Source organism: Mastigoproctus giganteus, chromosome 14, assembly GCF_048544385.1.
Source record: "Mastigoproctus giganteus isolate SK-2022 chromosome 14, ASM4854438v1, whole genome shotgun sequence".
In the NCBI taxonomy this organism is placed as follows: domain Eukaryota; kingdom Metazoa; phylum Arthropoda; class Arachnida; order Uropygi; family Thelyphonidae; genus Mastigoproctus; species Mastigoproctus giganteus.
This window is the reverse complement of record NC_143588.1, coordinates 107,250,079-107,394,257: the sequence shown is the minus strand read 5'-3', so window position 1 is coordinate 107,394,257 and position 144,179 is coordinate 107,250,079. Positions and strand designations below refer to the sequence as shown.

At 39.0% G+C, this 144,179-nt stretch overlaps 1 protein-coding gene across 6 annotated transcripts; it reads left to right on the top strand.

The window, feature by feature from the left end:
- Positions 1 to 27,993: 27,993 nt before the first annotated feature.
- Positions 27,994 to 140,512, top strand: LOC150075507 (uncharacterized). 6 transcript variants are annotated; one of them, XM_090389027.1, is made up of 4 exons: positions 27,994 to 33,746; positions 135,720 to 136,151; positions 136,276 to 136,388; positions 137,013 to 137,122. In XM_090389027.1, the coding sequence occupies exons 1-3, from the start codon at positions 28,277 to 28,279 to the stop codon at positions 136,362 to 136,364; spliced, it is 5,991 nt and encodes a 1,996-aa protein (XP_090245153.1). In that variant the 5' UTR covers positions 27,994 to 28,276; the 3' UTR covers positions 136,365 to 136,388; positions 137,013 to 137,122. The 6 variants fall into 6 exon arrangements, with proteins under 6 accessions (XP_090245153.1, XP_090245154.1, XP_090245151.1 ...); XM_090389028.1 differs by lacking the exon at positions 137,013 to 137,122 and adding an exon at positions 136,848 to 136,945; XM_090389025.1 differs by having other exon boundaries at positions 135,720 to 136,388; positions 137,013 to 140,512.
- The last annotated feature ends 3,667 nt before the right edge of the window (positions 140,513 to 144,179 follow it).

Sequence of the window (144,179 nt, the reverse complement as noted above, 5' to 3'; positions counted from 1 at the left end):
CTTGTTGCTCGACAACGATCCTCCAATTTCGCACTTGTTGTGAACACATTTCTGACGAAACGTTACATTTTACACATCAACCATGCACCTTCCTCTTACCCCAAAAACCTCACTCAAAGATTTAAGTACGTTGAGGACATAAAGAAAACTGCAACAGCCGGACTGGAGCTCATCTCTTTGGACGCTTTCGAGAACCTTTTAGAATGGTGTAATAAGCGCATTCATTCAGGTGGTGATTACTTTAAATAAAAATAAAACTATGCTTTTGATCTCCTTTACTTTGTGTTCTTTTTGTTGCCACAACTCGTATACACCAATTAAATGTAGACAGAATAAAACGGATTGTACACGCTGCATTCTGACAGAGGTATATGGGAAATTTTTCAAAAGTAGGAGTTAGTATGGGAGTTATGACATCATCTGTTGCAGCCATTCTGCCTACTACGCGTTACAACCTTGCGGATTTGTTAACGGGTTCCGCCCAGCGGATCCACAGCTGTACACCGTTGTCATTAACAACTTCCTGGTCTTTGTTGTTCCATCCTAGTTTAATATTCTCCTACCTACCTATTGTCTGTCACCAAACTAACATTGATATATTTGTTTTGGTCTTCACTACAAACACAAATCACAAGCATTAATGGTGCATACTCCTACCTGCACCATCATATTTTTATAAGTGGGCGAAACGTTTAATGGAGAGAGAGAACAAATGATCCATATACTATTCAGAATGTTGAGTTCACTTTTGCAACACCGATTCGAAGTCTGCTTTAGGAACCTTCTTGACAATATTCATAAATGCAACATTAAGCTCAATATTTGGCCCAAACTACCATCCTCAGAAACAATATTTGATCTCCAGAAGATCGCATCTAACATTGTTGTGTTAGAGAATTCAAAAATCTACAGATCTCCTTAAACACTTCTTAACCCTGGGGATTAAAGATTTTCGGAGGGGCGTGAAAGTAAGTCAAAGGTCTAAATTTTGTATCCAAATATGGCTTCCAACTTCCTCTTGGTGAAAGAGGAGACCAAACTGATCATAAGTTACCTGGATCTTTATCCGCTGTAGTGATCCAGAAAACTTTTGATCCAAACACAGCTCAAGCCCTCCTGGATGTAAGAGAAAACAATAACAAGATTGATTACACCGGATCCTATACGGTTTCTATATTTCATAATTTTGTATAAATTTAATTGAAACGAAAACGGAGATAAAAAGTAAAAAATAAATAATAAAAGTACAAAATCATCAAAAGTAAAAAACAAAGGCGCATGGCAAGGTCAGGGGAACCAACCGATTCGTTCCATTGACCCTCTCCAAACTGGGATAAATTTCCAGTTCTCTTACATATAACTCGATTAAGATAATATGCGATTTCTTATTGCTAAATTAGTTATATCCTAAGATATTCCTTGAGCTGCACGATGCATAGGTAAACTGTGTTTCTGAAGATATTAACGCCCTCAAAACCCCTTAATTTGGTACCATTATGTTTATTACCGAATTGGAAATATGTACATAATGGGGCCAAAATTTTCGTGCTATTTTCTTTCAACTTCTTCATTGATAGCTGCCCTCGTGGGTAGTAGTTGGTAGGACCGCCATCCTCCCCACACCAGGTGAACAAAACCTCAGTTCGAGTCAAGTCGATGACAGAGGAATTTTTATTGGCCCTTTTGGGGATTTTTCATGTCTCTTAAAAGGTCAGATAATGCTATTTTTATACGAAAGTTCATGTGGCCGAATAAGAACATTAAGATAAATTAAACATCTAATATTGTTGTTGTTGGGTTTGAGGAGCCTTCAACGAATAAGGTCATATTGCTCCGTGTATATTGTCTGTAAATTGTGTTCTGAGGTAGATTTCCCGTTTACTGGATGAAAAATTCAAGTTTTTTTGTCCAGGAAGAAAAAAAAACCATGCTGCTACGCCTGAGACCGACTAACTCGGTCACTTTGTGAAAAAGGCCCATAAAAATTCCTCCTGTCATCAAGAGTGCTCGAACTCAGGTCTTTTCCACCCAGTGTGGGGAGGACCTTGCTAACCACAAGAGCAACATCTAATGAATATTTTTATAGAACCATTGTAAATATTTGATACAAAGAAAGATTGGGAAACAGAAAAGACCAGTTTATAGCGCCTATGTATATCTTATAAAAATCAAATTCTGAATATCTCACATGATTACGCATATGGTTTTCTTTAGATTTCATTAATCAAAATTTTCATTAATTAATCAAAATTTTTCATTAATCATTTCTTGGAATAGAATGGGACGAGAGGAAGAAAATCTACGATGGTGCGACACTCAACCACAAAAAGAGAAAGTCATAAAAATATGGAAAACTAAAATGCTCTTATTTTTTCTGATAACAACTGGGTGACCAGAGTTTTTAATCTGAGAACCGGAAAGGTGGAACTATACGAATCATTCTGGAATGTTACACCAATTGGCGCCAACTGTGATACAAAGAATGAAGTCAGCATCCGAATGACGCGATTTGTTGACTGTGCTATTTCTAAGGAAATCCGGATTTCTCTTTCAAATGCAAATGTGTATGGGTGGAAACAGTGATATTGAAGAAATAAAAATGCAATCGAGTGCAATTTTTGAAATTTAAATCGAACACTTCGTAATCAATGTTTGGAATAACCACAAAAATCGAAATTAGAAGATTAAAAAAAATTAAATAAATAAAACTGTCATATTGGGGCTACTCGAGCATTACCTCACCAACCGTGGTGTATTAACCACACTGGGAAAAAAATATGAACCTTTATTCAATATTGAATCGGGCTGCCTTTGGATTCTATAAGATGTCTAAATGGGTTTGGGTTCAATTGTAACCATTCTTCCAGCAAAATATCGCGCAGCTGAGACAAGGTTGAAGGAAGAGGACTTCGTTGCCGAATAGTTCTCTCCAGCTTATTCCACACATCCTGAATAGGACTGAGATCAGGTTAATATAAGGCTCAGGAAAAATGGTGGAAATTCGTGTCGTGTTCTCCGAATCATTCTTGCACAAATCTGGCACGATGCACTGTTGCATTGTCATCCATAAAGTGGCCCTCGCCTTCAGGATAAAAGTGTAACATTGCAGAGTGCAGCCGACATGATACAAAATCCAGGCACTCCCTGGATGACATTTGACCGTCCACTGGTATCAATGGGTCCAGTTTGTGCCAACAAAACATTTCTCCTGCCATGATACCACCTCCAGATGTTTGGGTTGTCATAAGGCAAGCAGGGTCCATCGATTCGTGAGGTTCTCACTACACTCTCTGCCTACCCCGAGAGCAAAACAAAGTGTAACGTGATTCTTCTGACCCCATGATTTTTTTTTTCCATTGTTAAACTGTCCAATCACAATGTTCTCGGCACCAATGCAAGCAGATTTTTTTGTTTGTCTCTGAAACACATGGCTTTCGAATAGGCAGGTGACGGCTAGTACCCTATTTCTTCAAATCCCTGCTCATGATACGGATTGAAATAGGGCAATTCTAGGGTTGGTTGAATTCAGATATCATTTTCTGCACACTGGATGCCCTGTATTTCCGTACAGTCCTCCTTAGAGTACGATGGCTTCGCTCTTGAAATGTTGTTTTTCTGCCACGCCTTTGAGATGTTGAAGTACCGCTTGCTTCCCAGTAATTTAAAGCTTTGAGATGTTCAACAACCGCTGGTTTTCCAGTCATTGAAAACCTTTGAGATGGGTGCTTTACAGAAACCAGTTGTCCTTAGTTTCTTGAATCGTGTGATTCCTGCTAAACGTGCACCCAATAGGACTTCTTTCAAAGTCTGATAAATCACACGTTTCCCCATTCTTGGCTCCAGATTACAGCAGTATATATATATACTGCCCTACCATTAATATCCGGACACCTGCCTTTAGACAAAAAAAGAGCTTTTATTGTGTCATTTAATATTTTGTGCTGAAACGTTTTGCTTTTATGACTGCCTTCAATCTTCATGGCATATTCTTCACCAGCTTTTTATAAATGTCAGGTGATATGTTCCTCCACTCGGCCTTTAACGTAGCCACCAGTTCGGACTTGTTCTTTGGGCGATCTCGATGTGCACATACCCAATGATCTAATACATCCCAAAGATGCTCGATAGGGTTCAGATCAGCACTCTGGGCTGGCCAATACAACTTTTACACACACCCATGTCCTCAAACCACTCTGTTGCGACCTGAGTAGTATGGCATGGTGCGTTGTCTTGCTGATACCGGTATGGGTATTCCCCGAAGTATTGCCATAATGTTGGAAGTACATAATTGTCCAGGTTGTCGGGGTATTGCACAGAATTCATGGATTTGTCGATAACGACTAATGGGGCCCAAGCCAAACCATGAAAGGAGCCCCATACCATAACACTGCCTCCACCAAACTCCATTGTTGGGAGGATACAATCAGGAAGGAACTGTTCCTCTGGCATTCGCCACACCTAGGAACGACCATCAGAGTAGAGTGAGAATCTCGACTCTTCTGTCCATAGGACTGTTTTCCTACAGTCCAGGATTCGCGCTCCTTACGCCATGCTAATCGGTGTCTAGCATTTGTTGCGGTGATCAATTCTATTGAACTGTTGAGATTATATTGTTGAACGTGTCATCTTGCATGCCCACTTTTGCAGTTGTTTGTTCGAAGCCCAGTGTGCTTATTTATAGCAGGTTCTGTGACATGTTGCATCCATAGGACCTGTTTCCCCATCCATGGTAGGGCATTGAAGTATATATACAGCGCAATATGGCCTAACATGCTGACGCGCCTAAACCCTAAACAACAATAACAACTTGCAAGTAACTCCTAGATTTTTGTTTCCTAAGTTCAAAACCTCTCATTTAGATGCCCTATGATTCAGTTGCCAATTTACAGACCGTTCGCTTCAATGTTCCAGTTCCTAATCAACAAGGCATTTAGTCACACTATCATTTTATAAAGAAATTTTAATATCCAAAAACAAATTAAAGGTCCGTTTAAAAATAAATAAAAATAATAAACAACCATATTTGGGCACACATTATTTCAACTCCGATATCATCCATTTGATATCATAAATAACTATTTAACAATTATTAATAATAATTAAACAATTGCTCAACCGAATCATAGAAATGTTTATTCCTTGGAGTACAAAAGGTTGCAATTTTCATAAGTAAATTCACTCCTCATGGGTATACAATCTGATGGAATAGGCTTTAATAACTATTTCGTTATTCGTTATATTCCTGAAACAAAAGTGGGATTTTTCATCCCGGAAAACAGTACAAAACGACCACAAACTACGCGCCATATTCAGATGACACAATAACGGACGCCTAGTTGCCTTAGCTGTCTCAGTGTGGGTTGTTTGAGGCCTCAGTTATCTCACCCAGCACAGCTCAACCCTATCCACGCATCTCCAGAATGTACTGACCATCTTTGCAATCCAAACCAGTTTGAACAATCCTCATGGAACAGGGATAAAGAGTATTTTAGGTTTCCTCTTCTTTAGGATATTACTTCCGGCGGGAAAAGGGATTTAGTTTCAGAAAGACAACAATATGGAATTCTTATTTAAGAGTAGTACTTTGTACTTGCCTTTTCATTTAAAAAAAAAAATTACACTCACTGGCAGTTGTTCATAGTTGTAGTTGGGTTTTAGGAGCATCAGCGACTAAGGCCACATTGCTCCGTGTATCCTATCTGTAAATTGCGTGTTCTGATGTCGATTTTCTGTTTTCTGGAAGAAAAACCCGAGTTTCCGGGAGGAAAACCATGCTGCCCTCGCCTGAGACAGAATAACTCAGCCACATTGTGAAAATGGCCCATAAAAATTCCTCACGTCATCGATGAGACACGAACTCAAGTCTTTTCCACCCGGTGCGGTGGAAGACGGCGATTTTCCCAACTGTGCTACCCACGAAGGCATGGAGCTATGAATCCATACTGTGCGGATTCATGTATGGGGATGTTCCGTTGGTATGGACTAGGTGTCGATTCATCTGAGGTCGTATTACGTCAGATGAATATATTTCTATCGTATCGGACCAAATTCACCCTACAATCATGCTTACCGGGATAGATTCTTTCAAAACGACAATGCAACCATCCATCAAAAATTGTTATCTGAATGATTCCAGGAATATTCCCAAAATTTCCAACCTTTGCAGCCCAATTCTCCAGATATAAATCCAACTGAGAATGTCTGGGATATGTTGGGAAGGCAATTCGGTTTCATAGTTTCTACCGGTCAAATGTGGAGCTGGACTCTCTCAGACGTCTAGTGGGCCCTCGTGGGTAGTTCAGTTGGTAGAATCGTCGTCCTCCCCACAACGAGTGAAACTGACCTGAGTTCGAGTCCCGTCCATGACTGGAGGAATTTTTATGGGCCTTTTTCATAATGTAGATGAGTTAATCGGTCTCAGGCGAGGACAGCATGGTTTTTTCTCCCGAAACTCAATATACACGGAATAATATGGTCTTAGTCGTTGATGCTCCAAAAACCCTACAACAACAACGTCTAGTGGAATCTATGCCAAAACGCGTATATAAATCGGGTGAAAAGGTAGCCCAAATAGAAACTGAATAAAAGTTTCCAATATTTTGGCCAGTGACAGTATAAAAGAACTTGAAGAGGGAAAGATTACAGCTATTTAACAACATAGCCATTTAAATATTTTATCTTTAAGAATATCTTGAAAAATTATTGAGGATTTCTCTAACAACAGAAATGGTTAAGTCTAATGACCATTCCCTCAGGCTTTCGTTTCGACTCCCACTGAATCACGCTTTGCCATTACATTTGCATCTTTGTAATTGTTATAATTGAAATGACGCCAAAAGAGCCAAACCTTGAAAATCTTTTATGGAATTTAATGTGGACAAAGAAAAGATGACAGCTTTCTGATGGTAAAATCACCTGTTTTTAGTTTACACTCTAATAGTTGTGTGGTTGACCTTTTCTCTTATTATTCTATCTCCATCTTCTCGGAACAGTGAACTGTGTTATTGGTCTAGGGAACCGTCAATGTAGAACTTCACAATGCGTGGTACTTTTTCTGATAAGTTGGCAACACTGTCCATTCACCTTCCGATAAGTGGAACGAGATGATAATTGGCGTGTAGTAAAAGGACCAGAACGAAGAACATGAGAATTTTTTGCATAAAGACAGTCGGGTATTTATAAATAACAAAGTAGGACTAATAGCCAATTGTTTTAAATTCACAGTCGCGTGCTTATGTATTTAATCTATCCTATCAACTTTGATAACAAAATTCGGGCCGGATTTTAAAAAATGGCCCAGAAAAGACTTTTCGGTAGTTGTCAACTGTTTATAAGATAAAAACAATTATTAAGAAAAAAACAAAATTTTTGGGCATGCCAATTATCCCGATATGCAAATTTCGACTATAAAATAAAAGAATATTAAACAAAATAGTATACTTATAAATACAAGATAAAATAAATTTAAATAATAATTAAAAAAACAAACCCATTTTTTGGCATTCCAATTATCCCGAAATAGTTCAAATTTCAACTATAAAATTAATCAAAAATAGAATAATAAGGTAAATAACAAAATAGTAAACTTATGTGAATACAAGATAAAATAAATTTAAATAATATTTTTAAAAAACACATTTTTTTGGCATGCCAATTATCCTGAAATAGTGCAAATTTCAACTATGCAATAAAAGAAAAACAAAAATACAGCATAAATAACAAAACAGTAAACTTATGTAAATACAAGATAAAATAAATTTAAATAATAATTTTAAAAAATATATATTTTTTTTTTAATAATGCAAATTTCAACTATAAAAAATAACTAAACAAAAATATAGGATAAATAACAAAATAGTAAACTTAGGTAAATACAGGATAAAATATATTTAAGTAATAATTAAAAAATACATTATCTAGCATGCTAATTATGCTGAAATACTGCAAATTTCAACTATAAAATAAATGCAAATTAAACAAAAATACAGCATAAATAACAAAATAGTAAACTTATGAAAATACAAGTTAAAATAAATATAAATAATAACATATTCTTGCCAATTATCCGAAATGCAAATTTCAACTATAAAATAAGGGAACATTAAACAAAAATACAGCGTAAAAAACAAATTAGTAAACTTATCAATACAAGATAAAATAAATTTAAATAATAATTAAGAACCAAACATTTTTTGGCATGCCAATTATCCTGAAATACTGCAAATTTAAACTATATAAAAAAAGAAAATTAAACAAAAATACAGCATAAATAAGAAAATTGTAAATTTACGTAAATACAAAATAAAATAAATTTATATAATAATTAAAATATATATTTTTTTTCAGTTTTTCAATTATCCATAAATAGTGCAAATTTCAACTATAAAATAAATGAGAATTAAACAAAATACAGTACAATGTAAATAACAAATTAGTAAACTTAGATAAATACAGGATAAAATATATTTAAATAATAATTTAAAAAACACATATTCTCTAGCATGCTAATTATTCTGATATAGTACAAATTTCAACTATAAAATAAATGAAAATTAAACAAAACCACAGCATAAATAACAAAATAGTAAACGTACGAAAATATAAGTTAAAATAAATTTAAAAAACTAAGAAAAACAAATATTTTGACATGTCAATTATCCGAAATGCAAATTTTAACTTTAAAATAAGCAAAAATACAGTGTATTTTTGCTTATTTTATAGGATAATTAAACAAAAATACAGTGTCAATAACAAAATAGTAAACTTATCAATACAAGATAAAATAAATTTAATAATAAATTTATTAAAAAAAAAATTTTTTTGGCATGCCAATTATCCTGAAATAGTGCAAACTTCAACTATAAAATGAAAATTTAAAAAAATAGAGGGTAAATAACAAAACAGTAAATTTATCAATAAAAGATAAAATAAATTTAAATAATAATTTTAAAAATATATATATATATTTTTTGGTTTGTCATTATCCCTAAACAGTGCAAATTTCAACTATAAAATAAAAGAGAATTAAACAAAAATACAGTGTAAATAACAAATTAGTAAACTTAGGTAAATACAGGATAAAATATATTTAAACAATAATTAAAAAAACACATATTCTCTAGCATGCTAATTAACCTGATATAGTACAAATTTCAACTATAAAATAAGAGAACATTAAACAAAAATACATCGTAAAAAACAAAATAGTAAACTTATCAATACAAGAAAAAAAAAATTAAATAATAATTAAGAACCAAATATTTTTTGACATGCCAATTATCCTGAAATATTGCAAATTTAAACTATGTAAAAAAAAAAGAAAATTTAACAAAAATACAGCATAAATAAGAAAATTGTAAACTTACGTAAATACTAAATAAAATAAATTTAAATAATAATTTAAAAATTTTTTTTTTCAGTTTTCCAATTATCCCTAAATAGTGCAAATTTCAACTATAAAATAAAAGAGATTTAAACAAAATACAGTGTAAATAACAAATTAGTAAACTTAGGTAAATACAGGATAAAATATATTTAAATAATAATTAAAAAAACACATATTCTCTAGCATCCTAATTATTCTGATATAGTACAAATTTCAACTATAAAATAAATGAAAATTAAACAAAAACACAGCATAAATAACAAAATAGTAAACTTACGAAAATAAATTTAAATAACTAAGAAAAACATATTTTGACATGCCAATTATCCCGAAATAGTGCAAATTTTAACTATAAAATAAAAGAATATTAAACAAACACAGCGTAAATAAACAAATAGTAAACTTACGTAAATACAATACAAGTTCACGTAAATATAATATAAGCATGTAAAAATGCAGCGTAAATAATAAAACAGTAAACTTACGTAAATCCAAGCTCCTGCATTTTTAAATTTATAATTAAAAGAAGTTCCTAAAATATATATGGACAGAAAATCAAATTTTCATATCATTTTAGTCTTGTCGCCATTAATCACCAATATATCCTATTCGTCTGCCTTACGTTGGAAAGTCAAAATAATCTAATAAATGCAACAACATTTTTAGCCCCCTGGTGTAATTTTAAATAAAATCAGCCGAGCAAAAGACGAATGAGTAAAATAAATAAATAAATATTTATATAGCTATGTGAAAGGTAAACGATACTCGTTTACTTGTCAACAGCAAAGAGATCAGCTGTGAATAAGGATCAAATGCTGCTATCGATATCAGCAGCATGGTTAGGATGATTAATTTATTTTAATACATTTTGATTGTTAGCAAATCTTGAACAGAATAAAAGGTAACAAGTCCGATATACTCCCCTTTAAGCGGTTAAGTCTCTGAGTTGACGTGGCCCTTCTTTTATCTGTTTCCAGATCTGCTGCGTGTCACATTAAATCCCTGCGCTTGAGTTTTAATGTGACATTAAAACTGAGGTACAGAAACTCAGTATTGTTAATCCGTTTGAAAGAGAATGATGGAATCTCCATATCATGACTTCCTGTTTGTGTACAAAAGAAAACGTGAACAAACATACAATGTTTCCCCCACAAAACCCGAAACAGCAATGAGTGACGTCACTGATCTCGGTCCGTTCTACGTTCCCATGGTCTGTGAAGGAGTCGGTCCGATGTGCGATTCTACGTTACATTCCTAAGCATCCACTGGGCAGCTGAGTGACCGGCGACAAAGAACAGTGGTTCTATTGTTCGCATCGTACCTGCGCCAGAGGAAGGAGACTATTAAGTGGAGCGTGACTACCAACAGTGACAACCTGACCTATCGTTTAGCCCTGGATAGGACTGCTCAGTAAACTGTCTCGAGAAACTGTCTTGGTCCTACTTCCTGTCTAAAAATAGATCGCACGTGGTGGAGTCAACGGTCGGCGCAGAATCGAAAGGGTGACGTGAAAAAATTTGGACTATTTTGGAAGTAGGCTGTTAAATTATGGCTGGGATTCTTCCCATTGTCTCACCGAAGCCAGCAGCTCCAGTTAAGATGTTTTATGACGTCTCCAACCTTCGCTGATCTCTCGTAAATCTCAGTTAACGAGACAGTCATGTAGAACAAAACAGTAGTCCAACCAGACAGTGATAAAAATGAAAAAAAAAAAAAAAAAAAAACTCAGTATCTTCCTGGTAAAAATAAAAGATGCGTTAAATTTTTCTGGTGTGTGCGTGTTAATCCCAAAGTAACTAAGACTATGAACCCCCAGTATATTGTGTCTGTAACTTGCGTGCATTGTACCTCCACGGGTATATTGTGTCTATAAATTGCATGTACCTTCCAGTTAGTACAGTGGAAGTAATCCACTGTGCCACCCGCGAGGGCGTTAAATTTCTATTGGAATTTTCTCCAATAAGAACTGATTTTGAGCCTTAATAATGAAATTAATTACTCTCCAATGATCCTTACTACAACATTCATTTTCAACTTATTTTACTTTATTTTCAACATTTATTTTACGTTCAATCTTCATCAATTGCTTCGTTAAGCCTTTCTATAAAATTTTTCTATCTCTCATATATTTTCCTTTTCTTTTTTCACTCTTTAATAACTGAAATACTAATCTAAAGTGGTCTTGCAATAATTACAAACGTATTTTTCATGCTAAAAGATGCAACCAAACACTAAATGGTAGCACGGTTGGAAAAGAACTGACTTCGAATCCTGTCAATGACGCGAGAAATTTTATGGGCCTTTTTCAAAATGTGGCTGAGTTAGTCGGTCTCAGGAGAGAGTAACATGGATTTCACTCCCGGAAACTAGATCGTCCTTGTAGTTGTAGTAGGGGTTTCAGGAGCATCAGTGATCTGCGGTGTGTTCTATGGTAGATTTTTCTGTTTGTTGGACGAAAAACCCGAGTTTCCGGGAGAAAAAGACCATGCTACCCTCCTGAGACCTAATAAGCCGTGTTGTGCAAAAAAGCCAATAATTCCTCAAGTCACGACGACCATTCTACCAACTGTGTTACTCAAGAGGGCCCGGAAACTCGGGTTTTTTATCCAGCAAACAGCAAATCGACCACAGAACACACCGAATTTACAGGCATCTTATATATGGTGCAAGTTGCTGATGCTCCTAACACCAAAAAAAACATTCACCATATTAACCATTCATCCCTCCAACCAGCACCAGAAAACAAACATAATATCTATTGATTCAGTTATGATAGACAATATACGAAAAGCCTATGTGATATTTATGAAAATAAATAAATAATACTTGATAGATTTCATTAGAAAATCCGATATTAATGAAATTTGGAACATTTCAATAAACCTTTATAAAAGACTGAAATATAAAATTTCATGAAAATCCGTCTACTGGAAGTGTACTTGATACATGAGGACGGACATACGGTTAGACATTGTGGAGACAATAGTCACATTATGCATACGAGGAGTAGCAATAAAGTTCCAGTAGGATTGGTGAAATAAAAAGTACACAAATTGAAGGAGCTCAAAAATAGTTTTATTTTTGTTCAAATTACTCACCAGCTGATTGAATACACTTCTTACACCATTCTAAAAAGTTTCTGAAAAAGTGTCAGTGAAGGTATCCAAAAAGATGACGTGCAATCTAAAATTTTCTGTATGCCATATCAAATCACAAAAAAAGAGTTCATAACAAGTGCAGAATGGGCAGGATTATTGTCGTACAACAAGAACCAGCTGCCTTTCTCTCGAAATTGTGGGCCCACCCAGGAAATGCGCTTCAATAGTCTTTAAAGCACCTAGCATCATTGACTCTCTCCACTTCAGATACAACTTCCTTGTTAATCACACCCTGTTCATCGAAAAACATGATCAGCATCATCTTGATCCTGGACTTCTGTAAAAGAACATATTTGGTCCTTGGTAATGATTTTGAATTCCAACAATACAGTCGAGGAAATTAGGATTATCTAGACAAGTCTAGATGAAGTCTTCGCAAGATGACACTCTTCGTTGCTTCTGCTCATCCCTGAGGCTCTGTGGCACAAATTTCCATGCAGAATTTGAGGAATCATCTCCTTATTCATATCTGTTGGAGGAAGTTTGAACTACAACATACCACTTCAGTTGATTTTCAAACTCATCGAATATGACAACAACAGCACCAGTCGAGGAACTTTATTGCCACTCCTCTTATATTGTAACTCACTTAAAAATGAAAAAGTTGGATGAAAATCCATCTAACTACAGCTGCGTTCCTCTAAGTGTACGACAAGCGAAAGAATGGACAGAAAAGTCCGCATTGCTAAAAAAACTCGTCTGAGGAAGAAAGATTTTATAAAATATGAACTGTAGATACAGAATTTCCACTTGAATTCTGCAATATTGGAATGCCTCTAAACATTAACTAAAAAGCGTGGATAAACAAGAAAAGGGAACCAGCACGATTACTCCGGAATTTGTACTCCATCGATTTCCAAAGTACGCTACGTCGACTTGCTAAAGTGGCCATTCTCGTCACCATGGTAACGACCCCAGCCATGGATGGCTACTTGCTACGGAAGGAATGCGAAACACATAAAACTATCTGAAATGCGATTGACAAGAGTTCGCCGTGAAAACTTCGCCAGCAGCGAGCCGATAGTGCCGACCCCCCATTGTACCACCGCCTCCGCAAGTAGCGGCAGTGAGAAGAGTGATTGCCAGAGGGCATTGCTGAATCTGTTGGCCATCACAGTTGACTGATCCAAGGAATACTTGTAGTTTATGAATGTGGTTGATCGAGCTACACTCACGAACAGGACAGTCTGGAATTGAAAAGCAAAATGACCGGAGATCAAAAATAGTCTGAAAGAGTCACTGGATAGAAAAGGTAAAAGATCTGCAAGGAGAAATAGGGCATTTAAATTAGAACAAAATGTACATAATATACAAAAGTTTCAGTACCCGTTCAATTTTCTTGAATCTAGATTTACTGTGAATCCATTACCCAAAAAAAAAAAAAATGTTAATATCATTAACATTCCTTTGAAGACACTTACAGTGATCGATGTATAGAACACGAGGGGTGTCAATAAGTATTTACCCTCACCTAGAAATATTTAAATTAGGGATTTGAAACTTGGCTGACAGTTTCATCCTACTCTATGTACCTACCTTTTAAGGAGCTACATATTGTAACCATCTGTAGATTAATCTCTTTCAGGCCTCTTGAATAGAACTCCTGTATTTGAGGAGAAAGCCAAGAATTTATTAATTACCTCGTCATCAGTCTGAAATTTTTGGGAAGAGGAAGAAGTCTGTAGGTAAGAGGTTGAGAGAATAAACGGATTTTCAAAGCACGTGATTGCAAAGTCCACTGTGAGAGCAGCCTGGTGAGCAGAAGCATTGTCGGCTAGGTCAACTGTGGGTTACTTCCGGCGTCTCTTCAACTTGATAGCCTCTCTTAGGAGGTTTCTGTAGCATTGCCCAGCTCTTTCTGTATTCATGACTCTAGATCAGTAAGTGATGGATCTAGAAAAACAAATAAATATACATTTTTTAAAGAGATTTAATAGTATATACACACAATATCAAGGTGAGAGTAAATACTTATTGATCGCCCCTCCTGGTACTATAAAGATTTAGGTCGTCTGTAAGAATAAGGAGTATGAATGCTGTTTAGAGGTGCTCCTCTGCCGATCAAACAATCAGATGATACAAGGTGCGGCTAAAATCAAACGAGAATCGTTGCTTACTCACACCTTAGATGATGGAACTAGGAGTCAGCCACGTGTGTAAGATGATGGAACCAGGCGCCAGCCGTGTACGAATGGCATAAACAATGCAGAATGGAACTGGACGATGTCCAGTTCCATTCTGCATTCTGAATGGTTGGACATGAGAAAGGCGTGCACGCGAATGGTTTGCAGTGAGAGAGTTTTTAAGTTAAAACAAGATTACAACATTGGAACACTCAACTGAAGACATACTACTCGTGTATATGGTCTGTAAATTGATGTGTTCTGAAGTCGAGTCTCTGTCTCTTGAACGAAAAATTCGAGGTTCTCGTTTCAGGAACAAAACCGTGCTACCTTGCCTGAGACCGACTAACTCGGCCAGGTTGAAAAAGGCCCATAAAAATTCCTGCCGTTATCGACTTTACTCGAACTCTGGTGTTTTCCATCCGGTGTGAGGAGGACGACGATCCTACCAACTGTGCTACCCACGAGGGCAATAGTTTTTTTTGTGTGCATAGAAATGTCCTTTTTTTGTGCATAGAAATAAAATAAGTATATTTAAGAAAAAGAAGATACAGTTCCCTCCTTAAATAATCTGTTAATTAAATGTAATGATTTGATAGGACTATAAAAGAATTCTTCCACGCGCCATTGGAATTCCATCAGAAGGACAACCGGTTATGATGTTAACTACCAGCTAATACCAGAAGACATTATCAGGTGGTTTTAGAACACAATCTCTTCAAATTTAACTTTTATCCCACCAGGAAGCTTACATTAGCCCTAATTAAAATAAATAAAAAAATAAAGTGGAAAATTAAACTAGAGAAGGGAGAGAAGATGATTAGGAAGTGGTCCGTTTAAAATGCATCATAATGAATGTGAGGGAAAATAAGAAAGTGTTTTTTGTTTGTTTTGTAATTTAGACATTTCTAGTAAGACCGGGACTCATTACTACCAGACTAGTAGACCGTGGAGTTTCATCTTGTTATCGCAGTGAAGGCTTAACCGGCGTAGTAGTCCGTGAACTGGGGTTTCTTGTCGGGACCATTAAACAGCTCAGCAGCTGACGAACCAAAAAGCTCAAGGACATGACAAAAGATGAAAGGCAAAGCACTCTTAAACCAAAAGAAGTATTAACCAATCATTAATTTGGGAATATTCTGATTAAACTGAAATCACATTAAGATACAATATCACAACAAATCTAAAATATCATCTGTAAATTGGGTGTGTTCTAAGGTCGATTTTCTTTTTGCTGGATGAAAAACCCACGTTTCCGGGAGGAAAAACCATGCTGCTCTTGCCTGAAATTGTGCCACACGTTGCGAAAAATTCCTCACATCATCAACGTGACTAACTCCAACTCAAGTCTTTTCCCCTCGGTGTGGGGAGGACGGCGATCCTACCATCTGTGCTACCCAAGAGGGCGCCACTGTGTTCAAAAACATGAATTATCAGGTTACCAATTTATGACTAGTCTTTATTAGAAATGGTATTGTTAGAATTATCCTATTGTTAATATTAGAAAAGTTTCCTTCAAGCAACCTTGGCTCCAGAGGAAAGTTTTACCAGCTAAAGGAAGCAGACAAGAAACTGGTAAATTGCCTCTACTTTTCTAACGTCACTGTCTAAGGACAAAAAACAAATAGAATAATAATAATAAACCAGAAACAGTGATTGTTTGTTGTTAGTCAACTTGGTTCTGCAGTTTCGACATTACTGTAAAGTTGCAAAGTCTTTAAACCGCTGGTATGAAATCAACCAAAGTGAAATTTTGACTGGTCTTCTAGGGACTTTTTACTACTGCGGTCTCAATACTTTACACTGTGGCCGAGTTAGTCAGTCTCAGGCGAGAGGACCATGGTTTTTTCTCACGGAAAGTCGGGTTTTTCGTCCAACAAATAGAAAATCGACCACAGAACACGCGCAATTGCAGACAATATACACGGAGCAACATGGCCTTAGTCGCCGATGCTCCTAAAAACCCAACAACAACAATATTTACAGCTGACAGCGTATGACACAGTAGTGCTATCCAACGAGGTGCCCACAGATTGGAAATCAGCTCTTCTGAGAATGTTCTGGAACGCATCTTCTCTAAGCCCTTTCAACACTTCGGTCGTTTTTTTCCTGGATGTCTTCAATGGACTGAAAATGGGTTCCCTTATGTGCACTTTTCAGTTTAGGGAACAGAAAAAAGGCAGAAGGGACTAAGTCTGGCAAGTAGGGTGCATGTTCACATACAGGGATTTGTGTTTTGGCCAGAAACTGGAGAACAGAGAACAAATTTTCAATTAAAATTTGTTTATCTGTTTCCTTTTCCATATTGATCTCTAATGCAACCATTTTAATGCATACACGACAATCAATTCTAATCCATGTCCTTAGCCAGTCTACATTTTCATTACTCTTCATGGATACCGGAAGGCCTGGTCGTGTATCATCTTCAACGTTCTTTCTTCCTTCTAAAATCTTTTATCCCGTTCAGGCATGCGAGCTCTTGACAGAGCATCTCCCTCATAAACTTGATGTACCAACTCGTAACTTTCATCTGGTAATAAATTTTCTCTAGTGTTGTAAAAAAATTGAGGTTGGTTCGTTATTCGATTCTTTTGTCGGCCATTTTCCCGGCAAACTGCAAAAACACAAGGTAATGAAAACCTGTTTCACTGAAAAGCCAACGAGCATGTTGGAACGTGACTTGGAAAACAACTAGGGAAAGGCTCAAGGTCAACTACTGCACCTTCGTTTGGCAAGTGGCGCCTAGTGTGTAGTGGCTGCTTGAGAAGTCTCGTTATTCAATAGCTACATCCTTGTATTATGTCTTCAAAGCATGTTCGGTGGTCCATTTGATTTTTACTGGACGAAAAACCATGCTACCTTCGCCTGAGACTGACTAACCCAACCACGCTATGAAAAGGCACATAAAATTTCCTTGTGTTATGCATGCTATTCGAATTGTGCAGAGCCAGGACAGCTCATGAGGGGGTTTTGTCAATGATGTACAGAAACTTTACTAGCAGGGATAAGGAGGTGATTATTCCTTTGTTGAAGACCATGGTTAGGTCCCATTTTGAGTATTGTATACAGGTCTGGAGGTCCCACTTTGGTAGGGATATAGATCTGCTGGAATGGGTGCAGAGAAGGGCAACCAGACTGGTGAAGGGAATAAAATGGTATTCTTACCAAGAAAGGCTTCAGTTCTGTAAATTGCAGCGTCTGGAGACTAGGCACCTGCGAGCAGATCTGATTGAGGTGTTTAAGCCCTTGAATGGATTGAGTAAGCTAAATGTTGATGGCATTCTTCCTTTTGCTGTGACTACATGAACATGAGGGATCATAAATTGAAGTTGAGGAAGGATGGTTACAGGACAGACGTGCGTAAGTTTGCCTTCGGCCAGTGGGCGGTTGATTGTTGAAACAGGCTTCCATCTGTTGTGGAAGTGGATCGGTTGAATAAATTCAAGGGAGAACTTGAGAATCACACGCGAGAATCGAATCCAGGCCTCTTGAAACTAGTGACAAGTGGCGAAACCATTATTCCGTCAAGGAGGGCCGGTCACTGTGGGCCGATAATCTTCTATGAACCGTTATGAAATCTAAAAAACCTCATTTTGTTTAGAATTCATAAAGATTGTATACAATGGTAAAGAACAGTGTCTGAAGACTGAACCATAACTCGGTTTCTATATGACTTGGAAGATTCATTAGCTATCAATTCCTTCGTCTTCCTGATTGGTGGAAAACTTTGAAATCCATTCCAGCACTAACCGAACGATGTCATACCTTTCCATTTCTCTGACTAATAGGCCAGAGGATAATCGGCAATAATAATAGCAATAGAAAATAATTGGCATTAACAGACAATAATTTTGGTACGGAACCAAGTGCTAAAAGTGAATGACCTCAGGATCTGAGGCAACCAGGTGACGCATTATTATTGGTTTAAACTCCCAGCTGTAAAACACCAACGATAGATCTTTAGTGTTGATGGTAAGCCCTGTACTATAATTACAGCAGGCTAAGAATATTTTGTTTTTTCTTTCACTTGTCTTCTGAAGTTTTGGGTAAGAACTACTTTCAAGCCATCCTCTTCCTAGTTCGAAACTATTTTCCCCTAAAGAACTACCCTGACAAACTATTAGTTAACATCCACGGGATGTCCCCAACTGCTACCAGGAATACGTCTATTTGTGGGTATACGCAGAAACTTAAACGAAATTATATATTTTCAAAAACTGGCCAACCCAGTCAGCCATTTCCTTTCAATCTACTTCCCCTCATTTATGTTTCGCTAGAGTAGGATGTTGCCATCTCAACCAATCACCGCAGGCCATACAAAAATGTCGTCTCGCTCGGTGGCCAAGCGAGGTTTTGCAGACAGAGATGCCCTCCCCCTCCCCCTCACCCTACAAAGACAAGCGGTAATAATGAAAGTTTGACATCACGCTTTGAATGATATGATTTTCCACGCCAAGTAGTTTTTGAAAGCGTGAGCACTGGAAAATTTCGGGGGCACGCTTTGGAGGTCAGGGACGTGAGGGAATTTGCTTCCTGTGTTATTATAGTTGTAGCTATTAACTGCGAATATGCGGATGTCACTCAATAAAATGGCTTCCACATGTTTTCCCTTTTTATATCTTTAACACCTATGTTCTGGTTAGGCTTAACCAATGTATCCAACAGGTGGCGTATTGTTATTCGCTTTAGCAGTCCACTTTTATTGTTCTCCTAATAACCTCCAGTCTATATATAAACTTGACCATTATTCCTTCTCTCATACGTTAAGCACACTACCGATTCTATTGTGTACCTCTCCACATTGTCCAGCCAGGGCACGTTCTCCATAATTTCAGGCACGGTTAAACGAACTGACCAAAGATCGCGTCTGATAGAACACGCTGTTTGGCGTCCGGAAATTGAACGCACACAAAACTCGAAGCTATAAAGATAATACTGGTGTGTGGCAGTAAGGTACCCCCGTATCTGGGGTCACTAGGTTAGTAGGTGAGTGCATTAATGTCCTCTCCCCCCTTTACTCCTATAGTTTTTATTCTGTACCATACAACCTTTCATTGCCTCGCTAGTTTTAGGTAGAGGAAAGGCGTGGTAGTCCAATTCTATCACACAGATTATTCAAAATACAGAGTAGACCTCCATCCGGCTCACTTTATGAGAAAAACCCAGTTTCGTACCAGTTACTGGACGATAAATTGCTTTCAGTTTAGTCTCCATGCTCGTATAGGGTCTTTTGATTTACTAAATTTCTTTAACTCAAGATTTGCAATTCCCATTTGAAAACTTTAATCAAGTAAAATTGTCTGCTGAGTTCAAAAGGGCGCTACCAACTAGCAATGGAGTAATGTCCATACTCCAAGAAATCAACTTTATCATAGCCTAGGAAACCCAATCAAAGTACTTTGAAACGAGTCCACAATCTGTATTCACTGAACTTTGTGATCAAACCCTGTTAATCTTCCTTTATTAAAATCTACACTGCCATTTTAATTGTAATGCCCATCACGTACACAAACAGTTATTCGGGAGTAAAAGTACCCGAAATGGTTAGTTCTACAAGACTTCGATCAAGAATTCTTGAAGTAAATGAACTGTATCCTGTCTTTCCACCCCTCCTCCCCCTCCAAAAGTTGCCGCTGGTGGGTTGTTAAAAAGAAGGCGGAAGCTGAGAAACTTGCAAACAGTTTTAAGTGTCTTATTTTGTCTCTCTCAAGAGTTATTTTCTTTTCTTTTCCACTGAGAAATTGCTAACGAATATTTTTCTTCTTTTTGTAATGTCGGATTTGTTCTCTTCCTAGGTCCTCACCTTACAGGCACAACCACACATCCTGGAACTAATTCCAAAATGTCATTCACCCATTTACACTACCTAACCGACCAGAGAGAGAGAGAGAGAGAGAGATAGTCTCTCTTCCTAAAGGAGTTATGTGTGGCTCTTCAAGTTACCCTATCTGGGTCGTCTTTTATAATAAGAAGAAAGGGACGGATGAATGCTAGCTTCCCCCCCCTCAAGCTTATTATAATTAAAAATTTGAACCAGATAGTCATTTATAAATGAAGACAGGAAGGATTAAAATGTATGTGTTGAAAATTGGTCAAAAGCAACACTCTATTGTTTCTTAAAAGATGGTATCGATAGTGTGGTGTACAATTAACTGGAAATGTCTCTTCTAGGTGAACCGTATCCTTCAACAAATACAACACTGCATGAGTTGTCATCTTATACAAGGGATGGAAGTTTTCGAATCTTATCTGACCTTCATCTGCAGTTCAAACTTCCGGAATGGATACTCGCTCTAAAAATATATCTTTTGTTAAATCTTGTTTCATACTCAGAAAACCCGAGAAGATTAAAAAAAAAAAAACCAAACAACAATGTGTGGTAAGTGTCATTGACTTGAACTGGTCACGTGACCGGTGTCATGAACAGGCAGCGTAAAGAACTATTAATTGGGAAACATTAAGAACAATACAACATTTGCCAAAGTAATTACTTCCCTAGTAGCTTTTAGGACTTTAAAATTCAAAATAACAAATTGAGACTGGTTATGTTTCCCTTAATTGCTGTTACGCACAGATTTGACTCCAGTGTCCTTTGGTGTCCTTCTTTTGCAGAAAGACAAAGCAACCTTAGCACACTATGCAATAAACAGGATATAATGTAGTTCCTCTGTGACTGGTGTCAAAATACAGACCCTGCACAAAAAAAAACTGGTTCAGGCTCATTTCCGATTTTTGAATGAATCCTAATTTCAATCTTTAATTTGAAGCCTGTATTTCCAGAAAGAATTAAAAGACATTGATAAAACTTCAAAGTTAAACGGGACAAACAGCAGGAGATTTGTAACACAACGAGTTCCACTGCGACCAAAGTATTAGCACAAAGGTTACAGCTGGATCATTAGAATTTGTAAGAAGAGAGCTCAGTATTTGGAGATGGCTAATGAAGGGGAATGTGACAACAATTTTCTTCCCTATTCTCATTTCCGCTGAGGAACAATGATCAATTTATAAAGAACACATTCATTAAAAGGAGGTACGATAGAAGAAATTATAGTACTTTTGAAATTTTTTATAATTGGACTGTAATTATTAATTAATATAGTGTATTTCCGGGGAAAAATTAAGGCATAATTGGCTTGTTGTTTACAACTGGTTCTTAACTCCTAGGCGGATCCCAAAACAGTTTTAAAGCCTAAAAATATCTTTATATATGTTTTAATGATTAAATTAAAAGTTAAAATGTCTAATATACTATATTTAATGACACGCATACGTAAGTAACTAACACTATTACTTTTTATCAGATTAGTGAATCACAAATATGAACTTGTACAACTCTAAGAAGCTGTTAAGTTATACATACATTTTTGGACAGTATATTGCACAGTCTTGTGCAAATCAATGTGAACAAAAGGGGAAATTTGGTATATTTTGTCTTTTATCAACTTGTTAAAAGCTATTTATATCTGTATTTTCGTTTATTTCTCAAAGAACAAATGAATGATTTATGCAGAGTTGTGCTTTTAAATAGAAATCCTGAGAAGTGTTTTAGCTTTTAGTGTTCATAGATCTTCCCTTGCAGAATTGGGCACACTCGTGGGTTGCAAAGTTGGGAGGATCGCCGTCCTCCCCCACGGGATGGAAAAGACCTGTCGTTCGAGTCCTGTCGATGAAGTGAGGAATTTTCATGGACCTTTTTCAGAACATGGCCGAGTTAGTCGGTCTCAGGCGAGGGTAGCGTAGTTTTTCCTCAAGGAAACTCGGGTTTTTCGTCCAGCAAACAGGCGATCACAAAACACAAGCAATTTACAGGCAATATACAGAGAGTAATATTTCAAATTATAATCATATCATTCCATTATTTCAATTATAGTACATACTAGGGGGCTTCGTCTACTGCTCGCTGCACTCGCTTCTTTCGATAAAACAAAATAAATTACAGAATTTTTCGACACTGTATGTGTCTCTTCCTCAGCTATCAATACATAAATACGTTATATATGGAAATCAAGAATGGTACCGCGTGGTCATGCTCGATAAACAAAGCGCGTGCACGAGGTTTATCTGGCATGACCACGCTAAAACAGAAGCTTGTTTTACCACAGTAAAAGTTTCTGTTACGTATTACAACGTAACCCGCATCCCTTTTCTCCCATTGGCTCAACTGTATAGAAAGATATTCAAATGAATCTTAACTTTACTAACATATTTCTTTTCAGTCTTTAAGACATTATACTATATATAAAAAGTTCATAATACCTCATTCACCAGTTCGTAAACAAGTGATATTAAGAGTATTAGTATTAGCCAGATAGTGAAAGGAAGCCACAAGATTTTGTTGCAATGGCCAAAAAGTAAAAAAAAAAAGTTGATAAGAAAATAGGAATTACGCTCTTTCCTCTTCACGTAGATAATTATCCAGTTGACCTTCGGATTTCTTCAAACTGTGAGTCAACTACCTGCTGAGGCAACTTGTTCCAGTAATCAACGACTGACTAAAAGAAAACTTTCTGCAATCTAGTCTAAACTTCTTCCCCTCTAATTTGAATTTGGGATCCCCAGTCCTGGAATTCTTTATAACAGTATCTTAATTCATTTTACTAACTCTTCTCTGACCCTTATAAACCTCAATTAAGTCCTCTCTGAGGTGCCTGGCTCTGTTGCCAAGCTGTGTGGGAGTGGCCCACATAATCGAAGTCGTTCCCCGTACGTTGACCGTTTGCCGATCTCACCATACCTGTTGCCCGTCCCTTTCAAGAAGCTCAATACCTTTTTCAGATGAGGTCTCCATACTTGGAGACATTTCCAAATGCGGTCTTACAATTTCCTTATACAGCGGGATTATGACCTTCCTATCAACAGAACACCAGTGGGCTTTCTTGGCAGCCTGTCTACACTGCTTAGAAAACTTAATATCTGCCAGTGTTGTAACCCTTGCTCTACTATTTTTAAGTCAACCTCATCAAGTGTATAATTTATTTTTTGGGGGACGTGGTTGGACCCCACTTCTGACGCTAGTTAACATCAGAAGTTGTTCATTCGATTACGGAAAATAATTAGATTATGACAAATCATTCCATTATTTTCATTATACTTGTTGGGTTTTAGGCACATCAGGGCCTTAGACCATATTGTTCTACATATAACATGTCTGTAAATTGCGCGTGTTTTGTGTTCGATTTGCTTGTTTGCTGGACGAAAAACTCAATTTTCCGGGAGAATAAAACCATGCTACCCTCTCCTGATAGCTACTAACTCAGCAACGTTGTGAAAAAGGACCCATAAAAATTTCTCGCATCATAAACGGGAATTTAACTCAGAAATTTTCCACCCGGTATGAGGGAGGATGGGTTACATCAACTGTACTATCTGCGAGGGCTTCGATTAAACCCATATCATTGGATTTCGGAAGCTTCGAGATCCTTATCTTCAATCATTAAAATAAATTCTCAGTGTACTGAGTAAACTATTGTAATTAAAACAATAGTATGTTTTTTTTTGCTGGCTCCCGGGTTCGGACGGCCTGGGAGTGGGACTGCTAGCACCCACTGGTATTGCACTACCTCCGGAGGGTGCGGGATATGTGTTAAAGTGCACAGACAGACGACAGTAGACCTGGGCCCGGCTCCTCATGTCTAAGGACAGACACTAGGCAACAGCTGCCCAGGTGTTAGCTGCTCCCTGGTGTCGAAGTGGCCTGACACTAACAACACAACACACACAAACACCTTTTCAGGCCCGTTTCGTAGAGATTCTATGTCATCACAGGTGAACAAGGTGGAGATGGGCTCGTGCCTAGGAGCAACCCTATTAAGTCCATCACTACGAAGAACAAAAAGGACAACTGAGCCACCAAGCATAGAAAAAGGAGACTAAGAAGATTGGAGAGGAGTTCTCTTTTCTGATGAAAGCCATTTTGAGTTTCAGGGAACGAGACTTGCACATTTAAGGAGATGAGATGGAGAAAGTGTATCTGCTAAACACTACTAAAACTATTTTGGGGTTCTTTTTTCGCGTCGAGGTACTGGATCCCTTGTACCTATAGATGGGATAATGAGTAGTGACAACAAAAGCATTGCCAGTATTGAATAAGCTAGATGCAAGGAATGCCATTTTTCAGAAGGACCTTGCTAATTCACCCAAAAAAAGAATTTTTTGAGGAAACAATATAGGGCATATAATGGTCTATAAACTCCCTTGACCTCCATCCCAGGACAGGCTCAAAACGAACTAAAGAGATGATTTGCTCTGTGATAAAGATGGATATAATGATCAAAGGAAATCACATTAAATATTATTTGTTTGCTTTTGTAATTGAATTATGGAATAAATGGATGTTTTTGAAAAATACCTCTCTGTTCACATTAATTTGTACAAGACTATATATAACGCTGTCCGCGTAATTATCTATCGTAGTTGCAGGAGGTATAATTAAAGGCATCGCTCGTATTTGCGCTTCAATGCTTCCATAATAATTTTAAGTGTGTTAGGAGATAAGCAGGTAGATATGACAAAGGTGTCAGACATTCACTGGGGCTAAACTAAGTGAGAAATGGCTCAGTAATCGCTAAATAATTTTAAAAAGTGAATTTATACATTTTAAAGTATGCAAAAGGTCTAAAATTAAGTAAATTAATTAATTGATTTACAGACGTGCATTTTTTTAATTAAAATTCACATCAAAAGTGAAATTATTTGTGGTCAACAACGCATATTTTTCGTTTATTCAAAGAACAAAATCAAAATCACGAAAATGTCACTTACAATAATGGAAGCGAATAGAGCGATTGTCCTGACACCTGGATGTCGTGCTGGATTTTCGAAAATATTTTTAAATTATAAAATAAAATAAATAACTGACTATTTATTTTACAGAAACTATGGCAGCGAATAGATCGATTGTGCTGACACCACGATGTGGTGTTAGATTTTAGAAATTAATTTAAAAAATAGAATAAAATAAATAATTTGTTAGTTATTTTTACAGAAACAATGGCAGCAAATACAGCGATTGTCCTGACACCTCGCTTTAGATTTTAGAAAATATTTTAAAAAATAAAATAAAATAACTAACTAATTATAAGGTTGTTTTCCCTTAAGATTATTACTAAATATACCACATGAAATTAATAATATGGTGTATTAAGCTATTTGCCTAAACTACTGTACATTAAGGTAATTCAGGTATCTTACCGATACTTACCAGTCTGATGATGGGCTCGGTAAGATACCTGAAACGTTACCTTAATGTATAGTAGTTTAGGCGAATAGCTTAATAAACTATATTATTAATTTCACGTGGTACAAGAGTGGTATTATATTTAGTAATAATCTTAAGTGGTTACAGTTATTTTTACAGAAACAATGGCGTCGAATAGAGCGACTGTACTGACACCACAATGTCGTGTTAGATTTTAGAAAATATTTTAAAAAAATAAAATAAAATAAATAACTAATTACAGAGTTGTTTTCCATTAAGATTATTACTAAATATAGCACTCTTATACCACGTGAAATTAATAATATACTTTATTAAGCTATTCGCTTAAACTACTATAGGTAACATTTCCGGTACCTTACCGATACTTAACAGTCTGATGATGGGTTCGGTAAGATACCTGAAACGTTACCTTAATGTATAGTAGTTTAGGCGAATATCTTAATAAACTATATTATTAATTTCACGTGGTACAAGAGTGTTATTACATTTAGTAATAATCTTAACTAATTATAGTTATTTTTACAGAAACAATGGCGTCGAATAGAGCGACTGTACTGACACCACAATGTCGTGTTAGATTTTAGAAAATATTTTAAAAAATAAAATAAAATAAATAACTAATTACAGGGTTGTTTTCCATTAAGATTATTAATAAATATAGCACTCTTAAACCACGTGAAATTAGGTAACATTTCAGGTACCTTACCGATACTTAACAGTCTGATGATGGGTTCGGTAAGATACCTGAAACGTTAAGTTAATGTATAGTAGTTTAGGCGAAGAGCTTAATAAACTATATTAATTTCACGTGGTATAAGAGTGGTATTACATTTAGTAATAATCTTAACTGATTATAGTTATTTTTACAGAAACAATGGCATCGAATACAGCGATTGTCCTGACACCTAGTTTTAGATTTTAGAAAATATAAAAAAAAATAATAATAAATAAATAGATAATTACATGGTTGTTTTCCATTAAGATTATTACTAAATATAGCACTCTTATACCACGTGAAATTAATAATATAGTTTATTAAGCTATTCGCTTAAACTACTATAGATTGGGGTAACGTTTCAGGTACCTTACCGATACTTAACAGTCTGATGATGGGTTCGGTAAGATACCTGAAACTACTACACACGTTACCTTAGTGTGTAGTAGTTTAGGCGAATAGCTTAATAAACTATATTATTAATTTCACGTGGTACAAGAGTGGTATTACGTTTAGTAATAATCTTAAGTGGTTACAATTATTTTTAAAGAAAACGGCGTCGAATACAGCGATTGTCCTGACACCACAAAATCGTGTTAGGTTTTTATAAAATATTTTAAAAAATAACTGATCTTAGTGGCTTCAACGTTTATAAAGGGGACACTTACACGTATATAAAAAATAATAGAAGGAAACACATCCGTGTAAATAATTACCAGACTTCATTTTTTCTATTCTTGATAAATTAGATTTTAAAGAGAACGTTAGTGGACTAAAATAAACAATTTTGTTTTTTGTTGTAGTTCCAGATAAACCACTTCCCCATTCATTAGCAACTTTGCGTGCCAATTAAACGTGGGCCAAACAAAAAAATAAATAAATAAAAGCAAAGCGATGAAACCTGTTGATGCAGGAAACTAAGCGTTCAGTCCAGCCAGCAAACGCGCACTTTATTGGACATACCCATGTACAGGTGCTATCAGGGCAAACACAGAAGATAAAGGCAGCCGATAACAAATACCGTCGATGTTGTCGGGAACAGGCACATCCCCGAGTGAGGTGAGACAGGTGACGTCACACAAACGTCACCCGAAGATGTGTCTTGTTCTCCTAAACCTGTAGTAGTTGTAAAGTTAAACGCAGTTAGCCATGTTTTGTGTTTGTGCTTGGGGGGTGGTGCACGGTTGACGGTGATTGTAGTAATGATCTTTGACCTCTCGTCCTTTCGGAAGGTGCAACAATAGTCACGCGGGGGAGGATTGCATCGAAGATAACTGGAGAAGGTGTAGTTTATATAAAAAGTTTTTGCAACCAGTTGGAGAAGCTGTCCAGTGAGTTCTTTGACACAGTTGGCCCATTTTTCATCTTCTGCTTTTGACGTGAGTGGGTTTTTGATTTGCAGAACATCCCTTTGTTCTGGCCACCAAATAACAAATTAAGGGTCCTTTATTGAGCGAGGAGGATGTTAAAGTGTCCATAATGTGCCTGATGCTCACAGAAAGAGGCCTTCTGACGGGTCACTGAGATGGGCCCTCGATCGGCCCTAGTAAAAGCCGAACTTGCCGTCTCCTACCTGCGTTACGGTGAGAAAGCAAAGCATTAGCGTTCCGAAACTGGTTTTCAACGTGCCTATTGTCCCGTAAAGAGATGGTGGTCGCTGATTGGTAGGAGCGAATGGAGGGTGAAACGCGCGCGGAAGGGAAGCCGGGAAGTCCGGTGCAAGGTATTATTTTGGTGGCAGTGACACTACTGGCCACCCTTTACCTAGTCGTGAACGCCGTGAGAAGACGGACTTACAAACGTCTGCTGCCGATCACAACAACTGGCGCCGCTGGTGGAGACTCAAAGCACGTCATGGGCGACATGGCCGATGTCGTACAACCTCAGGTGTCCACGCAAGAGGACCTGCTCTTTAATTGGGATTCTGTGAACAACGACGAATACGGAGACGAGACGTTCGTGCACACCGCTGTCGAAGTGCAACCTAAACGCAACGACGGATTGAGTGAAGAAGACAGACAGTTGATTTTGCTGTACGTGCATAACAATAGGCCGGATTTGTTGACGCAGACTACTACGGAGCTCGGCGAATGTGGAAGCGGTCGTAGTTTTTTGGAAACGATAGTCGAAGAAAGTTCGGATGACCTGCGTAGTCCGAGCGAAGCAGGGGATGTCTCGTGGGGGTGGAGATCGTGGGAAGACGACGAAGAGGATGACCGAGACGATGAAGAGAGCGAGTCCGAGGATGATCGCGTCACTGTAGTGGAAGTTAAGGCCCCCCCTCGACGAAAGCGAATGGTGACGGCCAGCGGCGACCTAGAACTCAATGGTTACCTCGATTGTTCGGCAGATGGTAGCAGATGGCAGCAGCTGCCTGTCGCAGATGTGCACTGTGGATTTCCGGTGGTATTGGACGACTTCCGGTTGGTAGAGAATGGAGTTGACGCCAGACATCCGATTCGTGCTCCCTCTGCCGGTGACGCCGCCGCAACGTGCCAGCCACAGGTAAGTCCCACGTTTTCTTACTGCGCACAAAAAGGGCGCGCGCCGGAGGCAGACCTGTTTGCGGAGAAAAGCGTGTGGAACCACATCTCCCATCTGCGTCCCTCTTCTCCTCCTTTGTACGACAACCACCTACACCAGGGAGAAGCCGATAAGGCGGAAGAAGAGGTCGATCGAAGGACAGTGCCTTTACTGGCAATCGGAGATCGTGACCCACGCCTCAGTGCTACGGAGGCCAACGAACCAGATAGAGGAGTCGACGCAGAATTTCCTGCACAAGGTGACCCTGAACGGGACGAGTTGGTAGATGAGTTCAACATCAACCCACTGACAGAAGATGCTACAAACGCGTATTCAGTGGAAAAGGCAATCAATGGAGGGGAAATGGTTGCAGAAGTTGAATCAGATGAATACGAAGTTGGGGAAACAGAGTTTGACACCCAAAAAGCTGATGGAGGAAAAAGAGGATTGTCGAATTCTGATTACATGAATGGAGATCAAAATCATATGCTCGCAGCGACCTCTATTTTCACTGAACACGACAAGGATGGCATACTTAAGGAGGAATCTATCTTCGAATCATGGTTGCCACAGACGGCATTGCTACCATGGCAACGAACAAGTTGTGAGAAGGACGAGGAAAATACTGCAAATAACATTCCATCCTTGGAGAATGGTAATTCGCTTTCCAGTAATCTTCAAGACACAAACAGAATTAAGGAGAGCACGTTTTATGGCAGCGTACCGACGATTGGGGAAACAAATAAACAAAAATTGCTTTCAATGCTCCAAGGGAGTAATGGATTTAATCTCGAGGAAGATACCGGCGAAATGTCAGAGGTTACCCCTTTGAGAAGGAATCGAGTAATCGACTGGGGAAATTGTGAAGAAATTGAAGAATCCGAGAGATGCGTAACCGACAAGGGTGACCTGTTGACCTATCTTAGAGCTGAGATGCCCACAAAAGTTGGAAGCTACGAAGATAATGAGTGGATTATCACTGGTAAGCAGGCAGATGATTCCGGGTATATCGAAGACTTTTGTAGTGCAGAAGACAACCGGAAGACCAGTTACGAAGAGTTATCTGGTGAATACATCGACCAAGCTGCACGACTGCAAAAGTTGCTGGATCGCTGTTGCGCAAGAAGGACAAAGATTTTGAGTGAAATAACAGAGGCGTGTCGCCTCGATGACCAAGAGGAGGAACAAAAAGACCACATGGGCAATTCGGACAAAAAAACATCTCCCAAAGAGCAATCCTCCACGAAAGTGATTGATGAGTTCTATCCAACGACCTCAGTGACACTTTACGATACGGACACGGAAGAAGAACAAACAACAGCAGACATCTGTGACCATCGGGTCAAAGACCATAACGATAGGAAATCGGCAGAGCATAACTTGTTAGCAGTTAATAGCCACGAGGAACTAGATGGGACACACCTTGGAGAGGACTCATTACATCCCACCTGGTTGTTTAAGCAGAAGACAACGTGTGAAGTGCTGCCATCTCGCGTTACATTGGGAAACTACCAGGTGTCCGTTGACACCGATGTAACCGTATCTCTCGAGGGTTCTCATGTAACGCTAGACCTATTGACCCCTGGAATGTCAGATAATGTACAGGAGAAGGCAGAGTGTAATGAATGCCACTCAGAAAGAGTTTTAACCTTGGAAGGCAACAAAGGAGCGTGTGTAGTCCCTCAGGAGCAGCTGTGTGAGTGCAGCGGGCCGAAGTTTTTAGAAGCGATCGTAAGTTCCCGCACAGAACGCCAACTGTTTATCGGCCGCAGTAAAGAAGTCGTGGATGAGTCCGAAGCGATCTCATCATTGCACGATGTTTTATCACCTCTGGACAATTTCCCTTATCTTAGGGGGATGTCGTCCCAGTTCCTGAACGCTGAGAGTCGACTGGGGGGTTCATCGCCAGACCTTTCACTTACCGACTGCCCTGCAGAGTCATCTGGTCCTGACAGGTCGGAGTTCAACGGCGACGTAATACAGACACCCCAAGGAGACGGGTTACTGGCGAGACGCCCACATTCCAAGAGCACGCCGGATTTGCGGAAACTACTGGGAGCGGAGTGTCAGTCGTCCGCGTCTGCTCCGTTATCGATAGTGCTCAGTAAAAGTGTGAGTCAGAGGATTCAGGAGTATTTAGTGAACAGCGCCAAGCCGTCCTCGCGAAGGGAGCTTCCGCCCTACGAACGTAGTCGACACTACCAACGGATGTGTGCCAGCAGCGAAAGTGTCGCCGAGAGAGCCGCCAAGTTCGAAGCTCGTTACGGACGTGACAAGGTAGGAGCAGCGACGCGTCAGGGCTCGCCGGCAATAACTACCTCCCCCACTACACGGGAAGTTCAGTCATTTAGTTTGCAGAAAAACGGCTACATGCGTTCTTCCCCGTGTTTACTCGTCAGTCCTTCTTCGCAAGCCAGTTCCGGCGAGTGGGCTTCGGCGAGGAACATGCAGGACCACGAAGTGGCGAATTCGCACTTTGATCGACGGCGTGTCGTACCAAACCTGTCGAAGCCTCCTTTCCTGAAACCCACAGCAACTGTCAGGCCAACGACAGACGTCAACCGAACGATGAGAATGCAGAATGTCGAAAGTGAAAAGCATCCCTCAGTTGACGACGAAAGTCCCAAAGAGGTCGAGACCTGGTTTCTTACCTCCACCAAGCCCGACAGCATTCCGTCATTAGCAGATAATCGTGGTAAACTCCTTCCTACCTACCTCGCTTCAGCTGACATGTCTGCACCCATTTCACCTTTGACCTGCTACAATTCGAGGACAAAACCTGTTTCGCAAGAACTTGCCGAACGCATCAGTGGATTCCAGAAAGCAGCCGGAAAACCACCTCTACCACCCCAGACGGGTGCCCCATCAGGGATTCGAAACCGAATCGCCAACGCTCGAAAAGAATTCTTCGAACGCTTGGGGAAACAAGAAAGCGTACAGAAGCAGCGGAAGGATGGCGGGAAGGACAGATTTGAACAGTTCCAGCGGACAGCGCGAGAAGAGAGGGTTCGACTTGCCGCTAGCACCCCCGACATAGCGGCGCTGGAAGCAGTAGTGCGCAGCAGCATTCGCACCACTGACATCGATCGCGCTTCCGATCGATCGGCGCGTGAACCTCAACAGCCCCGCCATTGCAGTCCTTACGGGCGCAGTACGGGGGACGTCGCCTGGGTGTCGTGTACTCAACAACTGCATCACGAGCGAGTGGAGAAGGAGAGAGACGTCTGGTGGCGAAGTAAAAGTCACGGTTACCTGGAAACCGACATCGACACCCTCATCAGTCGTGAGGTGTACGACACTGACGGGGACGCCACCGATACTGGTCATCCGGCGTCCGCACGCACACGCAGTATGCTGATGCTAGGCGGCGAAGTCTCACAATCCGCCATTGAAGACAACTCGCGAGCCCGCAGTATGGATTACCTGCTGGACGAAGAAAACCGTCTGTCGGTCCTTCCACCTGAGAACCAGCTGGGGGAAGGACGGGTCAAGTCCGAACACGAACTGAGGATAGAAAGGTCGCTTCAGAATCTAACGCTGCCCGACTGGTACAAGAGGTCCGAGTGGAGCCGCCGACCCAAGGAGGGATTCATCTTGAGGCGGGGATCGGAGGGAGAAAGCGGCAGAAGGAAGTGGCAGTCGTGCACTTCAAGAACGCCTTCGGCATCTAGCCTAACAAGCAGCTCCTACTCGGGTCGCAATGTCGTCATTCCTAAACGAGTCTCCGCTTCTGACTGGCGGTACACCAACTCTCTACGATCGTCCCGTGAAAGTCTGCCTCCTGCTAGTCCCGCATCACTTTCTCCTAGAGATTGTTCTCAATTCCAGTACGGACTTGGATCGCTATCTCGCTGGAGTAGCAGTCGTTTGTCTACTAACAGCGCCCCTGTTTTCGCCTGGTCTGTTTATCGTTCGTTCCGCCAGCCTTACTTGGGATGGAGAGCTGCCGCCGCTGCAGCTTCCGCCCAGACCCCCAGCAGCGGATCTCGTTCTCCTACAATGTCACCAGCAGCTTCTACACCTCTTTACGGAAGTCGACCAGTATCTCCGAGACGGACAACATTCAGCCCGGCTACCCTGCGTCCGGAGCATCCGGAACCTTCCGACAGTCGTGTTTCTCCACTGGCTATGTATTCCAGTAATGCGGATGGCGCGTTCTTCGAAAACGCCACAGAAATTGCAGTCCCCCAGTTGTACTGTTACGACAACCGATACAAGAACGAGCCGATGAGGTCCCATTCCGATTCCAGTCACGATGCCGCAAAATACAGCTCCAGAAATTACAGCCTACCCCAACGATCGGGTTTTCGACGCGATAGGTATTCGTTTCTTCAGAGTCTGTACAATAGCGAATCGGACATCTTCACCAGGGATAGCGGGTCGGATGAGCATTACGACAAATCACCCTGCCGTGCACCTCGTGTGTGGATAGAATCGTCTTTTGTGGGATCGAAACGATTCGATGAACATTCAACGTCTAAGAACCCCTCTTCGACCACTTCTTCTTCTTCTTCGGCCGTGGCCGAAAAGTCCCATCCCAATGGATCCATGCATCGGCAGACGACAACAACATCAACGGCTACTTCTTCTGCAGCTTCGTGTGCGTCTCAGCGAGCAGTGGGTGAGTACGCTATTAGAGACTTTCGTAGATACGGAATCACAATCTAGGACTGGACATTGATCTCCACTAGGGGGAGTTACCATCTGTTTTATATTGTATCACATACATCGTGTGTTCAGTGCTGTGTATTTTCTAAATAAGGGAAGGTATGAATGGAACAAAAAAATCGACAATGGATGATAACAAATATATCCCCCTCCCTCCTGCCCCTTATAGAAATACTTTTCTATATCTCAATGGTCTATGAACCAATGAAGAGGCGAGTCCCTCTTGTTCTTAAGAATAACAGGGAGCTCTTTGCTTATCTTTATTATTTAAGAGATGAAGAATTAATCTCTTATCCAGTTGATCAGTCACATTTATTCAGTGAAATATGATTGATCTTAGAAGATTGCAGACCATAAGACCAAACCCAAGTGTCATTGTAACCTAGAAGTCTGTGTCATCCAATAGAATATCCATCTATACGTACAGTACTTACCTTTTTTTTTTTTCTATTCATACCTTACCTGAAAAACGAACAAAACTTCTTCCAACATTCCCTTTTCAAGTGGTCTTGTGATAACAAGACAGTATCGCCAACAGAGGGCGTTACATAGGGAACAAAATGACGTCATCACCAGGCGTTTAAAATACCTGTTGTATATAAATATATATTTTCGTTTTTTCTTTAATGTTCCTTTAAAATATTAAGGGTTCCCCCGAGCTACGCACTGAATTTTAAATGTTATATTGTCCCCTATATGATTGTTAATGCAACTTCTATTTATGTGCCTTGTGTATTAAGAAAGTTTAAACTTATATATGTCGTACAAGGAAGTTCTTGGAAAACTATTTACAATAGTTTTAATCCATTTTACCAATCTCGTTAATACAGGTGATCATTAATTCGTGTTACCATGTTTAAAATCTGTTTAATCTCAGTGGGTAGTAAAATGAGTTCTGTAAGTTAGCTTTGTTACCCAAGCAGTACCCGCTAGCAGTTTTTCATTTCAAATATTTCATGTTATTATTATCAATCCACCCACCCATCCCCCAAAATCGTACTTCTGTTACTCTGTACCCTTGTATATATGTATGCACACATAAAGTACAGTTATTTATGACATTTTCGCTCGGGTGGAAGCAGAAACACCAATAGTACGAAAATGATTCTTTTTGGGGACAAGACTCCAAACCCGAAATTTTCAGAACGTTTGAGATGAAGCTTCTATCTTTCCATTTTAAATCTATTTTAACTAGTGCACATTTGTACGTAATTTTTGTTGCACATGCTCACTAAGGTGTTTATTTTTTTTTTGCACCAATATCTATTTGTCATATCACTCTAAATGGTTTTCTGAATGTAAGTGATTTATATTCAGAAATGTTTCATATTGGTGTGTTGTTTAAACTGTTATCCTAAGGATTTTTCGATAGGAAGCTTTTTAGAGGGGAATTAATAATACAATACAGAAAGGATATGTGTTGAAAGATATCAGGATTAACCTGACCCTTTCAAACAAGCTATTATTGGGTGCCTTGATATTCTCTCTCTCTCTCTCTCTCTCTCTCGCTTGCTCTTATCTCTGTAATAAGTCAACAGAAATTGTTGATATTTCTGGAGCTTTTACACTAAACTCTTTTGAAATATTGTACATGACTTATATCGCTTTTAAGAATCAAATACTTACATATCTGCTAATTAGGACCTTTTAAACCAGGCGATTAGTCTTGAAAATAGTGTAACTAAGAAAATTAAACAAGAAAAATCCTGTTCTATTTCAAAAATATTTCCATAAAGATTGACGAATTTGGTCAAGCCATTAGGGACGAGGTTCCATGACCAAGAACTTTTGGATAAGGGACTTTTACTAGAAATATAGTGACAAAAAACTTTTCGAGATTCGGTAGAAATAGCAGTGTTTAATTAATAGTAATTATTAATATCACAACTTCTATTCGCGACAACTTATTTATTCATATCATATTCCTTCAAAGCTTAACTGATGAAAAGGTGGTGATACTGCAGTAGTAATAATATCCAAGAAGTAATCAGAGAAACTATTCTTGTTTGCAGGTAGGACTGTCTGAGCACAATATTTAGTAAAGTAGTTTCCCCCTTTCTTCTTCTTTTTTTAAATATATGATTGAGGATGACCAATCCGGGAACATTTCACAAATTAACTAGCCGAAAAAAATCGATTAAAATTGGAATGTTATATTCCTTAAATTCTTGGCCTCGTTCTTTTCATCAAAGACCCTACCTCATCTATTCTTGTTTGCAGGTAGGAATGTCTGAGCACAATATTTAGTAAAGTAGTTTCCCCCTTTCTTCTTCTTTTTTTAAATATATGATTGAGGATGACCAATCCGGGAACATTTCACAAATTAACTAGCTGAAAAAAATCGAACGATTAATGGAATGTTATATTCCTTAAATTCTAGGCCTCGTTCTTTTCATCAAAGACCCTACCTCATTTACTCTATAACCCATATGTGGTGCTCAATAATTTTATAAATATCGTATAATTATTATACCTTGGTTTCCTGTTTTGTTTTAGTCTTTAATTAAATTTTTTTTATTTTTTTCGGAATTCTTTAGATTTTAATTTTATTTTTGGAAGGATTATTTTAATATGTTCACTGCCAAATTCCATTTCATAATTAAACCGTTCAAAAAATAATTAATTCATAATTATTTCGCTATTATTGTACAAGTATAATAAATAAATAAATAAATATATAATATTCTTAAAAGCTTTTTTTCCCTCATGAGTGGCGCTGGTATCGTTTCCATGACAATCGTTTCTACAAGGAAGTGAAGTGTGAACTTAAGTTCGTATTTAATTGATTTTTCAATAATATTCACAGATTTACGTCTTTCATTATATTTTAAAATTCATTTTAAATACTATTTAAGATGTCGTTTAAATGATATTCTCAATATACTACATAATTTATTTTTTTCATGTATATTTTTAAAAAAATATACAAATCGTGTAAAGTATTTACGAAAATATGAATTATGAACATTGCAGTGATGCTTGTTGGGGATATTCGAGTTATATTGTATGTGGATATGATGAATATACGTTTGGTTTTGTATGGAAAGTTAAAACGAAAAAAAAAAAGAAAGAAAAAAAGATGGAACGTGAAATGATGCATGTTGTTTTTCCATTGAAAGTACCTGATTTGCTGTTGTATCTATTTTGTTAAATAAAGCTTCATTCACAATTATGTTGTGCACGATTGTAGTGTTTTATTTCTGATGTAGCAATCAGATTACATAAACCCTGTAGAAGTAGTCCTCTATATAATTTTTTCACACTTTCATAATTTCCTTTATTTCCACACTTGCATCGTTCTTGTAGCAAAAGCATTTTATCACTACAGTAGCACTTTTTACACGTCATCAAATGCAAAAGTAGTTTTGTACATTTATTTTCTGGTTTCATTATATTTTTATGTCCTTATGATGATGCTTCGCAATATTTAAATAAATTTTTTTAATATGCTTGTATTGATAAAGCATATTAATAATAAGTAGTATGCATATTAATAATGATTAGTTTGCATATTAATAATAACTATACGTTTTATTTGTTATAGCTTAGATTTTTTACACTGTTTTGCACTGCCTTTTTTGCTTTTTTTCCCTCTCTTTTCTTTGCTTTCTCCTCCCTCCCTCCCTCTCCTTAGATTCGTTCCACTTTCTTTGCAACTCAAAAAAAGAAGAATGAAATAAAGTATTTGATAAAAGTTTTTAAATATTTAAAATTAAATCATTAATAATTTCTAAAATTAAGCATATTTCTTTATACTGTATTTTGTGCAAAGGCGATAATAATAATAATAATAATAATAATAATAATAATTAAAATAAACGCCAAGTGCGATATTTAAAATACATATTTTTATCAAATTATTTCCCTTGTAACGGTTGATAGAGCTGCTCATTTTAAGCAATAGCAAGCCTCCAACATCTGCAGCTTCACAAGAAGCCCAGATAGCAAGATGTAGTAATCAAACTGCCAATTTTGCAAATATTTATAATATATTATATTACTATAGCTGTTATCTGGTAACCAAGAATACTTTTTCTTATTGGCTTGGTGCTATTATACTGATATCCTTAATTAAGAACATAAAAAAGTACAACGCATGTCTAAATAAAATGAACATCCTTAATAATACTAAACGATGATGTTCATTTTATTTTGCCTAGTACAGTACTTTGCAATGATATTAGTGAAGAAACTGCTACGGGAAGGTATTTAATAGTTTATGATTTAAGTTGATGGCAGGGGCAAAGCAAGCGTTCACGGAGTCTATATTTCTGAACCACTTCCCTTATATTCCAGTCGAAATTTCATGCCAAGTCGTTTCAAGCCCTAAAACATTTGCGTTCGGGGGTAGCCACTCCTCCTCATGGCTATGTTCTTAATTTACATTAACTTAATACAGATTTCATCATATTAATCTTTCAATTACAAGTTGGTGTGGGACTGTCCGGAGAATGAATTTTCACTTGAACTAGAATAACCAGATTAGAAATATTCCACACTTTTTTTTTTTCTAATTAAATCAATCCCCCACGCATTTTTATACCAATGCAATCCATTGGTCTATAACGATCTGCACTTTGTACTTCGGGGTTTTATGACCCTTGATCATTCAAGTTAACTCAGCAGTCCAGGTTCCAATGTTCATTTTAAATTTGGAACTTGGAATGAACCGAGTTTGAAGATTATCCAATACCTTCCTGTCAGTCACTTTCAACACAACCATGCCATTCAAATGAATGCCAAAATATCCGTTAACTGGTCAGACTGATCACAATATTATCTTTTTTTTTTTCTTTCTAAACATATAGACATATTGCATGTGTTTATCAAATGAAAATAGTATTCGTAACATTTGTGCTTTAATGAAAATTCAGTGGGAAACCAGCATGTATCTAATTTGGCAAATATGATCTATGAAATTATTTAAATTCATAAAATCGAACGTGTATTCCGACAACTCCAAGGGAAGATAAAGATTCCATCAGGCCAGGATGTAGTAATCACAGCATGATCACATTTCACACGTACTGAAAAGTATTTCGAAAATTCTTGAGGTCCCAAGTGTCAAATTCGATTTTTGGATCCCTTTAGTTGAATTTTATCGGTTCCATACAAGAATGTCAGGGGCGTTCGTAGGCTCCCTATAATCTTTCTCTGAATTATCCCTTGTAAATTCTAGAACGAACATAAATCTTCTCCATTTGTGTACCTATTCTTATATCTAGATTATATACAACTTCCGTTTATATACTGTTGTATTTCCGGGACGAATATTTCTTATGATGAACTGTATTACATTTCTTTTTATATCCTTGACTTTTTTCAGAATGCGTAAAAGAATCTTGAACTAGGCCCTTGTAGAGATGTGACATTCTTTCTCTTGAGTTACACTCGTGTAAAGCTAATAATCGGCTGAATGCATTCCCCCCCCCCCCAAAAAAAAAGCAACAACAAACCCTCAGTAGTCAATTCTACAAAAAGCAGTCTTTTGTTGAAAGATATTGTCACTATTGTTCCCATTGATGGAATTTGTTGCTTATATAAGGAAAGTGTCTATCAGCAAATGGTTGAAAAATTCAATTTTCGCCAAAAAGACCAATTTCTAACCGAACTATGCGGTGGAGTTAAAGAATCTAGGGTTTGGTAGTCGTTTACCTATACAAAGGCCATTTCTTTCCGCAAAAAATCAAAATATTTGATTGGAGTGGTGCTGCCAACGCCAAACCTGGACTGCCGAACAGAGGAAAAAGATCATGTGGTGTAACGAATCTCAATGTATACCTTACTGCATCAATGGGGGGCTGAAAGTAAGGTGTGAACCTCAACAAGCCATGCATCCATACTGTCTCGTGTCCACCACTCAAGTGGCTAGATGGGGTATTATGTTATGGGGCATGTTCTGTTAGTACGACTGTGACTATTCATATCGTTAGGTCGTGTTACCTCCGATTAATATCCTTTGTCTGCATCGGCCATCCTGCAATGCTTCATTTATTTCTGGGATTGCGGTGGATTCTTTCAAGGTGACAACGCAACTGTCCACCGTAAAAAAAAAAAAATTGTAACTGGATGGTTTGAGAAACATTCTTAACATTTCCAACATGACCGCCTAATCCTCTGAATTCGAATCCAATTAAGAATGTGTGGAATATGTTGGAAACGGCAGTTTGTCTTCTGAGCTCTCTACCAACCACAATAGAGCAGCTGACAAATATCCTGATGAAAGAGTCGTCAAATCTGAAGGTAGATTCCCTCGGATACTGGAACCCAAGTCATTACGCGTACGGGCTTAAATTTGGCTAAAAGGTAGCACTAGTAGATATTAAATAAAAATTTCTAATGTTTTGGCTAGTGATTCTAGAAAGTGGTACAAAAAATAATAAATAAATAAAGGATCCTTTTACCAGAAAAAAAGCCTTGGTGTATAGTCTAGTTGGTAAGATCACCGTCCTCCCCACACCGGGTGGAAAATATCTGAGTTCGAGACCCATCGATGAAGTGGGGAATTTTTATGTGCCTTTTTCACAAAGTGGCTGAGTTAGTCAGTCTCAAGTTACGGGTAGCATGGTTTTTCTCCTAGAAACTCAGGGTTTTTCTCGTCCAGCAAACAGAAAATCGACCACAGAACACGCGTAATTCACAGACAGCATACACGGAGCAATATGGCCTTAGTCGCTGATGCTCCTAAAACCCTACTACTACTAAACAGATAAATGCGACCGGAACTTGTTTGGTGCTGCTCCCATTGGTGATGAATTTTTCAAGTAGTTTGTTCGGGTGGCGTATTTCTATCAACAAAATTCCGGTTAATAATAATCCTTCCTCATAATAATAATCCTTCCTCTTAACCTTTCTCTTTCCTATAATAGAATTCAGCAACAAAAAATAATTGGAGTGCAAAACATCCGACTGAGCCCAAGGACGCTAGCCGGCGCTTATCTCAAACATGACAGCTGCAACGCTGTCTATTTTTAGCCACTGGTCCTTTCAGCGGATTTAAGCCATAAGCCTTAAGAATCAGCATAAACTAATAGGTGTCGCGTGTGTGTACGTGTATAATCTATGTAATAATACTCCACAATTTATACCTTACGGAAATTACTAACTAAAAACAGGAAATGGTAGGTGCCATTTCAGGGACATTGCAATGTCGAAGTAGAGACATTGCGGATGTAAAATCTAATACTTCTACGACTCTAATTGACTTTTTCTTTGAAAAGTAGTGAACGATTTCGAGTACTTCCAGCCAGTAGGGGATAAACGAGTGTAAATATAACCTGAAACACCCAAATTTCTATTTAATATCATTGACCTTGGATTGTATTTTGGAGTTTGCAATTTTACTGAAAAACTGATCTCTCGATGAGATTTTTAAACCAGAAAATAAAATAAACACAACCAATATATAAGTCATAAACTAATAGACATAAGTCATTCAGGAATTGAGTTCAGGTAAGTTCAAAATAATTTTAAACGGCTTTTTTTGGATTCATATCAATGGTCCATTGTTTTACTTTGACAAAGACAAGAAGGGATTTCTTGTCTTGCCCTCATGGGTCGGGTGGAAGGAATTTTTATGGGCTTTTTAACAACGTGGCTGAGTTGGTCGGTCTCAGGCGAGGGTAGTTTTTGTCCAGCAAACAGAAAATCGATCACAGAACACACGCAATTTACAGACAGTATATACAGAGCAACATGGCCTTAGTTGCTGATGCTCCTAAAACCCTAGACAACAACAACAACTACTACTACGTCCATCGCTAAACATTTTTAACAATAAATATGAATCTTACATACATTACATGCATGACTGATGCAAAAGAAAATCATTTAGCATTCCCTCAAGAATTTTGGTGAAGATTCCATCAGTGAACCAGCACAATGAACGAACCAGAGGTATTCGATCGACATTTCGATAATCAATTCTCCGTTCCCCACCTTTTTGTTGTTTTCTATCAATCATGTTTATCAAGAATTTAGACAGGCTTATCTGAAACCCGATTAACCATTTCTTAAAAGAAGTCAATAGTTTTCAGCATTTTTTTTTTTTTTAATATTTCTTTAAGTGTTTAAACCAGACATGTAGCGGGATTTACAACCTTCTGCAGAGGATAATACATTACCTTATAAAAAGTAATGGGCCACCCCTCTAATTGAAGGAAAGTGGAAATAGTGGAAAAGTGGAGTGAATTGAAGAAAATTCCAGGCACGTTCAAAATCCTAGACAAAAGAAGGGTTAAACGGATTCCTTCCTAGTAAGGATTTTGGGCCTACTGGTGACACCATCCTGATAATCTACGCTCATTAGGCAAAAAAACTATAAACCTTTATTTAATACATGCTAGGGCCAGTTTTGGCCGATTTATAGTCTGTATATGTCGTGGCATGGATTCGACTAGGCGTCGCTGGGAGTTTAGCTCGAGCTCCAGATTTTAACATTCCTCCATCAGGATATTTATCGGCTTTTATGTTTATATTTAGTGTGGCCGGTAGAACTGCGAAAGTTTAAATGATCTTTCTAACATATCACAGATATTATCAATTGGATTCAGATCTGAAGAATTAGGAGGCCAAGGCAGGAAAACCTTGTAGACGACAACGCAATTATCCGGTGGATAATTGCGTTGTCTTCTTCAAAAAAATCCATTGCAACCCGGATAAAAATGAAGTAATGCAGGGTGAAGTTGGTCCGATACGACAAAAGGATATTAATCGAAGGTAACACGACCTTCTAACGGTAGAGGGGATCCAGTCCTTACCAAGAGAACCTATCCTGTTCCATGATACCCACTCAAGTCACTTGAGAGGTGGACACGAGAGTCTGGATGCATTGCTTCCAGACTCTCGTGTTAGGAGCATCAGCGAATTAGAGAATATTGCTCGGTGTTTATTGTCTGTAAATTGTATGTTTTCTGAGGTCGATTTTCTGTTTGCTGGACGGAAAACCCAAGTTTGAGGGATAAAAACCGTGCTATCTCGCTTGAGACGGACTAACTCAGTCACACAGTGAAAAAGGCCCTGTGTGGTACTACACTTAGGGTGGTAGAAAATGAAAAATACCTGGGAGTAACTGTACAGTCAGTTATACTGTAATCACGATGGGGACTATTTTCAACATTTTATTGCCTTCGTGGATAGCGCAGTTAGTAAAATCACCGTCCTCCCCACAGTGGGTGGAAAAGACCCGAGTTCGATTCCCATCGATGACGTGAGGAATTTTTATGGGCCTTTTTCGCAACTTGGCTAAGTTAGTCGATCTCAGGCGATGATAGCATGGTTTTTTTCTCCCGGAAACTCTGGTTTTCCGTCCAGGAAAAAGAAAATCGACCACAGAACACATGCAATTTACAGACAGTATACACGGAGCAATATGGCCTTAGTCGCTGATGCTCATAAAACTCTACAACAACAACATCTTATTACAAAATAACTAACGTCAGAAAATAAAGGTTATTTGTAAATTTCCTAAAGCTAGGTACTCTCTTTTAGTCGAAGTTATTCTCATTTCCATGGGTTCTCATTTAAAATGATCACTGTAGTTGAACAAAGTAATCTGAAAGGTTGGTTTGCTTCTTTCTGGCTCTTCAAGATATCCTTGATCATATACAAACTAGTGAGATCAACTCTAGAAAAAAATCAAGCACTATGTTTGGACCATGCTGAGACCAACTAACTCAATCATGTTGTTAAAAGAGCCCATAAAAATTCTACTGGTCATTAACGGGATTCGAATCCTGGCATTTTTCAAGCGGTATGGGAAGAACGGCGATTATATCCACGGTTTACCCTCAAGGGCAATGGTCTGTTCTTCCTTATAGGTGAAACATGAACCACAAATATAAAATCTCAACGAATAGTAACCATCCAGTTCTTTGAAATTAGAATATCCTCTTTTGTAGTTATTATTATTATTAAAAATTTCAGAAGATACCAAATTTTTTGCTGATGTAGAAAAAGTCTGCTTCCTGGTACTATTTGGCCTTGCTAATCTCCTCAAGAGAGAATTAATAAGACTGCTGACTTGCAGCACTCCATTCTGCCTTCCCTCCCAGGGGCAACAGTAGCAGTTAATATATCAAAATGTTACCTAATTAATTAAATTTTAGTTCCGTAAACAACCAATCGAAAACAAGCGCCAGGGGGCGTTTGCATTCGTAAGCACGCTCGTCTGAAAGAAAAATAATACGATGAACATCCAAATAAATGACAGAACCAAGCGATAAGTAGCACGAACGCGGTATCACGTGCTCTCGTGACAACTACAGTTTTCACCAGAGGCTGTTTCCACATAATAAAATGCCTTCTCTCCAGCAAATATTTCAGCCCCTGACATTTTTATATCCATAGCGCCCGCCCACTGAATCCGACCCTGTTTATATTTTGTTATGTGATTAAATATTAATTATATTAAATATTAACAGTTTATTTAACATTAATAATTCAACACGTTGCATGCAAAAGTTGTTTTTAGTTAATTAAATATTTATTGGATTGAGAATTATTTCGCAAACAATTCTAAATGTATAATTTAATTAATGTACATTATGAGAGTTTTGGAAAGAACCAGTGAATTTGTAGTAAACTCAATGACCAAAAAATTAGAAACCTTTATTATATATATATATATAGTGGACCACCTTTTTTCTTTTAGAGTTGCATTTTCCTTTAGTTTTTCACTGATTGAAGATGGAAAACGAAAGCAACTTTTCAAATTGTTGGTTTTGACACACCAGTGATTTCCTGTTTTCTCAATTGTGGCCCCTGGACGTGCCCCAATAATACCTTTTTGAAAATCGAAAAGATCACCTGTTACACCCACGAGCGAATCGACTAAGAAGTCCCCGAAAACTTAAATCGCAAAAGGTTTCGATTGTTTTTAAAATCCTCCCCAACTTTAAACAGTTCTTCTTCTTATTCGCGGTACACGAAGATTTCCACAAGGTGTTTTGATGACCTTGTAAATACTGCACAGTGTTTTATTGTCTGTAGGAACAAAGGTGTACAAAATAATGTAAGAACTCCAGTAATCAGGGAAGAAATCTTCTACTTTTCACATTAATTTTTAATTAATGATCGGACCGAAACCGGTAGATGCCATGCTTCTGTAATTACTATAGTTTCAGGTCCTGATGGTATTTCTCCGTTTGTTCTAAAAACTTGTTCTCCTTTTCTGTGTCGTCTTTTTTCACTTTCTAATTCCAAATGTGTTTTTCCTTCTGCTTGGAAATTTGCTTGTATCCAGCCAGTTCCTAAAAAGGATGACAAATCCCTCCCTTCCAATTATCGTCCCATTGCAATTGCTACTGCTCTTTAAATTAATGGGGAAATCAATTAACAGCCAACTCCTCAACTATCAAGAAATTTTCCATCTGATCAATAATCGCCAGTATGGATTCCGGCAATGTTGATCCACAGGTGATATTCTGGCTTATGTTACCCATTTATGGACAAATTCAACGGAAAAGTTTGGTGAAACTCAAGCAGCTGCTCTTGACATTTCAACGGGTGGTTGGCATACAGGTCTTCTAAATAAGGTTCCATCTTACGGTTTGTCAACTGTTTTTTTTTTTTGTAATTGGGCATCCATTTTTCTCTCTGACTGCTCAATGCGGGTGATGGTAGATGGCTTTGTCTTCTAACTTCTCCACTAATGTTGGTGTTACCCAAGATTCAATTCTTTTTCCTACTCTTTTCCTCTTGTATATTAATGACCTCCTTGAATTGACCGGAAATCCTATCCATAGGTTTGCTGATGATAGCACATTGCATTCCACCTTCCAGTCTGAGAAACCTTGCCCTGCACAAACAGCTTCAACTTCTCGAATATCCACTACCAATTCCTTAAATACTGATATCCAAGTAATTCTCCAGGGGGGAATTACTTGGATATCAGAATGGAATCTAGAAGCCTCTCTAAGTCTTCTAGATTCCATTCAAAAGAGGGCCGTTGGATTAATTAATAACTCATCTCTAACTGAGTCTCTTCACTCTCTGTCTCATACACGTTCTGTTTCTGCTGCATGACTTTTCTATAGATACTTCCATGGGCACTGCTCTTCTGAATTGATTTCTGTAATTCCCGTTTTAACCGTTGTTTTCTGCAGGCAGAAACAAATTTTGAGACAGCATACTGTTCCTCGTGAGTCACGTCTATTGTCGCATAGGTGAAACTGAATAGGCATAAACTTGACAGACCGCCAAGGTCACACCGTGCCCACGAGCAACTGCGCAGTTGTTATGTGATGCAGCTGGTTTGGTCTTAAAATCCGCAGCTCAGCTGGAAATAGCAAGCAGTACGGTTGTTCATAGAAATTTATGATCACTCTTTATTGGACAGCCTTCAAAGTAAACTACTAAATGCCATTTCGCACCTCTCATATTGTGGACTTAAACGTCACAACTGAGTTGTCCAGCCGTTATGCCATCAGGTTTACCTACCAACCCACCGATGAAATAGCCCTGAAATGGCCTGTAGTGTGGTATCCACTGAGAATGAAACAGAACTTATCTCCATTGGGGAAGTTAAATGTTTCATCTGCACACCTATGGAGAATATTACATGAATAAATTGTATTCATTTCACAATATGAACGTACAAGAATTGTTTCCACAAGACATGAAAAAGACAAAAACGTTTGTCATTGATTCATCCAATCCAGCAGCCGTTCCAGTGGTTGCACATTACTCGCTTCAAACCAGTTTACCACATATTGTTCTTAATGGCATGGGCCATTGTCCTACTGAAGAAATGGTCTCATCGTGAAATTCCATCACTGCAAGAAAGGTAATATTGTCTACAATACCACGGTAGGGCAACCTATTCGTTGTACCATCCACAAAAATCAGTGGTATCCAAATATCCATTGGCATTTGAATTAGTTGAGCTTTTCTCCGTCTGAAACTGAACAAGATGTATAATATAGGAATAAATTTATACTCGTGCTGCTATAACGCCTTAAATATCATTAGCACAGTGCATCGAATCCCATCAATTACGTGAGGAACTTTTGTGGTCTTTTTTCACTCCTGAGTTAGTCGATCTCAGGCTTAGACAGCAGGAATCCCCCTCCGGAAACTCGAGTTTTTCATCCAGAAAAACAGGTAAATCGACCACAGATCATATGCAATTTGCAGATATATTACACAAGGGCAGATGGGTTAGTTCTCAGATCCTAATATGACACTTCATATCATTAAAATAGTCGATAATTTGCAGCATACAATGTTATTATCCTAAGGCGCCCCAATAATTTTGGTAACACAGCACATATTCCATTCTCATTCTCTCTCTCTCTCTCTCTCTCTCTCTCTCTCTCTCTCTCTCTCTCTCTCTCTCTCTTCTTGTGATCATCACATGAGTAGATGAGCGAACACGCTAAAAAAGTGAATTAACCAACATTCTCCCAATACCGACTTCTTAGAGAATTTCATGGCTAAGCCAGAGATGGGAATAACTTCATTCCCATCCGGTCCTTTGGGTTATGTTGGTGTCATTAAATATCCTTTAGTGTTCCATTTAGTACTGGCAACCTTCCAAGCAGAATGATCATCGAGTACAAATTTTCTGGGACACGCACGACGTTACATCAAAGCCAATACCACTGCCGATTCCATTATCTTAATGCTCAAGATGTACTGGAATCTTTTGAGCCAACTTCATATTCACTTACAAGAGATTTTAACTTTTAACTCTAAGCGTCTATCATTCTCTTTGTCGAAGGTGGTCACAAAATGTTGAGTCTCGTTTCTGTTGTATTTCTGGAAAATGGGATAAATCATTTTTATTTGGCTGTTTATTTTTAGAAGTACATTTGTGTTTTGAAAGCGGGTCGGTCTCTTATCTGGCAGTTCCATTTCATGTTCATTGATAAACTCCACGATATTTCTCCCTCTATATGCACTTATACGATTAATTTACTTCATTTATCTTTCTTCTTGTCGTGCCTGATATTTTCCTCCCCTCCATTCTTCTTTCTTTACATCCAGATAAATAGTTATTATCACTTCATTATCACTAACCCAAAAACTCAGCTTCCAATGATAATTAAAGCAACCAGATGAACAGAACCCTCGTCAGCTGGCTGTAATTAGGAACAAATCTCCAAATTCCTTTCCGCTGAAATGCTTCATAAAATTTATCTTGTTAACACTTCATCGGGTAAAATAATGTGGTAGAAGTCTGTTGTATTTGAAAAGTTTTTTCCCCTTAAACCTCAAAAAGGAGAAGAGGAATTGAGAGAGAGAGAGAGAGAGAGAGAGAGAGAGAGAGAGAGAGAGAGAGAGAGAGAGAGGTTGCATGTTTATCCTCATGAAAACTCAGGTTATTCATCCCGAAAGCACACACCACAGCTTCTATGCTGGCTGACGTAACTTCTATGTCTACTTAAACAACCGATGGGCAGAGCTAGACCTCCCCATCACATGTAGTCGCAAAGATTCGTGGGATTGGGCCTCATATTTCAAAGATTAACCAAAATCTATTCCTCTAGTCGAAAAACCACATAAAAATTACCTAATATACACTGTGCTACCACTTCATTAGGTACACATACCTAGTAGCGTGTTCAGCCTCCTTTAGCCTTCAAAACAGCCTGAATTCGTCTAGGCATGGATTGAACAAGATGCTGAAAACGTTGTGCAAGAATGGAGTACCATACAGACATGAGTGTGTTACGCTGTTCCTTGGGATTCGACGAAGGTGTAGGCCCGCAGCGAACAGCCCTTTTCAGCTCATCCCAAAGGTGTTCAATAGGATTGAGATCCGTGGACTGAGCGGGCCACTGCAGCAAAGAAAAGTCATTGTCATGTTCCTGGAACCATTCCATAGTAATTCGAGCTTTGTACACCGGCGCTTTATCCTGGTGGAAGTAACCATCTGACTGAGGATAAACTGTCAACAGAAACGGATGCACTTGATCAGCAACGATCTTTAGGCACGATGTGGTGTTCAGACGTGAATCTATGGGTATCAATGGACCCAACGTGTGGCAAGAAAACACCATAACACTTGCCCCCACCACCTTGCACAGTAGTCGTCAGACATGACGGGTTCATGGATTCATGTTGTTTTCGCCAAATTCTGAGCCTTCCAGCAACATGATACACCAGGAACTTCGACTCGTCAGACCAAGCAGCTGTTTTCCAATCCTCGACAGTCCAGTGCTGGTGTTGCTGTGCCCACAGGAGGCGAGCTCTCTTGTTCTTCATTGATAACAAAGGTAAGAGATGTGGCCATCGGCTGTTGTAGCCCATTCGCGACAAAGTGCGACTATTGATCCGTTGCAATATTTTGTTCTGCGCACCAAGGTTGTATTCTGACGTGATGTGCGACATTGTGGCCCGTTTGTTTGCTTGCACAATTCTAACCATCCTCCTCTGACCTCTCTCATCAACAAGCGATTTTCTACCACAGAAGTACCGTTGAGAGGATGTTTTCTGTTCGTTGCACCATTCTCGATACACCCTTGAAACTGTGGTGCGTGAAAAGTTCAGGAGAACTGCCGTTTCACAGATTCTTTGTTCAGCACGTCATGCACCTACTACCATGCCACGTTCGAAGTCCGTTAGATCACTTCTATTCTCCATTCTTGCTACGGTTTGTACTCTTAACTGATACTAAAAAGGTTGTTCTTCTGCATCTATATCCACAACTATGGTCATGTAACTTGCAACGTTGTGGGACAAACCTGCTGTGTGGACAGCAGGGGTGTATCTAATAAAGTGGCAGCACAGTGTAGAAGTGTGACATTACTGCAGGAAACCCGAAAATATGAGAAAAATGGTTTGTGGGAGGGGCAGGTAAGGCACACAAACATGCTCATTATGCATTCCAACATGTAGCGTACACACACAAAAAAAGTAAATATTTATCATTCTTCTTTTTGTGTCCATTAAAGAACTGATATAGTTTTTTCAATAATTAGAAAAAATTAAAGTAATTAAGTAATGAAATTTCAGAAACATCTGCAAATAATGACGTCACACTAATAATGAACACTGACATAGAATGAAGAGGAATTGCAGGTAGTTTTTCAATATTAAATAAATATCAGAATTAATTAAGGAGTAAATCTTTTGAAAATTATTAAACTATTGTGGCAGAAAGGATAGAAGGATAAACTAAGCACAATTCACACGTGGATTAATATAATTCTTTCATGACATCACCAGCTGCATCCCCCCTTTTTAAATGAAAAGCGCTGTTCTTTACATGAACGGTAACTAGGCAACCATTGTCATATCAACGAAGCGAATTAAGGGACTTAAATATTAAAAATACATGGCAGACGACGTGTGGTTGCTAAGGAAGAAATTGCTTTTCCTGACTAAGCTTGTTCACTGACGTTTGGAATGCAACAGGCAGACGACAAAGTTCGCCAATCAACAAATGCTACCACAACGCCATCTGATATGCAAATGATGGCTGTCACTTCAAACAAATTCGACTATTATTGGTAACCTTTAACTAGGCCTTTATTCCTGGTGCCTTTGCGAATTATTAGTTTGACCTTCACCGAGATATTTCTGGCGTCTCGTCAGTAAATTTTGAAATGTTAAAGTGACAACTGCGTTCCTGTTGAAATAATGGCGATGGAAAACTAAAGTCAGCCATTTGCATCAAACCACAACAACAACAATAATTTTCTTTTGAGGTGGATTTTAATTTTCGGAAACAGAAAAAAGTTGCAAGGCGCCAGATCTGGTGAATAAGGAGGATGCTCCAATGTTGTGATCTTGTTTTTCGTTAAAACTCTCTCACTGAGACATATGAATAACACCGTCCATTGTCATGATGCAAAAAACCATTTGTCCGGCCATAAATTGGGGCGTGTCTTTCGAATGTTTTTACGAAATGTCCCTAAAATCTCAATGTAGGTGTTTGATTAACAGTCTGAATTGGTGGGCCAAATTCAAATTCATTCACCACGACAATCAAAGAAAACGATAGGTATGGACTTGATCTTCAATCGAGACATTCTTGCTTTCTTTTTACGGGGAGAAGAGAGAGTTTCCAATTGCATGCTTTGACGCTTGGTTTGTGGATCATACCGAAAGACCCAGGATTCATCTCCTGTTATCACTGAATTCAAAAAATCGGGAGTTTGATGAATTTTTTTCAAGTGATCCTTCCGGTACCTCCGGCAATCTTGTGGCTCTGAAGCAAGCACCTCACCGCACCTCTGTAAATCCAGACTTGAATTTCATTCCAAAATATTTCAGATCTTACTTAGTTTGAAGTAAGGCGTCCTCCCACTATGGATAGATAAAGGCCTTGGTTCGAATCTCGCCACTGAAGCCAGAAATTTTTGTGGTTTCTTTCGCAACATGGCTGAGTTAGTCGGCTCGTCCAGCAATCAGGTCAGCTGTGTGTTAAACGTCAAGGCAACCAAGGCTGAGGCGTTGGTAGAAATATATTAAAAATTCCTGGCGCCAATGGCGAGATTCAAACTGAAGCCTTTTTCACAGGTGTGGAAGGATGCTGATTATATTCACTGTGCAACCCGCGAAGACTCGACAAACTGGAAAGTGACTGAAGAATTCACGTAGGCGCATAACACTAACACCTCATAGCCTTAGTTGCTTTGATGTTGACACATACCTACTCGTCTGCGCGTGTAGCACAGTGGTATCGTCACCGTCCTCCCCACACCGGGTGGAAAAGGCCCGGGTTCGAATCCCGTCGATGACGCGAGAAACTTTAATGGGCTTTTTTCACTCCGTGGCTGAGTTAGTCGGTCTCAGGGGCGCAGATAGCAAGGTTTTTCGCCCAGCAAACAGACAAATCGACCATACAACACACGCAATTAACAGACATAAGACACAGCACGGCAGATGAATTTAATTATTCGGGTGACCTAAATATAATAGTTTTGACACATACCTACCCGCTATCATAGCTGTGAGGAGAATGAGTTTGTTTGTAGGATTCCCTTGAGGATAAATAACCACTGCAAATGCTTGAATAGAATGTTAAGAGAAAATAAACCACAGTGGTGGGGGGGGGGTTTACCTATATGGGGCATGAGCCATTTACTTGAGGGACTGCCACTAAAACTACTAAAAAGATTAATGTAGAATCTTTGCATGCACATACTTTATTTGTCATGAGGAAAACATTGAGCTGAGTTTTAGAATGAGTCAAGGGAACCAAGGCCATGAGGTATATCCGTATCTTGTACCTGTAAGTTATTATATGGTCGGTTTGTTTGTCCTGAGATATGAAAAACGCGAGTTTCTCCCTAAGGGAAAAAAGTGCAAAATACCCACAAAGATTCTTCCCATCTCGATGGGAAGAATCTTTGTGGGTATTTTGCAATAATGAAGCTTTGTGGAAGAATCTTAATAGGCATTTTGAGGAGAAGGGGAGGGGGAAGTTCCCTTCTCCTGAAAACTATATTTGTAAAAAGTCCAAATCCTTTTGAAACAACATAGTCTGGTTATGGTAATTAACCACCCATCCAACCTTCAAATCATCAGAAAATTTTCACGGTTTCTGCTCTCTTATCGGTGTCATTAGGGAAGATTATAATCAAGATATTGACCGCTGTGGCACACTCCTTCCTCCTGGATAGGCTATCCACCAATGAAGGATAGACTGCAACTGGCACAGTCCTCCATTCTTTGGCAGAACTATAACCGGTTGAGCTGCCAATGTGGGACATGTTGATTTGTCTTCATCCGACTTCCGTTTCACCACACAGGTGTTCCATAGCGTTCAAATCGGACTCTGTGCAGGCTGTCCCAACTTTCGCACATTCACTTCCATGAACCACAAACGGCATCGGTGGTATGGCAGTACCTTGTTGAAACAAATATGGGTCTGTACCAATCGCCGGTCCACGATTTCCACTGCTGGTGGACCAATTGCAGTGGAAATCGTGGACCATTCATTAGTCTTGCTGTGTCTGACGTAACAATCGTTACACCATGCAGGACGAGACTAATGATTGCAGTTAAGTGATATCTGTTTTAAGTCATGTAGCTCTTCCATGAAAACCGAGACTGTGGAACTACTAATAGTATGTTCGTACAACCCTCAACCCTTGTTGATGCCTGAAACTCCAGGGTGATGTTTTGTAGGGATGTCTGACGAGATTGTCGTCTGTAAATGGTGGTAACCACACCTTTCCATTTCATGATCAGGATACCAACTAGGCAGATCCTGGGAAATGCATACTCAGTGATCCAGTTATAGTCAAATGTTCAGTTCTTGAATTAAATGGACCCTTTGCAGTTAGCATGGATGATTGAAGAGACTCGCATAAAGATTATTGCACTTGTATTCAACCTGCCAGAGTTAGTCGGTCTCAAGCGAGGATAGCATGGTTTTTCATTCCGGAAACTCGGGTTTTTCGTCCCGCAAACAGAAAATCGTACCTCAAAAACCTACGCAATTTACAGACAACATACATGGAGCAATATGGCCTTAGTCTGTTATGTTTGTAAAACCCTACAACAACAACAACAACAACATTCTTATTGAAGAGACTCCTAAAAGCTTATTTTCTCGGATTTGGAGAAACCAGTTCGGATGGAACTAATGTTGCTAGAACAACATGTACATATATTTCATGTTTTTATTTTTGTTTACATACTTTTGTTTCTTTGTTTACATACTTTCAATTTTATTTTAATTGGACGACTTATCTAACTTCATTGCAAGAGGATTTACTTTAACCAGCCAAAGTTTCTCTATCATTTGAATTAATGATGATTTTAGTGTTTGATATACTGATGATTGAAATCTTGATTACGTCCATCACTCAGCTGAACCACCTTCTATTAATAGATTTTTTTTGTTCAAAAATGAAATAAGAAAAAACAAGTTCAGTGCATAAATATTCGATGCTTCCCAACTAATTTACTTCTAAAGGGTGAGTACATAAATTACTTTGGAGCGAGTGCTGAACCCTACCCCCACAGTCCCCTGGGAACAGACAGTACTTTGTCCACCGCATGACCTGTGACACTGTGAGCCTCTGCCATCGGGGGATTATCAGCGATGGTTGACGAAACTAAATTATAGAACGCTCATCAAACCTCATGCGATTGCTGGTATGGAACAATGATGGGAGGGGCTTCGAAAATTCCCTGATATTTCTCCTGGGGCATTCAGTTTGTTCAAACCCAAGGAGAGCAAAGTCCAAATGAAAGAAGCTGTTAGAGTCATTTGCATTTATTGAAGAGCAGCTGGAAACAATTCAATGAACTAAATTTAAATTTTATCCAGAAATATTAAGAAATTCCAGCTATGCGTTCTGAATTGTTCATCTATCATTCCATTGAGACTACAGGTTTTTTTTTCTTTTTTCCCCATAGCCATCCCCTCCTACATCATCTCTGAGAGTTTATTTATACGCAAAACTGCAGAACAGTAAGATCCTTTAGGTCCAGGGTCACATGATCCGGTCGATAGCTGAGGGATTCCCTACAGTACAAGCAGAACGAATTCATCCTCGGTTGCTTGGGGATATTTTTCTCTCTTTCGCTCTATCTAAGCAAGAGTACAGACGCTTTGAAATCAGTAATAAATTATTAATATATAGAAATGATGCTGAAAACAGTGATGGACTCATTGCATCTACTATTTCTGGTATTAGTCACTATTGCTGACGAATTGGGGTTTTTCTAGGAATGTATTAAATCATTTTCCAAGTATTGCACCGACAAAAAAGGGCAATATTTCATTTTGTTCGTGGCGTTTGTAGATAAACGAGAAAGTATAACAGGAAGTGACGTCACTGTGGACAAAAAAGAGCCAGGAGGTGGCCCAGTGGAAAGGATTATGTTCAGCCACCACCGACCGCGATATTTACAACCTTCGTGGAAAATATGATGACACTGGCCAAGTGCCATCTTTCGCCCTTTCTTATCTTTATTGTTTTTAAAACTAGGGCTGCAGAACTGGTGCAGTGAGGCTTTGTTGGAAGGAGAGCTGCTCATGCGCGGGAAATATCAGCGAAATCATGTAGCCGAAGTCTGCGTGTACCAGAAACTTTACAAGATTGGAGAGGGATATTTGCAAATCGAGTAAAATCCATTGCAACTTTAAAATAATACACTATAGGAAAAAAATTCTGTTTTCTGCCTGAAATGATGAAAATATGTCAGTCTACTATCGTAGGCCATATTCTATTAATATAAACAAAATGTCCTCGACCACCATCACACCCATTGCATTGCAAAATTTTACTGATGCAACATTAAAATGTCCTAGTCATGCAATTTAAGGGGCTGTTTACTATGCGCGAATATTTAATCAGCCTCGGAGGATGGCTTTTTAAGTAGGACTAGCCTATTATATTTCTAGGGTTCTTAGAAACTAATAATGACGTTGATGACTGCCTGTCACCACCAATGCCATGACAAAAATAATGAGTAAATTGACAAATGCATTAATATAACACTGCTATAAATGTAAATAATATAACTACATGAACAAACTCTCTTATGAAAATGAAATATTGCAGGCAGGACCGGTGCTAGGTGACTGAGACCTTGCTTCTGCCCTAATGATAGTCCTGACTGCAAGTAACGTGGTACTACATTTCCAAAAACATTATTGTACTACAGTTACCTGCAATGAAGGCTCTCTTTATTTATGCACTATTTATTTATTGCACTATTTATTTATTCAGGAAAAGGAAAAGTTAATTTCTAAGGGCTCAGTGCGGTGAATAAGGGAGATGTGACAGAAGCTCGGCATCTATAGCAGTGATCACTGCATGAAGAGACCACGTCCAACGGAAGTGGTCTCTCCATGCAGTGGAAAGTTCGGTCACACCAGAATATGGCCGTCCTACCAAGACATTCGTTACTATACGCTTCATTCATCTCTTTAACTGTTTCCAATGCATTTAACCCCGTCTGACACAATAACGAATCACATATCGTTGTTCAATCTGTTTGTCCGACATGATACTTGCTTCAAAACGATCGTCAGTGACACGTGGCTAAAAAAAAACTCTTCACGCAACACTAGCTCGACAAGTACTGACATGCGAACACAGAGTCTGCCCAGTAGCGATCAGGGAGGGCACCTCTAGCGGCAGTTATGGAAAGTTCGCGCAGCAAACTTTCCATAAAATCTTGCACCAGTTCGCGAATTAAATGATCACCCATCGTATATGGCTGGATCATACAATTATATCCTGGAGTCCCTCTTTCTTTTCTTATAACTATTTAAGAAACATTTCGATGAACCCCCACCCTTCTGTGGTCTGGGTTCGGTTGCAATGCATTCAGCGCATCCCTCTTGTGCACTCAGTGACAGTCAGAGGAATTTTTTCTGCGTGGGAAGCTTAGTTTTAAGATTGGATTTTCAATTCCAAAGGAGAATTAAAGTAATCTTGACAACCTGTTCTCCCCAGATGGTGAGAACAATAGATGTACAATTATGACATGCACTCCTAGACATGTATTCCTATCTTTTGATATCACAGTGTATTTAGAAAGAGTGGATCACCAGAAAAAGATTCCAAGACTTGCGAAATTACCGACAGTAGTTACATTTCCACTCCATTTTGTACAATGTTATTGCCAGCAACCAAAATTCTTTTCCATTACAGCAACATGCGCAGTAAGACTATTGACGTGACTGTTGTACCAACTGTTCTGTTGACTCAGAGCACCATAAACACTTTTTGTTATCTATTTTCCTACCTCTTTTACTACCTCTTCAGAAGATACAGGAAAGTGTATCGAGTATTATATATTTACGTTTATATTCCCCAAAGTTTCAGAATTCCTAGATGCTACTTTGTTCCCATGGATACGTGTCTGGAACAAAGTGTTTGGCTGCGTTCTTTTCTCTTGAGTTAAGTGGAAAAGTGTTTACGAAAAAAGCACCGTCTTTCATAAGTGATAGAAGCATTTCAGCAAAAGAAAAGAATAGCAGGAACTTGGAGAAACCAGAACGATAATAATGGCTCGTCCCCTTAGGGAACAACTACACCGACTTCCATACAATGACAATAACAATTTCGTTAACAGTCGAACATGATGATTGTTGTAAACAGGTGTGGGTGGCACGAAGAAATTCTTCTTCGTCTCCAAAAGAAAGCATTTAAACTTCTCAAGGAAAACATGGCTTTTTTTCCTCGGTTCAGTGGCTGGTGTGATTATCGACTTCCATATTTAAGACAGTATAATAACGTACAAAGTGTCCTTATGTTTTCTTTCTTTCTTTTACACGCATTCGTTTATTCTCACTAACTGCAAGAGGACATAAGTACCAATACGCTGTTAATCCTTTGCGTCATTGAAGGAAACAAACTTCTGTAGTATTGAACATACAGTCAGTAGTTCAAATGGATATTGGGTTGTCCAGAATAATTTAACAGCAAATTTCCTTACATTCGCATAATCTGTGAAATAAGTTGACTGTTGGTCAATAGTCTAACATGCTACTATCGTTTAGAAGGAAGTAAAAAATCTACCCTTTTCCCAACTCTGTTTCCTTTTGTAAATCTTTTCCAATTTCTGCTTTTGTTTCCTCTTTCCAGTTAGAAATACGTATTTCTTCCTCCCCAGTCGTCTTTGCCCATACACAAAACCATCCCACATACCCCCAGAAACAATGGACTTTCCATTGACATATTTACGACATTAGCTGCAGGTGTCCACTGCTTGACAAGAGCTAACAGTCCACGGTGAACGTGCGTACGATTCTGATGGAGTCTCATTAGGTGCAATGTTGTACACGCCACATCGTATATTAATATGAGTAGGGTTGAATTACACACACGATGGACCACAGCATAGAGCTTCACTGATTTTACCAGCCACAATATTTTATAAGCACTTGTTTCTAAAAAACCAAGCTACAACTGGGAATTTCTTGTACAGTATACTTTCTCACCAATCTAGGGCCGGGTGTGGAAAAACACATTCGTCTGCTAAATCGATTGTGTCTGTAAAACTATCTCGAAAATTAACCGGGTGAACAAAACTGTATCCTTTCCCCCCTCATTTTCAATCCAATTCTTGTTTCCACAGAAATGTTCATCAACGTCAAATCCTCCCCTTCCACGTTCCCATACTGCTCCACGACTCTTCATACACTGTATGTATCCACAAACGTTCTAATTGGCTATTTATAATCATTCCTCCACCACAGAATATCGATCTTGTGAGTGGTCTAAATGAACGAGTCCTCTATCTAATAAAATACAATTTCCTCCTCATTTCCGACCGAGATGGAGGGGACCATTGATGTGCGCGCACAACATACTAAGTCGTCCTGGGAGAGGGAAGTTAATCACTGATGTAACACTTGAAATATGGATTCGACCTCTGCTGAAGGCATGCAGGGGGCACATGATAATCAGATAGCCTCGAGAGGTGTTTTAATTAGCCACAGAAGATGAAAGTAATTAGTTACGCATGCATAAGTAGCGTACTTTAAGCTAGTTTCGTCCTCCTAATTTTTTTCCTCTTCATTCTGTTTTGCTAATGAACTCTTTCATTGGTATTGTTCTGTTTCTTACCTAAGTTGTACCATTCATATTGCGAGAAGCACCAAAAGCGAAAAATATATATACAGTATATTAAAATAAATAAATAACTTGTTTTTAATTAGCAATACCATTTCGGCATGTACAAATAAATTATTATTTTATTTTTTTTTTTTTAATAGGCATTTGCTTCCCTCGTTTGATTATAATTAAATTACATTTTAGAATTCATTTATTTATTTAAATTCATTTATTTGCCCCAACGGTAACTAGTTAACGACGCCAAAATCGAGAAAAGTCATTTTTAAAAATGTTCACTGTATTTGGCACAATGCCAACTTTCTTCTGTTCCACGAATTCAAGTCAAATTCAATACTATTTTGTGATTTGAATGCGCATAAAAGTGACTTTATAAGAGAAAAAGAGATGTATCAGACATTTAAGAAACTCATGCCTTGCAAATGCAGATGGCGCTCGTGTAGTGAGGCGAGAAGTGTGCAAAACTTGCCCTTCTATCTCTTTTCATTTTTTTAAATTGATCCATCGTTTTTAAATCAATTTAAAATTAAATTAACTCGTATTAGCTTTAAATTAATTAATAAAATCATATTTAATTTAAGATCAAGACGCCAGTCAATTTTAAAACAAATTTTGATAATTAATAAAAAATTATATTGATTAATATATTATTTATCGTTCTCTATTAAAATAAATAAATTTACTTGCTCACTTGTGGATTATGAGAGATCTAATCACTCAGATTTGGACATAAAACAACCAATTGAAGCTCAGCTCACACCTAAAGAAAGTCAACCAGATTTAAATCTCTAACGCGCCATGTTATCAACTATTTGCTTCAACAGTTTAGAAAGATTCAGTTTATCGTTTCTTTATTTACATTTTACAGAATATACGAGACATTTATTAGTTCCAGCGAAGTGTGGACATATTTTACCTATCCGTCTATAAATTAACTTTTATTTACACAGATATTATCTACAGCTCCTACCAAAACATTTAAGAAAATCATGAATGAGGTCAAAGGCGTCCAGACAGGACAAGACACTTGAGAGTCGATTTTTCCCTCCCCACTCTACACCTACCGTAATGGATTCGACTGGATGGGAGAGGTTCAGTTACTTGTACGTTCTTTTAAGTGATTCCTCCACTACAAATTCCTCAGGGGGGAAGAGCAGCCGAGTGGGAGACTGTTAGTAATGTAAGCCACTGTTCTCTGCTCCATGACTCACAATGGAACATCTTCGTAATAGATGTCCGAGAAGGCGAAAGAGACATTAAGAGGTAATTGTCTATTGGAGAAAGAGAATAAGGGGCACAGAGATAAAAGAGGGAGATAAACATCGATCTACACTACCTGCCGAATTTATAGTGTCACCGTGTATTTAATGATGATAAAAAAGCAAAAGTCAGAAGGGAGAAAAAAAGAAAAAACTGTTCCAAAGAGACCAGGGCATTGATTTTTCACTTTCTGCCATTTAAGTGGCACTGTGGCTTTATAGTATTTCAGTGTTCACCTATTTGGGAGTACTTCTAATGGTTTTTCTAGCAGGAAAGGAATTTGGAAGGGAGTTGGAATATCGACTACTCTATTTATATTTTGTAGGGATGAAAAATCCAACTCTCCCACCTCAAATCAGCCAAGTATAGTCCCTATTAAGAAGCTTTTAAGAATTCCTCCAATGGGGATAGTTTCAGTGGGAACTGAACTTGGATCTCTCTTGTAGGCAGAAGGAATTTGTTTTGGACTTCTCTTGTAGGTAGAAGGAATTTGTTTTGTAGAGACGGGATATACTTAAATAAAGGTGGTGCAAAAGTTTTTGCCAGTATTATTGAGAATACCTTAAAGGTTCAGGGAAACTGCTAGTTAGGGGGGGGGGGGGGATTTGGGTAATACTGACACGCGCTTATCTGATAATATTGGTCAAAGTAACTCTTGCACATACCTTAAGAGTTCTTATCTGTTACCCCCAACTGGACGTATTATCTAGATGTTCTGGGGGCAGAAACATTTCAAGTTGTTGTTATTTGGTTTTAGGAGCATTAGCAACTAAGGCCATATTGCTCCGCGGAATATGCGGTGGTCATTCCCTGACCTTTCCGCAACCTCCGTATTTGGTACATTCAAGTGAGCGGGTACCTAATGCCAGGGGAGCGAGCCTAAAAAACTTCAAGGGTTGTGTTAGGGTTCTTAAATATACAAGAACAGTAAGTCTTAATTGTTTATATAGTAATGTTAGAAGTGTCGTCAATAAAATGAGCGAATTCGAACTGCTGGTTAAAACAAGTAACGCGGACATAATAGGGCTTACAGAGACGTGGTGCCACCCGGAAATTGGGAATGATGAGTTTCAGTGCTTGTATAATGTATTTAGAAAGGATAGGGTAGATAGAAGGGGTGGTGGGGTAATGCTTCTTATCAGATTGTTTGTTTGTTTGTTTGTTATTTGGTTTTTAGGAGCATTAGCAACTAAGGCCATATTGCTCCGGGATATGCGGTGGTCATTCCCTGACCTTTCCGCATCCTCCGTATTTGGTGCTGACGGGCTCGAACCCCAGTCTAATCAAGAAGCGTGTGCTACGCACTGCTGCTCCTTCCCACCTGACTACGGAGGCGCCCTTCTTATCAGAAGCAGCCCTGAGTGCGACGATAGCTTTCCCGGATTCAGACGTTACACACGCTAGTATGGTGTGTATGGTGTGAGATAGTTGGAAACAAAGGTATAATGCGAGTAGGAGTAATCTACAGACCAGGTGATTGTGAAGATTATGACGAAGACCTCTACATGCAAATTTGCCTCTAATTGATTGGAGAAAATGGGAAGGAAACTCGACATGGGGAACAAAATTTTTAAATCAACCAGATGACTGTTATTTGTATCAACATGTCAGGGAAAGTACTAGAGAAAAGAATATCCTAGACCTCATCATCACACATGAATCAGATGACATAACAGGGCTGACAGTAGAGGAACCAGTAGCAGGAAGTGATCACGGAGTTCTATGGTGGATGATGACGAGAGAGGTAGCAGAAGTAAAAGGCAAAGGAATGGGTTTTAATTTCAGAAAAGGAAATTACGATGCCTTAAGGTACTACATGGCCTCTATTAACTGGGTAGACATCGCGCAGAGAATGAATACATTTGAACTGTGGTATGCTATTAAAACATTAATCACAGACGCCTTGAATGCGTATTTACTATTAAAAAATACTCCACGAAGAGGGTTCCAAGTTAGTGAAGTTGCCACATTACTTGAGCAGAAAAAGGTGGCATGGAAAGGTTAAATAAAATAAATTTTCTGTTTATACTCCGGGACGACCAAACGGTCAGAAGAGTTTACAAGATACACCGTATACAAAAAACATCACCGTATTCAGCAGTGACGGGCTTGAACCCCGGTCACTCAAGGCACGTAGACTTATGCACACACGCGCCTGACCACTAGGCTACGGCGGCCTTCAACAGAGCAATAAAAAGTACTGAAGCCTATAACAGCTACAAGACGATGTGTAATAGAGCCACAGAACAGGTTCGACAGGCAAAGGCAGTTTATGAGAAATCACTAGCAAAGAGGGGGGATAAGGAATTCTTCACATATATAAATGCCAAGAAGAGCAGGACAAACCAGATCGGACCTTTAAGTAAGGGAAAGGGGATAGTATTAAATACACCAGCTGCCGTTGCAGATGAACTCAGTTATTTTGCATCGATATTTACAAATGAAAAAGATTTTGTGGCAATGGGAAATTGTGGGAGCGAAGTTGAAAAATATATAATTAATGATATTGAAATTTCGCAAGATTATTTAATGAAAAACTTTAGAGACTACAGGCCAGTAAGGCTCCTGGAGTTGATGGAATATACCCTATAATCTTAAGGAGGCGGCAAGCGAGTGCATTGAACCATTGAGGCTAATTATGCGAGCATCACTAGACTCTGGGGAGATTCCCTTGGATTGGAAAATTGCAAATGTATCTTACATACATAAGGGTGGCTCTAAGAGTGAAGTGGGAAATTATCAACCTGTCAGTCTGACTTCAGTGGTAGGGAAAATCATGGAGGCAATGATCAGGGGTGGAATTCAGGATCATTTGGATCGAATTGAAATTCTCAAGGATACTCAGCATGGTTTTGTAAAGGGAAAATCATGTTTATCAAATCTGGTTCGCTATTTCGATAGGGTCACGCACGAGCTGGATTTAGGGAATAATTTGGACATTATTTATTTAGATTTCAGCAAAGCTTTTGACTCAGTCCGACATGAGCGGTTGCTTTATAAGCTGGAACAGGTTGGAATCACTGGGAAAATCCTTAGATGGATAGCAGGATGGCTTCAGGGCAGGAGGCAGAGGGTTGTGATAAATAGCTGTTCCTCAGATTGGGTTGATGTAAGAAGTTGGGTTCCCCAACGATCAGTATTAGGACCACTGTTATTTTTTTTAATTTTCATAAACGACATCGATGAAGGGATAGAGGGTGTGATGTCTAAATTTGCAGATGATATTAAAATTGGTAGAGTAGTTAATGATCACTGTCAAGCTGAGCTTCTTCAGAGAGACTTAGATAGACTTCAGGAATGGTCAGAAAAATGGCAGCTATGCTTTAATCCAACAAAGTATAAGGTATTACACCTGGGAAACAGTAATACCAAAATAACTTATTCATTTAGTGGAGTTCAACTAAACCCAGTACTGGAGGAAAGGGACTTGGGTGTTACGATACGGTCAGACATGAAATTCTCTGAGCATTATAAACAGGTTGCAAGGAAGGCCCATGGTGTCCTATCGATGATCTATCGAACTTTTGCAAGTAGAGGTAGGGACGTGATAATTCCATTATATAAGGCTTTTGTTAGACCACACTTGGAATACTGTGTTCAAGTATAGAGACCGCACCTAAAGAAAGACATCGAACTTCTTGAAAGGGTGCAAAGACGGGTAACTCGCCTGGTGAAATCGGCAAAAGGGAGTCCTTATGAAGAAAGACTTCGAATATGTGGGTTGCGGAGTTTGGAAACTAGACACCTTAGAGGAGATTTGATTGAGGTGTTTAAGGCTCTGAGAGGCATCAGTAAAATGAATGAGGACGAAATTTTCAAGATTATAAATGATGCTAGAACTAGGGGACATAATTTCAAATTAGTATTAGTAATGGCCGAATGGTGCAAGAAAGCCTATGGCTTATTCTGCACTAGCCAAAAAAAAAAAAAAAATAATAATAAATAAATAAAATAAAATAAAATATCCGAACAAAACAATGAAAAAACAAAAAAAAATAAAATAAATAAAATAAATAATAATAATTAATAAAAAAAAAAAGAAATTAAACCTATCATCCCACGCGGCTCCCCTACCCGAAGGCACCATCCAGATGACCCTTGAATTTCCCCAAACCGTCGGCCTCTACCACCCATGAAGGCAACTTATTCCAGTAATTTATAACTGGCTAGCTAAAATAAAACTTCCTGCAGTCCAACTAAACATTTCCCATCCGTAACTTGAATTTATGTCCCCTAGTTCTAGCATCATTTACAATCTTGAAAATTTCATCCTCATTCATTTAACTGATGCCTCTCAGAGCCTTAAACACCTCAATCAAATCTCCTCTAAGGTGTCTAGTTTCCAAACTCTGCAACCCACATATTCGAAGTCTTTCTTCATAAGGACGCCCTTTTGCCGATCTCACCAGGCGAGTTACCCTTCTTTGCACCCTTTCAAGAAGCTCGATGTCTTCCTTTAGGTGCGGTCTCCATACTTGAACACGGTATTTAAAGTGTGGTCTAACATATGCCTTATACAATGGGATTATCACGTCCCTATCTCTACTTGCAGCTACCATGGGCCTTCCTTTATTTTAGCTACCATGGGCCTTCCTTGCAACCTGTTTACAATACTCAGAGAATTTCATGTCTGACCGTATCGTAACATCCAAGTCCATTTCCTCCAGTACTGGGTTTAGTTGAACTCCACCAAGTGAATAAGTGATTTTGGGATTACTGTTTCCCAGGTGTAATAACTTACACTTTGTTGGATTAAAGCATAGCTGCCATTTTTCTGTCCATTCCTGAAGTCTATCGAGGTCTCTCTGAAGAAGCTCAGCTTGACAGTGATCATTAACTACTCTACCAATTTTAACATCATCTGCAAATTTAGACATCACGCCCTCTATCCCTTCATCGGTGTCGTTTATGAAAATTAAAAAAATAAATGTGGTCCTAATACTGATCCGTGGGGAACTCCACTTCTTACATCAACCCAATCTGAGGAACAGCCATTTATCACAACCCTCTGCCTCCTGCCCTGAAGCCATCCTGCTATCCATCTAAGGATTTTCCCAGTGATTCCAACCTGTTCCAGCTTATAAAGCAACCGCTCATGTGGGACTGAGTCAAAAGCTTTGCTGAAATCTAAATAAATAATATCGAAATTATTCCCTAAATCCAGCTCGTGAGTGACCCTTTCGACAAAGCGAACCAGATTTGTTAAACATGATTTTCCCTTTACAAAACCATGCTGAGTATCCGTGAGAATTTCAGTTCGATCCAAATGATCCTGAATTCCACCCTTGATCATTGCCTCCATGATTTTCCCTACTACTGAAGTCAGACTGACAGGTCGATAATTTCCAACTTCACTTTTAGAGCCACCCTTATGTATGGGAGATACATTTGCACTTTTCCAATCCAAGGGAATCTCCCCAGAGTCTAGTGATGCTCGCATAATTAGCCTCAATGGTTCAATGCACTCGCTTGCCGCCTCCCTTAAGATTATTGGATATATTCCATCAACTCCAGGAGCCTTACTGGTCTGTAGGCTCGAAAGTTTTTTCATTAAATAATCTTGCAAAATTTCAATATTATTAATTACATATTTTTTAACTTCGCTCCCACAATTTCCCATTGCCACAAAAGGTGTTTCATTTGTAAATATCGATGCATAATAACTGTTGAGTTCATCTGCAACGGCAGCTGGTGTATTTAATACTATCTTTCCCTTACGTAAAGGTCCGATCTGGTTTGTTCTGCTCGTCTTGGCATTTATATATGTGAAGAATTCCTTATCCCCCCTCTTTGCTCTGTTTGCTAGTGATTTCTCATAAACTGCCTTTGCCTGTTGAACCTTTTCTGTGGCTCTATTACAGATCATCTTGTAGTTGTAGTAGGCTTCAGTACTTTTTATTGCTCTGTAACCTTTCCATGCCACCTTTTTCTGCTCAAGTAATGTGGCAACTTCACTATTCATCCAACTTGGAAACCTCCTCGTGGAGTATTTTTTTAATGGTAAATACGCATTCAAGGCGTCTGTGATTAATGTTTTAATAGCATACCACAGTTCAAATGTATTCATTCTCTGCGCGATATCTACCCAGTTAATAGAGGCCATGTAGTACCTTAAGGCATCGTAATTTCCTTTTCTGAAATTAAAACCCATTCCTTTGCCTTTTACTTCTGCTACCTCTCTCGTCATCATCCACCATAGAACTCCGTGATCACTTCCTGCTACTGGTTCCTCTACTGTCAGCCCTGTTATGTCATCTGATTCATGGGTGATGATGAGGTCTAGGATATTCTTTTCTCTAGTACTTTCCCTGACATGTTGATACAAATAACAGTCATCTAGTTGATTTAAAAATTTTGTTCCCCATGTCGAGTTTCCTTCCCATTTACTCCAATCAATTAGAGGCAAATCCAATCTAAACATTTCCCCCCAAATTACGAGGGGAAATGTTTAGATTGGACTGCAGGAAGTTTTATTTTAGCCAGCGAGTTATAAATTACTGGAATAAGTTGCCTTCATGGGTGGTAGCGGCTGACAGTTTGGGGAAATTCAAAGGTTATCTGGATAGTACCTCCGGGTCAGGGAAGCGCATAGGATGATAGTTTTAATTTCCTTTTCTTTTTTTAATTATTATTATTATTTTATTTTTTTATCATTGTTTTATTCGTTTTTTTTTTTTTTTGGCTGGTGCAGCATAAGCCATAGGCTTTTTTGCACCATGCGGCCATTACTAATACTAATACTAATACTCTGTAAACAAATGTTAAATGACTTTTCAAATGAATTTTTCCTTTAGATTTATTTTTGCTAAGGGTGATTTTTTTTTAATGTAATATAAGGGACGGGGGTCAGTTCAAAGTCACGTAAGGTGAATCCTTTACATTTACAAGATTTTTCTACTTTATTACGTTACTTGAGGGAATTTAAAAATAGGCAAAGAGTTAAGTTACCGAAAATAATAACTTCTAACTTAACTGCTAACTCTGTAACTCGCTCTCGTGTCTGGTTAAAACTCAATACATTATATAGGTATCTTCCTTACTTTGACAAAAAAAAAAAAAAAAGTATTAAAAATTACTAAAGATATATTTTTATAATTTATTCTTTAAACCCACTTTGAATTCACACAGAAATAAAAAGTAATACAAAAAGTAATGCAAGTATAAATAAAACCCATATCCAAGATCTCCACTATAGAGTGATGGTACTCCAAAGCCCTATAAGTATCTAAACCTTAGTTTATTCACAATGGATGAGCTGATATCCTCATTCCATGCTGTCCAGCGCTGAAATATTTCACTGGACAGTACCAGAGACTTCGAAAAAGGTTCTTTGAAGGATAACTTAAAAAAAAAAAAACCTTCAATTTTACCTATTCCTTCCCTTCAATAGTTTAAATAGTTCTTCCTTGAATTTATTTAAGCTATCAACTTGGAAAATGGAAGTTCGTTCCAGCAATCAACCACCTGCTGACTAAAGGCAAACTTCAACACATCTATTCAGCAATCATCCTTCCTCAATTTGAATTTGTGCCCTCTCATGTGTGTTCTGAGCAAGAGGAAGAATCCCATCAGCATTGAGCTTGATCAATTCTCTCAAAGCCTTATACACCTCAGTCAGATCGCCTCGCAGGTTCCTAATCTCCAGTCTCTGAAATTTGCAGTACTCAAGCCTTTCTTGGCAAGAGTAACCCTTTGTTCCCCTCACCAATCTCAGTGCCTTTCTCTGTACTCCTTCCAGCAGCTCTTCACCCTTCCTAAAATGAGGCCTCCAGACTTGTATGTAGTACTCAAGATGTGGCCTGACCATTGCCTTATGCAATGGGATAATCACCTACTTATTCCTGCTAGCAAAATTCCTGTATATCGTTGACAAAACCTCATGAGCTGTCCTGGCAGCCTGCCAGTATTGCTCACTGTTTGGATGTTTATAAATATCTGTGTGGATATTTATTAATGAGAGGCACAGAGGTATGCTGCTCCAAGACAGAGACATAGGCAGATTAGCTGAAAGGTGACAAATAAGGATTAACATTAATAACTGAAGGATACTGCATGTGGGCAGCAGTAACCCCAGCATGATATATCAATTGGGTGGTACCATACTCATGGTGGTGGAGAACGAAAGAGACCTAAGGGTAAATTTTACAGTCCCACATGAAGTTCTTTAGACATTACAGACGGGCTGCTGGGATAGCTCATGGAGTTTTGCCAATGACATAAAGGAATTTTGCCAGCAGGGAAGGAGGTGATTATCCCTGCTAGGAAAACGACGTTGTACAAGGCAATGGTTACGCCACATCTTGAGTACTGCATGCAGGTCTGGAGGCCTCATTTCGGATGGATGTGGATCGTGGAATGGGTGCAGAGAAGGCAACAAGTTTAGTCAGGGGCAAGATTAGTCAGGTTTAAGGCTGACAACCATACTCTTTCTTGGACGACACATATAAGGGATAATATAAATTCAAATTGGAAAAGGATGGTTGTAGGATAAATATGCGCAAATTTTCTTTCGGCCAGAGAGTAATTTTTGGAATAATCTTCCATCAGTTCTTGCAGGGTTTTGGGCGAATCAGCAAATTAGGCCATATTGCTCAGTTTATAATATGTCTGTAAATTGCATGTGTGTTCTGTGGCGATTTCCTGTTTGCTGGACGAAAAAACCGAGTTTCAGGGAGGTTAAAACCATATTACTTTCACCTGAGACCGAATAATTCAGCCCGTTGAGAAAAAGTCCCATAAAAATCCCTCACGTCATTGACGGGATTCGAACTCAGGTCTTTTTCACCGAGTGTAAGGAGAATGGCGATTACACCAACTGTGCCACCCACGAAGGTCCATCTGGTGTGGAAATGAATAGTTTAAATCAATTTAAAGAAAGGCTATTTGAAAACTTATTAGAAGATATTTGGCCACTACTAATATTGTTTTGGTATCAGAAACTGTATTGTCAATCTTTCTCTGTTGCCCTTGTGAGTAGCACAGTTGGAAAAATCGCTGTCCTCCCCACACCGAGTGGAAAAGACCTGAGTTCCAGTTTTTTCGATGACGTGAGGAATTTTTATGGGACTTTTTCAAATGTAGCTGAGTTAGTCAGTGTCAGGCGAGAGTAGTATGGCTTTTTTCCCCGGAAACTTTTGTCCAGCAAACAGAAAATCGACCTCAAAACACACAATATACACGGAGCAATATGGCCTTAGTCTCCCATGTTACTAAAATTCTACAACAAATTTCTCTGTTCAAAAGTTTAAAAAAAAAAAAAGAATTTTTTAAAGAATGAAATAATCATAAAAATAATTTATAAAACGTTAATAACTTTATTAATAAGATGAAATTATACACATAATCGTAAAGGAAAAAAAATTCCATTTGTGCCCAACTTCTATTTATGTAAGCGAAAAGAACACACCCAGTAAAAATAGTTACGCCTTTCATCTCATTGAGGGAAAGGAAGGGGACCTTCAAAATAAAGAGGGCGTTGCAAGGTCGTATTATCGAAGTTGTACCGTAATAGGGGAAAAGCAATTATTCTATCAACTGTTCACCCAGTGTTCGTCAAGGTAGTGCAACACCCAACAGATGAGAAACCACAAGCAGGCTTAGTATAAGCTGCTGAAAGAGGCACCTATAAATAGCGACTCCCTTTACACTGGACGAACAAGTAGGATTGTGGTAATCCACCCCTCTTACCACATATGGCATGTTTTGTTTTTAATGGAAGGCAGTGGGTACTGGAATTTATTGATTACACACCCTGCGGAAGCCCCCTCGTGGATACACAGTAGAATCGCTGTCCTTCACACACCAGGTGGAAAAGCTCTGAAGTCGAGTCCTGTCGGTGACGGGAGGAATTTTCATGGGCATTTCACGACGTGACTGAGTTAGTCGGTCTCAGGCGAGGATTGAATTGTTTTAAACTCGAATTTTTCATCCAGCAAACAGAAAATTGCCGATGCTCCTAAAACCCTACAACAACCACCTTGAAGAATTGGGAAATTCGCATTTTTGTACTCCCTTAATTAAAATTAGTTTATCCATATTTTTATGCATTTCTTACAAAATCATTTCTTTTTGATGTTTTATGAAACTGTGCTTTAATCTATACTGAGTGCGCAGAAACCATGGGATACCTACCTACACTGGCGTGCAAAACTTAAGGACCAACACTATTTCTAAAGGTTACAACCACAAAATCTTTACTTAAGGTACTCTTTACTGATGAGAGTAGATTCAGTCTCAGCAGCGATTCTGCACATCAGCTAAGCTGGCGAGAGGTTGGCACACGGTATCACGCCGCAAACATCACTAAAAGGGATCGATATGGCAGTCGAGGTGTTTTCGTCTGGGGAGGCGTTATCTTGGATGGACGTACACAACTCCAGATACTGGAAGGAGGTACTGTAACTAGTGCACGCTACTGTACTGAAGTAATCCTTCCCCATGTGCGTCTGTTCCGAGGTGCCATTGGCCCCGAGTTCGTGTTTATGGAGGATAAGCCGCCGACCCACCAGGGCAATCGGACTCTGGTGGGTCGACGTCTCCCGTAACGTACTGCGGCTAATGATCGCCTGGTCTTGGTGGACGCGTTTCTGGCACCTCCCTCGTTGAAGACAGCGGTGATTTGTGCCACTGTCATCCAGTTGGCTGAAACAATGCGAGACAGACGGCCACGTTCATCCACCACCTTTCTCCGCCCATAGCGCTGTCCACCATGAGATGTTATTCCGGAAATGGCGTATTCTCGATACTGTCGAACGGGAATAGTGCAATTTCTGTACCACCTCCGCGATAGAGGTACCCCTGCGTCGGGCACCCACTATCATCCCTCTTTCAGGTTCAATCCCGACGTTTATCCATACTGACATTGAATTACCGTCTACGTGAATGCAGTGTACTTATATACTTCCCAAAAGGTGGGTTCGTCCACTAGAGAGAGGGGTGACAGCGTCGCGTTGCCCAGAAACCCCATGAATTCTGTATTTTCAGTGTATATCTGAAGATTCCAGTAATACTGGCACCACTGTCTGACAAGACATTCAAATTAAAAATTCTTATTCTTCTTCAAAAGGTCCTATAAATTTAAAATCGATTACGGTTGTACTTAATTGCAACCGATCTGCTGACAGGTCATAAATGCTTGTCACTTCCGGCAAAAGCAAAATGAATTTGGTCATTTAACTTTAAATGGGTCATCGCTATACGGAAACAACAGCCATTTTTATTTTCTTTAGGCTTCAGGGTGAACTTAAACTTCGTGTAATTTTAAGCTCTGGTTAATTCGATTTTTTTGTGTTTTTTATTTTATTTATTTATTTTACTCGATGCTGCACAGAAAGTTAAAAATTGTTATCCATACGCACCAGCTAGTACCATGTGTTGTAAACAGTTCACAATGGGCCTCAGTTTCCCTCAAGTTTTAAATAACTCTTGGGGGAGATGAGGGGTGCTAAAAACGCAGTCTAAAATTGGCACTTGAGATGTAAGAAGTCTTTTTCAAAAAGGGCAACCTATCAAATGAGATAAAAGAGACGAAAGATGAAGTCTAACATTCGCGGGGGTGGGGGGGGTGTTCGTTGAGTGGAACTGAAAGAAGAGATGCCTGTAGAGGCTCTAAAAGAGATTCTAAGAGAAATCCCTAAACAAATTTTCTAAGAGTGTTGGGCGTTACAACCGCCATTGCCAAGTGGTCAAACCCAAAGATACAATAGTATTCCCTCTTGAGTTGACCGTGGTTCAAGCCTGCATAATTGCTAAATATGATGAAGTTCTTGTATTCTCTCTATCTCGTGCTCCCCAAATATAAACAGAAAGCTTATTTATTTTTTTCTAATCAATTTAATTTAATTATTAAAACATACTAAGAAATGGGGCGTGCTTCAACGCAGGTTAAACGCAGTTATTGAGTACCTTCATTTAAAAGGAATATTGTTGAAAGAAATTCAAGAAGATATGCAGTAAACATTAAAAACTATTTACTGGGGTCACCCAGAATGTTAATTCAACTACCCATGAGAGTATTGGGTCTGTAAATTGCATGTGTTCTCTGCTCGATTTGTCTGCTTTGCTGGACGAAAAGCTCGTTTCTGGAGAAAAAACCTTGCTATCTACGCGTGAAACCGACTAACTCAGCCAGGAGTGAAAAAAGCCCATAAGAGTTCCTCGCGTCATCGACGGGATTCGAACCCTGGCATTTTCCACCCGGTGTGGGGAGGATGGTGACAATACCACTGTGCTACCAGCTCTGCAGCAAACATTAAGGGAATATTGTCTTTCATACGCCACAATCGAAAAATGGCTTGCAGAATTTAAGAGTGGACGAGATGGTATTGAAGATACACTCCGCAATGGGAGGCCCCTTATCATGTTGACACCTGAAAATGTGGATGCCATTCATGACCTAATCATGCAAGACCGCAGAATAATACTGAAGCACATTGAGACAACATTCAACATCTTCCATGATCGAGATCATATTGTGGTGAATGTTTCAGGAATGAGGAAGGTTTCTCGAGTGATCGTTAAAGCACTGAATGCAGATAAGATTGTTCATAATTTTGAAGCTAACGAAGCTTATTTTTGGGGACTGTATGTCACTATGGACAAAACATGGGTGTACGACTTTCGACCCTGAAACAAAAGAACAATCGAAACATTGAAAATAGTCCATCGGACTATTTTCAATGTTTCAATTGTTTCAATTTTCAATCGGATTGTAGAAATAGAAAATAGTCCATCGGACTATTTTCTATTTCTACAATCTCAAAAAGAACTTGAAAGGACAGAAATTCAACAATGACAATGCTGTGATGGGCAGTCAATAACTGGTCTGAGTCAGTAACATACCGTGAAATATGGCTCTGACGTGTAAAGTCCCGGATAATCACTTGGTTCATTCTTCCTCAACGCTGGCCCTGATCATTTCAAAGATAGCATTCAAAATGGAAGAGCAGAAACGTCTAGAAATAAATATTTTCTCTTGTTACTGTTTCTCTCTTCTGGGCGGTTACTTCATTATGACCGTGATAATTAACCAAAAATTCAAGTGATTTCTTTCCTACACCGCCATCGTTTACGTGCAAGGGAAGCTCAGAAGGCACCCTTCAAGTCTACTTATTTCATGCTAAAAATGCTACGCCCTTTTGCCACACCCTTATCTGAATGAACTGTTGTGAATTTTTCATGAATGGAGTTATAAAATCTCAAGAAGTTTCTAATAATCAGTTAGGAAAACACTCTCAAGGAAGAAGCAACTTACATCGAAAAAAAAAAATATATGAAGAAGAAGAATTAAAAAAAAGATGAATGCAGTAACTATCATACTGTGGTGTATCACAACACTGGACTGTACCCATCATATGCGTTCACCATCTTGGCAAATATCCAGTCTTGGCTATTATCAGTCTCCCCCATCTTTCCAATGTACACCTTAACACCTGCTACCAATACCAGCGTTGCGCGTTTCGGGTTACCACTCTGCCACCCTACACCTTACTCGAGAGTTTCATAACATGCTCTGCTGAACCGATACACACAACGAAATGTGGCACAGGCGACACCAGACAAAGGGACGGATCCACTGAGGTGAAAGGTTTGCTTTATCTAACTCACTCGGGTTAATATCCTAATGCACACGAAAAAAAGAAAGTGGAAAAAAAAAGAAATTGAAATGCGGTTGCGATAACCGAGGTCGAGCTTACTAAAGCTGCGCCAAGCACACCGCTGTAGGGAAGGAAATAAAAGGAAACCATACATAATGTTTTATATCTCTTCTGACCCCCCCCCCTTCTTTATTTTTTTCTTTTTATAGGCCGTAGGCAGTTGCTGAAACCATGGAAGCCTAACACGTAGTACTAGAAGTGAGATAATGCTGTTATTGGCTGCTGATAAGAAAATTTTGTTATATAGACCGAGTCGAAAATGGTCTGAAAAATGAATAGAATGAAAGTTTTAAATTATTAGTATACATTAATTATCAATTAATATATATATATATATATTTATTACCACATTTCGTTGTGTGTGTGTATATATATATATATATATTAATTATCAATTAATATAGATTAAGGAATAATATATTAGATTAATAAACAAGCAGCTAATTAAAATATTATTATCACTTTACCTTCAACTTTCATTTTCAAAAGCTCAGGAATTTGCAACTTTCAATATTTTGTTTTGTAATGGAAATGAACAGACGATTTACTGCATACACAGCGACACCTTTCGTCAGTTTTTACAAAGAATGATAAATCAGGTTATTATGAATTAACAAAATTATCGTTATTGGTTAAAAATTATCGAAATCGTGTATTATATATTAATTATTACAAAAATTGGTTATTATGTATTAATTATTATAAAAATCGGTTATTGTTTGCCAGCTATTTGAAATATTGTTACCGCTTTGCTTTACTTTATTTGCTGCATGCACAGCGACACCTTTCGTCATTTTTTTACAAAGAATGTACAAAAAAAATTATCGTTATCGGTTAAAAAGTAAAGAAATCGGGTATTATATATTAATTATTATAAAAATTGGTTATTATGTATTAATTATTATAAAAATTGGTTACTGAGTACCAGCTAAATGAAATATTATTACCCCTTTACTTTATTTACTGCATGCACAGCGGCACCTTACCAAAGGATGATAGATCAGGTTATTATGCACTTTTTATTTATTAAGCCAACCTATGGCAACCCCGCCGTCATTTACAGATAATTTAGCAGTACTTTAATAAGCTCCATCCTGTTTGCCCAATAACAGGGAGGGAAAGAGTGCCACGGCCAAAACATATAGAAATGAAAAACTGAAAATAATCAAATTATACAAAAATATCAGACAGAGTCCAAACACCGGTTTCAATCAGCTCATCTCAAAGAGCTACATCTGTTCAGATTTTATCGGTACCAGGAACTCCGCTTAGGAAAGCCAGCAGCACAAGGAGGTGCCGAGAACAGAACTGCCAGCACAAGGAGTTGGAGTTGCAGTGGATATCGCAAAACGCTGGAACTACAGTAGATAAGGAAAAACACCATAAGGAGCTGTGTCTGAACAGCACAAAGAGATGCTGTGGCAATTTCTTCCAGTGTTGACAGCATCATGAACTGCCAAAGAATGACCAGTGTAGGCAGAAAACATTGATGATATGAAAGTGGAATTTGAAGTGGAAGTGGACACTCACCCAAATTCAGGAACAGAATACCACATCCTTATCCACCTCCACTAAACTGAATTCTTTGTTCCGTAGCACAGCACAATACTTTCATTTGAGGAATATTAGCTGTATAACCTGGCTGAGCATCAATACTGCACATCCCTCCATACTTCCTTTGCAGCTGAATCAAGTCTATCCAACATCCTCCATTTCATAGGAATCTATCTACCGCAGTAATATATTCCACCATGAGGAATCACCAATTTTCCTGATAAGTAGACTTACTCCTGCTAGAAGAGATAAGGATTTGCTATATAGAATCCACTATCAGAGCACGTGAATCCACATCATAGATTCTAGCGCATGAACTCATACCTCCGCCAAAGCATGGCCATTCAAAACGATTGCTCAGAATTCTAGCTAATCCATCACTACACTAAAGTGCGTTACCAATCGAAAGCTTTCGGATGCAGAGTTTCTTTCACCTAACAAATATAGCAGTTGCAAAGTCCTGGAAAGCCAATAAGTTCTCCTGTTTACCAAGTTTCCATAAGATTGAGATTACTCATCCGAGATATCAATTCAACTCTTAGATCGCTATACTTAGATCGCAACACTATCCTCACAGTTGTACGTAATATGTTCTCATGATTCCCTTTTACCACAATGGCAACTAGATCTTTCAGTGATTCCTAAATCGTGCAAATTTGCATTAATCGAACCATGACTAGTCAATAAGAACATAACTTGTAAGTTTGGTGCAAACCATTGAAACTTCACTAAATAAAATTAATCTCAATAATTAGAAATGTGAAAATTATGAAGAAAACTCTATTAAATAAATAAATAAAATTTTAACAGCTAGCCAAGTTAAGTACTAAAATCATTAGTTCAATAACAAACGAAATTCACATAATATTACACTTTTTTTCTTTTACTTTTTACTTTTTCTTTCACAAGCTAAAAAACCCCTAGACAACAAAAATATCATTCAACCAAAAGCAGATGACTTCCATCATCTGTCACATAACTGTCAAATACAAAGGGCGTAAAAGAGCCGAATGTTTGCTGTCGTTAATACAATATGTCAAATCACCTGTCCGATTGAGATTTCCTGTAACATTAAATTAAGTCATCGACTGGGAGGAGGAAATGTCAGCAGTGGGTGGATGGGTAGTCTAGGCTACTAGTCAAGTCGCGTTGGACCCGCTAAACAGATGAACTTTCTCTGACAAGCAATCTCAAAGGACGTGCGCGCAGCTTTCCAAACGTCAGATTCCAGTTCAATGGTGCTGATAGAAATATGTCATCACCAAGGATTGGCACATCAATTATCCTGGGAATATGCACACAGCCAATGCAATTGAACAAATTAAGCACTTTTGTTTCTTGTAGCTGCCTACACACTAGTTTTTCAGGTTAATATCAAAGTAAGGTATTGATTGTGAGATGTAGTCTCGTAATCAATAATACGTGCTTATCGTGGGTAGAGAAAGACGGAAGAAAACATATGTAGTGTGCAAACAAGCTCAATTCTAATTGAACAATTCCCATTGGCAATTTGGACATTAAACAAGCAGAGTTGAGGATTTGTTAGAATTTCTAAAACTAGCTATAGAAACTGTTCAAATGTCACCGCAGGCTTTGGGAGAGAAACCTCCATTACATAAGAGAGTATTTAAATGACTTGAAGAGACCGTTGATGGCTGAGTGGTCAGAATGTGTCTTGTAGTCTACTTTTCTGTAAATTTAGGTGAAATTTAGGTGAAAAAAGATTTCCTACACAAAGACACGTTGAAATCAATGCAATTATAATTAATGGAACATGTCTTTGTGTAGGAAATCCTTTTTCACTCCCGGATATCAATCAATGAACCGCTGTTTATTAATTTATAGTCAGGGGTGGAATTTGTAAATATAAGTGGAGGTCTGCGTTCTGTACCCTCGTGGGTAGAATAGTTGGTAGGATCGCCATTCTCCCACACCCGGTGGAAAAGACCTGAGTTCGAATCCCGTCGATGATGGGAGGGATTTTTATGGGTCTTTTTTACAACGTGGCTGAGAAAATCGGTCTCAGGCGAGGGTAGCATGTTTTTTTCTCCCAGAAACCTGGTTTTTCGTCCAGCAAACAGAAAATCGACCTCAGAACCACACAATTTTTACAGACATATGGAGCAATATGGCCAAGTTGCTGATGCTCCTAAAACCTTACCACAACAGTAACTCTTCTGCTAGTGATCCTGGACTGTATCAAAGCATTATAACCTTAATGAAAACTTAATTTTATGGAGAGAACACAGAGATAAACGCCAAAAGGATTCCCTGTATAGATGAAAAATTAAACGAATATCTAAATTAATAATGAACTCCTTCTCCTAAAACTGATTTTGATTTTATAATTCCCAAACACGTGTAAAGACAGTTAACCACTAAAAATAATTTCGTTCGCGTGTAGGACAGATCCCGTTGACAGGCAAGTTAATCCGAGTCGTGGAAGTAAACTGGTGTGTTTAAAAAATTCATGTACCTTTATCGATCAGTTCAAACACCTTTAACAGTTTTTACAGCTGGGCACTTGAAAGTCCATAGTAGTTCGTTCACAAGCGTCGTGACTTGAGTGCCGTGTGGAAATTTAATCCTGAAAGAGCAAGCAAAAGAAACATGCTACGGACGTGGACAAACTGGTTTCTTTAATACTTCAAGTGGTTCGGGTTTTTTCAGTCAATGATGTAATGCGCCACTATAGTTGGTGATGATATGGCGTGAATCTTAAATGTAGCTGTAATTTTATTTCTTTCTATACTGGCATAAACAAGACCATGGTTTTTTTGTTACGATTTTCGTATTGGTATTTATATGCACAGGATGCATAAAATTTGTTTCAGGAGAAAAGATACTTGCGTGTAATTAAGGTGCAGGGTTGTTGTTGTTGTAGGGTTTTAGGAGCATCAGTGACTAAGGCCATATTGCTCCGTGTATGTTTGTAAACTGCGTGTGTGCTGAGATCGATTTTCTGTTTACTGGATGAAAAACCAAACTTTCCGGAAAAAAACCATGCTACTCTCGCCTAAAACCGAATAACTCAGCCACGTTATGAAAAAGGCCCATAAAAATTCCTCACGTCATCAACGGGACTCGAACTCAGGTCTTTTCAACGCGGTAGGAGAAGATGGCCATCCTACTAACTGTGCTACCCACGAGAACAAAGTACAGGGTGTTTATAAATTATTCACCTGATTATGAAGCTCGATTAAAATATTATTTCAATTATTATTGTAGTAAATGTCTTAGAATGGTTTACTGCAGTTATCAAAGTAACTCAATGAGTTTTTCCTCAGGTGGTCGGCAGTCTTGATCCCAGCAAGCATTGCGACAGTAGAGCAACAAATCTTCAGCGACTGTAAAGAGACGTTTTCAATGAGAATTCCAGAAAGTTCCACCTACGGAACAATTAATGAGGCAACGTTTGAAAGAGTTTCAAGAAACTGGCGATGTGTTTCACCAGAAAGGAGCAGATAGAGTGTATCTGCAGATATAGTTTAGGAAATTCAGGAAGTGTTTACCCGAAGTCCTACAAAAGCCATCCACCGGCCAATCCTGTAGCTGCAAATACCGCGAGCAACATTGCATAGGGTGGTTCGAAAGAGATTGAAATTTTTTTTGCTTACAAAGTGCAATCGTCCAAGAAAACCCTCAAATCGCCTCAAGATAACTACAACGAGAGGAATTCTCTGGTCACATTTGCAAGTGTATAGACGAAGATGAGCACTTTCTGGAAAAGTTAAGAGACACAAATATCGCATATGGAAATCTGAAAATCCCCACTCAGTTCGATGAACATGACCGTGATATTCCAAAGGTAAACGTATGGTACGCACTGTCCTTCAGTCAGGTAACTTCCTAAAAAGCGCTTTAACTTCCGTTATTGTGCTTTCTGGTCCTCTTTCTAAAGAGCACTACTAGCAGGACTCCTTTTTGGTGGCTATTTTCCATGTTTTTTCAATATTTTGGTAAGTTTTGTTAGAAAACGTTGAGTTTTCATAGTTTTTCGTTTTTATGAAACAGTAGTTTATATGTATACAGGGTGATTATTAAATTCGTGGAATGGCAGCGCCACCGTACAACCACTGAACTTTCGGTAAAGTTCCAGTAGGTAATGGGAGAGTGTATGTCCATGAATACGCTGACGCAGTTGCAAGTTATGATATGTCGGGGTAGTTGCAAAGTTACCTTAAGTTATATACTGTAAGTGAACCGTTTTGCGAGCTGCATAAAAAAGACTGAGCAATGGTTTGTTATACGTTATTGAGTTATGTGGTATGGGTGATACACAAATTGTGGGAGACAAGTGGTTGAAAATCGCAATTTTCAAATGACACGGGTTCAAACCATAATGACCACACTCAAAGACTTGTCAAGAAATGGTTTCTGAGAGTGCTTCGACGAGCGGGTTCATTGACAGCGAACGTATACACTTCGAAGGACGTTATTTTAAATAGGAGAGAGAGAGAGAGCAATGGCAGACCTCAGCTATAAAATTAAGGTAGCTTCATTACGCGAATTAATCTTCATATTATTTGAATTATTCATTCGATTATGGAAAAATCATTCGAATTGATTCATTCGATTATTTAATTATTATTATTATTATTATTATTATTAGCTATATGGTTCAAGGAAGCCTGAGGCTTTTGCTGCACCAGCCAAAAAAAAAAAAAAAAAAAAAAATCCTGAGTTACCCAGAGAGAGAGAAGTAGAAGGGAATCATCAAGAAAGAGAAGAATGATAATATCCAGCTCAGGACTCTGTGTGTGCCAAGCCCATACTCACCAGATGTGAGCCCCTGGGGTTAAATTCGATTATATCACATGATCATTTCATTCAATTATAATTAATCCTATGGTTCATTAGATTATGGAAGAATCATTCGAATGGTTACTTCCATTATGGAAAAATCATTTGAATAGGTCATTCGATTATGGATTTCATTCGAATGATTCATTCCATTACGGAAATCATGGAATGAATCTATTATGGAATTCATTCGATTATGACGAACCATTCGATTATTAAATTATTATTATTATTATTATTATTATTAGCTATATGGTGCAAGAAAGCCTGAGGGTTTTGCTGCACCAGCCAAAAAAAAAAAAAATTCTGAGTTACCCAGAGAGAGAGAGAGAGAGAGAGAGAGAGAGAAGTAAAAGGAAATCACCAAGAAAGAGAAGAGTGATGATATTCAGCTCAGGACCCTGTGTGTACCAGGATGTGAGCCCCCTGGGGTTAAATTCCATTATATCACATGATCATTTCATTCGATTATGGAAAAATCATTCTAATGGTTACTTCGATTATACTTATATTATTCTAATAATATAAGTTATTAATTATTAGAATTTTGTGACAAATGAAGACATAATCACTGTCTGTAATGATTAAGCTATGAGTTTAAATCTTGTACTGTTAAAGCAGCTTACTATTATGCAGTAATTACAAAACATCGCTGCTTGGTCAAATAAACTCTGAAAAGGCAAAAGAGAAAGTAATTGCATAACCTGACTACGATGTAACAGAAATCATTATGCTCTCGCAATTACAAACAAGCTACGCATGCTCACATTTGTCCTATATATGTTAAACCAGAACAGCTGGTGTGTCGAGAGTAGTTCTTTCAGTTTATGAGACAGTCTAATGAGCTTATTAGTGATAAGGAAGTCCATGTAGTTTTGTGATCGATGGTGTAATTTCTCAGTTACCATTGACTTCTAGAAAAGGTATTCAAGGACTTCAATGAAGTTTTGACAGAAAGCATGTTCATAGGTAGAGAATGTGTTTTCGTACTTTAAGAATGAATATTTATTGCGTCATACACCAGCAAGAGTTGCGCCTAAACACCTCAAGGACATTCTAAGATTTGCAAGATTGTTCAAAAACAAAATACTGTTTCGCCAAGCTGCTATTTTATTCGCGATATACAATGACGTAAAAACGGGAAGTTGATCCTAACCAAATAATTGGGACTCCGGAAATACTAATTGAAAAGTAAAAGCAAAGTTAACGTACTTTTCTAAGTAATTTTCAAGAGTCAAAGAAGGAGAAATTTATGCGGAGGGATGTCTGTGTGGTGACACATGTTACGGACGGCCATCAATAAACAGGATGAATGAAAATGGCAAAAGAGTTTGAGAGTCTTCAACATAAGGGTTTCACTATTCATTTAGGAGAAAATCGGAATCATTTGGAAGCTACCAGTTCATTTTATCGATGATTCGAACATGATCACGCTGCCATATCTGTTTGAGAATCATGAACTAAAAGCCTAGTCCGTCCTCGTGGGTTGCACAGTTGGTATAATCACCATTCTCCCCTACACCTGGTGGTAAAGACCTGAATTCGAATTCCGTCGATGACGTGAGGAACTTTTATGGTTTTTTTTTTTTTTTTTTTCCGCTCGGTGTGAGAATGACGATGATCTTCCCACTGTTGAAAGGCCAAATATTCCTGAAACAGCCGTCTGGGTGGTGGTGGTGGTGGTAGGGTTAGGTACCGAATGATATAACAACTGGCACCCCAGTTGTGAAGAGATCCACCACTTTATATTACATGGTGAACTTCATATTTCATTACTGTATCGAAACCCTTAAGCTTTTTTTTACGCTCTGAACCACCTTCAACTCCTTTCCTTCCTAGTTGTAAGTTACTCCTGGGTAGTTTCTGTACCAGTACCTTACATTTAGTGGTGTTAGGCATTAGTTTCGATTTGTAAGATCATATTTGTGACTAGTACAAATCATTCAGTTGTTTATACAATATTCGACTCTGGTTTACTCATTAATCGACAATTCATGAATCTTCCAAACTTGAAATCATCGGTCGTTTGCCCTGGACTACTTCGTCGATGTCATTAAGAAAGATTAGAAACAAGGAATCGATCCCCGAGGCACTTCACTTACTGTTTCAATCCACTGTGAAGAATGTCCGTTTCTGACTGTCTGTCTTCTGTCGTTCATTCAGCCCGTGATCTACCAAAGGACCTTCACTGCAATCTCTTGCCTAACCAATCTGGTTAGGCAAGAGAACCTCTTGACAAACCCACGATCGTATCTCTAGGATTTCATTCCTGTCGAAGTGGTCTTGCATCTTAAATTTGCATTCAAGAAAATTTACTACTTGAGAATTTTAAAATGGCATCTACGCAATAAACTAGTCATCGTACTTATGATTGTTCAAATAAGATAAACAAAAAAAATTAGATGAATATAAAATGAATCATATTGTAAAACACTCTTTACAATATGATCTTTATAAAAGCACAGTTTAAATTAACTCATATCGTGTATCTTCAAAATATTGGTACAGCTGAACCCTTAATCATTTATTCCTATAATCATCCTACAAGCCAAATAAATAAATAAAAACACTAAAAAAAACTTTAAAAGCTCAACGGAATCTACCAAAATGGCCTCTGTCGAACATGACTGCTGAAAGTTCAGTGACTTCTGGAATTAAACCCGAAAATGAGGGTGAAAGAACCGTCTAATATGACAAACTAAACTGTTTTTGCCTTTAGGTCTTATCCTAGACTTAACATTCCGTGAATCTAGTTTGGGTAGGAGGACTTGCCGAATTATAGATCGTAAATTATACTTTGAACACTTGACTTACCTTCTCTACCTATAATCATCTACAAACAAGCATCATTTTTTAAACAAGAAGTGCGCGTGTTATTTATCCATTTATATCGAATTTACCCTTTCATTTTACAACGTTTTATTTTTGATAGAAGGCTAGTGATGTTTCTTGATATAAGTTTGCTAAGTTCGAAAAACGTGACAAGAAAATTATACAATGTGATTCAAGCCAACTTGAATTTTGATCATATTCCACACAATTCTATTAAAGTGTCGATCTTTACATTATTTTAAAATAAAATTTTAAGATTAATTAATCCTTTAAAAGCACTTCTGTTATATTTTGTTCAATTAGTGTATATAACTCGCAGTAAATGTACACTGCTCGACAAAATTAACAGTCATTAATAAAATATTCATGTTTTTCATGAATATTTTATTGTGAATACTGTCTTCGGCGACACTGTTCACAATAAAATAGGAGTCCTGTTTTAGCCTACAGATTCTAGACGTTATTTCATCTGGTGACAACGAGGAATACGGTACCATTCCTCTAACATCAGAGAAGAGGACACCTATGGAGGCGGTATTCTAGTGTGAGATGGAATAGTGATCAATGGCGCACCACTCTTCGTGTTTTTGATAGGGGCACCGTAACTGCCCAGAAGTACCGAGAACAGATCCTCCAACCCTTTGTGCGACTTTTTAGGGGTGCGGTTGCCCCAGATTTTCTTTTCATGTACGACAACGCCGCCGCACATAGAGCTCAAATGGTTGAGGAATATCTTGAAACTGAAGATATCCAACGACTGCCATGACCAGCACGATTGCCAAACTTAAATGTGATCTAAGATGTATGAGACGCCCTTGGGAGCCACATTGCACGCCGACAGCCAACTCCTTGGTCACTTGGTGAGCTAAGGTCTACGCTGGTGAAAGAATGGGACCATATTTTTGAGCATCTTGTATTGACTTCTGTAATATAGCCTTTTTTTGGTAATTCTTATATACAACCCCTGTAAATGTCTCTTATTAGTGTTCGACATTTTTCGCTGCCTCCTCAGTTCATTGTTATTCTATAGTACACCACCATACCAAATTTTGTCCTGCTTCATCGCAAGCTGCATGAGTTACACTACGTTTTCTACGTGTTCTGTTAATTTTGTCGAGCAGTATAGGTACACCAGTTTAATGAACGCAATAGTGTTTTTTTTTTTTTTTTTCAGCAAAAGCGGCAACAAAATTTTGATAAATTTCGCCTGTTAGAACTGATTAAAGAAAAATGGCGTGATAAAACTGTAGAAGCTGATATCCATCCACACGGTAACACGTGCCTGATACACAGGTTTCGTCACTAAGCAATAAGGATTATTAGTAGCATCTGCCAAGTATACATAAGCGTATCTGCTTACACAGTCATTGCGCTTAAATTTTTTTCTTCTAAGAACAGAATTTTGTCAATCAAGTCTAGGTTAATCACCTACTCCTTTTGTTTTTCAAAAAAATGTAAGTCCTCTACTTTACATTGTACAACTGTTGCATATGCAAATTAAACACACTGTATTCCCAACCGAAAACTAACTTTCAAAACCTCTTTTTTTTTGTATTTAAGTCACAGAAAGGCTTTCGTTCAGTAAGCCTACTCAGTATACGTCACTGGTGATATTGGATAGAAGGGGCTGGAAAGAGAACTTAGCTGGTGTAATCGATAGGTGTGCTTTAAGCCATGAGATTGTGTCGCAGAGCAAATACTGAGCCCGAAATGTAATCAAAGGGCACTGGAACTAGTACGATATGTCAACACGATTAGAGTGCACGTGGTAGCAGAAAAACGTAAGTAAATAGCGATATCAAAGCAACTTCAGCTCGAGCAGGAGATGGAATGAAAAGTTTATATTGCGTCTTATAGATGAATTGGCTCTAAACACAGCCTTTTTTGTTTTGTTTTTCAAGATTGTTCGATGCAGTACTAATTTAATGATAGTTACTGGTTAAAAGGGACCTAAGACAATTACCATACCCTTTGTATTTCATTTAAAATCGCTCACTAATGAATCCTTAACTATTCTTCCGTAGAAACGCAATGAAAATAAAAAGAAGCGATTACAGCAGCTTAATCTCCCAAACGTACCTTGGCTATCCTCACAAAAATACCCAAATGATGATGAATGACGTTTCCCTTTCTGAACCATTTCACCCTCCCTGGTGGAACATGACATAATCACTAAACCCCACATCGCGCTGATCTGTGATGCTGATGGCGTCAGCTACTAACAGCTTTGTTCCACTTCACTAACGAATTGGAACATTTAACGGCAGCTAACATTGCATATACCTAAGTGAAACAGCTTGTTACGGTTTCGAATAAGCTGGCCGACGTTATTAGACCACTAGGTACTGCTAGCTAGCCCTCCCTGCATGCAAATCGATACTTGTACGACCTTTTCCCGGGAGTGAAAAGAATAACAAAACTTGGCGCGTTCCTGCACTAAGATAACATGTCAACATTCCCTTGCAAAAGGACCATTTTTCACAGAACGAAATGATTAAAAGAGATACATGATCGCCGTGTTGGCAGAGCTCTGATGTTGCAGGAAGTAATGACGGTTTGGAACACCATTTAAACGATTCGCAGTAGAATGTGATTGTTTATAGCTTCCTGAAACACAGTCTAAAAATTGCGTAACAAAACTGTAAGTTTTACTTCATGAAGTATTTTAATAATAGAGTAAAAACACTTCACATGAATTAAAATATTTCCTACGATTTAGTTTAATTTTCATATAAAAATACCTTAATTAAATAATTCCCATAAGTTATATTAATGTTCATATAAATTACCTTAATTTTTACTTGAATTGATTTATAATAATTCAGTAATTATTCTAAATTAATAGGAAATAAAGGAATAATTATTTTAAATTTTTGTACGAATTATTTTTAATTTCATATGAAATTATAATTTATTTCAGATATTTTATATATGCATTTGTCTCTCGAAGAAAAAAAGAGGGGGCAGCACCCATCTTGATTGGGTCATGCGTGTTTGTGTACAGTACTATTCGTTTGGCACACTACCAACTTTGAAGACGTTTTTAATTTTAATTTTCATATAAATTCCTTAATTTTTACATGAATTAATTTATAATAATCCAATTATTATTTTAAATTAATAGGAAATAAACGAATTAGTTTTAATTTTCATACGAATTATATTTCAATTTTCATACGAATTATATTTCAATTTTTATATATGATAATTTATTTCAGATATTATTTTATATATGTATTTGTCTTTCGAAGAAAAAAAAAACAGGGGGCAGCACCTATCTTTATTCGGGCATGCGTGTTTGTATACAGTACTATTTGTTTGGCACATTGCCAACTTTGAAGAAAGCATTTCTACAGTTTGTAACGTGCTTAAAAATTGAAGATATGCTCTAAATTACAGGATTTTGTTTTAATTATTTCGGCTTTATTAAACTAAAGATTGTGAACATCCCTTGCGAAACAAAATAAAAAGAAAACTTAGAAAAAATGTTTCTGTTTAGTATATTATTAGTTTCACATATAATGATTTCATTTATAAGCCAGTTCATGTCAAAGTTCTTAAACTTTCAGATTAAGGAAATGATATTTTTAAAATGCAGCTCGTTTTTATTCTTCTAGAAAAAGAATTGTAATAATTTAGGGAGGAAGGAATTTTATCTTCATTTGTTTCGCTTTCTAGCACACTTTATGTTGAATTACATCTCCTACTCCTTCTCCTACCCAATCATAAGCGATTGTTTTTATCGAGGCATTCAAATCCTAGCTTTCCTCTACAGTAAAGGAAAACCTTCAAAGAGCAAGAGATGTTCTTTGGCCATCTGCCAAATAACATCGGAGTTAGGCCATCTTGTGAGAGAAGGATGGAATCGATTCTGTCACTTCCGATCCCTGTTTTGTCCACCGCAACCAAGAAATCGAGCATACTGGCACGCTCAAAGACTTCCTATCTTTTCAACGTTCACCTGTCACACGCAGAAAGGAGAAAATTAAGGAGAGACTATTTTTTAAAGCCTCTTGAAATTGTTTTCAACAACAACTAAGAAGTATTCTGTAGCAAAATACAGTATAACGCGATTATTTTTACCATCCAGGAAGGGAGATGAAAGAGAAATTAGATTCGTGTGGTGATACATTTTTTAAATTTTTTGATCACAGTTTACTCTTAGGCTATACATTTTTCTGAATTACTTTGTAGATGTTGGTATTTTTGGTATTTTCTTATGCTATATTGATCCCTACCACAGAATCGATGCTCTACCATAGAATCTTCTATAAGCAATTAGACAATCACTTCAGATGAGTCCTCGTGGGTAGCACATACGTTAGAATCGCCGTCCTTCCCACACCTGGTGGAAAAGACCTGAGTTCCAGACCCGTCGGCAACGGGAGGAATTTTTATGGGCCTTTTTCACGACGTGGCCGAGTTAATCGGTTTCAGGCGAGGGTGGCATGGTCTTTTCCTCGTGTAAATTCTGGTTTTTCATCCAGCAAACAGAAAATCGACCACAGAAAACACGCAATTTACAGACAATATACACGGAGCAATATGGCCTTGGTCGCTGATGCTCCTAAAACCCTAATACAACAATTTCAGATGAGTCGTTTTAAACTCGGGTGACTCAGCATAAGAGTGTCTGTATTTATATTTAGGTCATGGAGCTTCTTTATTTTAAGTTTCATTTCAGCTCTTACAGTATATTTTGTGCAGTTCACGTTTTATTAAAAAAACTGAGGCTAGATTAATAAGGACCGGCAGAGTGTCTCATACTACCCTTTCCCCAAAATGTGCTTATGGTGCGATAGTTGCATCACTGATTACAGCGGTAGTCAAAGGAAACATTTTTATCCTCAGCGTATAAATAGCTTTTTTTTTAATTAAAAAAATACTCTAATTTTTGATATATCGAATAAATTCATTTTGATCATTCACTTCCAGTCTGAATAATTAACTATCTGTTGCTATTTCGAATAGTGGATGCTTCCCTTTCTAGCTAACATCTCTGGAAGCAAATATAGCATCACTAATGACCACACCTGATAGATACCTCGAAATTTATCTGCCCATTAATAACTCATTAGTAGGGACGTCTAGAAGATGAGGGGGTATAGAAGAGGACAATGGGTAAAGGATCCTAGCGTGTAATTAACAAGTTTATTATTGGAGTAATGAGCAGAAAGAGAATCGGAGGACATGGAACCCAGACATCAAAAGATGGTTATGCTTCAGAGTATACTGTTCGTGTCGTGTAAAATGAAATTAAGGCCCCAATTTGAAAGGAAAAATAAATAAATAAACAAAACATCTCTAATTTTTCTATTCATAAACATATAAGCAAAGAGAGATTTCTGTTGATTATTCCACTTAGATCGGTTGGTCAATAAGACATGATGCTCCCCGCCTCCCACAGGGAATATATCGACATCACTGACTCAGGTAATTTTACTCCCGCGTCCCATCTTTTAATGTGGAAAGGGAAAGTTATAAAAGTGTGATGGCTTTGTCGGAAATAGCGTGATGGACGCCCGAACAGACACGACTGCTGGATATCATGATGAACATCCATTAATATGGAATTGGGCTATTGGTGGTAGTGTCAGGATGGCCAGGTGGGGTAGCGAACGCAGGCACGTGCTTTTGTAGGAAACTGTGCACACACCTAATGGCTTCACAGGGGAAGTGGGTTGAATGAATAGTGGCCGACTGCTGACTCAGCTCCATCACGATAAAACAGGGTGGTTAGTAGAATAGCGTGACAAGGTAAACACAGGTTACCTATAGTTACGACTCCTAGAGGGGGAAGACTGGATGACGAGCTGAGTATAGGACAGGAAAGGGTACGGAAGAGTACATCTAATCTTGGCCAAGTTAATTATTCCTTTCATAAAATCCAGCTATTCATCGTCTAAGAACTCTTTCGAATGTTAATTCTTTCAGATGATCGTAATGAATGGCAAAGTTTTCTATTCTGGTTTTCTATTAATAATGCAATACAATAATTGTATTGCATTATTAATTTTATTATTAAGTATTAATTGTATTATTATAAATTACTGGATAAAGTAATTAGAGCAGCCAGGCAACCTATCTGTGTTTAGGCCTCTTCATGTTTCTGTTTATATTAAATTTTGGTCTTGATTGCGTGATAATTCCTTCTTCCCTTAAGACATTGTATTAATATTATGTTGCGCTTTAGAAGGGATAATGGTATTACATTTTCAACTCACAGAGCATCAACAAGGCCTTCATTTCCGTTAGGCCCTGCGCCTAGGGCCTACGAAGTTTACAGGGCTTCACAAAAAACAGGGATCAAAAAATAATATATTTCAAAGAGCATTGTACTATTTTATTCCAACAATAATAAATATATATATAAATAATAAATAACAAAGATAAATTCTTTCTTATTTGAAGATAAAATAAAGGGTCAAATCTCAAATCTACGTTGGTTTAATTAAGTTTATTTCCGATTTGCAAATACGAGTATGTACAATAATGGAGTCAAACGTTTCGTGGTATTTTCTTAACACTTCTTCAGTGACAGCTGTCTTTGCAATATCACTTTCACAAAACCACAAAGGCACTGAAAAAAAATTCCTCACGTCATCGTGAGGAATTTTTTGGTTTCTTCTATAACCTGCACCCCCAGAGGTCTGAAGATGAGACCCCTCGTGGTAGCACAGTTGGTAGGATCGCGGTCCCCGTCACACCGAGTGGAAAAGACCTTAGTTTGATTCCTGTCAATGATGGGAGGAATTTTTATGGGCCTTTTTCATAACGTAGCTAAGTTAGTCGGTCTCAGGCAAAGGTAGCATGGTTTTTACGTCAAGAAAACAGACCTCAGATCACACCAATTTACAGACAATAATACACGAAGCAATATGGCCTAAGTCGCTGATGCTCCAAACCCTACTACTACTACTACAACAACAGCCTGAAGACCGGATTCAACAGAACCTTTAAACGTAGCCAAATGTATTAAGTGTAACTTGATAAATTTCTTATAGGAACATTCCGTTATGAGTCACAAAATTAAAGAAAAGGTATAAGTTTAGTTATGGGATGAAGAAAGTTCCAGGGCCGGCTCAAATCGGTCGACTAGATAAGGACACATCAAGGCATAAAACAAACATAAAAGATAGGAGAAATAAAAAACAAAAAACATTAGATATATTAGTATTAGTAAGTTAGTTTTAACGATCAAATTACAAAATTCAAAGAAATACTTTCATCTTTTGAGTAAATTAAAATTCTTTAGAGTTTGTCTGTCTGTCCATCCATTTGTCACGCTTATTATCTTACGAACGATACTACAGAAAACTGCATTTTTGAAGTGGGCATTAAACACAAATGTTTTCCCGAAAATAATAATCTAGTTTTGACTGCAGTTAGGTGATGTGAGAGCAATGCTTTGAATGGAATGCCGTTTGGTGATGAGTCAGCTGACTTCGTACACTCTGCTTCCAATTTAAGCAAGTATTCATGCATTCGCTCTGTAAAAGAATCTTCTTCTTCTTCTTTTTTTCATTTTTTGTTTTCAACTTAACAATTTTCCTCTTTTTTTCTAACCTCCGGCTGCATAACTTACACCATTTCGCTATTGCAAAATTGCTTCCAGTTCATTGTCACCCGTGTATTTCTTAAATCTAATACTGCTACTTACTGTAGATGCTGTGACAGCAGCCCTGACATGCTATTAGTCTCGTCCCCACCAACTTTCCCCTTGTCTTTTAAAAGGCTGAGTTATTTTGGAGTACAATCAGGCTATATCTTCCTGCACAAGAAACTAAAGTGGTCACCAGTCCTTTATCACAAAGCTTTCCGTTTTTATCAAGAGCGTTTTTAATGTTTCTAAAATGGTTGAAGACGGGGTCGTTAACATTCTTAAAAAAACTTCTGTAGTGTATACATATATTCCCTCAACCTCCCCCTCCCCCGTTTTTCTTACGTGTGGTAGAGGAAACCATTATATCTTCTACAGACCACTTCGTAAACAGCAAGAAAAGAATCTTGCAGCCCTCTGGAGAGCAAAACAAGACTGACTGGCTTTTATTATCGACACCTCTCAGTGTGTCCTGAGATGCATATCCCCCATTGCCCTCTAGGAGTCTGTAGTTTGGTGTTCTGAATCTGGTTTTCGACTCACAAAGTTTTTTTTAGTATCGAAGGCTAAACTGGACACTCGTAATATTCTTTACAATCTTAAAAATCATCCTTTATTCCATCGTTAACTGGACTCGCTGGGAATTAATCATATTCAAGGCCAACATCGTCACTACCCTGAGGAAATTACTGACATCAAGAATAGACAAACCAAACATTTCGGGAAACAGTCAATACGGTAACTCTCCAAGATCCATAACCCACTTTTCAGCAAACATATCAGCTAGTACATTTTATTCTCATGTTATTACTTGTTTTTATCTACCCCATTAGCATACACTCAGTGATCACTGAATTATGACCACCTACCTAATGCAGTGTTGGGCCACCGTTCGCCCGGATGACAGCCGCTATTCGGCTAACCATTGACTCCAGTAGATGTCTGAAGACACCCGTAGGGATCTGCAGCCATGCTGCCTGGAAAACTTTTCACAATGTCGGAATAGATGACAGCTGCATGTCCATGCGCCTCACTTCCCGTTTCAAAACAAACCACAGGTGTTCAATTAAATTGAGGCCAGGCGAATTTGGAGGCCAATCAAGATGGATGATGACCTGGAACCAGTCGTACACAGTGTGGGTCGGATGACACGGCGCATTATCATCTTGGAAGATCCTATTTCTGTCCTGGAAAAAGTGCAACATGGCAAGGTACACTGGTCTCCTAACAGCTACCGGTAGATCTCACCAGTTTTTTTTTTTTTTTTTTTTTTTTGGCTGGTACCCAGGTGTGAGCAACCTGGGTACGGGATTGCTGGCATCTACCGGTATGGCACACCCACTGGTGGATGCTGGATTTGGTGCGTTACAGCACAGATTACTGGTACAGGTCCGGCTCCACGTGCCGAGGCTGAGCATCAGGAATCACTATCCAGGGCTAGCAGCTCCCTGGTAGCCAAGTGACCTGACATGAACAACTACAGTACACGCACTAACACATACACAAACACACACTAATGCTATATCAGTCCCGTTTTACAGAGATTTTGTATTCCATCGCAGAGACATTAGGTGGAGATAGACATACTCCTAGGAGCCACCATAGACAGGAAACACATACATACATACAGATCTCACCAGTGAAACGTTGGTCCAATGCACCAAGGGTCCTAGTTCTTGCCACCAAAACATGTCCCATATTAAGCAATTACCACCACCTGCATGGACAGTGGGCACCATGCACAATGGGTCCATGGACTCGTGTTGCTTGCGCCACACACGAAGGCGTCCATCGGCGTGTTGCACCCACATCTCTTGGGTTGTCTGCTGTAGAACCCCCATAAGTTTGAGTGTGCGGTGCATCATCATTTGAGATATTGTGCTTGTATTTCCCATATTGTATTGTGATCTCAACCCAACTGTAGCACAATGTGCTACAGTTGACCCGTTCAACGTGCTGGACCTTTCGTTCACCATGAACCTTGCCGTTTCCGATATGGGAGTACCCGATGCACGTGCTCTCATAATCTTTATCACTTGGACTTGTACGACCAGATGATAATTACCACTACTCTAGCACACGAAGCTTGCCCACCCTTAGGCACATTCGCAAATCCTCATCTACACTATGCTCGTTCGTCCACATATTAATTTTATAATTAACATGGCTGTGACATTTATAAATAAATATTATTAACTCCTTGACATATACTCACCAGATGGCAGCAAAGATTTAAAACCTGGCCACTATCGTGCGTAGTTGTGACGTCATAATGACAATTCCTTGAACGATGTATTTTTTATTTCCCTTTTTTTCCTGTAAAATGAAAGCTTTTGTTCCTGCTGAGTTTTCGCATTAAAGGTAAAAATGAAAAGGCGCCGTCCACTAATAGCCGTTCTAAAAAAAGTCAAACAACTTAATGACTGTCCTCACGTGCTCAAAATGAACGCTGTCCACATTAAGGTTAACCACTGTCATGTTCAGCTTTCTGTTGCTAACAAGGATATCAGTATATCACGCATCGGCATCAAAGGTCACAATACTACTTAAAAAGGGCACCCACCCACCCACTAATGTTAGGGTTTGGACATATTACAGTCGGTAGCTTTGTAATTCTTTTCCGGTTGGTTCATGGTAGCAATCGTGTTGATATTTCTTTTTCACTTTACCAGAATAGATCGACCGTGCCTTGCGCAAAACCACTTTTACTAATTTGGAGAGAAAGAGAGAGAAAAAGTAACTGGTTTTGAACAATGCAAATTGGAGTACTGACTTACTACACTACTCGACAAAATTAACAGAACAAAATGTTTTTCATGAATTTGAACAGTATCGCTGAAGACAATGGTCCCAATAAAACAGGAGTTCCGTTTTATCCTACAAAGAGATTCTAGACGTTATTTCATCTGGAGACAAGGAATGTACCATCCCTCCATCAGGGAAAGGGACACTTATGGTGGAGGTGGTGTTTTTCTTTTGATAGTGGTACGCAGAACTGCGCAGGAGAACAGATCCACGAACCCTATGTGCGACTTTTTAAGGGTGCGGTTGACCCAGATTTTCTTTTATCTTGAAACTTCAGATATACAACGATTGCTGTGGCTAGAACGATCTCCAGACTTAAATGCGATTGAATATGTGTGAGACGCCCTTGGGAGTCGCATTGTATGCTGACATCCAACTCCTGGGTCACTTGGTGAGTTAAGGTCTGTGCTGGTAGAAGAATGGGATTGGTTGCCACAGAATCTTATAGATACCATTATATCGAGCATGGTTCACCGCTATTTGGCCTGTTTAACCATTGGAGGGATCATGTGACATATTTTCGGCCATCTTCTCGGTGTCTCCTCATGCTCCGCGTGTTCTGTTAATTTTGTCGAGCAGTGTACCGGAAATGTCCAAGTTGGACATAAAATCTGGTACACAATAGATGAAATACAGACAATATTTAGCTTAAACAAAAAGGAAGACAGTCTTTTTGGGACGAGGCTGTTTTCGAAAGGAAAACGAAACATTCGAAATACAGGAATCCGTGACCTTTAACCTACATTACATTCTTTCCTAGTTGTGCAATCGATTGACAGCCCGCTCCTGTCGGTACTAACTGCTGGGTGATGTCTTTGCGTGTTCTAATTAAGAACCGGTTCTGTAGTGGTCGTTTATAAGCGTAGAGGTCTCCAGGAGCAGCTGATATAAACAAACCCCCTTTTCTTCACTTAAGGAAGTAATCGCATAGTAGTGTGAGAGAGAGAGAATGATGCACAAAAGAAAGCGAACGTGTGATTATGATATTAGCCGTGGACAACAGGATGAACTCTTTGATCTCCCGGAGGTAGCTGCAAGGTCCAATAGGAACCCTTTTGGTTGTTATTTAGACCCAAATGGGTAAAAGAAGTTTGGAACATCTTAAGATAACGCGTTTTCCAGATTTTCCTCTTCAAATACTGCTCATTCAAAAGTATCAGTCCCTTAAAGAGTAGATTTCGCTGAAGTTCAATAATCTATGATGATTATTGTCATCCTCAATCCTTCCACTTACGCGAAAGGATACTTCCACTTAAGAAATCGACTTCTACTTCCTCCAACTCGATCCTAAGAAGAAAAGTGTAATCTAGATGGTTTCCATAAAAATACAATAAGTCACATTCTACATTGGTTCGTATGTCTGTTTAAAGGGATGAAAAACCGGAGCTTCCAGGAGAAGAGAGATTTAATTTGTTGAATGGCAAAAAATGGAATTCTAACAAATGAAATATGTTAGATTTGCTATAACTACATGAATTGTTATTATGCGACGAGTTAGGCGAACAATTCTGCGACTCGATTATCCGAAACCCCGTTTATCAGAAAAAGCGAGGAACTGACTAATAATGCCACCACATATGCTGTATAGCTATCACTTTATTTTACACCAATTAAAATATTTTAATAAGTACGCAATTTAACTCACAACTAATGGGAAGGTTGAACTAGCTTTGGTTTATCAACATCACTTGGAAATCCAAAGAGGAAATGCTTTCATTCTCTTTTAAGATTGGGTCAGGTGTTTATAAACGTTCGAGTATCAATATACACTTAGTGATCACTGAATTATGACCACCTACCTAATACTGTCTTCGCTATGTAAATTAGTGGAGTCAATGCCTAGGCATTGACTCCACTAAATGTCCGAAGACATCCGTAGGGATCTGCAACTATGCTGCCTGCAAGGCTTTCCACTGAGTTGGAACACATGACGGGTGCGTGTCCATACGCCTCACTTCTCGATCGAAAATACCCCAAGGTATTCATTCGGATTCAAGTCAGACGGATGTGGAGGCCAGTCAAGATGGGTGATATCTTCACTGTGGTCGTAGAACCACTCGTGCACAATGTGGCCCGATGACACGGCGCGTTATCGTCTTGGAAGTCCTGTTTCCGTCCGGGAAGAATGCAACATAGCAGGGTGCACCTAGTCTCTCAAGAGCTGCTGGTAGACGTCACCAGTGAAACTTTGTGCCATACACACAAGGGATCCTAGTACTTTCCACCAAAACTTGCCCCATATTAAGCAATCACCGCCGTTTGCCTGGACAATGGGCACCATGTATGATAGATCCATGGACTCGTATCTTTCGCCACATACGAAGGCGTCCGTCGGCGTGTTGCACCAAGTATTTGGACTCATCCGACCATCACAATCGTTTCCATTCGTCCAATATTTTGTTGACACCACAGCATTCACTGTCGACGATGATCAGTGATGGGGAGTAGGTGTCTCTTGAGTCGTCAGCTGTGAAACGTCTGTCTGAGTGTGCGGCGCATCGTTATTTTGGACATTGCTTTTGCATTTCCCATCGTCCTGTAACTGCTACTTTATCGCTTTCACCTGCACCACCAGATAGAAATTAGTACATAGGAATCTATTTGGTTTTAATATTGGCATAGTCCATAACCGATGGGGTGGTCATAATTCAGTGAGCACTGAGGGTATATTATGTTTGTAATTGCGTGTCTTTTTGCTGTTTTCTGGACGAAAATCCTGAGTTTCCGAGAGAAAAAAGCATGTAACTGTCCCTAAGACACTAATTGAACCGCTTCTGAAAAAACCCCATAAAAATCCCTTACGTCATTTCATGGGCTTCGAACTCAGGCTTTTTCCACTCAGTGCAAGAACGGTGATTATAGCCCCGTGCTATCCCTGAGGCCTTTTCTTTTAAAGCCAGTGACATAACTGTTCTTGAGGTACTGTACATAAATCGTGTTGGCAGTTTTTGCCGTCATAATGTAATTAACTGCATGGAGTGTTTGTTGACGTTAGGAATTCTCTTTACGTGGAACACTTTAGAGAATGAAAAACGTCAATTATCCGACCTCATTATCCTCAATTAGTTCCGATAATAAATTTTCCACTATGCTGACCTTCGTGGGTAGCACAGTTGGTAGAATCGCCGTCCTCCCCACGCCAGATGTAAAAGACCTGAGTTCGAGTACAATCCATGACGTGAGGAATTTTTATGGACATTTTTCACAACATGGCTGAGTTAGTCGGTCTCAGGAGAAGGTAGCATGATTTTTTTTTCTCCAGGAAACTCTGGTTTTTCGTCCAGCAAACAGAAAATCGACCTCATGACACACCCAATTTACAGAAAATATACACGGAGCAACATGGCCTTATGTTATGTCATTTGTAGAAGAGACCTAGAAACAGGAACTCTCAATACTGGGATGGTTTATCTCACTGGGCTGTAGCTCGCCACGTTCCCAACTTAAGACCTTTAACAAACTTGAATTAGGTTAGCTATTTTATGTAAATCAGCATTTGTAATCTGATTATAATGTGGTAGTTACAGGAAGAAAAATCTCCATCAAGTTTTGTAATAGAGATACCCAATCTTCACCCTTTAACTGCCACGAATATCTGGAGACGGGTCCAGGGAAGTATTACATAATGAATATGTTTGCTTATCATGGACATTGTTATTGTACACGCCTAGCGCGACTAATGGGAACAGGCCGTATCACCTTCCTTCACGCTAAGACTTCAATGTTTAACAAGGTCATCCGACTCCTTATCTAATCATTCCAATATGAAACCCCAACTAAAAGTACACGAAGGGCCAGGGTTCAAACTGCTCCTTACCTGTTTGAGATTGGTGAGACGCCTGCAGCCGACACGTAAGTACTCACCTTTCTCATCAGAAGTCTGTGGGAGATAATGATCCCGAAGTATTGCTTCGAGTGCACACACGTACATTTCTTTCTTTTATCTTCGAGTAACAGAATCGCTTAACGCGCCACCTCACTGCACTAATGTTCCTTGCCGAGAGCGGGAGGAACGAGGAGATTAACTTCATGTTTTTCATCGGTTTTTAATTATGATGATCTTGCTATGGTAGAGGGTAACGTATTCTCACGGAACCCAGTATGAACTTGGGCAACCAATCCAATAAGAGTAGGAGACGTTAACTTTATGGGAATTAGGATTTTAAGAAGGATTATAAATAATTTAGTAATGAGTGCTGAACCGTGTTCTTAACAATTTTTGGAGCATCGACCACCCAAAAAAATCAAACTGTTCCATTAGGGCCATCCGGAACCACGTGTACTGTGTCTGCAAATTGCGTGTTCTTTGGTCCATTTCCCTGTTTCGATGGACAAAAAAACCTCAGTTTGTGGGTGGAGGAACCTTACTATCTACGCCTAAGACCGACTAACTAAGCCACTGAATAAAAAAAATCCCATAAAAGTTCCTCGCGTCATCGACGGGATTCGAACTCGGGCCATTTTCCATCCGGTGTGGGGAGGAGGGTCACGATACCACTTGTGATGCCCCCAGATTTTGATATCAAACTCAATCACTTAGATTTCCTAGCGGATAGCGCCGACCATGAGGGGTCGTATGAATGTTATGTAACAGTTTTTTTTAAGAATAAACTAAGGGGGCTCCGGCCTCTGCTCGCCATTCCCTGAGGATGTATGACGAAGTGAGTCGAATCTTTTCTACGTAAAAGACACCTGTGTCTTTTACGTTTTATGTGTCGTTTACGTTTTTTTAGACACACCTAAAAAACACACTGATCGATATAAAATCAGGAAATGATCTACGTAATTATTTACCTGTACATTTGTAGTGACGTATTGCCCTTGCCACTTGTACCACGTGACCTGCATCCCTTTTCTCCCATTGACTAACCCATCCTCCACCGCGCAGCATTCTCAAGGTCGAATAAATATCACTATGTAATTATTTACCTGCGTTTACATAGGTCACTAAGGAAAAGGCCTTTTGCTTCGGGTTCCATAATGCATGAGGAATATTGTTGCATCCGAAAGAGCAGGACTAAAATGCTTAACTAAAATATTTATAAACTATACAAATATTTAAAATATTTACAAACTATACAAATTTTTAAAAAATATGAATCTATTTACAAATATACAAACTATATCGGGTCCCTTCATCAGCTAATATCACAATAGAACATCAAATGATGCCATTACATTCACCAACCTCATGCACAAGGTTGGTGAACGTTATGGAGGCAGTTGTCTTTCAATGAGACGACGTTGGCATTGAAACGCGCACATTCCCATGCGCGTACGTGGGATACGTACGCGCTCTACATTGTCAACAGCAATTGTCTGATTCTGTCAACAGCAATTGTCCGAGTTATTATTTGTATAATAATAACATTATACTAATATACTAACATTATAACGGCCACAAGCATGTTCAACTGGTTCTGTCGAACAGGGCCCCGCACTGAAATGGTCAAAACAATATTATTGATTAATGTATTAAATATCTTTGCACAGGTCCCTAGGGCCCCACAAATTTTGGGGCCGGCTCTGTGCCCAACAGATGATTTTCAGATATTATACACTGAGTTGGCTCTGCATTAGAAACAGTTAACTAATACTACCTCGTGAGCCATCTTTTACCAGGAATACAGCCCGTATACACGTCTTGGCATGGACTTCAAAAGATGCCGCAAGGTGTCCTATGCGTTATACAATGTTCCCAATAATGCCCAGTAAATTGTGAGGTAGATGGTATGGTCGTAGCATCGAATGTCTTTTTCCAGTAGGTCCCAATTGGATCGGTTGCGTTTGGCAGCCATGGAAGGACGCAGAATTCATTCTCAAGTTCCTGAAACCAGCTAGCAACCTGCCAGGCCTTGTGGCATGACATATTGTCCTGTTGATAGACGTCGCAGTTGTCTGGATAAACTGTCATCAATAAGGGAGGTAGTTATCGACAACGATAGAAAGGTATAAATGTTGATTGGTTACCCGGACAGTAGTTCAATTACCCAAGTGTATTATGTTCGTGAATTGCGTGTGTTCTCTGGTCGATTTGCCTGTTTCGGTGGACAAAAAACCAGAGTTGACGCGGGGGCTTGCTATCTACGCCTGAGACCGACTAACTCAGCCATGTTGTGAAAGGTTTGAAGATAGAATTAGGATAGGTAATGGATTGTTATCTTTAATCCATCCGTCCGTCCGTCCCCATGTAATACACCTCGACTCTTGGTGGATAAAACATTTCGAATTATTTAATTTTTTTTTTATAGTAAATGTAGTTTAGCATTAAATGTAAATCACGAATTGTACGCCATCAATATGGTCTCATAAATCCTGTTCTGTCTTTAAAGCTGGCGGTTTATTAAAGAAGAATGAACTATGAACTTTATCTGGAACCAGCGTCTTTGTCGAGAGCGTCGTATGAGCGGTAAAGTGATCCTCCGTCTGTTCAGTTTGCCGTTTGCTTATCGTCAGCACGTGGGGGAACTGGAAACACCTGTAAATTCTCAGCAGCGCGCACAATACCTTTAATTATAACTTCAGTCATTTCTTTCAGCTTCTTAAGAAATTTCCACTCTTTTCTTGAGAAATCTGAAGCAAACTCCATGCTTTTCTTTTCTGCCACATGCGTAAACGAAGCAAATTTTGAACACAATGAAAACTTCGCACAAAAAAAAAAAAGGTGCTGGAACGAAAAGCACTTAGAATTGTGAATGGGTTGAAGGCTGAGAAGACAGAATAAATTAGACTTGACTTTCTGTGCATGGTAATTTTCGAGAAGTACATAGGAAGGAAGGGTGTTGGAAAGAACAGAAGAAGGAATAAATGAAGAAAAGGATTTTATCAATTTGGAGTTGGACAGTGAATGGATGTTGATTAGTTACGGCAAGTGGTTGGACGGCTTTGGAGAAGAGTGGAAGAATTATATGTGCCAATTCAGAAGAACAGTGCCCGTGGAAGTATCTATAGAAAAGGAAAGTTGTTGTTGTTATTGTAGTAGGGTTTAGGAGCATCAGAGACTAAGCGACATGGTTTTCTGGGAGAAAACCATGCGACCCCTGAATAACTCAGCCACGTTATGAAAAAGCACCATAAAAATTCCTCCCGTCATCAATGGGATTTGAAAATTTCCACCCGATATGGAGAGGACAGCGATCCTATCAATTCTGCTAACCACGAAGGCGTACCTTTTTATATCACCTCGAAATAAACGTCAGCTTTTATCATCCTTCATTTGCATTTGTACCTGTATGTACCTGTCTGAGGTGGCACCCGGACTAACGTCCATCTCCACCGTGTACTCTATATTCAAGTAGAACATCTACAAATAGGCCTGTAGTATAATGTGTTTAAGAAAACAAGCCATTTTACCACCAGGAAGTGAACACCACTTGCGGATCACTTCTTGGAGCCCATTAATGGCACAAGGAGCCGGGCCTGGGTCTACTTCTGTAATTGTGCATTTAAGTACCAACACAATGCACCCATTGGATGTAGCGCAATACCGATGGGTGCCATCTTCCCCACTTTCAGGCTGCCTACACCTGAAAGTTCCTCACCCCCAAAAGGTATCGCTCCCCACGGACTCGATGGAGACAATCCTGCATCAGTTACATTGCCTGATAAAAAAAAAAAAAAGAAAAACGGCGAATCCGCGAAGAGAGGAAAAAAAAAAAAACCTGAATTAGTTGGTGTCAGGCAAGGGCAGGATGGTTTTTTCTCCCAGAAACTCGGGAAGGATGGTTTTTTCTCCCAGAAACTCGGGAAGGATGGTTTTTTCTCCCAGAAACTCGGGATTTTCCCTCCCGCAAACAGAAAACCGACCACACAACACGCAATTTACAGACAGTATACACAGAACAATACGGCCTTAATCGTTGATGCTCCTAAAGCGCCAGTACAACAGCAACAACGTCATACAGCAATCATAAAAGCTACTACTTTCAAATCGGGTGTTTCTATTATTTTGTCCACTCTCTATATATCGCTGACACGTACTCATGCGTGTTCTTTTATTATTATAGATCATAAAAGGCAAAATAGGAATGTTTAGAAGTGCTATTTCCTCATATCTACACGCACTGGTGGACGTGACATCTTTAGCAATTCACCAATGGGGTCTTCACTCTTCCCAGCTGGACTTGTTTACGTTACTTTTTGTCTTAGACAAAAGGGGATGTAAAACATTCTACATTTTTCCCCCAAATTGTTCGTTTTATCTTTTTAAAGTGTTCTGAGACTTTCTGCCAATCGATTAATATTCATCACCATTCCAGAGATCGGGCAGGTTTTTCAGGAATTCGATTTCAATGCAGTTTAATGAGGCTATACTTTTCTTTCTATCTCTTATTCCTGCTTTAAGTTTCCATATATGGTATTCAATAGGGTTACCTTATTCTCCGGGGCCAAAATTGAAAACTGAACAAGTAGCGTTCTGTATTTCCTGACAGAATTACGTGATAATAATTATTATTAAATAAATAAATGAGATTACACTTATTTTAACATTAATTAATGATTTTAACTAATCGAGCATTTTTAATATTAATTCGATTATAATCTAATTAAATTACATTAATCTCTGGCTCAGTGCCATGTAGGTTTGCAAAGGGTACCTGCGTGTACCTTTGCGCCTTACAATAAACATCATACTTAATTATGAAAAATAAAGTAAACAGATTATAAAAAGTATCTAATTATCATTATATAATTATTCAATTACACTGAGTAGCCACTTTATTAGATGCACTTAACATTTCTGTGAAATGGAATACTATTTCAGTAAAAGGGGGAAAAGGCCATATCATGCGTTCGTGTCATGCGATATAAAGTAGGTGGGCAGATACGATGGGATGCTGGACGTGTGCAGTTCAATGCGAAAATTGGCAAAGCGAAAGATTTAAGCGACTTTGAAAGTGGCATGGTAGTCGGCTCCAGATCATTAGTATTAGCATTATTAGAGGTACCTGATCCAAGAAAGCAAGCTTATGCAGCACCAATTCACCCATCCATTGGCTCCAAAATTTTATCCAGTTCTTCCTTGAACCTATATTTAAGTTATGAACTTCCCCAACGAAAGATGGAAGTTTGTTCCAGCAATCAACCACCCGCTGGCTAAATGCAAATTTACGCACATCTATTCGACAACTGTCATTCCTCAATTTTAATTTATGCGTTTCTGAGCCAAAGGAAGTTTCCCATCAGCATTGAACTTGCTCAAACCATTCAAGGCCTTATACACCTCAATCAGATCACCTCGCGGGTGCCTAGTCTCCAGACGCTGCAATTTGCCTTTCTTGGTAACAGCAACAATTTATTCCACTCACTAATCTCATTGCCCTTCTCTGTACTCGTTCCAGCAGCTCTTCATCGTTCCTAAAATGAGGCCTCCAGACCTGTATGCAGTACTAAAGTGGCCTGACCATCACCTTATTTCGAAATCTCTGATTATCTCGGACAATTCTGAGGTTTTTACATAAGACTGCGTCTCGGGAGTAATGAGATTGGTCCAATAACCAAATAAAATCGAGCCAGTTGTAATCTTGTGGACGGAAACAGCTTTTTGGTGCAACAGCCCAATGGAGGCTACTGGTATTCACTACTGGGTAAACTGAATACCTTGGAGGCTTCAAGTTAGGCAAATGATGACTGTGCAAACAACAGCAATCAGCCACCAGGTTCATTGATTGATTGATTGTTCCAGGGTTTTAGGCGCATCGGCAACTTAGGTCATATTGCACAGTACATGCATGCTTGTTAATAAAAAACATGTATTGGATTCCAGTGCTGTCAGCAAAAAACAAGGTACGATCAAACTTAGTTTAGGAATGTCAACGCTGGACAGTGACCGTTTGGAAAAACGTTTCCTGGTCTTAAGAATCTCGGTCCATGTTTCACTCTGATCAGAGAACCAGAATCAGGCGAAAACAGCACGTGTCATTGACCCATCACGATAGGTCAACAATGCAGGCCAGTGACAGCGGTGTTATGTTGCACATTGGTTCCGTTGTAACATAAGGGAACCCAATGTTCAAGGTACCCATCTCCTCCTGTTATTGGGAGAAAACTCACTCCAGTGCTCCTCCTGTAACAGTCAGCATACAATCCGCCATTTTCTGCTTGATTGTCCCTTATATTCAACAATCTGCTCAAACAGTTTCCAGGCTTAACGTATCACATGATTTATCTCGTATCCTAGGAAACGATGCAAATATTGAAGAACTTTTAATATACTTAAAATGCATTGGCCTATACAAGAGTACACAATTTAACAACTATAAGGATATGGTCATGCAATTAAACCATGAATAGACACAATTTGGCCTCAGTAGCCCTTGTGTCATTAAACTCAATAACAGCAACAATGTGCAAGGGGTCCAATCATAAGACCAAACGTTTGATAATTGGTTCCAGGAACAGGAGAGAGAATTCAGCATAATGGGTGGCTTCTTCTGTTTCCAAATCTCAATCCAGTTGAGCACCTGTGAGACGAGGTGGAAAGAGCTCTTCAGAGTAGAGATCCACAATCATTCAATTTGCAACTACAATGAGTCAACATGAACCAGCATTCCTGTGGTATGTTTTCGACACCACGTTGAGTATATGCCACAACCAATCCAGGCAGCTAGAGGTGGGGGACAGGGAATATACTCACTATTAGGCAAGTGTAGCTAATAACGTGGACACTCGGTATATATGGAGTTAGGAGGACTATTCCGTTATGGTTTTTTTGCGGTGTAAAAATGTAATGGTCTTAATGCGATAGCAGCAGAAACTTTTCATTCACTATGAGGCGCACTGGTATTGCACTAGTTTCAAACCAACGATATCCTTTTTGAGAGACGTCATTGTGATGAACAGATGCACACGCACACACTGGCGCGCAAGTGGGGAAATGGATGAAAGCAAAGATGCATTTGCATTCTCGAGTTAGTTTCTCAAGATTGAGAAATCCCGAGATTGAGGATTGAGATTGATTTTATGAGCAATAATAAATAAATTAAAATAGCCGATATACACACACTCCATCAAGAAACATAAGAATGCCAATATTTACCCATGTGCATCGTTAAAATGTACCAGCGAGTGTGATGAACGTTGAATGACTGCCATCTGGCGGGCAGTTGCAGAACTGCAAGTACTCACCGAAGTTGCTAATTTCAGATGGAAACTAAGGTTAATTAAAGGTTAAAATGAAAGGAGATTTGGAATTTTTACTTGGTTCTGTCAGCTTTGTCGTAAGGGAATTCACCATTCGGTTATATATAATAAAAAAAGGAAAGAATTATGCTGTAACTGGCAGCAAAGCATCGCTAAATTCAGTGGGAGGTGTTAAGTTAAAGGGAATAGTTATGCTATATACACTCATTGGCCAAAAAATTAGAAACAACTTGTAGATGGCGTCAACAGATAATTAAACGTACGGTATGCAACTGTAAGTTCACATGATATGATCACAAATTCCTTGGTATTAGATAAATGGTATACGCTTTTCTGGACTTCTTGGTCGATCCGATTTATTTATTTAAACAGCTATAAAACAGCAAACAAGACGTGTCTTAGTGTGAAGCAACAAAAATAAAGTTACACAGCTCAAAAGCAATTTAAACGCTCAGGTAAAGGGTGTGGTTAGAGATTTCAGTTGCCTCTTGAAGTGTCCAGGTGTGTCAAATATCTCCAAGTTTGCTTTGTTAATTGTTCTTGCAGTCCTGTTGTTGCGATATCCATAATTTGTTCTTGTATAGGATGGTTTAAGGATGGTTTCTTAAAGCTCTTTTCGGTGCGTTGAAGTTAATTTTTGAGACGAGGTAAGAGCAGTTTATGGTACCATTTACCAGTTGGTTAAATTGGAGTAGATTGGCTTTGTCTCGTCTTTCTTCCAGCGTTTCAAGTCCAAAGAGTATACACCACTCTTGGTAAGATTTCTCATTATATTCTAATCCACTTTTGAAACAGATGTATTGCATTGCTCTTTTTTCAGATATTTTCAATTTCTTGTTTTTGGTAAGCTGCATATGGAGATCAGGCCTGGGAGGCAAATTTTGTAAAGAAATATCGATAGTACCAATTGACTAAAGTCTCGGCTAATTCTTTTAAGAAATCCTAGTTTTTTGCTAGCTGCGCTCACAATGTTTGAGACATGGACATCAAAGGAAAATGATTCTTTGATGAAAATACCCAAATTTTTGGCAGAACTAACTTTTTTGATTGCCTTGTTGTTGATGCAATAAGAAAAGTTAGGTTGTTTTTTTTTTGTGCACGTTGGCAAAACTCATCAGCTCATACTTATTTTCATTGACAATCATTCTATTCTCATTCAGCCACTGAATTACTCGTTGCAGAGCTTCGTTAAGAATGGTACAGTCGTTGGTATTGCGAATAGCTTTGTAAATTTTTATGTTGTGCGCAAATAAGTTAATTTTCGTCTGCAAATATGATCATCAGGAAGCCAGGAGATCTTTGGTTATTGTTGAAGCATGTTTAGGGAGCCATAACTTGGGAAAAAAGAAAATCACTGGTTTGTCGAAAGCAACCATCTGAAAAGTATACAATGGGTGGAAGAGGAAAGGAGAATACAGCTCTAAAAAGAAAGAAATGTGGTAGAAAGTTGGCACTCCAAGATCGAGACCACAACAATTAAAAGCAAACTGTGCATCAGAATAAAAAGGTCCAGTGGGCAGCAAATGACTAAAATTTTTATTTTTGGCAGAGAAAGACCCATTTTCAACCAAAATATACTACGGGAGTTGAAGAAGCTGGAATTTGGTAGTCGTGTAGCTATACTTCTGTACAAAATCAAAAAATTCGGCTGGAGTGCTGCCGCCAAAACCAAGATTAGACAATGGAACAGTGGAAAAATTATGTTGTCTAATTTACACTGTTTTGCACCACTGGTGTGGAGAAAGTGTCGCTGAACCTTATGGAGCTAGTATCCACCACTGCACTTCCATACCAGAGTGTGGATACAGACTGTCTAGTATCCACCACTCAAGGCGGTTGGAAGTGGTGTCATGATATGTTCTATTGGTACGGACTGAGTCCACTGATACCATTAGAAAGTCGAGTTGCTACCAATGAATATCTTAACGTCGTAATGGACCAACTTCACCTTGCAATGTTTGATTTTAACCCAGATTGCGACAGATTCTTTCAAGCCGACAACACAACTACCCACTGTGCAAAAATTATATCTGAATGGTTCGAGGAATATTCCAAAGATTTCCAACATATGCCCTGGTCGCCTAATTCTCCAAATCTAAATCCAATTGAGAATGTCTAGGATATGCTGGAAAGGGCAATTCAGCTTCGTAGTTCTCTGAACACCATAATAGAGCAGCTGAAGAATATCCTGAGGAAATAATGGTCAAATCTGAAACTAGAATATATATATTGAACGAAGGCTTCTAAATTTTTGGCCAGTGAGTGGATTTAAAACACAAATGCCATTAATTATTGGTTAACGGTATCCAGAACAAAAATTAATAAATTATTTTCTGAGGCGATTACGCATGAAATTTGCAATGTTCACATCCAGAGTTTGTTAATTGGCAATGACACCACGCGATAATCACGCCCTCTGGATAATCACGCCCTCTGGATAATAAAATACAGAGAAGTCTTAATTTAACACCGTACACGTATTATAATAAATAATAGCCTTGAGGACAGTAAAATGTTTCAGATAAAAGAGGCAAAAGGCCACAAATAAACTGCACAATGCACTAGTCCTATTTGCAGATAACTCGACTGGTGGTAGTGTCCACTACCTTAATAATTAGAAGCATTATTTGGCAGCGACAGATTTTACACTCCAGAGATTCTATTTTTATATAATTAACTGGGTTCGCACTATATCATTACGTAATGGATCGCGCCGCCTGGTAATTAGTGGATTAAATCCTTCACTCAAAACCAGATGAATGATGATAATCGAACGTGAAAGCTTATTATCAAACTGTGTGCTTCGCTGCACACACGAACCAGACAGCAAATGTCATGGACATCAACTACGTGCTACACAAATAACACCAATCCCACACAGGCCACGATGGAGATTACCTTGAGAATTTTAAAGGAATGCACTCAGGACAATTATCAAGATGTCGCCTCCGTATGTGTTAAGCTTGTTGGCAAAGGGAAAACTAACAAATGGTAGTTCGGTGAATGTTCCACAGGAGCAGGTTTAAGAATTATTAAAATTATTCCACAACACTTTAACACTGGAACGTTCTGTTTTCCTTTTAAGAAGAACATACAAGAGATATTGTTATAATAGGATTTTAGGAGAATCAGCAACTTGGGCCGTATTGCTTCGAGTATATTGTCTGTACATTGCGCGTGTTCTGTGGTCGATGGTCGATTTTCTGTTTTGCTGGACGAAAAACATGAGTTTCAGGGAGAAAAACCATGCTACCTTCGTCTGAGACCGACTAACTCAGCCACGTTGTGAAAAAGGCCCATAAAAATACCGGGACTCGAACTCAGGTCTTTTCCACCCATGTGGGGAGGATGGCGATTCAACTAACTGTGCTACCCACGAGGGCAGACAAGAGATATACAAGGAGATAAAGAATAATTATTTGCTATATTAACTTAAATCCATCTTTTCTTCAGATGAGTTTTAAATTTAAGTGGTAGAAAAGGAAAGCAAGTAAAGCATCAGTACATTGTGTGTAACTACGAATATTCTTTAATAAATTTTCTTCGAGAACAAATCATGCATGTTCGTCTGAGACCGGCTAACTCGGCCACGTTGCGATAAACACTTCTAAAATTCTTGGCGTCATTGATGGGAATCGAACTCAAGACTTCTCCACCCGGTCTGCGAAGTCAATTTTTATAAGTAGAGGAGGCCTTCTTGTTGCAAAAATCTCGATGAAATGGGAGTGGAGTTCATCGGTCTTAGGAGAGGGTTCAATGCGTTGCGTTATTTCCCGGAAGTTTGGTTGTTAAATCCAGTAAAACAGGCAAAAATTGACTAAATAATACACGCTTTTACTGATAAAATATACTGAAGCTTCGTGGCCTTAACTACCTTGGTGCTTAATATACACAAACAGAAAATACAGGTCTTGTGGTTAGCACAGTTGGTAGGATCGCCGTCCTCCTCACACATGGCAGAAAAGACCTGCGTTTTAGTCATGCAGATGACGGGAGGAATTTTTATGGGCCTTATTCACAAAATGGCTGAGTTAGTCGGTCTCAGACAAGGGTATCATGGTTTTTTTTCTCCCGGAAAGTATTTTTTTAAAATTAAAAATAAAGGCAGCACCCAGAACGTAAGTTCAAATCCGCCTAACAACTCTCAACTTAAGTACCTTACATCTTTCATAAAATAAATAAATTAATTAAACATTATAAAAGCATAAAACATATAAATTAATTTAAAAAAAAAAACAAAAATAAATAAATAAAAAGCAACACAAAATTTACACTAGCAATCCATCCATATCTTAAACAATTGTGGTTACCAAGAACTCTAACAATATAAACTCTTTTAAAACGCTAAGTATTGTCCAGGTCTTCTTGTTAAAACGAATCTTCTTATTGTCCAATTTTATTTTCAGACTTGATTGATCTGGGACAGAACCGGGTTCGCCCTCAGAATAAGCCTTTTCCTCCCAGCAAAAACTTCTTTTGCAAAGGCCTCGAGTGCTGCATGATTACTTGGTGTTTGAATTAGTTGTTCTACTACAGTTGGGCGGAATCCCTGGACGTTATTCCTTAGCTGTTCTCTGGATTCATCATATATTGCACAGTCGAAGAGTATGTGGGACCAGTTCTTCTTCGCTCCACAGAAACAGAAGTCTGACTCTGCAAGCCTAAATTGAAACAATTTCTCATTGAGGGCCCCATGTCCTGTGACTAGATAGGAGGTTTCCATCGTTAGAGTAAACCATTTCGTAACAGATTTTGCCATGGCAAGGGTAGCATCCGATATAAAATTTTTCGTAACTAGTCCCTTGTTGGTTGTGTTCCATCGTTTCTGCCATATATGAACTAGCTCATTATAGCAGCGCAGCCTCTCTCTTTTCACGTTCGTGTCTAAGTTGAGGTTGATGCCTAGGATTTCTACAGGAATCCTCTTCCGTATTCTGTAGCATAGTCCCTTATAAACTACTAAGAGGTTCAGTGGAAGAACTCCTGTAATGACTTGTGTTCTCGCTGTTGAAACCGTTCTGCAGATCCGATGGGTGGCCAGGAGAAGTCCCCGTTGGACAGAGTTCAGCTTCTCTTTAATTTTACAATTAATTGCCCGATTAAAACCAAACCCCTGCAGCGAACGTGACTATGGAGAGGAACACTGCCTTGTAGTAAAGGAGTACTGTGCGCTCTTGGAGAGCCCCCAGTTACTCCTGGAGATTCTGACTATTGAGGCTGAGAAATTTCTTATTTTTATGTTGAGATTCTGAAGATGAGGGAGGAAAGTAAGTCTATGATCAATGATGATCCCTAGGACTCGAGTTTCGGTTCCAAGAGGTAACTGCGTGCCTTGGATTTTAACCTGGATGGGGGGGGGGGTCTTCGAAGGTCGAGTTTGGCTCTAAAGATTATCATATTGGTTTTTGTCGGATTGATTCGGAGCTTATTGATTTGAGTCCAGTCGGCAAGGTCATCAAGAACGCGGTTTGCAGTTGTCTCAAGGGCTCGTCGAGAGCGGCCCGAGAAGATGATGATGACATCGTCTGCGAATGCAATGATCTTGGTGCTGTCGAAGCTGTGGCGAAGCCAGTCCTGAAGAACCAGGTCCCAGATTAGGGGACCCAATACGGAGCCTGTGGGCATCCTCTGTAAATTGGTCGTGTTAATTGCCTGTACTGTAACGATTCTGTCGGTGAAGTAGCTCCTGATTAACCAGTAGAGTTGTGGTAGGCAGTCAGCAGAGCGCAGCCTCTTAAGATCGCTCTCCCACCATACCAGTCAAAGACCCACTCAAAGTCTATAAAAACGGCCAGTTCGTACTTGGCTTTTGAGGTCTCCAGATGGAGTATCATTTCTGTGAGTGCATCCTAACAGGAGCGACCTTGTGTGAATCCATATTGCGAAGGAGAGATAAGTACTTTTGTCTTGAAATATGCTTAAAATTTTTATGGCTATGAGTCTTTCCAGAATTTTACCAAGGTTGGGTAAGAGAGCAATGGGGCAGAGTGACCGAGGTTCTGTCAGTGATTTATTAGGCTTCGGAATGAGTCGGAGAAAAGCAACTTTACAGGGCTCAGGGAAGAGTGATTCTGTAAGGCAGCGGTTAAAAAGGAGAAGTAGGAGCTCTGGTTTCAGTTTGAACACTCTTTGTATGAATGCATACTCAATAAGATCAATGCCAGTGCATTTATTCAGGTTGATTCTGTTCATTGCTGTCTCAAGTTCTTGGAGTGTAAAAGGTTCATCAGGTGAGGTTGATGTGTAGAGTGAATTTCTTCTTCTGATATCTGCATTTTCAGGTTGGTCTTCCATTGGATCGTCTGTGGGGAAAAGTTCATCAATTATGGCACTGATCGAATCGTGCTAAGTTATGGTTTCCTATTCGCGAAGCTGTACCGAGCCAAAGGCATCCGGAGTGTATGTCTTCCCTCTGGAGATTTTATAAAGGAGTCCCCATGGGTTAGAATTTCCTGAGTTCTTGACGAAGTCCATTCAGGTTTGTCTTTTCCTGTTGGCCATCGCTTTGGTAAAGGTATTCTTTTGAGTGACGTAGGCAACGTCTTGGGGTGGCCAATTTCTGTGACGCTGTTACTCCTTACACGCTCTGTGTGCCTCTTTCCTAAGTACAGTTAGCTCGGCGTTCCACCAGGCACTAATTTTAGGCTTTGTGGTCTTTTTCTTCACTGAGCGATATGCAGCTAATTGGAGTGAGCTCTGGTGCAGGTCCGTCAAGTCAGTTGCACTCTTATCGGATAGCGAGGGTAGGTCTGGAAGATCACTCTGTATGGAAGAGTCAAAGGCTGCCCAGTCAACTGCCTTAGTCGAGAACCTGACAGACCCAGTGGGGACAATATGAGGCGCTCGGTTAGATGTGTGCATACTGATGTGGAAACGTATTATCGGAGGGTAGTCTAAATGACTTTTGTGAAGTCATTTAGACTACCCTCAGTGTTAGATGTTCCAAGAAATTCCTTTATAACGCATATAAATCGAATTATGCACTATCAAGAAATGGCAGAAACGCGAAAAAATATTAATGGCATTGAACGTTAGTACGGAGAAATAGTTATTGACAGAAAGTTTACTATGAAATAGTTAATTCTGGTTTTTTTTCTGTTGTTTTTGTTGTATTTTTTAGGAGCATCGGCGTCTAAGACCATATTGCTCCGTATATATTGTCTGTAAATTGCGTGTGTTCTGAAGTTGATTTTCTGTTTGTTGGATGAAAATCCTTACTCCACTTTTTCATTTTAGACTACCCTCCGAAGGTACTCATTTGGGAATTCCTAAGATAAAGGACAAAGGTGAAGATAGAACAATTAAAGCACCATCCAGCAGCTAAGAAGTGTGATGGATAGAGATTAGTGAAATCTGAAGTACACCTTAAGATACTATAAAAAGTATTGGAGCAAAAGAATGCATCAGGATCTAGTATGGCTTTGGATTTCCATTGGAGCGTTCACAAATCTCCCAATCAACACACAATCACACAATTCACAAGTCTCCAACACACACAACAAAAACATGCTAATGTTATTTGGTGTTTGTCGTGTGGAAAGCGGTTTCATGTACGATGACCAGAAGAACAATGTTGTGGCCTGAGAGTCGCGTTTTCGTTTCCATAATTCAGTGAAAAAACTGTCTACCACTGCTCATACTTTTGATCGAATAATGTATAGATTTTCTCATCACGCAGGCAGTTCCTAGGTGGTCAGTAAGTGAAGGCTTGTTGTGAGGAAATTACTGCGTACACAAGGAGAACTTCTTTGGAAGGTGGAGATTCTGAAAGTGTATATGTATGAGTCATTTGCAGGCACGTCATGGAGTGACAGCGAAGTTAGTGGTAAAGCAGTTGAATGTTAATTGAATCACGGAGGTCAAGACGACTGATGTAGTTTGATAACGTGTAGTAATATGATGCACATGTATCCACGTTGAAGGCGTGGCACAGCAGACGAGTTTATTTCTACTGTTTACACTAACTGGCCACTTTTTTAGGTGCACCTACCGTTTTCATGAAATGGAACACACTTCCAGTAACAGCATCACGTGTTTGTATCATACGCTGTAAAGTAGATGTACAGATAACTAGGAATTCTCGGTTTGTGCAATTCAGTGCGAAAAGGGAAAGGCAAAAGTTTTATATGACTTTGAAGGGAGTGGGGTAGTCGGCACCAGAGGCGCTGGTGTATTTTGGAAACTGCAACCCTGCTGGGAGTTTTCACGTACAACTGAGTCTCAGGTGTATTCTTTGTCCAATAACTAAATAAGATCCAGCTAAAGACGATCTTGCGTCGGAATTCTACGCACATCGGGCTCCTTATACTAATGGAGCAACATTTAGAAATCATAAGTAGATCAGAAAGATTTTACATATTTTCAGATTTGGATCCATCTGAAAATGTGTTCTTTCAACAGGATAATGCGCTATGTCACAAGGCCAGAATTGTACTGAAATGGTTACAGGGAGATAGGAGAAGTCCGCCCATTGCAGTGTCCTCCCCAGTCACCGAATCTCAATCCAGTTGAGCATCTGTGCAATGAGGTTGAACGAGATCCTCGGAATAGAGATTTCTAACCATCTGATTTTTCTAAACTGACTCTTTCTCGGACAACACACACACACAAGGGAACATAAATTAAAAAAAGATGGCTGTAGGATAGATGTACAAGAAGTTCCTTCTTTGACTTAAACTTCCATCTTGCGTAGTTAGTGGAAGTGGACAGTTTAGATAAATTTAAAGGAGAATTAGACAAATTATAATTTGTCTTATTCTTAATTATAAATATGTGTCCATTGCCTTCTTTTGATTAAATTAAAGGCAATGGACACATGAATTGGATATTGTTTTTTTATTTTTTGGCTGATGTTATATAAGCTTGCTTCCTTGCATCATTTGTCACTACTGATACTAATACTAATATTAAAATCAGATGTATGACAGATTACAAATTTGGGCCTTAACTGAGAGTGAGGAGCCCTCGTGGATAGCAGAGTGGATATGATCATCGTCCCTCCCTATACCAAGAAAACGTTCGCATTCAAATCCCGTCAATAACACGAAGTTGCTGATTTTTTTTTTTTTTTTTTTTTTTTATAACGTGGTTAGTCGGTCTTAGACGCTCCGGGAAACTCGGGTTTTTCGTCACAGACACAATATACTGTCGCTTCATATTTCTAGTTGTTTTAGCGCATGCGCGCGCGCTCGCACGCACACACACACACACACACACACACGCGAAAGGGGAACAGGAACAAGTCGTAGGTAGAAACACCTCATTCACTGTAGTTAAACAACGATGGACGTCAGGCGAGTTTATTCGAAGTGTGAGGAGGTATGCAAGAATAGAGATGTTTGTTTACATTGTTAGCAGTCTCCAGAGTCGGAGACCCGGGTTCGAGTGAATTCAGACACTCTAGAGTTCAATATTCTAGTCACAGGATCCAGTGTTGGAGGAGCGGAGAACCAAATGACCAACACACACAATGAGAGGCAATAGCACCATTATGAGTAGTAAATGATTAGTTCAGTGTTAGATGTTCCAAGAAATTCCTGCTGAAGACTCCAAATAGTTTCGAAGCCCTTAGCTTTCATGGCTTAAAAATGATGAGTGCAAGTGAGACGCTCCCCCGAAAGGAACTGGATGCTGCATCTTCTAATCACTTCTTACAGTTATGGATACTGTAAAATTGGACGATCTTGTGATTTCTATAGCTTTTATTACCACAGTCTCAATATTTTATCTAATAATTCCAATATCTGTGTTAAAATAAAGCCTAGAATGTTTTACTAATTTACACGGGTTATTCTTAATCATGCAACAAATATCCCTTTAAGGTGCTCCCAAAGTAACATTATATTTCCTACATGGCACCTTGAGTTATAGAATAACAAATGATTTAGAATATTGGACCAAAGAATTTGCGGAAGAATTCAGCTGATTCTTACTGGCCTAATGAGCATTAAAATCTCCCGATGAAATCCGCGTGAAGAAACCCTGCGATCTTAACCTTTTCCTTCACGCATAAATGACCTTTATGTTTTATCTGACACCGGAAGTAATCACAAAAGTCATAATAAAACAATGTTCAATGGACACCTTAGAGTGCCAGCATGTTTAAACGAGGGCTACTGCACTGATGACGCAGTCAATAGTGTTGGCTCCTATTGTCCGGCGGTTCTGTGCAGAGTTGATGAAGTTGCCCGTTCGGCTAACACCCTTAAGTGTGTTCACCAGACAGCCATAATCATCTCATATTTCTGCGTTCAAAGGACAGTTGTTAGAGACAGGCAACAAACGCGTGAATATTGACCTTTGATCTTTTCCTTTTCCTTACGAGTAGCGAATGTCGCTTCGCTGCACCTGTTCCCACAGTTGCATGCTCCAGTAGACGCCTAGCTTCTCTCAATAGTAGAAAATGAGCGTGTTGTGTTTTCTAGCAGATGTACGACTTGCCCAGGCTTCTTGTCCCGATAATTCACCATGCCACTTTAATGAGGTTATTGTCTGCTTCTTATCTCTTGTCTTTTTGCTTTCTTCTGTTGGACATCGTCGGATGTTTTGCTCAACGAAGCATACGAAGAACAATGTCCTTGTAAACCTGCAGCCGACTTTCCTCACTTGGGCAGTTCATGTTTGTTTGACTTTCAGATTAACGAAGTAACAATAGAAGCTGAAGTGTATAGAAGAAAAGCATCGGGAACTCCAAGGAAACAATTACAGGAAATGAGAGGAAGTTTTCATCCTTTGGGTAACAACTAAACTTTGTACGGGTGAATATGGAAGATTTAAAATAAGTAAATGAGATCGAGAGAGAGAGATCAGTCCTTTTATAGATAAAAGGACTTAGTAGAGGACGCTGACTTTCGTTAAAAGCTTCTTAAGTAACGTGAAAAAGTTAAAATAATATTCTTTATAGTATTAATCCCATAGTATTGCCCTCGTGGGTAGCACACCGGGTGGAAGTAAAATATTGAGTTGGGGACTGAGTTCGAGTCCCGTCGATAACGTTAGGAATTTTTATGGGCCTTTTTCACAACATGGCTGAGTTAGTCAGGCGAAGGTGGCATGGCCTTTGCTCCTCTCGCGTTTTTCTTCTACAACAACAACTTACAGCATTAAGCTATCAGAATAAATTGACTTTATACATATTAGTTAATTATATCCAATTAATTAAAATTAACTTACAGATTTAATTATCGGTTAATTTATGAATAATTTAGCCGATTAACTAAATTTATATGTATATACATAATTACATTCAAATAATAATATTTAGCCGCATACACAAGTTTCATATTTATTTATTTTCGCAAAGGATTATTTATTATATTTATTTTTTTTTTATTCGATTAAAAATTAAACAAAAAGTTATAGGCGGCGCTAGCAACACGCAGTTGGCGTGATTCCAAGTTTTAATCATATAAGTAAGCGAAGTTTACTGCATATATGGAATTAAACTGATTTCTATTCCCAAATTGCAAGATATAATTATAGAAAGTTAACTAAATTACTATTAGCTTACAAAATTTAATTAATCAATTTATTTATTTTACCGCACACAGATTTAATTTGATAAAAGAAAAAAAAAAAAAAAGGATTAAAATCGTCTGGTTTTGAAATGTATCTGTTAGATGGCGCTGATTCACAATACAGTTGGCTGGATCTAAAACTGCCATAATAATGTAAGACATATATATAAAATTAAATCAGTGTCTGTTAATAAATTGCAGATATAATTATGTTACCAGAAATAACTGTAGTCTTTTTATGTAAATTAATTACATATATTAATTACATTTCTTTAGTAGCTGGCACAATTTATGACTACATGGTGCATTGAGTTCATAATTGTAGAGCTGTCATCGGACGCCATGACCGAAATTGTTGCAAATAAAAAAAGAAAGAAAAAGAACTGAAATTCCCAAATGGATATATTACCTTTCGAACGTGCAATGGCCGTGCAGAGAGGAAGCACGAGACAGTGGATCGAAGCGCTCCAGTTACACCTGTTGTGCTATATTCACTGTGTCAAGGCCAAATCTCCAGGATCAATGCGTGTTCTCCCGGTACTACATGTTGCCATTTTTGGTCATTCTCAACTGCGCATGTGTCTTGCTAGTTGCCTGCAGACGATAAGGTTGATTTTTATACCCTACCTGAATGATGCGATGCAAATGAAGAACCCAATTCAGTGTTGAAATTAATATGGAATATTTAATTCTCAGTTTTGTATGACAAAATATCCAGCAAAAGCAGGATTTCTGGTTTTGCTAGATATTCTGTCTAAATAAGAAATAAATAAGATGAATGGGAATTCAAAGTTCAGTATAACAAAGATGCATCACCGATATATGGACACTATTATGGATTTACATACAAAATTACCTATTTTGTTCCCTACCTGGAAAGGGAGGCTTTGAAATGAAAAGGAATGCCTAATGTAAACGAGTATAGACATCAAAATATGTACCCTCTTAGCATAATCATGAAGAGCTCAGTGTACCTCTTTAAATATTTATTTTAAGTGCAACATGACATAGTAACCGTTTATAGTTAAAATAAGTTGACTAAAGAAACCCACCGTTAATGGTGGGTATCGTTTGAATCCTATTATTGGTGGGCATTGCAATTATTACACTATCGATAAGAAATAGGACAATTCAAGTGATGCCCACCATTGATGGTGGTATCATTTGAATCCTATTATTTTAATTATGTATATGCAGAAGAAATCGCAGCCAAGATGTACACCATAGACATGACAACTTTTGTTAAATCTGGACATGGAAACCTATCAATGGAAAGGTCGAGAAAAACGATTTGTATTCTCATCAACGCTGACACTGATCGACTTCATTTTTCTTCCTGAGCAAAGAAATTCCATCGTAGGCTATATGACTGCTCGTATCGATCGGATACGGGTCTTGTGGTGACCTTTCTCAAAGGGGGAAACCAGCCACTTGAGAGACTTGTGCGCTAGGGAATGTAAATGCGAACATGATTAGAATCCCTCCACCCCCTTCCAACCACCCACAATTCCCTATCGTCAACGGAAGCGTTCCAAGGGTATTGTATACTTCGATGCATACCCCGAAGGCGACCAGAGAAGGGGATTTCCTGCTGTGCGTTTACGGCCACACGCGAATGTATGCCAACTGAAGACACTCTATTCAAACTTTAGCTGAGTGTGTGATCGGCAAGGGAACATGTCGGATTGAATCTAGATGAGCGAGAGGGGGAGAAAGAAATCGTTCTAATCTTTGTGCATAATGTCGCTCGTTGTAGGATGGAGGGAACAAAAACTTGGGGTGGGAGCAAAGAACATTTTTTTCCACTGTGGAGATTACATGACAGTTTTTTTTTTAATAAAAACTAACAGAATAATGGTATTCATTGGTCAGCTGGACAAAGAATTTGTGTTCACATAATCTTGCTTTGCATTTGTATATTTAAAAAGTTAAAAATAGCAAAAACAATTATTTTTAATTACTCGTATTGAGCAATATGTGCTTTCGTAGACTTTGCCAATAGACCAGGCCATGCAAGGCCTAAAAAAATTTCTGATTTCTGATAATATTAAATCAATTTGCATGCATTTACCTTAACTATTTGACCGTATTCCCTTGAAATTACTGCAATATCCAGAGAACGAGTCAAAATCATGGAGTTCGTTTTTTTTATGAGATAGCTGGATTTTTTTTTCTTTTGGTTTTTTTTTTAAATAATTTTTTAAGGGCTGGTGTGGTCAGGGATGACTGAATCGGCAATGGTGCGCATATTGGGCAATTGAACCCATACGCTGCTACTACTACAGGAATGATTAAGACTATAATGGAAACTTGGTGCTGGTATATTGATTGCCTTAAAAGAACTGCCCACCTCTTCTGGTTATTTTGGGACAGTACATCGGGGTACAAAAATAAATTCAAATAAGAACCGTAATGATTATTCTTCGCTCTTAACTAGTGAAAACCCTCGCGGTTTTTTTTTTTTTTTAATCGTATGATGTGAGCAATACATGAAGGAACCAGTTTTTTCCTGCTTCCTACGTGTATCGTGGCCGTGAGGTTTAACCGGAGAGTACAGCACCATCGTAATATCCAAGCCCGAGGGGGGTTCGAATCCGCGACCTTTGGGTTGCCAGGCAGGCACTTTACCCACCCGGCTAGCTTGGTTGGCACCCTCGCGGGTAGAACCAGTGTATAAGTACGACCTCCACAAACCGGGTAGAAAAGGCCCAGATCGAATCCTATCAATGACGTGAACAATTTTTATGGGCTTTTTTCACAAAGTGGCGGCTTCAGTCGGTCTCAGGCAAGGATTACATGGTTTTTGATCCCGGAAACTCGGTTCTTCATCCAAAAAACAGGCAAATCGATAGCAGAACACACGCAATACAGATGACACAATATGGTCTAAATTGCAGATGTGATTAACGCCATATTCACCAAAACCCCTACAACCACCAGCAGTAAGGTAGCTTTTTATAAAAAAAAAAAAAAAAAAAAAGAAAAAAAGATATTATATTGCAATCAAGGACAACAGGGGAGAGGGAGGACTGGAGCTGGAAATCCCAAGTCAAAAATGATAGATTAAGAAAACAACTCCCTTATTAGCTCATTTCCAGCTCTAATCCCAAGGAAAAAGTTAAATTTCGAATGTTATGCGACTACATATGTACTCCCCCTTAAATGGGTTAAAACTGAATAAATAATAAAAATCATAAATGGTAACTTCAAAAATAAATTAATATAAGGACCAGTCAGGTTTGCACCTGTAGCTTCTCATAGGAGTGGCCTGGATATGGAAAAAGCATACCTTGTGATGTACAGAAATGATGAAGGAAACAACATCGACACAATAACGGAAACAAAACGCACAGAGGGACTTTATTCAAAAATGGCAACATAGCACTGGCTGCCATGATACAGATGCATCACTGCCAAAGATGGAACAAGGGGAAGAGGTGGTGCTCAGTAGGAGATATGGCCACCCCTAATGTCGATGCAGGCTTTGCACCGCCTGTCTATACTTAGAACAACGTTGTTGATACGTTCTTGTGGTAACATCGTCCATTCCTCTGGCAGCACCGTCTTCAGCTGGTGAACATTTTCTGGTGGGTGTGGATATGCCACAAGGCGTCTCCCCAGAGCATCCCATATGTGTTCAATGGGATTTAGATCGGTGGGGAACGGGAAGGCCAATCCATACGAACAATGTCCTCACTTTCAAAAGCATATCAACAGCTGCAATGCGATGGGGTGTGGCGTTATCATCCATAAACACGAACTCGGGGCCAATTGGCACCACGGAACAGACGCACATGGGGAAGGATTACCTCCATCCAAGATAACGCCTCTCCAGACGAGAACACCTGGACCGCCATATCGATTCCTTTCAGTGATGTTTGCGGGGTGATACCGTGTGCCAACCTCTCGCCAGATCAGCTAATGTTCAGAAACGCTGCTGAGACTGAATCTACCGAGACTGAATGAAATCTTGACCAAATCACCAGAATTATTATAAAATGCGAGCTTTATTTGTATGAGAAATGAAATAATTTAATGCAAAATTAATTAATATGTAGGACAACCTGTATTTGTAATTACAATATTAATTTAATATCAATTTTATTTTAAAGTTACTGCTATTAAGTGAATATAATTTTCTAAACAATGTCATTATTTTAAATATCAAAAATTTGTATAAAATTGTACACTGTATTTAAAATTTGTACACCCTCCTAGCCCATTGGCTGTTCAGCGGGTGAACCTAAGGTTAATAAACAGATAATAATAATAATACTCTCATCAGTAAAAAGTACCTTAAGTAAAGATTTTGTGGTTGTAACCTTTAGAAATAGAGTTGGTCCTTAAGGTTTGCACACCAGTGCATCAATAACATTAGCAGTTACAGAAATATATTTTTGTTTGGTTGGTTGATTCTAATATAAGAAGTTCATCAAGGAAGACGTGGCTCAACGGCACTAAATAAGCAGGAGAGGAATTAAGACGCCAGTGAGCGTTTCCAGGGTAACATTCATGCTTTAGAAAATTAAGAATGATATTCTTTGATAGCGTTTAGTTGTAATTTTGAACCTGATTATTTGAACATACTGTAGTTGGCGAGTTTCATTTTTGAATGTGAAGTTTAGCAGGATCAGATCTTGTTGTTGCGACTTGAACCATTGGTCATTGTTCTCGAAACAATGAATGCCATGCTGTGCATTGGCATTCTGGACAGTTTCGCTCTTTCTAAACTGTGAAAGCAACATTATTATTGTTATTATTATATTATTTCTCCCTGATGGAGTCTACCCCGTGACGGGTAATGGTACCAAGTGTGGCTGTTATGTCTGGTGCACAGAGTGGTTGTTATATCTGGTGTATGTTGGCCGAGGAACCCTCTGATTATCCGACAGGTGTTCATTGATTGCAACTTTCTGGAGTTCCTTGTAGGTGTTCTCTGGAAGACCTATTGATGCTAGGCTGTTATGAAATGTCTTTAACATCATATCGGTAATTGACACGATTCTCTGGATGGTTGTTACTTCTTGCATACGCAACCTCTCTTTGATCTCCTGTCTTAGGTCTGTGTACTTCCTGATATTTTCGTCTTGGGTTTCATGGAGGTTGGCAGTGTTGAGCAGCGCTATGTCGATCAGATAGGTAGCTTTTCCTTCTTGTCAAAAAGAGTTATATCCGGTCTGTTGTGCAGGATTGTCTTGTCCGTCATAATGGTACCGTCCCAGTACAGCTTGTGGGTTGCGGTCTCTAGTACGGCCAGGGGTCTCCATACTTGATACTGATGTATTATCCTGGCTACCTGCTTGTGAGTACAAGTGTACTCCGTCTGAGTGATCACCTTGCATCCTGCCGCAATGTGTTGAATCGTTTCTGAGGCCAGGTGGCATCGTTCATATGTGTCACTTGGCACTCCGAACTCCTTAGCGATAGATTTTTTATAGTTCCTGGCGTTGATTACTTGGCCTTGAATGACGAGCATGAATCCTTCGGTCTCGGGGAAGAACGTCCCGCTCGTGAGCTTTGCAGTGGAAGCCATTTTATCTATGGAGTCTTGATGGAGGTCATTGTAGTGTCTATTATGGAGTGTTTTCTATACCCATCTTTCTAGCTTCGTTTGTTCCCTCTGGGAGGAAGGGGTCTCCTCGCTTAGGTTGAGTAGGGTATGCCGCTATGGTTAATTGCTCCTTACTTCCTTTACTCATCCACTTGCATAGTTTCTGTTGTTCGGCCATGATATTCTGGCTCTCCAAGTGATGCGATATCGTCTTTGTTATGTAGCTGGTCGGGATTTTGCACATCGTTGAGAGACAGGTGATCTGCCTGTATTTTGGTCGGGTTTCTTGTATCTTGGTCTTTAGCCTTCAGATATGTGATTCCTTGTGTAAGAAACTCTGGGATTGTCTCTGCTTGCCTTATCATTTGGGTAAACTGCTCTGATAGGTGCTTGTGTGTGCAAGTGAGCTGCCTGTGCCAGTAGTTATATGTCTGCGCGCGTAGCACAGTGATATCGTCACCGTCCTCCCCACACCGGGTGGAAAAGTCCCGGGTTCGAATCCCGGCGATGACGCGAGGAACTTTAATGGGCTTTTTTCACTCCGTGGCTGAGTTAGTCGGTCTCAGGCATAGATAGCAAGGTTTTCCCCCAGAAACTGGGGGGTTTTCGTCCACCAAAACAGACAAATCGACCATAGAACACACGCAATTAACAGATATAAGACACAGCACAGCAGATGAATTTAATTATTCGGGTGGCCTAAATATAATAGTTTTTTGTGCCAGTAGTTATGGACGTCATCTATTACTGGGGTTCGCCACTTGTGGGACTTCCTGATCGACTGTTGTACATTCATTTCGATGCTCTACTTCATGCGTTGGCGTTTCTTCCTTCGTGGGTGGTCACTAGAGTAGCTGCGCAGGAAGCACTTCCAGCTGGTTGGGCTGGACAGTCTTGCCCTTCCCTTGTGGTAGCCATACCGGGGACAGGGCCATTTGCTCCACTGTCTTTCGAGGGAGACTGTCTCCCATTTTACGAAACCGGCCTCTCTGTCTATTATTATTATTTTTATATACATTAAAATAATTTTCCTCAGGGTGATATTTATTCACCCAATGGAAAAGAGGAATGCAGGGTTACGTGAAAATACGTAACAAATACTAAAATACGTAACAGAAGTTTGTACTGTGGTAAAACAAGCTTCTGTTTTAACGTGGTCATGCTAGATAAACCTCATTCACGCGCTTTGTTTATTTAGCATGACCACGCGGTACCATTCTTGATTTCAATATGTAACGTATTTAGGTATTCATAACTGAGGAAGAGACACACACAATGTTGAAAGATTCTGTAAGTATTTTATTTTATCAAAAGAAGCAAGCGCAGGAAGCAGGGGACGAATCCCCCTAGTACTTATTATTATTATTACAGTATTATTATGCTGGTCATACAGTGCGACGTAGACACGTTCGCTTCCTCCAAGGCGGACTCGAACCCGGGTCCATCAGGCTGATAGCCCAGTGTCGTAACCACAGGGCCATCGCGCCTCTTATTATTATTATTATTGCTATTATTATAATTATTATACTTGTGTTATTATTTCTCCCTTGATGGGGCCCTCGTTGGTAGCACAGTCGGTAAAATCGACGTCGTCCCCACACCGGGTAGAAAAGACCTGAGTTCGAGTACCATCGATGACGGGAGGAACTTTTATGGGCCTTTTTCACAACTTGCTGAGTTAGTCGGTTAGGTGAGGGTAGCATAGTTTTTTTTTTCTCCCGGAAAATTGGGTTTTTCGATCAACAGACAGAAAATCGATCACAGAACCCACGCAATTCACAGACAGTATACACGGAGAACATGGCCTTAGTCGCTTATGCTCCTAAAATCCTACAACAACCCTGATGGTGGAACCACCATCTTGGTAGAACCACCATCAGGGTTGTTGTTGCAGGTGCAATGGTACCAAGTGCACAGGGTGATTATTATGTTGGTTGTTATTACGTTGGTCGAGGAATCCTCTGATTATCCTACAGGTGTTCAGGATTGCAACTTACTGCAGTTCCTTTCAGGTGTTCTCTGGAAGGCTATCGCTGCTAGGCTCTTATGTAGAGTGTTTGGCACGATACCAGTGGAACACACGCAATTTATGCACCTAAAACCCTACAACAACCAACAGCCATAAAGAAACAAGATGCAAACCACTCAAATTATAAGCGTTGCCTGTTAGATAGCACTTATAATTGGAGTAAAGGACATCGGACAGTAATGTTGATTGAGGTCAGGCGAATTTGGAGCCAATCAAGATGGGTGATATCTTCACTGTGTTCCTCGAAAAACTCGTGCGCACAGTGCGGGCCCAGAAGGGTGAAGGGTTTCTTATATTTTGGCGGATGCTGTACAACCTATTACTCAGATGCAGGACTGACAGCAGAAAAAAAAATAGATAAGTTTCTCGATTTATAATTATTAGAACCTGTGTAAGAAACTCCAGCAGAAGATGGAGCTTCTCTTACAAAATTGTAAAACGCAACAAAACTCTCAAAGACTCAAAATAAAAGAAATGCATGTATGCACACTCAATGACATTTATGTATGTGGTCTGTTTGTAGCGGCTCCAGGACCTGGGTCCATCTCCGCAAATTGTCTTTGCCTTGACTACAGAATGCCTAACCAGGGCCTGAAGTGTGCGCAGCCAACACCTCAACAACTGCTGCCTGATTCCAGTCCCATGGCACGTGGGGCCGGGCATAATCTACTATCTGCGCCTCAGTAGTGCGTTGAAATCCCGCATCCACCGGAAGTAGTGCAATACCAGTAGATGCCAAAAAACCTGTACTGAAAATGCCCAGTCCTGGGTACCAGCAGAAAAATTAAAAATAATAATAAATAATAATCATAATAAATAAACAAATAAATAAGTATAAAAGTAAAAAAAAAAAAGAAGAAGAAGAAGAAGAAGAAGAAAAAAACCAGTGGTTGACATTTCTGAACAACATCAGAGATCAAAAGAATTCAAGTCCAGGATGGCTGGTAGGTGACAGAGGGAACAGTTCAGCAAGAGTTTGTTGAATTATCCAATGTGGTGAAGCAACTGCATTCTTCTGCTGAAGACGTCGTTGGTGAAGCTTTGAAGGGCTTGAAAGTTAGTCTCATTTTTTTAAGTGTTGTCCGTTGTTCTTCATAGTTGGGGCAGGACAATAGGATGTGGTTCCAGTGTTCCTCTTCCCCATAGGAGCAATGTGAATTTGTCGCCAGTCCGAATCAGAACAGTTTCGTTTTAAGAGCACCATGTCCTGTTAGGATGTAGGACGTGCTCATGGATGGGTAGATCCAATTACAATGCGGCGTATTCATGGCAAAGGTGACATCCGAGATGAATATCTGGTGACCTCTCCAGTGGTACTTTCATCCCATCTAACCTGTCAAAGGGAGAGGAGTTTATTCCACGTGTTTATTTTTTCCTGTTTGATATTTGTAGCAGGATTGCAGTCTATTCCAAGGAGTGAGGTTGGTAGACCTTTTTTGTGTTTGTAGATGCAGCCTCTATAAGCTATATACAGGTTCAGGGGAAGGGCCCCCTGATACAACCTGCAGTGCATTAGTTGAGGTTGTTCTTGGTAATCGGTGTGTCGCAAGCAGCATGGTTCTTTGCATGGAAAGGAGTTTGGCCTGGATTTTGCTCTTAGTGACCCTATGGAACCAGATCCCAGCAGCATAGGAAGCAATTGGTAAGAACACAGCTTTATAGTAGAGAGATAAGGTTCTTTTGGTGAGTCCCCAGTCCGAACGGGAGATCCTGATGACGGCTGCAGTGAAGGCTTTGGTTTTGTTTGCCAAACTGTTCACGTGTGGTTGGAAACTCAGCCTGTCGTCCAATATGACACCAAGGTGTTTAGTTTGTGCTGCATATGGAATTTGCTTCCTGTGAATGAGCATTTTAGGGGTTCTGCGGTAATCCAACTTGTTTTTGAAGATTAGCTTTGTTTTTGTGTTTGATATTTTTAATTTATTTGTGAGGGTCCAGCTTACCAGGTCTTCCAGGACAATCTTTGCTCGTTCCTCAAGGGTCCTCCTGGATCTTCCTGCAATGCAAACAACCAAGTCGTCTGCATAGGCGAAATTGACGCCAGTCCGAATTAGAACAGTTTCGGTTTAAGAGTACCATGTCCTGTTAGGACGTGTTCATGGATAAGTAAAGATAAGCAGGGCCACTCTAAAAGAGTGGCCCTGCTAATCTTTACTTCGTACCATAACTGCTATGATTCAGTGATCACTAAGTGTATATATACTATTAAGTATCATAAGATTGAGGTCCGATCCATTATAAAATGTCTTAATTTGCAAAGCAAAGGAACTAAACCAATCCACGAAGAGAGGAAATCTGTGTTCGGGGAAAGTTGCCCATCTTATGAGTATTAAAAACTGGAAAAGACAGTCCAGGTGTGAGCCAAGCAGTATACACGATGGTCCAATAGGGAGACCTATCTCTGCCACTAACTCTACTAGCTGTCTTTGAAGACAGACATGTGATTATAAGTTATCCGTTTCCTAGCTGACAATGCTCCTGCTCACAAGGAGAGCTGCTTTCACGGGGCCGCAGGATTTCATACTGATGGGGTGGTAATTAATGAGGTGGAAGCCTGGTTTTTTAATAAAAAAACCAGGAAATTAGGAAATTTCTTCAGAGAAAAGAAAGAAATATCCAGCCACGTTTGAAATCCCTAACTCAAATATTTTTAGGTAAGAATAAGTATTTATTGACCGCCCCTCACACAGACACTTTTTATAATAATTGTTTAGGAAATGGATGCTTCTTTCATAATTTCTGGATATATGAACAATTGCCATGTCATTGAAAGGATTAAGGGTTTCTAATATTTTGGATGGACGCTTACAACCTATTCCTCAAAAGATGCAGGACTGACAGCAGAAAAAAAAAAAATACATGAGTTTCTGAGATTCATATTGTATTAAAGATTATTATTACTTAATTTTGTATGGACGTCTTAAATTTAAAAGATCAGATTAGATTAAAGATCCTAGCATTTTGTTGCCTCTCCAGAATAGAGCTTCTTAAGGGGTGGATCGCGAAACATTTTTGAGGAAGCAAGGAGAATATTGATTACATATTTGATTGGGTCTAGAATATCAGATAGATAATCTAGAAATAAAACATGAATGATTCCTTGAATTTTTTTAGAAATTATCTCAAGTTTATTTTTTTTTTTACATGAAAGCATTTATCTTTTTTGCTTATTTTTACCCTCTGTCTAGTATTAAAACTTCCTTCCCAACTAAGAACTTCCGAGTTTTCTAAGTTATTTTCTTCTCAACTTTGTACTACTTGAAGCCGGTATATTTGAGGTATCTCAGCCGATCAGCCTCTACTTGACACCAATGCGTAGATTGTAGAAAAGATAAGGAGGAGCAACATTCTCTGTTACCCTAGCAACGACAAAATCGATGGTGCAAAGAAAGTCTCCACCACCTCCGTATCACTAGAATCCTGATGATGCCGGTGACATTTACTCCGAGAATGGAAGCGATATATGAACAACGCGAAAAAAAAAAAAAAAAAAAAAGGACCACAAACGCCGAAGGTTTAGTAAAAACATTAAAGAATAGTGCTGTATACACTGATGATCAAAGAGATAGGGTGACTAGCTAATGCGATAAAATAACCCTTATTTTATGAGAATGTTAAAAGTTCGTTAAATTCAAATAAAAACAACATTACACATACACAGACGTTGGGTTGGTCATTAACTAGCAGACTGCAGTTCGTCTCACTGGGTAGACTGGAAAATAGACTAAAAGTCTCCAATCCGTGACCTTCAGAAGGCGCCCTTGGTGACACGAGACAGCTAGTCTACCTGCTGGTGTGTTTAATGAATGATTAATGAGAGAGACAGAGAGATGAATAAGTAGATGGAAAGAGAGAGATGGAAGTATACTTGGACTGTGCACTGGAGGAAGTTCAGATGAGTAGCGCCGAAATACGAAAATAAAGGGAAAAAATAAACAGAACAGGAATATAGGTGCATTGAGAGGAAAGAGAGGAAGGAAGAAGTGGTAGGGAAGCGATTTGTTTATTGAGAAATCCTACAGTCAGAACATCCAATACGATTGATTGGAACTGAATCATTAATTCAGAACATCCAATTAGTTAATTAAATAAAACGGCTTTCTGAGTTAAAAAAAAAAAAAGCAGGAAGGAGCATTGGAACGACTAATGGGAATCGAGTTATTACTGAGGAAGAAAAGAAAAAGAAATAATAATTGCTGTATTTTTATTAGTCAGATACGTCTAGACAAATATTTTTAAACGGCCCAAATATAAAATATAAAATTTCATGAAAATTCATCCAATGGGAATCGGGTTGTGACATGCGGATGGACAGACAGACATGGTGAAGACATTAGGCGTATTATTCATATATACTAATGCGGCTTAATAAAAGTTACCACAGTGGAGTAGAAGACTACGTAACATTTTTTTTTTTTAATTTCAACTTTAACTTCTTATTTAAAAAAAAATAAAAATAAATAAGTAACGGGATTTTAAATAGAAAATTAACACAACTTGATCATTCTCGAGAAAATAATGTTTGTTAAGTAAGTTTAAATCACTATTAAAAATATGTAAAACTAGCTCCTAAGTCAAAGGTGATTTTTTGGTAGTTTTATTCGGGGAGGATGGTGTGTAACAGGAAAAAGACCTACACACCTTAGCAAAAGTTCTGAGCACTTGCATCATTCTCTATTACTGGGTTAGGAAAGATCGTTGATCATGAGTTCAAAAAAGAATTCAATGTGCAATAAGGGGGGGAAATGTATATGACTGAGTAACAGGGGGTTGATAAAAAAATAATAAAATCAATGGAAAGATATGTAATTTTTATAAATTAGGAGTAGTACTATTAATTAATGGGAGAGGACGGATGGCGACTGTAGAAAAATTATTTTAATTACTCAGCTGATGCAAAGTGGGCACGGGTTTCGATTATCCTTTAAAAAAAAAACAGGAACAGATTTGCACCAAAACAATAAAATAATTACCTTTACATAGGCTGATAATTTTATTCGCAGAATGGCAGCGCCACTGTACAAGCACTCAAGTTTCGGTGAACTGCCGATAGATGGCAGGAGAGTGTATTTCCAAGAATACGCTGACATAGTTGCAAGTTCTGACATGTTTCAAACTGACCTTAAGTAACGTGCTGTTATTATGAATCGTTTTGTGAGCTGCATAATGGGAGATTTGAAGACAGATCAACGTTTGTTATTCGCTATTGTATTCTATGTAGTATGAGTGCTACGGTGACTGTGAGAGAAATAGCAGAGGTTTACAGAGAAGACAAGTGTTTGAAGAAAAGCTTAAGTTTTCAAGTGGCATTAAAGAAGGCCGAGAATCTGTGGCCACAACTACCACTTTCGAAGACTTATTAAGTCCTCTTACGAGTGGGTTCATCAAAGTAGCAAGTGTATACACCTCGAAGGTGATTATTTTGAAAAGAAGAGGCACTGACAGACCTCAACGAGGAAGATTTAAATTAAGGTAGACCACTCCTCGAATTAAATGATCGAACTTGTGTATATATACCGCGAGAGAGAGAGATAGACAGAAAGAAAATTAAACGTTATCGATTTTTGGGGCTGGTGTAAAGAAGTGATTAATAAGATGAATTGGGTACTTAAAGTTTTAAATGTGTTGCGTAAGAGAATAAGTTCTATAAATAAGTCGATGGGTAGATATGTAATTTTTCCAAATTAGGAGTAGTACCACTGATTAGTGTTGCTCTCGTCACAAGTGGCACGCGTGCCCCAGTTGGTTCCCCCCATGGATTAAGTTGTCTGGGAGATGATTCATGATTTTCATCACTTTCACGTCATCGCAGCGAAGATCCCCTTTTTAAATGGTGTCATGATGGATGTTGGTAGATGTGCATTAAATCTGGTCATTGTTCTAAGACAGGGGTTGACAGAGTGTGGCCCGCGAGCTTTTTGTATGCTGCCCGAGGCAGTTTTTATATCTAAATTTATTGAGAAGTGTTGTTTTCTAATATGTATGTTGTGCAATGTATATACATAGCAGTGATATCACAACACTAACCAGATATACGCCCCCCCCCACACAATTTTTATCATCGTATTTTCATCAATATTGGCCCGTTGATGAAAAAGTTTGAGAACCACTGTAATCTACGATAAACTATTGAAAGGAAACAGGGTCATTAAATTTATGGGTAAGCCGATTACCATATGTATGCAACTGAGTGTTATCTTTTGTTTTTAAGGCAAATATGAAACTAGATAGGTTTTAATAATTTAAGAAATGCAGTCAGAATAACCACGTTTATAGTCTTTCCATACGTTTTCGTCTTCTTCTTCCAACCAATCTTCCCCACCCGGAACTTTATCACGAAATCTTTCCAGTAATCCGAAATGGAACTGCAATATCAAGACTTACATTTGGTCGCCACAACCAGCCAGCCCAAGTCTCTTCTCAGAGAGTAATAGAAACTCCTCTCTTACACTTGCTGATGTTGAACAGCGATATTTACCTTAACGATCAGTGTGCCCACGTACGTATATTGCTTGTGGAGAGAGTTCTGTGTCGTACACCTCCGCAATATCCGATAGGAGGAAAGCGAACTATTAAAGGCTTTCCTGTTATTGTCGGCTGGACATAGACGAGACTGGATTAACAGAGGTACAAGTCAGTAATCTCTTACTAGTACCCAAAAAAAAAAAAAGATTTGACAAAAATATAAAATCACAATTCAGATATGGAAAGAATATCAGAGCTTCTAATATAACAAGAAAACGTAGTGGAAAACTTCATTTTTAAGATAGTTTGCGTTTTATTCACAAGTGCAATTCCGATGGTCAGATAAGGGCACAAGAAATAGTGGTGGAGATGAAATACTAATAGTCTCCTACCAATAATTCGATGTGTCATACAGATATCACAAAGAACAAAATCACTGAGGTAAAAGGTTTTGAAAACAAAAGAAATTTTTCTTACTTAGAAAGGAGAAATGCAGAAATTACAATAAAAGAGAAAATAATATAGTCTTTATCCATTTATTTTTTATAGGATTCACGCCGGTCTTTCTCATACGCAGGTTGGAGAGTGAGTATGCGACACCATCCATATTGTAACACCTTTAATCCAGATAAGATTATTATTAATTTTTTTAATCGCCATGGGCCCTGGTGAAAACGTTTCACTGGGCTGGAGTGCTTTTCCATGTAGCGGAATTAACACTCCCACACAATCTCCTGGGAAGTTTATCCGCCTACTCTAACCTATCCATGGTACTAACTAACTGCTACCTTCTTTCAATAAAAACTATAGCGCGTGTTGCAGATCGAAGGTTAGAAGATGCGCATTACCCAGCCGGCATCCATTAATGATATCTAATTTTGGTCTCTTGAACAATTACCGCGTATCTCCTAACAAATTCAAATTACAGAAGTGAAAGTGCGAAGGTTCTCTTATGTCCCAATCTTTAACCTGTTCGTGGCCCTTTTTTTTAAAAAGATCTCCTTTAAAAAATAGAATATCCATTAAAAAACGAAGGTGGATCAAAAATATAAAATATCAAGAACGGTATCGTGATCACTAAATTCAGCATTTACAGAACAGCATGTTAAAAGCTGTATTTTCTGTCTTTCTTTATCATATATCTAATTCTTTCAAAAAATTCACCCATCATACTCACCGAATTGTCGTAGACACCAAATTGTCATGTACCATATTGTAGCTCTTTTTGGGTAGAACAGCTGGTAGGATCACTATCCTCCCCACAGTGGCAAAGACCTTTATGGGCCTTTTTCACAATGTGGTAGAGTTAGTCGGTCTCAGATGAGGATGGGATAGTTTTTTATCCAGAAAACAGAAAATCGACCTCAGAACACACGTAATTTACAGAAAATATACACAGAACAACATGGCTTTAGTCGTTGATGCTCCTAAAACCCTACGATAACAACAACTACTGTATTGTCGCATACACCGAACTGTCATGCACCAAATTGTCGCGTATACCGCATTGTAGCACAACGAATCGACGTGAACCCGATTTATTTTAAAAAAATAATAAATAAATAATGTGACAATTATTTCGTTATATAATACTAGGAAGAAGTCGAAGCTGTTGTCAGGAGTACAAGGGTGGAATGGTGTTCAGAAAATTTAAAGTAATCGCATCACGTAATTTGTGAATGGCTCCTTAGCCGGATATATAATTCATCATCTGCTAAACGATGCAGGACTTTTCGACATCGAAGATTTATTTTGTATATTGTTTTGCTTATAATTCGTATTTTCAATCATTGTTTAATAAATCTGTTATTAATAAAACCTAGTTGTCATATATAATAATTAAGGTTACACAAGTACTGCGTTATTAATTTTTTACAATATTGACTTGAAAATTCAAATGTTTTCAATGCAATAACCTCTGATATTTTCTACCATCACGTCAACAAGCGCCATCTATGATTACTAATGTAAACTAGACATTTTTATTAAGGCTGTGGTCTGTAGAGCACTTCGCAGATCTTCTAATGTCTGTTTCTGTATTATTATTATTTTTTAAATTTTATTTTTTAGCTAATTGAATGTTCAAATTCTGGATTCACAATTTCGGGGAAAGTTTCTGAATATAAAAACATATATATGATCTTCGAAAGTAGAAAAAAGCAAAAGTATTAAAAAATTTAGAGACTATACAAGAGGCAACTCGCGCCATCTGTGGACAATTTCATAATTGACTGTGGAACATTCTTATCCGGTGTTTAATTAATTTCGATAAATAACCATCTTTTGGTAAATAAAATAAATTTAATTACCAAAAGATTTTTGTAATTAAAATTACCAAATTTAAATAACTTTCAATTAACAAAAATGTTAACTCTAAATAAATTGCCGTTCTTGTATAATCACCCTTTTAAGTTTAATTATTAATGTTTTCAACATTAACCATATGAGGGAAAGTTACAATGGCACCAATTCGGAATGTTACATCCTCGTGGGTGACACAGGTTGGTATTTGGAATTATTCTTGGAATATCTAGTGTTATTGTTTCAACTAAATCTACCTTCTTTGGTCTTCTCAATAAGGTACGCTGGTGTGGAAAACTTAAGGACCATCACTATTTCTAAATGTTACAACCACAAAATCTTCACTTAAGGTACTCTTTACTGATGAGAGTAGATTCAGTCTCAGCAGCGATTCTGGACGTCAGCTAATCTGGCGAGAGGTTGGCACACGGTATCATCCCGCAAACATCACTGAAAGGGATCGATATGGCGGTCCAGGTGTTCTCGTCTGGGGAGGCGTTATCATGGATGGACGTACACAACTCCAGATACTGGAAGGCGGTGCTGTTACCGGTGCACGCTACTGTACTGAGGTAATCCTTCCCCATGTGAGTCGGTTCCGAGGTGCCATTAGCCCTGAATTCGTGTTTATGGATGATAACGCCACACCCCATCGCACTGCAGCTGTTGATATGCTTTTTAAAAGTGAGGACATTGTTCGTATGGATTGGCCTTCCCGTTCCCCGCCGATCTAAATCCCATCGAACACATGGGACGTTCTGGGGAGATGCCTGGCGGCACGTCCACACCCACCAGAATATGTTAATCAGCTGAAGATGGTGCTAACAGAAGAATGGACGATGTTACCGAAAGAACTTATCAACGACATTGTTATAAGTATGGACAGGTGGTGCAAAGCCTGCATCGACATTAGGGGTGGCCATATCTCCTACTGAGGACCACCTCTTCCCTTTATTCCATCTTTGGCAGTGATGCATCTGTATCATGGCAGCCAGTGCTATGTTGCCATTTTTGAATAAAGTCCCTCTGTAACGTTTTGTTTCCGTTGTTGTGTCGGTGTACCTCACGAGGTTCCTTTGGCATGCTTTTCCCATATCCAGGCCACTCCTGTGAGAAGCTACAGGTGAAAACCTGACTGGTCCTTAAGTTTTGCACACCAGTGTATTATAAAGATCAGGTTTCTGGTCCCTTAGTTCGTTAGCTCTGCTCACATTTGTCGAATCCATTCCTCTGTGTCTTCCTGGAATTCCTTTCCTTATATATCTTTTAACTTTTGATGTTCTCTTCAAGTTTTCCTTTGACTGAAGTAAAACTTCCCACTTCTGAGGACGTCTGGCAAGCGCAGGGAGATAAAGTGACTGGAACTAATCATACGAAACAATCAAAATTTTTTGGCCTTTCAAATCCATAACTATCAGTTTTTTAAGCAAAGCAAGGCAATCCATACACTGAATACCAGCTGGCATTGATTTAAATGGATCTGTGATTTCTACAAAATTTTTGTCTTCTATTAACTGGGCCAATGAAACAATCACGCTAGATATTCCAAGAACATTTCCAGTTAATATTTATTTCATAGTAGCATCAGAAGTTTCTAAACAGTTGGCATAATTACCGTCCTCTCCATACTGGGTGGAAAAGACCTGAGTTCGAATCCCGACGGGGGGGGGGGGTATCGGTATTTTTCACAATATGGCAGAGTCAGTTGTTCTCAAGCGAGGGTAGCATGGGTTTTTCGCCCATTAGGCAGCAAATCGATCACAGAACACACGCAATTTACACACACAATATATACAGTGCAAATATGGCCTAAGTCACTGATGGGCCCAACAACAACAAACAACCAATGCTATGTGGACGTGTGTATATGTAAAGGGCGGCTCCTAGAACGTCAGTTCAATTCTGCCTCGTACACCTGTGAAGAATAGTACCACTATAAAAGGGCCACAATTGTGATTGGTGTAGGTTTGTGAGTATTATGTGTGTGTGTTCTGTTTTGGCCGCTTGGCTACCCAGAAGCATCAATCACCTGGAGAGGAGATGGTTCTGGGTACTTGTCCACACCACGGTAAGGTGGGCCAGTCCATGTTAACCACGTACTGCCTCAAAAGAGACTCTGGCCCATCTGGTGTTGCCAGAAGGTACGCCAGGATCCTCTGGGAGCCCATTCCAGAGGGGGGAGGGGGAACCCACCCATGATGCTGGATATGGAAAAGAAATGAATAAAAATGAAATAATAAATGAAGTAGAAGAAAATAAAATAAAACATGTATAACAAAAATAAGATTAAAAATATATAATATATTTTTTAAATAATAAATAAATAAAAATAAAAAGAAAGAAGGTAGTGGTGCTGTAAAAAAATAATTAATTAAAAAAATGAATAATAAGTAAAGAAAAAAAAAGCCAGTGACACTGATACAAAAAAAAAAAAACTTAATTTTGTCTGCGGGCCGAATCCAGAGGAAAAAATTTCTTGAGGATTTGAGTTTACATATTCAACAATTATTAACGGAGATCTAACTAGCTATGCATGAACAGGGCCATTGTGCTGTATCCTGTTGAGATCTGTCGACACTGAACGCGTTCGCAGAAACGCCTTGAGCGACAGCCTGAAGAATCAGATAAGACTCCAAGCTTTGAAGCAAAGACGACTCCTGTCCTGGCTGAAAATTAGTAAATACACGAAGAGGGAGTCTGAGATCGTCATACAGGGAGAAATGAAACAAGGTGTGATCCCAACTTTCTGGTGATGCACACGAACAGAGGTCTGTTTGTGATAAACTGAAACTAAAAAGACTCTGGTTCATTGATCCATGTCCTATCAACAGGTAAGACGTAAATTTACAGAGAACTACATACTGAGGACTTTGCTAGCAAGGATAAGGAGTTGATTACCCCTTTGTATAAGGCAATGGTCAGGCCTTATACCTCAGAACGAGTACAGAGAAGGGTAACGAGACTGGAGAGGGAAACAACGGGGTGCTCTTACCAAGGAAACACTTAAGTTCTGAAAATTGCAGCGTCTGGAGACTAGGTACCTGCGAGGTGATCTGATTGAGGTGTTTAAGGCTTTGAATGGATTGAGCAAGTTCAGTGCTGAAGAGATTCTTCCTCTTGATCAGATTACGCACTTGAGGGGGCATAAATTCAAATTGAAGAAAGACAATTGTAGAATAGATGTGCGAAAATTTGTCTTTAGCCAGCGACTGATTGATTGCTGGAACAAACTTTCATCTGTTATTTATCTAAATCAGATTAAGAATTCGTTATTTTGAAAGCAATTATTAAATTTTATATCACAGAAACTTTCTTAATAAATCAGTCTCTAATAAACTGAATTCGACTTTGGAGTTGACCAAGACGGTTACAAAAATAAGTATCACTATTTGAAGGACGATAAAAGCGCCATGAGAAAATGGTGAAATATTTAAACTGTTAATGCAGTTTTATTAAAAAAGAATTTTATAAAATTACGTTATACATTATAATATTAATTAATTGGTTATAAAACAATAGTAATTTATTGATTGAGGCTTTAATATACAAATAACATGTTATTTGTACATTTTGTACGTTTGATCTTCGTAGTTTAATGCCTTTGTGGTAGATGATGGCTACGTCATTTGCCATATATTTAGAAAGGTGCAAGTTCAAATCCTTTCGATACTGCCAGGAATTTCTTGAGGACTTTTCTAACAGGACTGTTAATGGGCCTGATGGAGAGGAACAACTGTTGTCCGGGATTTTTCCCTGGTGTTTTCGTCTAGAAATTTATACACACGTAAACTTCTTTATCGGGACAATAATTATTGAATTATGGTAGTGGATTTTTTATGACTCATGGAATTATTATTTTACGACAGATTTTTATCTCTTATTATCTTACCAGATTCGTATGTTTTATCTACTTATACAGATACTGGCATCACATCCCGTGCTGTTCCTCCCCACACTAGTCATCAGAGCTCAGTAGAACCAACATATAAAATGGCCACATCCGTACAAGTGGAAGCGTGTGTACATAAATCGGATATTGAAGCAATCCGAGCATTTCAAAATGTATTCCTGAGAAGAGGATCAAAAGCAACCACAACAGAGTTGAGACGGGAGTCGAAGTCTACTTCCATGGATGAGGTGCTCGATTCTTTATTGGCTATCCCTGCTAGTTCTCGATCGTCTAGTCCAACATCTCCACGTCACATGAGTTCCACGCGGCAACGATCTACAAGTCCCGCAGTCCGTTCTCATACAGGAGCCATCAGCCCTCTATCACCAAGTGCAGAGGAGGTCGGCCAGCATCCAGTTTTCCTTCAGCCGGAGGTTGTCGACAACCAGGAACTCGATCAGGGTAAGGACACTGACGCAGCTGCCTTAACTGCAACATTGCCCCTCCCGTCACCCGAAACCTTGCCCCCACCCCCTTCGGAGCTATACCAGAGCTCACAGATGACCAATGGTTCCTTCTGTCACAGCACTGAGGATCCGCGAAGGCAGTCCGTGGACAGTTACAGGCACTCATCCGACAGGGCAGCCACAGCAACCGCCATCCCGGAGACACTGAAGTCACCAGGAACAGCTGACCAGGGTAAGTATGATGGCTTCTCTAGTGCATGCTTACATGACCACAGCAGGCATATTTCTCTGCACGATACCCTTTCATCAAAAACAGCTTTGCACGCATCCAATGAAACATTAAATTCCGATGCAGTTGGCTCATGTGGAATGAATATATCTAATTGCACTCCTAGTTTTCGCACTCACCAAAACTTGTTTTTGCAGTGTATTGGACTGTGTTTTGTGAATGATATTAACCGGAAATGTGCTTCTAATCCCTTGCATGATTACCGAATGGAAACATTTCAAAAATCTTCTCATTTTTATGTGCAACTCCCTGCAGAATTAGAAACTTCGGAAAGGATGGAGGGGTTTCCTCCTGTGGTCGCATGGAATGAATGTCGTAATAATGTGCATGCCCCCTCTCTTTTTGAGCCGTCCTGCATGACTAAAGCACCATTCTCTGTCCTATTTAATAACCAATTTTTAGGAAAGGTGGTGGATGATCTGTCTATGTCCCTTGTACAAACACCGATGTCTTCTGTCATGAGCACTCACCCAGAGGGCGCTAGTGTAGAGAAAGACCGCGTTGTCTCTAGCAAGTACATGTGTTCTCCAACTCAGACTGATAATCTAATTATTCACCCCACTACAGGACCAGAAATAACTGTCAAAGCATCCACCGGCTCTGCAGATGAAGCCATCAATGACGAAAGACCACCAACTCCTTTAAATATTCCTCGAAAAAAAATGGCCCAACCACTGACCTTAGTCGCTGGTGGCCAAATGAAGTGCCATCGTCCCAAGTGCAGTAAATCGCTTCCAGTGGAAGAAGCACGTGCGAAATTTCGAACCTGTCCGAACTGTTACACCTACTATTGCAGTCGACAATGCAGGAAGATGCACTGGAACCGACACAGAGATCAATGCCCGTACACCCGAATCAGTAACCTTTGTAAGCAAGTCTTGATGAAGGCTCGCGACGATTCGGTTTCAAGACGACATTTTTCCACGTGTGCACGTCGAGGGTTACTTTCTCGTGGCCGGGGGGCAGTGAAGTTAGTGTTTTTATCACCGGAAGATGCTTTAGATTATTTGTGCAGTGGATGGGAAAGTGGACGTGGACAAACTCTTTATGTTGCACGCTCCGATCTTCTACCCCAAGAGATGGGCGCAGACGTATTCAGTCAAGTAAGGACATTTTGTGAAAAATACAATCCAGACAGGAAGTTCATCTTATTGGTTGCAATCTACGTCACCAATGAAGTTGCGACAATTCCAGGTAGTTGTGTAGAGCGGGAAGTGATCGTAAGAGGGGCTAAACTCCATCTCTCGCCTTCCATGCCGGAGGACGATGTTCAAACATTGATCCTCACTGTCACCAACGATTTACAGTCACCTGAGTCAAGGAAAACAGAACGGGAAGATCGAGAAAGAGGACTTAATGCGATCAGAGAGCAACTCGAATCTCGGGGCGTCGATCTGGTGCGCAGTTTTCCTGATATTTATGCAAAGTTGTTGGTGTTTGTAGAGAAGAATGAACCGTTTGTTCCATTCAATATTTTCCCAATGGACCACAGGTCTGGAAGAATGTTTATGTGCATTATCCTTCCTTGGGCTGACGGGGATATCATCTTCAATATCTCTTCTAAAACTTCCACTACCAAATCTTCTCGTCGTCGTTGGATTCTATGAACCAAGACAGCAAGCAAACAAAAAAGAAATCCATCATGTGTTCATGGTTCCTGTTCTATCTAGGATCAATTACCTCTTCGTTTTTTCTCAAGAGAAGAAAAAGAAGAAAAAATGTATCAACTGAGGTGATTTAACTCCAAATAAATGTGAAGATCTTAAGATCTCTTTAGTAACAGATTTTTATTCATCCATTCATTCCTGGGAAAATCTAATGCATTACTAACAGTGTATATCGATTCTTCCTATTTGCTCCTATATATCCTGGATCCTTCATCGGTACCATCTTTTCTGCGAAGAAGTTTCCCAAGTTATTGGTATATTTATTCCGTGAATGTGTCAAAGAAATTTATCATACCCTAAGAAATGTATTGCTAATCTTTTTAATGTTTCCTGTCTAGTTGTTTGTAATTATTGGTTAGCTCAATATTTGCTATGCTGTCGTGTTTTTTGGATTTATCCATCAATTATTGTAAAACTTTATTTTTAAAAAACAAAACGTGAACTGCCAAATGTTTAAAATATGAACAAAGAGGAGTTTTATATTGTATTGTATGAATTAACTTTAATGTGTTTTTGAAAGGAAACCGTGGCTTGTTAGTATCTGACGACCCTTGGATATCCCCATTAGAAGGGAACCACTTATCACTGATGGAACACACCCATATTAAGAACAGGAATGGGTACAAAACCTTATTTCTCTAAATAATTGTTCCAGCGGAGCAATAATTGCAACTTTCTCTGCTGGCATGATGAACGATTTCAACCAAATACCTTCGCATGCTTTTTGGACGAGTCCTGGCCTCGTCTTTATTTAAGACCAGTTCCATGTTGTACTGCAATTTCGATTGTTTTGCACCTTATGCGAGTGATGGTCAACCTATTTTTGGCTCATTGTGGTCAGTGACTCAAAATTAAGCATGACAAATAAGGAATCATTGGGGTTCCTGACTTAGCTGTCAACAGCAATGCTATTGAGGTATAAACGACCAACTAGCAACTATCCGTGTCTCCTTTCATTATACAGGGTGGTTATAAACAAAGTACGTCACTTCAAGTTGGCTGTAAGTGTAAAACCGTCTGAGCAGCTGGTAGAGTGCCGTTTGAATGAACTACAATGTATGAAGATTGAGCTATTCAATATGATGACCCTTTGTCTCCACTATATGCTGGAAACCCAGTATGGTATGGCCAACTGTTGCTGTAATTGGGAATGCAAGTGATATTACTTGTGATTTCCTTCGACTCAGACATATATTGTTGAAATATCAACATAACCAAAATTTATAAGGATTGAGGTCCAGTCACGTAAACAATTGGGAGTGAGATCTTCTGGCAGAGGTACTACTGTAACCTTCAACAAAATGGTGGATTACACCGCTGTTCTGTTTCTGCAGTGCCAAAAAAGGGCAGTGTCTTTTGGTTTGAGGAAGCAAAGCTAGAAACAAGAATTCAAAAACGATTTCGAACTCGTTTTAAGACGAATCTTTTCAGCAGAAACTGCTTGTATCAATGGCACAGAATTTTCGCAAATAGGGGATGTCGTATAATTCATGTAAACAAAAAAAGGAAAACCAAATATGAATGATGAAACAGTGGAAGGAGTGGGACATACGTTCCTCAGAAGTTCGGGAAAATCAACATTTTCCAGGCAGGAAAACTGGGTCTGCCACAACCAACCGTTTGGAAAGTGCTAGGAAGCCTTACTGCTATTAAGCAATCAAGAATCGACGTTCTTCCCACAGAGGGTGGAAAAATACCCGAGTTCGAATACCGTCGATGACGTGAGGAATTTTAATGGGCTTTTCTCACAACGTGGCCGAGTTAGTCGGGCTCAAGCGAGGGTATCATGGTTTTTTCACCGGAAACGTTGGTTTTTCGTCCAGAAAAGAGCAAATGGACCACAGAAGACTCCAATTTACAGACATAATATATACAGTGCAATAGGGTCTAAGTGGCTGATGCGTCTAAAATCTTACAATAAACAAACAGCTCCACTTTATTATCATTGAGAGGTGACAGCATGCCTGAATAAGCACTCCAAGGAAGATGGAATGGTCTTCCTTGATCTACACGATTCACAGACTTCATGCCAGTGCATTTCTGTCTTTGGGATTTCGTGAAAGATGACTTCTATAGACCACCATAACCAAGGAATGTGGTTGAACTGAAGGCCTGAGTCGCTGCTGCTGCAGCAAAAGTAATTCCCCGAAAGACTGCGCTAAGTTGTAGGAGGAACCTGTTCCTCCTACAACTTATGCCACGTTATGGAAAAAGTCGATAAAAATTCCACGCGTCATTGGCAGGATTCAACCAAGATATTTTCCATTCAGCGTTCCACTTAACAGTTTTTCAACTACAACCAGCCAAAGTGATGCACTTTAATTATAACCACTCTGTATTGGGGATGAGTCAGAGCTAAAAACTGGGAGTGACGGATTCCTCTCAAAAAAACAAATTTTTCTATTAGTTGATCGTGAATTTTTGGTTTATCTGAATGATATGTCGTCTGTGTATACCATTAACTCAAATAAATCTTCCATATTTGCTCTGATCATCCATATTTGATCTAACTATTGATTCGCCAATATAAAAAGGAACAGGAAAGATATTTTAGAGGATAAACTGCCTTTTAAGGCAACACTGAGCAATGGAAGATTTGTTATTATCATTATCATGTACTTCCTTCGATACTGAGGGAAGAAACTCCATTCTCTAACTTCAAGAAGCAACAAATCCCTTACTGGAGCCTTGTACTGAATTTCTTTGTTTCCAGGACTGTACTGGAGTGTCACCTCAATGAAGTAACCATGTGAATAATTCTGCCAAGAGAGGCAGTATGCCAATTTTATTCCTGTGATAAACAGTCACCGATTTCTCTTTTTTTTTTTTCTTTTTTCTAATGAACTGAAGAAAAAGAGTGCATTCAAAGCAAAGATGCGCCATCATCAATGATCTACGTTAGCGAGACAGATGGTTGACAATAAAAGAGGTCCTACTACAGTTCAGCTAAATATTACCCGTTCGAAGTGAAGGACTAGCAATAGATGATCAGAATATATAGTGGTATGCCAAAGAGTAGGTTGAATCATGTAAACCCAGATTTCTCTTAATTATTGTAAGTCTAGATGACCTTGTACATACTGTTCCTATTTCACTGATGAATTCTTTTGATCTATAAAAGTCTTAAAAAAAAGAACTCAGTTGTTTTTCTCTTTATCAAAAAGCGTTCACAAAACATGGCTGTAGTTCGCACTGCGTAGAGTATAAGCGTGGCCCGATATTGTCTTCATCATGTTGCCCTCGTGGGTAGCACTGTTCGTATACTCACTGAATGAAAAATACCCGAGTTCGAATGACGCGAGGAATTTTTATGGGCCTTTTTTACAACTTGGCCGAGATAGTCGGTCTCAGGCGAAGGTAGCGTGGTTATTTCTCCTTGAAACGGGAATTTTTCATCCAGCATATAATTCTGTGGTTAATTTTCCTGTTTGTTTGACGAAAAACTGAAGTTGCCAGGTGATAAAAACGTGCAACCCTCGCCCGAGATCGATTAATTTAGCCGTGTTGCAAAAAACAGCCCACGAAGCTCCTCGTGTCATTGACAGGATTCGAATCGGGGTTCTTCCACCCATGCGGAATGCACAGCGATTCTATCCACTGTGCTATCTGAGAGGGAAGTGCTAATAACCAGGATTAAACAATCATATTTACATAAGGCTGGGTAGATTGAGAAACATTACAGATAAAAGATAGACACCATGTACACTGAGTGGATAGAAATCATGGGATACCTACCTAGTAACGAGTAGACCCACCTTTCGCCTGGATAAGGGCAGTCACGCGGCGAGGCATTGAGTCCATTAGTTCATGAAAGAATTCCACAGGTATTTACATCCTTGCTTGCTGCACCGCTGTCCATAATTCCGTCCCATTCCTGGGTGGAGGATCCAAAGCTCGAACTGACCTTTCCACAGCATCCCAAAAAATGTTCCACAGGGTTCATGTCCGTTAAACGGGAAGGCCGTTCCATGGTGATAATCTGCAGAATGCTCTTCTACCATGTTATAGTTATCACAGCTCTGTGGTGATGCGCATTGTCCTGCTGGAAGAGTCCATTGCCCTGTGGGTGCACGATGACCATGAAGGTACATGTAACCTGGACCGGTCAGAGATCCGTCTAGATGTACCATAGGTCCCAATGTGTGCCAGCTGAACAAGCCCTAGACCATTACCGACCGTCCACCTGGCTGAACAGTTCCATGTTGACATGACGGGTGCATAGCTTTGTGTGGTTTCCGCCAGATACGCACCCTCCCGTCCGCTCGAAATAACTGAAAACGGGACTCATCGGACCAGGAGACCCGTCGCCAATTATCCAAGGTCCAGTGCCGATGTTCTTTCTCCCAGTTGAGGCGTAGAGTCCTGTGTCGTGGTGTTAGTAATGGGACTCTGGTGGGTCGCAGCTCCCATAACCTATTAAGGCTAATGATTGCCTGGTGGTCTTGGTGGAGACGTTTCTGGCACCAGTATCGTTAATTTGTGCCACTGTCGCTCTCCGGTTGGCCGAAACAATGTGAAACAGACGTTGATTGCTATGTTCATCCACCACCTTTTTTTGCCCACAGCGCTGTCCACGATGAGATGGCATCGTCAGGCAATCATGTAACCATTCACTGCCTGCAATAAAGATATTAATAATGTTATTCTGGAAAAGTCGCATTCCCTATACATTCTTGATACTGAAGAACGAGGACAGTGCAATTTCTGTACCACCTCCGCCATAGAGTAACCCATGCGTCGGGAACCCACTATCATCCCTCTTTCGAAGTCGTTTATCTCAAGACGTTTATCCATATTAACATCGAATTACCGTCTACGTGATTGCAGTGGTGCAGTGTACCTATTTATCTGCCAAGCGGGGTGAGGGGTGACAGCGTCGCCTTGCCCAGGAACCTGGTGTCAATGAATTCAGTCCTTTCAGTGAATAGAACATATTAGAAAACTACCATCTTCCATCCACCATGTTCATTTTAAGTTAAATCTCAAAACCAACACACAAGCAGGCAGTAATAATATTCATAAAAATTGAGGAGCCAGCTAACCATCTAGTAACACCCTGGGCTCAGTACCATAAGGATCTAGGCCTTATTTGGGACTCTGAAATTTCTTTCAACCAACTTATAAAAATTCCATATTAAGGTCACCCGAGAATTACCTCACCTATAAATTGCATGTATTCTCTGGGTTTGCCTGTTTTGTTGGGCAAAGAACCAGAGTCTCGTCTGAGACCGACTAACTCAGCCACATTGTGAAAAAGGCCCATAAAAATTCCTAGCGTCATTGACCGGATTCGAACTGAAATCTTTTTAACAGGTGTGGGGAGGACTGTGATAATACCGACTGTGATAATACCAACTGTGCTACCAACAAGGGTGTCTCGGAATGAAAAAAGCCAACAAAAATTTCTGATATTTTTAAAGGATTCAAACCCAGACCTTTTCCACACGGTATCGGCAGGACGTTTATTATAACCACTGTGCTGCCGCGAAGACTCAAGAGACATACAGAATTACAGAAAAACTAACGCAAAGTCTGGTGGAGTACCAAAAGAGAAATCACATATCCTTGCGACCTTGGGCCATTCTATAATTTTTTTTTTATTGTCCTTCAAAGTCCTATCTGAACCGGACTGGCTCAGATAGAACTGGTAGTTTTTGTTCGACATCTCCAGAAAAATTTGGCCACTTCTGAATCACTTAACAATTGTACCTCATTGTGGTGCAATCACCATCTGCGACTGCTGTGTCTCCTTCTTGTGCAATGACTTCCCCGACAGGAACACTGATTGGTGATTCCTCCCAAATTCCTTCATCTCCATGTTGCTTTCATTGTGGGTGTGCCAGTCCAATGGAAAGGCCAGAGATTTAAAAGTGTATGGACTGTGGAAGTGTGGTGTTTTGTACCGTTGTTCCTCTGGACATTTAGCCGCTGGACTCTTGCTGAGGCCCAACTTTGCCCACTTTCGCCCCGTGGAGGCAGACCAGGTACCCAGCAGTTTAAGTTTACTCTGGCAGGTCCTGCCACCTAATTTCCTGAGATTTCAGTGGCTAGGACCTAAAAAAAAAAA

Coding starts and splice junctions, on each gene's coding strand:
- LOC150075507 (XM_090389023.1), top strand. CDS start 28,277: ATGGAGGGTGAAACGCGCGCGGAAGGGAAGCCGGGAAGTCCGGTGCAA. Junction 33,747..135,719: donor TGCGTCTCAGCGAGCAGTGG/GTGAGTACGCTA, acceptor CTACTTATACAG/ATACTGGCATCACATCCCGT.